The sequence below is a fragment of the Triturus cristatus genome, chromosome 12 (assembly GCF_964204655.1).
Source record: "Triturus cristatus chromosome 12, aTriCri1.1, whole genome shotgun sequence".
In the NCBI taxonomy this organism is placed as follows: domain Eukaryota; kingdom Metazoa; phylum Chordata; class Amphibia; order Caudata; family Salamandridae; genus Triturus; species Triturus cristatus.
In genome coordinates, this window is record NC_140595.1 from 760,622,141 (window position 1) to 760,766,319 (window position 144,179).

Here is a 144,179-nt window from a genome sequence, read left to right on the forward strand (position 1 = left end):
ATCCCTGGTGTCACTCAGTGGTGTGTCCATGATGTGGACACTGGGGACAGCACTCCTGTGAGGCACAAGGCCTACAGGGTGACTGACAAGGTCAGAGCATACATCAAGGAGGAGGTCTCCAAGATGTTCGCCTTAGGGGTGGTTGAGTCCTCTGGCAGTCCTTGGGCCAGCCCAGTGGTCTTGGTCCCAAAGGCTGCAGCGCCTGGTGCTTCACCAGAACTTCGGTTCTGTGTGGATTACCGAGGACTCAATTCGGTCACCAAGACTGACGCGCACCCCATCCCCAGAGCTGATGAGCTCATCGATCGGTTGGGGGCTGCCCGGTACCTTAGTACGTTTGATCTAACGTCTGGGTACTGGCAGATCGCCTTGACTGATGGGGCAAAAGAGAGGTCTGCATTCTCCACACCAGATGGGCACTACCAGTTCCGTGTGATGCCCTTTGGGATGAAGAATGCCCCTGCCACATTCCAGAGGTTGGTTAACCAGGTATTGGCCGGGCTGGAAGATTTCAGCGCCGCCTACCTGGACGATATAGCAGTGTTCAGCGCCAGCTGGGAGGAACACTTGCGCCACCTCCAGGAAGTGTTGTTGGCCCTGCGCAGAGCAGGCCTCACAATCAAGGCCAGTAAGTGCCAGATTGGGCAGGGTTCAGTGGTGTACTTGGGGCACCAAGTAGGGAGCGGCAAGGTGGCCCCCCTGCAACCCAAGATAGATACCATCCTGGCTTGGGAACCGCCCAAAACCCAGACTCAGGTGAGAGCCTTCTTGGGTCTCACGGGTTACTACAGGAGGTTTGTCAAGGGGTATGGCAACATTGTGCACCCCTTGACCTCGCTGACTTCCAGGAAGCAGCCGAGACTTGTGATCTGGACTGACGCCTGTCAGAAAGCCTTTGACACCCTGAAAACTGCAATGTGTACAGCACCGGTCCTCCAGGCACCCGACTTTTCAAAAGAATTCATTGTCCAGACGGACGCTTCAGAGCATGGTGTGGGGGCTGTTCTAGCACAGATGAATGAGGAGGGCCGAGACTTACCTGTAGCCTTCATCAGCCGGAGGTTACTTCCCAGGGAACAAAGGTGGAGTGCGATAGAGCGTGAGGCATTTGCTGTGGTCTGGGCGCTGAAGAAGCTAAGACCCTACTTGTTTGGGTCTCACTTCCGGGTTCAGACGGACCACAGGCCCCTCAGATGGTTAATGCAGATGAGGGGTGAGAACCCAAAGCTGTTGAGGTGGTCCATTTCCCTACAGGGGATGGACTTTACGGTGGAACACCGCCCTGGTACAGATCACGCCAATGCTGATGGTCTGTCCAGATTTTTCCGCCTTAGTGATGAGGACTCCCTGGGTGAAGGGTAGTTCTCCCCACATTTCAGCTGGAGGGGACACGTGTTAGACCTGGCATCATTGGCATGAGTCTCTCCTCCATTTTTTCTGTTTGCCTCCTCTGTTTACGATGTTTTTGCTGGATTATTGCTTTGGGCACTGTGCCACTGCTGATCAGTGCCACAGTGCAAGTGCTCCCTATGCTAAATTGTTACGTTGATTGGTGTTACCATGATTGGCTTGGTTGACTTACTGTTCAGACCCTAGTCTAGTGCACTGCGCGTGCCAAGGGCGTGTAAGTTAACTGCTGCTGGTGGGCTTGCAGCACTGGTTGTGCCACCCACAGAAGCAGCGTGCAAAATGTGTCTCAGGCCTGCCACCGCGGCGCCTGCGTGCAGTCCCTGACTGCCATGTCGACTTGGTAAGGAAACCTACTTACCAGTCTCTAAACCTTCCCTTTTGCCACATTTCAGACACCTCTATGGTAGGCCCTAGGGCAGGGTGCATTGTTGGTAAAAGGTAGGTCATGCCCTGATGTGTGTGGCATGACCTAATAGTGAATTACAGCCATTTTCGTTTTTCACTATTGAAGGGCTACCTGCCTCCAATAGGCCAGACTGGGCAGACTGATTATTAACTCCATTATAATCTATCTGACTCAGGGAGCATGGTAGCAAGGCGAGTTTAGTATCCCTGAACTCAGAATTTAATAACACACCCTTTAGGCTGGATGGTTTTTAAATTCTATGTTTGAAAATAGCACTTTTAGAAAGTGGCTATTTTCTTGTCCAACTATCTACCGGTCTCTGCTGGTTTGGTGTGTGTGTCAGGGGCTGGGTGGCTCCAGAGGTCTGAGTGAGTCAGTGTGGGGTGAATGGGGCGTTTACACGTAGAGTGAGGGAAGAGTAGCCTGCCCTGCCTGACACAATACTGGCCCCGCCTCCTGCTGGGCGACTGATAGCCCTGCTCCTACCAGTGACAATACTGGCTCCGCCTCCTGCTGGGCGGCTGAGGACTCTGCCCTGCCCAGTGAATAGGCCAGGTGCCTCTGCCTGGCAACACCCACAACAAACCTGAGATGGTGGGAATCGCCCTGCTTGGACAAAGGGAACAAAGGGAAAAAGGGGTATAAGAGAAGGACCCCTGAACCAAGAACTCAGATCACTTCTGACAAGGAAACCTGTACCAAGGACAAGAAGCCTGCTGATCTAAGGACTTGCCTCCCCTTTCTGCCAGAGTGCTGTTTTGCTGTGGAGGAACCTGAAAGCTGCTTCTTTATTTTTGCCAAGGAACAAGGAGAGAGGAACTTGGTGTGTACTCTCTGAACACTTGCTAGGAAATCTCCAAGGACTGGAAGAGTGCCAGTCTCCTGCTGAAGTCACAGGGCCAAAGGACTTCACCATTTGCTGAATTGCTGGAAAGTGTTGTTTCCAGTACACAAGGGAAAATCTGCAGTCTCGACGCCAGCAGCAACGCCAGTGAGCAGTGGGTATCGGCCCCGGCTCCCAGTGACCCCGTCTCGACGCCGGTATCGCCGCCAGTGAGGAGTGAGTATCGGCTCTACCTCCAAGCGACCCCGTCCCGACGCCGCTGCTGATCGCATCGACTCGACGCCTTCTCGACGCCGTGAGCGCTGCTCCGGCCCGACATCCCTCGACGCCGCTGCGGATTGACCCGACTCCGAGGCACGATCGACGCCGACCTCGACGCCGACATCTCGACGCCGTGGATCATCGTTTTCTTCGTTTCTCAAGGTACTGTACTTGTGGGGTCTGTTGCGACTCCAGGCTTGACGTAGCGCTCCTCGCGGTCGACGCCGAACCTTGGGAATCTTGTAGACTCGACGTCGTGTGACTCCTGTGGGGGTTACATTGTTGCCAAAGAACTGTGCTCAGAAGAATACTTTGCTAAAGAACTATTTGCCAAGAAGAAACCTTACTTGAACTATTATTTTTCCTTCCAAAGAGTATTTATTAAGACTGTGGTATATTTTTGTCGTTATTTGGTCTTGTGCTAAGCCTTATATAAAAATACTATTTTTATAATAACTTCTGTGTCGTGTCCATCTGTAGTGTATTCACTTTATTACTGTATGTGGTCATAAATGCTTAACACACTGCCTCTGAGATAAGCCTGTCTGCTCTGCCAAGCTACCAAGGGGGTAGCAGGGGTTATCTGAGTGTGTAATCCCCTTGCCCTGACTAGAGTTGGTTGGTCCCTATTTGTCAGAAGTGTATACCTCTGCCAACTAGAGACCGCCGGTTCTAACAACAATGATGGTCCATATGCATTCTGTAGTTCCGATGCACAAAACATTTTTAGCATTCCAGGTCATGGATTAGTTGGTGTCATATACCCTGCTAGGTGATCGCTCTGTGTGACACTATTGGTTGGAGCCCTAAAGTTCTCATGATTGTTCACCTTCTAAAGTCACAAACCAAGCATACAAAATATTGTTGAAGTGATTGTTTTTTATACTACATCATGAGATGAACATATAGGTGCCAAGATATACATGAAACAATATAACTGTGAGATGACATTATGTGAAGAAGTTGTTGATGATTGCATCCCTCCTCAATGGTGCAGCTGCAGAAGTGGAAGGTTGGCTCGGATCCATTTCTTCCTCCAGCCCATCTTCAGGATTTTGTATTTCGTCTTGGTCTTCAGGCAGCGATGTATTTGTCATTACACAAATGTTGTGTAGTATACAACAACAAATATTATCTTTCATACCAAGGATCTTGCATAAAGGAGCTTTCCACCTGTAATGTCCAGGCACTGAAACCTTGATTTGAGAACTACAAATGTTCTTTCTACTATGGCCCTTGTGTGGCCCAGTGCCACATTGTAGTCTCTCTGTGTGTTTGTCACTTTGATGGGTTTGATCAACAATGGCAATAGTGCATAGCCTTGGTCAGCTGGAGAAAAATGGAGATAAGGTACAAATGTCAATTATCATAATGTGTTAGTGGATTACACCTTTTGACCTTGTGTCCAGTGTGAAGCATTCTACATTCACCTTACACGTGGTGTGGTACAGACACATAACCTTCATATATGCCAATAACTTGCCTATTGTTTACAGCATACACATCTCTAAAATGCCATTGGCACGGTATTGTGTAAAACTCCCATATTGTCATAGTCAGGATGTATGGGTACCTTTACACAAATGTGTCACTCATCATCCTTACCATCACATGACACATGGCAATATCTGTAGGAGTTAATTTCATTTGTGCAACAATGTTGTTACATTTAAATTTCTGGATGAACAAGTTTTAATGTTTCAGGCATGGACATGAAAGCACGTGCTTTTGACTGTGACTTTTGATCTACACATGTTAGTGCAAACTGGCCATTTGTGTGACACCATACATTATTTACTATCTGTGTATGGAGGTTAAATATTAACATTGTCACAAGTATACTGCATACAGTGCAAGGCAAGACATCTTGGTGAAAGTGTTTGCCATATCTTTGACACTGTTTGTTATCCATTTATTGTTTGTTTGTGCTGGCACCTGCAGTGGTGTTTACTTACCACTGTGACAAACAAAAAGCCCTTGGAGACATTGGTATTAGTTGTGATAGGAGTTGTGTTGTGTTTATGCTATGTGATATGTACTTGCTGCACAGTCTGGTCACTTGGATGAGAGTGAGGCTGATGAAGTTTCAATTAAACCGAGACCGGGCCTAGGGCCACCCCCCTTGCCCGACTTATCCCGGATAGTGAGACTTATAGATATAGTAGGGATACCCTGATAATGCTGGATCCACTGGCCGGCAAAGCAACCTGCCCACGTTTAGCCCCTAACACAACATCCAAGGATAAGAATCCCTGCCCTAACTGCCTAGTTTGCCTGCCACATATCAACCCCCGCCCACTCGAACCATTATTTAAATCTTACCAGGCCTCAGGCAACTGGCACATCCCGCTAGACAAGACATCGTATACAGAACAAGGACATACACCTAAGGGAAAATTAAAAAGTGGGTTACTAAATGTTAGATCCCTCCCAAAACATGCCACTGAGATACAACTACTGATCGAATCCAGCAACCTGGATATTCTGTTTCTAACTGAAACATGGACGGTGGCTGGACTAGAATCAGAGCTGGGGCCGGCAGGCCCTGTAGGGTATAAGATTGTTCACAAACCTAGGACCGAGGGACGAGGGGGAGGAACGGGAATCATTTTCAGGGAAGATTTGAACATTGTAACATTGGACATTGATACGGTCTCATGTGTTGAAGTTCTTGGGATATCGATCAAGCATGATTCAGGCCATTGTCTTACTGGCCTAATCTGCTACAGGCCACCGGGGTACATTAACGCTATGCAACAGCAGGAATTGATCGCTGTCATTAACAACCTTACAATCTCCCATAGCAGACTATTGATATTGGGAGATTTTAACCTGTGGACCAACGGCCAACTAGACACGGCCCTTTACAACATCACACAATCCTGTGCCAACTTAGGACTAAAACAATGGATAACCACCCCCACACATAGGGAAGGAAATATTCTGGACCTAATCTTCGCTGCAGAAGATCTCATAACCATGGGAATAATACAACCAGTAGGATGGTCAGATCACCATCTCTTAATATTCAATATCCACACTCTGGGTAATATAGGACTGGCAAACATGCAGATCAGGACCTTCATCAGTCGTGACTGGAAGAGACTATTAAAAAGAAAAAAGGAAGAGGGGACTGACCTCTTTCAAGTGGGGACCTTGTTTAACCCAGAGAACGATATTACCACGAACTATCGCCTACTATGCGATGAGGTAACCAAGAAACTTGATCATATCGCACCGATGAAAGTAATCAGAAAAAGAGGCAACCCTTCCGCGCCCTGGTACACGGAAACACTGAAAGAGCTGAAAAACGTATGTAAAAAGGCGGAAAGGCACTGGAGGAAAAACTATATAGAGCAGGATAGACTACTTTGGAGGCAGACAATAACTCAGTACAAGAAAGAGATTACCACAGCCAAAGCAAACTATTTTGCAGATCTAATCTTAAAAAGCTCCAAGTCACGTGACATCTTTAGGATAGTAAAAGATCTGTCCCATCCTGAATGTGCTAATAGCAAAATCAAGCCCTCACAGGAACTATGTGACGGTTTGGCCTCCTTCTTTCAGGAAAATAATTGAGGGCATGAAGGATGCCCCCTCCTCAATGCAGCGTAATAGCAGCACGGAGAATGGGAAGAAGAGCGAAGGAAAAGAAGGACACCCCATGCCAAAGGCTATCTTGGATAAATTCGAGACTCCGACAGAACAAGAGTTTGCGCATACAGCCCTAAATATAACATCGGGATCCCCACTGGACCCCTACCTCACAAAATAGTAAAGGAATTTGGGGCGGAACTCTTTCCAGTACTTCGTCAGCTATGCAATCAATCCCTCGACACAGGTATCGTACCGAAAGAATGGAAATTGGCAGTTGTCACCCCCCTACTGAAAAAATCAAACTTGGACCCCAATTGCCATAAGAACTATCGACCTATATCGCTCCTGCCGTATCCAATTAAGATCATGGAACGGCTGGTCAGCAGATCTTTGTCCCTCTTCCTGGAAACTAACAACATCCTTGAAGAGGAGCAATTCGGTTTCAGACCAGCCCATGGGACGGAGTCAGCTCTGCTGATGGTCCTGGACAACCTGCGAATGAGGGCGGACAGGGGAGAATCAGCAATCTTAATTTTGCTGGACCTGTCCGCCGCATTCGATACGGTGAGTCATGACATCCTGCTGACAAGGATGAAAAGCTTTGGAGTTGAGGGAGTTGCGCTTGATTGGTTCCGCTCTTATCTGACGGACAGATGGCAGGCAGTAGCACTCCCTCCATACCAGTCTGAGTTTGCTACAGTTCCACACGGGGTCCCACAGGGGTCTGCGATCAGTCCGATCCTTTTTAATGTTTACATGCAACCCCTGATGGGCATCATCAAGGCTCACGGCATTAGCGTGATCAACTATGCGGATGACACGCAGCTGATGATTTCTCTTGATGGTGTTCATGCAGACTCACTCGAGACCTTCCACACCTGCATGCTGGAAATGGCATCCTGGCTAAATAGTAACTCACTACAGTTCAATAGTGGTAAAACCGAGATAATGCACTGCAAAGTAGGTAGAATTGCTAGAAGCCTGCCTGCTGACTTTTGGCCTCTGGAGTCAGGGGAGCTACTAACTCCAGTAAAATCAGTGCGGAACCTAGGGGTCAGCTTTAATGACAACCTGAGTCTAGAGACCAATGTCAACAAGCAGGTGAGCAGCTGCTTCGCCTTAATGCGAGGCCTTCGAAAGCTGCTGCCCCTCCTACCAGCACAGACTAGAGCCACCATAGTCAGGAGCATTATTCTCAGCCGCCTGGACTATTGTAACGCTCTGTTACTGGAATCTCCTGCTTATTTGATTTCCAGACTTCAGAGCATCCAGGCGGCAGCAGCTAAAATGGCACTTTCCCGAGGACGAAGATCCTCCACCGCTCTTGCACTGGCTGAACTACACTGGCTGCCCGTGCATCAGAGGATCCTCTTCAAATCTCTATGCACTGTCTTTAAGGCAGTGCATGGTGTGGGCCCCTTACCATTACAAAATAAATTTAAATGGTATGAACCCACTCGGACCCTTCGATCCTCCTCCACTAATCTCATCAGTATACCTAGGATCAGGAAAGCCACCCATGGTGGCAGAGCCTTTAGTATAGCGGCAGACCATCTCTGGAATAGCCTCCCTATTGCTATTAGGAAAACAGGCGAACTGATGGCATTTCGAAAAAAGGTAAAGACATGGCTATTCCCCAAAGTTTAATTACCCTAGAAACAAACTGATCACTCATCCTACTCATGATGCACATCTGTCTCAGTTATACTCTCACAGCGCCAGGATGCCCGTAGGGTTGCAGAGCGCTTTATAAATACCATAAATATAAATAAAAATATAAAATAAATATAAAGATTCAATTAAATATTATCCTGTTGTCTACATTGTGTGCTATTTTTTAAATTAGTTGTGGTATCTTAACCATCATTCTCTATCATGACTATTGCAGTACTAGTGTCTTTGATTCATTTGCATACTCATAGAAGTGTGTAATGTCATCTCTCCTCTTGCCCATGGAAACACCTTCTGGGACACAGAGTTCGGAACGGGGATGAATTGCTTTCTCATTGCCTAGTTGTAGCTGTTCAATATGAAGTGTGCTTACATGAATGTCCTGGACAATATCTGGATGTGATGGTTCCTCTTGATGTTTGGTGTTCCACTGTACATTAGTGATTGTGTAGAGGGCTGAGCTAACCTGAATGCAGGGCAAAGTGTTGGTATGTGCTTTAGTTTGACATACACAATATCCATTTTGTTCAGGCTCAACCATAATTTATCAATGAAGTATTTGCCTGACTGAGCTGACACCATTGGCACATTGTGGATGTGTTATCTTGTTGTGTAGAGCTGACAGTGTGCTGGGTAATTCATATGTCACAAACCTTGCAATGCAAGCTGAGTTACTCCTTCTTACAATATGTGATACAGGTTATAGGAAGTCATCATGGTGTATATGAGGATGATCCTATGCTTCTGTATCCTCAGTTTAAATTCTGTAGGGTGGCACCCCACTTGAACACTGTGAAATGGATTCACTACATTGGCGGTGTATGTTGAGTTTGTGGTCTTGAGATATCTTGAGTGTTGAGGGCTAACAAATTGTCCATGGAAGACAATGTTGTCTTTGCAAATTGTATGATGTCCTGTGTAGTGGGTTGCCTTACTGATTACCTATTGGTATTTAAAACGCTCAGCATTATTTATTCACATGACCAGGTAGTGGGCAATGGCCATGTCCTCCACCATAGTATCATGCTAGATGACAGTCCCTCATCCCTGAGACAGGTTTCTGTGGCCCATAATTTCTTATTGAATGTCAACATGACCAACGGCAGGGCATTGGGTAGCACAATCTATACCAGATTAAGCATGGGAGATTGTGACTGATGTGTTTAATATCCCGTTATTATGTGTCTTCTGTGTCATGACTGTCATTGTAAGGGCAAAGGAGAAACGTAACAACAGTGGCAACATTTTATTTTAGGCTATAATTACAGGGTTTAGGAACTGTGACCCACAAAACAGGAATTATGAACACTTGATGTATAAGCTTTTGTTAGTTACAAAGCCATGGCAATATCAGGACAGAATGATGAACGACTTAAAATGAGTGTGAAAGGTAAGTTAATTGAAGAAGGATAGACTTTGAGTGCACATGCAACATAGGTTATGGTTTACTAACAGGGGTGTAAGGGATGTAAAGACTCAAGTTTGGAAAATGGTTTAGGGAATACACATCTAGGTACAAATATGATTTTATGTGATTGCCAAACAAATTAGACTGAGTAAGTTGGAAAGCAGACCAATCAGGTTTAACATGGAATTGAGTGATGTGTGGAAGGGCAAGGGAATGAACGTAGGGAAAGTAAGATTGGATGAATGGAAGGGAAAAATGGTAATAAAAGAAGGTAAGAAGGGACAATGGAAGGGCTGGGGGTAGATTATCTGACAGGATAAGCCAAAGTAGAAAACAATAATAAATTGTGAAGCAGCTTAAGAAAATAAAATGGAATGTGGATAATGAGGAATGCGGAAAGCTAGATGGTGAACAGAATGTTGAGGGAATGGACCAAAGTGAGGCACGTCTTGAAAAAAGTTTATGAATCACATGGGATTGGAGGGAATTAATCAAATGTTGTTAGGACATCCATAGTTAAATTAGGTAAGTTATGCAGTAAGCAATTGTCACTGCTGAATGTGCACTTTTAGCACATTAAATGAAATGTACACCTGCAATATCCATCATTGTGAGGCATTGGACTAAGGGGAGCTAACACCACAGGGACTTGAATGGGAAGTGATGAACTTTTTGACTTTTGAAAGATATGTATTTCTATAGTGACAAAGTGGGTTGTACGTCCATTTCCAGCCTACTCCCTTGCTGAGACTAGTTACATAAATGTTGTACTTTGACTTTATAAGATTTTGTATTACAGTTGGCCCAGCGACAATATATGCACAATGCTATTTCCTCCATGTGCAATTACAAATTGTTGACCTACATGATTGAGTGGCTTGAGGTGTGTGGTGTGTTCAAGTTGTACTTACCAACACACAGTCCATTTCCATAGGTGCCATTCTAGAACTGTTGGTTGATGGCAGATTGACAGAAGATAAAAGAATCATGGAACTGCCAGGGTGCTTGGCCACAACATTCAGGAACACACCAAGATGATCAAATATTGCCTGAAAATTCATGGAGTAGGTGTGCTCCCTGTTTTTGTGGATGTGGGCAGTTTCTGCAAGATGTGCAGTCCGTTGCCCCCAACACATGCAGAAATGCAGCAATGTCATAAAAGCCTTGCCTGTTGGTGAGTTGTTCTTGCACGTTGTGGGGAAGTGGAGATATTGTGGCGTCAGGCTGATGATGGCATCCAGGACAGTGAGTAGGAACCTGGAGAAGGATGCCTGAGAGAAAGTTGAAAAGTCCCTGAGGCCAGCATGTCAGCACAGCAAGTAGCTTTGTCTCTGGAGGGGTGTTTGTGCTGTGCTGGGGTGTGGCCTGCAGCCTTGGCACAATCTGGTTGAGGAGGTGGAGAATGGAGCTCCTTTCTAGCCTGTAATGGGTTATGACCTCCTCTGGATGTGTTTAAGTGTGATCCTGTGGCGGTATATCCGCACCCTTAGGCCGCGCTGCCTCTGTGGTGGTCTTCTTGGTGCTCCGTGTTGCAGTAGCAGAAGCTCCATGGCATTGTATAGGTTGCCAAGGATGAAATGGGATTGTCTTCATGACATACAGGGGTGTTTGCGCCATTTATAAGACCAGGTAAGTATTGACGTTAAAAAACTGCCGCAAATTGGACTTAGAGGCAAGTTATTTTTGTGACATGCAAAGAAATCCTTTTAAATATCGCGTTGTGTGTTTTGCGGGTTTTTATTACGCGGGAACGTCTACCTTGCATATAATTTTTGTTAAGTCACGGTAACAAAAGTGGTGCTGTTGAAAATTCACATTTACGCTGAATACATTTCATTAACTGGAGTTAGCGGCAAATTGTAAATATGGCTATAAAAAAAGCAGCCATAGCGTCAGGTGTTAACTCCTTGTCCAGAGTGTCATGGTCAACTGTATCGAAGGCAGCTGAGAGGTCAAAGAGAAGTAGTGCAGTGGCCCCGTTCTGGCCTATGATATTTTAAAGATCATCCCAGATGGTGATGAGGGCTGTTTCTGTACCTCTTCCTGGATAGAATCCTGTTTGGCAATCAGAAAGCATAGATTTATCTTCAATGAATTGTAAATCTGTGTAAATGCTGCTTTCTATCAGGTTGCCCATGAAAAGGCCATTTGTAATAAATCTGTAGTTGTGTGGGTCATGCGCATCCAGGTTTGCTTTCTTTTATAATGGGCATGTGTATGGCTTTTTAAAGTCTTCTAGAAAGATTCTTTAAGTTAAATAATTATTGATCATTATTCAATCAATCAATCAATCAGCAAAATTTGTATAGCGCGCTACTCACCCGTAAGGGTCTCAAGGCGCTGAGGGGGGGGTCACTACTGCTCGAACAACCAGGTCTTGCGTTGTTTCCTGAAGGAGAGATGGTCCAGGGTCAGCCGTAGGTGAGTGGGGAGGGAGTTCCATGTCTTGGCTGCCAGGTAGGAGAAGGATCTTCCTCCGATGGTGGATTTCCGGATTCGTGGGACGGAGGCGAGGGCGAGGCTGGCAGATCGGAGCTGGCGGGTGGGTGTGTAGAATGTGAGGCGGCTGTTGAGGTTCTTTGGGCCCGTGTCGTAGAGAGCCTTGTGTGCGTGGGTGAGGAGTCTGAACGTGATCCTCTTGTCGACGGGGAGCCAGGGCAGGTCCTTCAGGTGGGCCGAGATGTGGCTGCGGCGAGGGATGTCCAGGATGAGTTGTGCTGAGGCGTTCTGAATGCGCTGGAGTCTCTTCCGGAGTTTGGCTGTGGCTCCAGCGTAGAGGGTGTTCCCTTAGTCCTGACGGCTAGTGACGAGGGCCTGGGTGACCGTCTTCTTGGTTTTGGTGTGGATCCACCAGAAGATCTTTCGGAGCATGCGCAGGGTGTTGAAGCAGGATGACGAGATGGCGTTCACTTGCTTGGTCATCGTGAGGGAGGAGTCCAGGATGAAGCCCAGGTTGCGTGCATGGTCCGTTGGTTTGGGGGCGGTGCCCAGGGCAGGGGGCCACCAGGAGTCATCCCAGGCGGAGGGAGATGGTCCGAGGATGAGGACTTCCGTCTTGTCTGAGTTCAGTTTCAGACGGCTTCTCTTCATCCATTCTGCGACGTCTTTCATTCCTTCCTGGAGGTTGGCTTTGGCGGTGGTGGGGTCATTGGTGAGGGAGAGGATCAGCTGGGTGTCGTCGTCATAGGAGATGATGTTGAGTTTGTGTTGGCGTGCGATGGCTGTGAGGGGGCTCATGTAGATGTTGAAGGGGGTGGGGCTGAGTGAGGATCCTTGCGGACCGCCGCAGATGACTTCGGTGGCCGTGGATGGGAACGGGGGGAGGCGGACTCTCTGGGTTCTTCCGTCGAGGAACGAGATGAACCACTCCAGTGCCGCTCCTTGGATTCCGGTGTTGCTGAGGCGCTGTATCAGGGTGCGGTGGCATATGGTATCGAAGGCTGCTGAGAGGTCCAGGAGGATGAGGGCAGCAGTTTCCCCCTTGTCGAGCAGGGACCTGATGTCGTCGGTGGCTGCAATGAGGGTGGTCTCGGTGCTGTGGTTTGCTCGGAAACCGGACTGTGAGGGGTCGAGGGATCCGTTGGTCTCGAGGAAGGCAGAGAGTTGTCTGTTGACGGTCTTCTCGATGACTTTGGCAGGAAAAGGGAGGAGTGAGATCGGGCAGAAGTTCTTGAGGTCCGTGGGGTCCGCGGTCGGTTTCTTCAGGAGGGCGCTCAGCTCGGCATGTTTCCAGCTCTCCGGGAAGGTGGCGGATGCGAAGGAGCTGTTGATGATGTCCTGGAGTTGGGGTGCGATGATGGAGTCGGCTTTGTTGAAGATGTGGTGTGGGCAGGGGTCGGTTGGGGAGCCGGAGTGGATGGTGTTCATCGTTCGAGTGGTGTCTTCGGTGCTGACCGAGGTCCAGGTGCAGAAGGGTGGTGGTGGGGAGTGCTGGTTCGGTGGTTGGGTGCGTGGTCAGTGCGCCGAAGCTGTTGTGTATGTCGGTGATCTTGCAGTGGAAGAACGCGGCGAGAGAGTCGCAGAGGTCTTGCGAGGGTGTGATGTCGTTGTTGCAGGCGCTGGGGTTGGAGAGCTCTTTAACGATGCTGAAGAGTTCCTTGCAGTTGTGGGTGTTGTTGTCCAGTCGTTCTTTGAATGCTGTCTTCTTGGTGGTGCGGATCAGCTGGTGGTGTTTGCGGGTGGCGTTCTTGAGGGCTGTCATGTGTTCTGCTGTCTGGTCGTGGCGCCAGGCTTTCTCGAGGGTGCAGCAGGTTTTCTTGGAGTTTTTGAGCTCATTGGTAAACCACGAGGCTTTCCTGCTGCCGGGTCTGCTGGGAGGATTCTTCAGTGGTGCGAGTTCGTCAACGCAGTTGGTGAGCCATTGTGTGAGGTTGCGGGCTGCTTCGTCGGGGTCCGTCGTGTTGGTGGGCGGGTTCTGGCTGAGGGTGGTGGCGAGCTGGTCGGCGGTGATCTTGCTCCAGCTTCTGTGGGGAACCTGTTGTGGGTGGTGGTGGGTCGTGGTTCTCCTGAAGTTGAAGTGGACGCAGCTGTGATCTGTCCAGTGTAGTCCGGTGGAGTGGCTGAAGGAGATGTGCTTGCTGGAGGAGAAGACGGGGTCAAGCGTGTGGCTGGCGTAGTGGGTGGGGGTGTTCACCAGTTGCTTGAGTCCGAGGTTGGTGAGGTTGTCCAGCAGGGCGGCGGTGTTGCAGTCCTTGTTGTTCTCCAGGTGTAAGTTGAGGTCTCCTAGGAGGATGTAGTCTGGGGAGGTTAGGACATGCGGACTGACGAAGTCTGCGATGGCTTCGCTGAATTGTGTACGTGGTCCCGGAGGTCTGTAGATGAGGGTGCCTCTGAGGGTGGTCTTGGGGTCGGTGTGTATCTGGAAGTGAAGGTGCTCGGCGGCGGTGAGGGTGTCGTCGGAGTTGGTCGTGATGCGGATGGTGTTCCTGTGGACGATGGCAATACCTCCTCCGGTTTGGTTGACACGGTCCCTCCGGGTGATCTTGTAGCCATCCGGGATGGCTATGGCGATGTCAGGGGCTGAGGAGGCGTTCATCCAGGTTTCTGTGAGGAAGGCGACGTCTGGTGATGTTGTGTCGAGGAGGTTCCAGAGTTTGACGGCGTGCCTGTGTATGGAGCGGGTGTTGAGCAGGATGCACTTGAGGTTGTTGTGTCTGGTGCTCGGCTTGGTGGATGCGGTGCAGGTTCGGAGGCAGGTGAATTGGCAGGCTTGGCAGGTGAAGGGTCCGTGAATGCGTTTAGGGGTGGCTCGGTAGCAGGCGGGCTTTCGGCCGGCGTTGAGTGCGTGGAGGCTGGCGGCGTCGTAAGTTCGTCGGGTGCGCTGGCATCGTTGAGGACTAGGGGCCCTGGCACTGGGCGCGGTCCAGGTTCGGATGGGCGTAGACGGGCTTGCCTTTGGCGTGCCTTCGGCGTACAATCGGCACGCCCGCTGCGCGTGAACGCTGCGCATACGCGTGGGCTCCATATGAGGCCAAGTGGGAGGGAGGAGCAGCTGGGAGGCGGGAGCGGGCGGCCAATGGGGTTACAGAAAAGAAAAGGGGGCGGGGCCGCGAGGGAGCAGCGGCAGGGAGCGGGGGGGGCACGCCAGGGGTACAATAATAACGAAGCACAAATCTACTTAACAGAAAGAAAGAATAAAATGCAGTCACGAAAATCACACAAATGAGGGCAACAGTGGGGAAAGAAAATGAGCAGCAGCGAGGGGGCACCGAGGTCAGGGACGAACCGGTGGCGCCGGGGCAGAGACGCGCCTACAGCTGGCGAGCCGTGCGGCGTGGGGGGTTTCCTGTGGACTGGTCACACTCGACTTATTTTTACTGGTGTAACAGCAGCGGTAATTAGAAGAATGCTCCTGAAGATTTGTGGTGGACAAGGGTCAGAAAGGAAGCCAACAAGCCTGCTGGCTTTGACCAGATTCATAAATTCACTTTGTGATATTTGTTTAAAGGAACGCAGAGGCTGAGTTAGCCTAATCTCAGAGGGCATTGGTTAAAATGGATTTGTGCTGGTGGTTTTTCTATGTTTAAATAGAAGTCCAACATTTCTGCTTTGGTTGTTTAATGATTTGTCCTTTTTTTAATAAAATCATGAGTCAAAAGGAATTAGTTCCTTCTGTGCACTTAGGCTTTTTTTATTTTGATATATACAGTCTCCACACCAACATCCCACAGGATGAGGCTATTCAAAGTGATTTATAACACTTGACTTAAGTCCTATATTTCATGACTGACTGTTTGCACTGAACAAAACATTTTTTGTACAAGTCTTTTTATTCAAATACTTATGGAACTGTGATGGGCATTTTATTGTGTATAATCAGTGGAATTTTTAGGTGGCCCACTTCAACGAAAAGAGGTTTATCATGAACAAATACGTGCTCTGTCAAATATTGTTGGCTGGTAGCAATATTTTGAGGATGTCCTCCTATTTTGGAGAGGTGATGACACAACATTACAACAATTTCCATGCATTGAATCAATCTTAAAAGTGATGACTTGAAGTTCAGTCTAGGATATGACAACCGGAGCATACTGGCAATTTTACCGCCCCCCCCTCCCCGGTGAGAGGGGTGCGGGGTTCAAGGGCTCAAATGTGAAGCACCGCTGCTCAAACCGGACCCCAGCTCTGCTGCTGTTGTTACTGGAGGCTGCTATTGGAGCACTGCTGCAAAACTGGCCCCAACCCTGCCAACCTGCCGGGGAAATGCCAGATTCCCGATACTGCCCGATACGGCCAGTCCGACCTTGAGCATCTCTGGCATCGCTGAAAATCAGGGCGCTCTTTATTTGACGATCATCAGCAAACCAACTGAGCAGAACACCTTACTGCTTCACAGTATCCATCATCTTCTAAACTACTGGACACTTTACTATAGGGTCCACGTTTGGAACCATGGCACCACTGAGCCAATAAAGACACTTAAGTGAAGCATAGATTAATAGGTGTTGTGGAGTAACTTACTTGAGAGGGGCTATCCTGAAAGACTGCAATATTACTCAAATCGGGATTGGTGTTCCAAAAGGAATGGTTTCTTTAAAAGAACGATATTCAAACACAAAATGGGATATGTGGCTTTGCATTTGGTTCACACAGTATATTGATGAACAAGATATTTTTTTTTAAATGCCATTTACTGACTACAAACTGGTGGAATCTGTGCCTGCGTTCAGAAACGCAAAGAATCCATAGAACCATTTGGTCATGACATTCGAAGAAATGACCAAAAGTGACCGATCGCTGAATTATGGGCCATACCCACTATCAGAGTCCCTCGGAGTCATTGTGCGTCCTGCGGTGTGTGAACAACATATTGAAAGAAAAATATTGAGTGACAGAAATATCTTTGCAGAAATATCCAGTACAAAAATACTGTGAAGGTAGAGTCCATGGGCAAGCAAATGTACACTACACGTACCCTTCCCTTGTCGATATGTTGGTCTTCGGTAATTTTGCCACAATATATGTTGTCACATAACAATAGTAGGTCATATTACCGCATGCACTACTACTAATAAATTCAAAGCACTTGAACATTGAATTTCCAAGTGGCACCTTATACGCCTCTCAGGTTGTGAGAGTAACAACTTTATATGCTGTATAAAGGCCCTATCTATATAAGCTTAACTATACACAGGAGGTCACAGGCAGACAATCCCAGCATCAGTCGTGAATATGATACACTGTTGCTAACGCACCTCCAGCTGAACATTTTTTGGGGAAATTAATCTTCTCTACAGTGAATTTTCAAGCATGGTAATGGAGACTGTTCAGGTGTTGATGTTGAAAAGAGGTGCTAATGTTTACAAACTTCTCACTTTAAAAGAAAACCCACAGATCTACAGAATCGACTGTTTTCATAAAGGATTGAACAAGTTTGTTGAAAAGATTGCATTCGATGACAGTTGTTGAGTTTTATTTTACGTATTCCCTTAATGCGCCAGTTATTTATTTATTTATTATTATTTTTAATGGGGTGCCCCATATAAAAAATATACATATATATATTCAAATTCAGCCAATAGAATAATTAATTGAAACATTTTTAAACATGATCAGTGTTAAAGGTCATACGCCACCATGGAGTGTGCACTTGAGTAATTAGCACCTACTGTCATTAGCCTTGTTCCTTAGAGATCTGGGGCAATTAGCGCACGTACTGCTCGTTTTCCCGTCGTGCCCCTGGGGCGCAGACTTCTATCATAAGACTCCGCTCACCTAACTTGGTGCATACGGCGCCCTCTTCCCCGAGAGCCCCACAGAGTGGGCTGAGCCCACACACACACTTGCGTGGGATCACCCCGTGTCCACTGACACACGCAGGAGGGAAGGGAGAGTGTCCGGGGTCTGTGCAGACACCCAGAAGGACCCTCAAAAAGGACACAGTCTCCCGGAGCAAAGAGACCCTCCGCCGAAGGAAGGGAGTGGGGGTCTTTGCAACCACCTCACGAAGGAATCCCTCTGGGTTCGAACAGACATCCGGGAAGGGCAGACACTCTCCTGGAGCAGAGAGACTCAGCAGAAGACACTGCCCTGAATTTGTGAAGTCACTCAGTCCCTGAGGACGAATGGACTTTGGCGCGACGAGTGAGCTGTGAGGTGAAGGAACAGCTCTATATTCAGTATCATATAAATGAATCCCACGCTGTCCCGGCCTATCTCCTGAGGGTCCAGTCTCGACACTCAACTGAGAGAAAGCCTGTGCCTGATGCCATTGGCTGTTTAGGGGCACGCCCACACCGTCCAGGAATCCACAGGTAAAACCAAAGGGACTGTGAGAGCCGCAGATTAAACTCCTAGCTAGCGGGATCTTTGTATAGCTCTTTCTAAGTGACGTCATGACTGGGATTTCACTGTCCTTGTTCAGTGACGGAGCCCTGAGGGCCGCCGCATGAATACATACATGTGTAGATCTAAAAATACACATTGAGATGACATGTAATATGAACACTCTGCACTTCACATTTACGTAAACAAATGTAAGAAATACTCTAGCCAGGTTGAATGGCGCCACCTCTTTCTTGACGTCTGGAGCGCTATGAAGTGGCTGTGAGGCACTACAATTGTCCCATCACAAAGGCCTAAACAAATAGAAAAGCGTATAAATAGATAACACGTTATAGTGGCACCAATATGCATCCAGAATCATGAAAAACGATGTTAAGATGACAGTTTCAGTTCTCAGCTCATGCAATCCACGCCCCATGAGCGGCAGGAGGTTAATTTGCCACACAATATAACCTTTGACTTTACGAAACGTTATTCTTTGAGTATGTTAAACATTCAATTAAAGAGACGTATCTTAAAACAAAGACAATGCATAAACGGTGGTTCCCGAGGGCTGCAAAGGTTATGGCAATGTGGCTAAGGTTCACCTAAAATCAGAGGTGATGTAAGTGCACGCAACCCACACGTGCAGAAGTGCAGCACAAAAAAACATACACGGAAGAGAGGAGCATGCCGGGTATGTGAAGCGTGAAATTCTGGATGGTAGACTCACATAAAATTAATATAAACTACAGAACATGTGCAAATCACACTTTAAAAATACGTCTATTAATTGTGATAAAATGTCCGATGCAAAATCATTTTACAGACATGGACGACGAAACAGTGCGACCCCTCAATAAAGTCATTGCACTGAAGTGCACAACATTGACCTAGTGGAAAACACTGAAACGACACACACTACAAAGAGGGCGGTGATAGCACTTCACACGATGCACAAGGATGCTAAAGCAATGATGAGAGGATGCAGGAAATTAACACCGACCGTGTGTGTGCTACGTGAACCTTCTGCGTCGGGCTTCCAGCACTTAACTTTTCACTTACACATTTATTTATTGATATTAATCTTTATTCGATCATAAAAAATAATCGTAAGAGATAGAAACATATGTTAAAAGGAGCACAATAGCGCTTATTATAAAGAACCGCAGAAAACACTAAAACCATTATTTAGGACCATGGACCATGCACATGGACGACAGAGAACAGAGGGGAAAGAGGCAATGATAGCTAGCTGACCATAATGGACAGACAGGGGAGAAAGCTGCAGCATAACAGACCATAAAGGGCAGGAGGGACAGATCAGGGGCATTACAATGGAACAGACAAGCCAGGAGGGAGGGAGTAGGGGTCTGCACATGTAAACAGAGGGCTGGGGGCAAGGGGGCAGGGCAGGAGCAGCAAGATAGCCATGGAGGTCAGGCAGGATGGGCACTAGAAGCAAGACACACCATGAAGAGCAACAGTGAGACTATGATGGCATACACACAGACCATGTAGGGAAGGTGGGAGGGGGTCAGGGGCAGCTAGCTGACCACACAGGGAAGGTGGGAGGGGCCATGGCAGCACAGAAGACCATGCATGGCAAGCGGGAGGGTTAGTGGCAGCACAATGGCTATGATGGGCAAGAAGGAGGGTGCAGGGGCATGCACAAAGGACCATGGAGGATAGAAGGGAGGGTCAGGACCTGGGCACAGACAAGAGAGTTCAGGGGAAGGGGCCTCACAACAGACCGTGCGGGGCAGTCAGGAGGAGCAGTTGTAGCACAACAGACCAGGGAGGGCAGAAGGGTGTGGCAGTAAAATCGACCATGGAGGACAGAAGGGAGGGGATAGGGGCATGGCATGTGGACAGGAAGGGTGGAGGTGGCAGGGACAGGTTATAGTCATTTGACAATGCTAGGCAGGTGGGAGGGGAATGGTAGCTCAACAGAACACTCAGAGTAGATAGGAGTGGCAGGTCCATGGAACATGGTGGGCAAAAACGATGGAGCAGGGGCATAGACAAAGACATCGGAGGGCAGGGGAACGGAGAATAGGGGCAGCAAGCTAAGCACAGAGGCTAAGCAGGAGGTTAATGATGGGACATAGAATTGGGCAATGGAGGGCAGGAGGAGTGGACTGGAACATCATGCTAAATGGAGGGCAGTGGCAGCACATCAGACCATGCATGGCAGGAGGGAGGAGGCTAGTCCATGGATTCAGACAACAGAGGCTAGGGAGGAGGTGGATGAGGCAGCAAGCTAACTGCAACTTAATCTCACTTTTATTCAGGAAGAAGAGGACGTTTGTGACTGTGACTCCGGGCTCACTTGGCAGAAACACCCCCTGACCCTCCACCCCCATCGCAAAATGTAATGCCCGTGAAATGGGTAGGTGGACGCAGTGTTATATAGAACATAGTCCTGAGAGCACGATTGAAAATGAAAACTAGATATACTATAAGGTATAAACTATGCACCAAAAAGTGTGATATAAGATGAACCGGGGCGTGAAATATAATATGCAATACATTGTGCGCAATGACAGACTCATTGGAGAGCGCGAGATAGCACAGGCACTAGCGTGTGCTATGCGATATGCGCCTTGGAGTTTAATATGCACAGGTCAGTGTTGTGGAACCTAACTAGTCTCTAAAGTTGTAATATAAAATATCTGCTGGGGAGTGTAACGTTGCATATGCACTGTGACAAAGATATGGATCCCAGATTTTAATATGTATGGCATAGCGCTGAGCGTTATAACATAGACATCGAGGGAGGCACGTTAGATGGGGCAATATAACCCGTGCGAAGGCAAGTGTGGCATGACATATTCACGGGGTGGTGTTACAGTGCCCATGGGCTAGAGAGTGTCATAGCATACGCACTAGCTGGTGGAATACAACACAGAGGTGTGTGGCAATAGGTGGGCACTGGTGGGTGCAACACAGCATTGGGCTCAGCCAGGAGCATGCTGTGACTCTCAAGTGAGGTTTGTCTCCTTTCCAGAGAGTAAAATAAAAAGTATTACACATCCGGCGGTGGATGTGTGTTTTATTAACCGTCAGGGGGGTTTCTTTCATAGTTTGGTCGAATTTTTGTCGAATCCCCTTGTGCGTGTGTATTAAATGTGCCTGTCAATAGCTACCCATGTTTGTATAAACAAACGACAAGGGTGTCTACTTGGAGAGTACCCACCGGCGGGGGCGCCGGGATTAGGCACGGTAGGGCGTCAACAAGTCAGAGCTTCACTAGCGATGTAAATACATTCCTCGTGGATTAATTGTATGCATAGTCGCCTTTTAATGAATATCACGCAAATCGTCATGGTGATAGGTACATACGGTTTGTCCAGCATGTCCTAGGTGTTTCTATAAATATATTAAAAAAAATAATAATAAAAAATAAGGGCCGGCCCCGGGGGATGGGGACCCTGGGGCCATAAGTAGCCTGAGGAGGGGGGCAACACAGCCCCCCTCCAAATGATTTTTTTTTTAAAAAGGCCATGACCCGGGGATTGGGGTCCCCGGGGCCGATTAAGGCCTTGGGAGGGCCAAATTAATTGTTTTCAACAAAAAAAATTAGGGTGCAGGCCCTGGGGGATGGGGTCCCCAGGGCCAATAAATGAGAAAAAGAAGGGGGGCCACACAGCCCTCCTTCTTAAAAAAATAAAATAAATAAAAGACCGGCATCGCGCTGGAGGCCATGCCCCCTCCTTGCAGCACTCTGAAGATGCGCCCCCTGGCCAGTTGTATGTTGGGGAATTAATTCCCCTTCAATACTGAGGTTCCCTGAGGGCCAGCTAGCCCAACAGGTATCTCCAGTATGCGCCAGAGAGCTGCGTTGCAGACAGGTGTTCTGAGGCCATGGCCCTTTTTACACCTCTATGCAACGCAGCTCTGTGGCGCTTACTGGAGGTACCAAGTGGGCTAATTTGACCCTAGGGATCCTTATGATTCAAGGGGACTTAATCTTTCAACTTAGAATGGCCACGGGGCACGTTTACACAGTGGTGAAGGGAGGGGACGGGGCCTGAGGTGATGAGTGCAAACACGCTCTGTGGCGCGTTTTAAGTTGCGGAAATAATTCCCTTTCAATCCTGAGGGACCCTGGGGGCCAACTAGCCCACCAGGTGCTTCCAGTAAGTGCCACTGCTCTGCGTTGCAGAGAGGTGGTGCAGGCCGTGCCACTTTTTACACCTCTCTGCAATGGCGCTTACTGGATGTACATAGTGGGCTATTTTGCCCCTAGGGACCCTCAGGATTAAAGGGGACTTAATCGCCCAACTTAAAAAATGGCCACAGGGCGTGTTTACAAAGTGGGGAAGGGAGGGGACGGGGCCTGAGGTGACGTGTGCAAACACGCCCTTTGGCGCGTTTTAAGTTGGGGAAATAATTCCCCTTCAATCCTGAGGGCCCCTGGGGGCTAACTAGCCCACCAGGTGCTTCCAGTAAGTGCCACTGAGTTGCGTTGCAGAGAGGTGGTCCAGGCCGTGCCACTTTTTACACCTCTCTGCAACGCAGCTCTGTGGCGCTTACTGAAGGTACCTAGTGGGCTAGTTGGACCCTGGGGACCCTCAGTGTTCCCAACTAAAAACGGCCACAGGGCGCGTTTTAAAAGGTAGTTTTAATCCCCTTCCCTATTATATACTAGGGGCTTACAGAGGAGGTCATGCTAATCACAGGGGGACTCCAACTCATACTGTTCCCTAGTGTATGTAGGTGTTTTCACTGTATTCTGAGTATCATTTAACATGGCACTGGCTCTAGGACTGGTTAGTCAGACTCAGTTACCACCAGTATCCGTCTGAAAAAGTTGAGGGTACAGGATGATTTTGCAACAAGGCTTCTTTCTGCTCTTCTGTTTGTTCTTTCTGCGCATTATCCTTCTTCCTGCACTTTTCTTCGTCTTTGAGGACTTCTGTTGCTTCTTTCTGCACTTCTTTTTTTTCTTTCTGTGCGTTTTTTCTTCTTTTTTCACATGTCCTATCTCTGTAAGCATAGTTAGAAATTAGCATTTAAAAAACCTTTGAAATTCACTGAAAAAACCATAGGTTTGAGGCACGTTATAGTTAGGAATTAGCATTTAAAAAACCTTAGAAATTCACTGAAAAAACCTTAGGTTTCAGGGGTGTTATAGTTAGCTGGACTTTTCACTCGTACAAAACTATTGAAATTCCCCTGTTATAGTTAGTTCAGCTAACTATAACTCGCGCGCCCGCAATGCACTGCTGATGACGTCACATATTACATCACTCATGACCTGGTCAGTGACATCACTCATGACATCACTCATGACATCTCAAATGACATCACTGATGACATCATCCAGTGAATGTGTGTTTTTATGAAAATTACATATGTTTTATATATGTATATCTCAAGGTCGATGGAAGAATAAGTGGGTATATAAGTGTCTAAATGGATGATTTGTTTTTGAAAAATTGATTGTATAACTGACTGATTAAGTGTATCTTAGTGAATACATGGCTTAGTGAGTAATGTTTAAATATGTAAATATCCGTATCAGTCTCTCACTTTGTGTATAAGTGGCTGCATGGGTTGGTGAATAGCTACATGAGTGTCTATATAGGTTATTAGTATGTTTTTTTGAGTATCAGTATGAGTTTCTGAGTGTCTGTATGGTTCGGTGGGGGGTATTAAGTAGTGCATAGTTGCATGAATGAGTGACTCACTATTTGTATGTGTTGACGACAGCATGTGTGCAGGACTGTATGGGTGGATGAGTGTGTGCTTGGGTGTGTTAGTGAGTGAATGACTGTCTCAATAGTGTCTTCATGAGTAACTACATATGTTTTAAACTAGTATATGTGACTATTGGTGTATATAAGTGAGTATATGTGAGAGTGATTGATTGAATGAGTTCCTGTATGAATAAGTGTGTGTTTCTATAAGTGATTGTTTAAAAGACTAAGTATGTGTAAGTTTCTGTAGAAGTAAGTGTGGTGGTGTGTGTATAACTGTATATGCAAGTAAATGGATGTTTGATTCTTTATTAGCATGAGTGACTATGTGTGTGAGTAACTCTATGGATGAGTGGTGTTGTGTAACAGGATGTATAGGTGTATGAGTACATATGATGAGTGAGTACATGTATGAGTGACTATATAGGACTGTTGGTGAATGAGTGGATGTGTATGTGGATCTTAGAATTACTGAACAGGTTGTTGTAACTGGTATTGGTATGTCCATCGTTTTGAAAATGTTAGTTTCTATATTTGAATGTGTGTATCAAAGGTTATATTGGGGAGAGGAGGTCTGCCACTCTATCACAAGGATGATGTCATCAGTGATGTCATCAGTGATGTCATCAGTGATGTCATTTGAGATGTCATCAGTGATGCCATGAGTGATGTCACTGACCATCTCATGAGTGATGTAATATGTGACGTCATCAGCAGTGCATTGCGGGTGCGCGAGTTATAGTTAGCTGAACTAACTATAACGGGGGAATTTCAATGGTTTTGTATGAGTGAAAAGTCCAGCTAACTATAACGCCCCTGAAACCTAAGGTTTTTTCAGTGAATTTATAAGGTTTTTTAAATGCTAATTCCTAACTATAACGTGCCTGAAACCTATGGTTTTTTCAGTGAATATATATATTGACACACTGAATATTGATCTCAATCATGATATATCTTTGCTGTTCATTTTTCTTTTCTATTTGTATCTAAATTCTTGGTTAATTCATTGCAGGTCTATTACCAGAGCAACACCTAAGAGTACACATTTAAAATAATGGCGGAAGAGCAGACTGCAGATGTGTGGGTCTGGTAGGAGTTGGTCACAGCACCTCCCTAGGCCACTGGGAGTATGCATCTCAGGAGCTATCTCAAGACCCTTTTCTGCCACAACACTGTTGTGTACTGGATGATACTGTGCCTTAAGTTCAGCTGTGTAGCTCAGCCTCTGGAGCCCCAGTGCCATCTTCAAAGAAACGTAGTCAAAGGCTTTTCAAGCGATGGAGATATCCTGGTCGGGGGTACGTTCGCCATCCATGATGCCAGGGAGTCCCCCACCTTCACAGAGACACCTGCAAGAATTTCATGCCAGACGTAAGAAACCTGGAATTTATCCAGAATAAGTATTGCATTCTACTTCTCATGCATAACTTAGAGGGTTTTCAAAGGTAAAGCAAGGAGATTTCCCAGAAGGCTGGTGTGGCAGGAAGGTTAGCAGGGCTGCTAGTCACATGTCAAGCTGGCTGTTTTTGTAGTTGCATTAACAAGAAGATTGTTTAAACTCTCTAAAAGACTTGCATCTTTCCTTCTCTCACTGTAGGCTTCAAAGGTGTATATGAAGTCACAGTGGTGTAACAAAACTTGAGGGCCCCCCCTGCAAAGTACATGGCGGGCCTCCCCCAGACCCAGTCAGGAGCTCCCAGCCCAGGGGCCCGCTGCCTGCCTTGCACAGTGCTGGAGGGGTCCCAGGGACCTTGGGTGCTCACCGCACCACAGGGGCTGCGGGGACTAATGTTACGCCAATGTGAAGTCATTTAAGCATACCTTGCTCAGCATGGATATCAACACACAAGGGGTAGACGAAGCACATCATACAACATATGAGGTTTTTATTAATCCGTGTATGCACCTTGCAAAAAAATGGCTTGAGAGATACTAATACGACATCATGTGCTTTTTTAGAATATTTATCTATGTATGCCATGCTTTTACTCATGTCCTATATGATACATGCTGGTTGCTGTTGATGGTCATTTTTTATCTTTTCAGTATGTATTTTAAACTGCTTTTATGACGGGTCTCCCTGCTGAATAAAGATGCTTTAATTGACTGATTGATTGATACTGACATGAGACAGGTTTGAGCAAAATATATTTTCATGAAAACAAATATTGCAATGATATCTCACAAGACTTGTTTTACACAAAGTGCGATCTTGAAAAAATTAAGGGGCCTATCAACAACAACCGGCGATAATTATCTCTAAGCGCACTTAGCGCTAGGATAATTATCGCCAGCTGGCGTGAATTTTTATCGCTGAGATAGCGTGCTATTAGCAACGCTTATCTCAATAGCGATAAAAATCCTCACGCTAACAGGCTAACGTGAGATTATCGCTGGAAACCCAGCGATAATCTCACGTTACCTTGTTGATAGGGACAGGCAAACTTAGCCATGATACCCTCCTTCCATAGGATATCATGGCTAAGTCTGAAAAATACCAGACGTAAAAAAGCAGCGTTAACCGCAGTTAGCGCTGCTTTTTTAGTCTCTAACAGGGTTAGCGACATTCTTGATAATAGGAGAAATGTCGCTTAGCGACATTTCTCCTATTATTTTACTCTGGAACGCCCCCTTTGCATCTCATTAGAGATGCAAGGGGAAGCGTAGAGTAAAAGGCTGCTAACATGCAAATTTGCATGTTAGCACCCTGTTGTTGATAGGGCGCTAGTTTTATCTCTCCTTTTTTGGCTTTTAAAGCCAAAAAAGCAGAGATAAAGCCCTTGTTGATATGCCCCCAAGTTACTGAAAATGACGTAATACAGAATTATATGAAATTTCACGAAACTTGGGTAACTTGAAATTTGGAAATGCTGCTAAGTTCGCCAATGTAATAAAACATTTGCGGAGAGCTAGCTATTAGTGGATCAACAGCAAAACCATTACTGCTACACAACCTGTCGTAAGTTCTGCCACACCCTTTCTGCTGACTTCAGAGGTACCTCTAGTAATGACCTGACGCGCTGCACCCTTTCTGCTGACTTCAGAAGGAAATTCTATGGTAGTGAAATATTATGCAGGTGTCAGCATAAGGGGGAAGCAGCAGATCAAAAACTTACTTTTGGGGACAGATGGGCTAATTATGTAATATCATCAGCATTAACAAAATGTCATTTATATATAAAACGGCCTATAGTAAAATTAGCAAAAAGTGACGTTTGGTATTTTGTATGGAAATGGGAAGTTGATAGTACTATTTACTAATTAAATATGGGTATATAATGAGAAATAATAAGTGATGGGGAAAATCTGAATATGCACTATAGATTACTGAGTGATAGCGCGCATCTCAACATGCACTAGTATTGTGTCATGGTGAAAATGGTGAACATGTGGACATGCAGCTACCTCTTCTAAGTGATGGTGCAAATCTGGCCTGACACTCAAGATTTATGAGTGTAAATCTGAAAAATATTCAAGATGAATGGATGATGGTGAAATAATAACATACTCTAATACAATACTCTGGTAAAAAACATTTAGTACACAATATTTCTGTCAGTCGATATTTTGGTCATGTTATTGCTGTACAACAACTGCCTTGAAGTTCGCAGTACAGTCAGAAACCTGCATATGTATGTGTGCATGCTTGTGTGTGGGTGGGCACTGTATGAACTGTATGCAATTTTGCATGTGTATGAATGAGTGTTATGGTGTGTGGATTAAAGCCCTGCAACAATGAGTGACCAATCTGCTAAAGATGTGGTGGAGCTTCTGTGGTTCAAGTTTACTTTGCATGGATAATATTTTGCTTATACTATGCATGGTCTATATATTCTCAAGACTAAAGAACAACTACAGAAATAGAATCCATTTCAGCTTGGTATATATATTTCTCCACACTATATGCTGCAGGCTAATGTTTGATGATTTCCAGTGGTTCCAGGCAATGTTGTTTGCCATTGAGGAAGTAAACAGGAATCCCAATCTCTTACCCAACATCACCTTGGGCTTCCGGATCCATGATTCCTGCATGGTCATACAGCGAGCCATCGAAGGGACTCTGTGGATTTTGACAGGGCAAGAGGAACCAACCCCAAACTACCAGTGTCTGAGGAATCGCCTTCCTGTAGCCATCATAGGAGATGTCACATCAACACGTTCAATTCTTATGGCACAAATATTGAGTCTCTACAGGCATCCACAGGTAAGTTAGAGATTTTTTGAACTGCATTAAAACTAAATTTGCAGCATGAAGAAGCCGTAGACTTCTCTAAAGCATGTCAGGGTATTTTATTGTACAAACCCCTTCTCATTGATAAACCTTGATGTGGCTTTGGCCCCAAACATCAGCACGGAATGGTCACTTAAGACATGTTGGATGCCAATTGCCAAGCAAGTCTCTCACATGAGTGATGTTAATGTGGCTTCCGCATTCAATTTTTTCTTACTAGCAAGCAATATTAATTCGGCACCAATCTTTGCTAAATTCATCAGTTTATGTGCACATTTCTGTGATAGCTCCATTGCAAAACAAAAGTCTTCCAAAGTCTTGCAAAACTCATCACAGGCATTATAAATGTTGTGACATTTTTTTTTTTATATAACATATTTTATTGAGATTTTCACAGTACCATTTGGGCAATAGCCCACATAATCCACTTGACAACAAAATGTTAAAGGGGAAGGTAGCATGGGCGATATCAACGGGTACATTTTGTCTACAAACAAAAAAAAACCGAACTAATAACTGCATGCAGACTACCCCACACCCCCAGCAATGGCGAGCAAAAATCAATACCCACATTAGATTAAGAAAAAGAAATGATACATCGTACATTTGGACCCACAAGCTTCTCACGAGACTGTTTCTATGGTGATTGTGAAGGAAGAGGGGGGAGATCGATGCTGCGGTATGCGGCCCACCGAGACCATATCTTTCTATGTTTTAAGGGACAGCCCCTCGCTTGGAACTCAGCCATCTCCGCACCCGTACATGTATCGAGCTCCCGTCGCCATTTTCCAATCGTTGGTGGCGAGGCACCCTTCCATAGCTGAGCCATGTCCCGTTTGGCGATCGTAAGGGCTAAAAACAGCAGATGTTGCTTGTATCGGTTCCTTCCGATGTCCTCTGTACTATGGAGTGAGAACAATCGGGGATCGTGTGGCAGGTCCCAAGACAACATCTCTCCAAGGCATGATGACACCCTGCGCCAAAAAGGCTGTAATGCTGAGCAGTTCCACACAGTGTGGCGAAACGTCCCCTCCTCCCTCTCGCATCGCAAGCCTACGGGGGATGGCACAACTCCCATCTTCCAGAGCCGGAGACAGGTGTAATACACGAGATGCACATATTTGAACTGGATGAGACGGTATCTAGAGGCCACTGCAGCGCCCCGCGGGCTAGCAATCACCTCTCACCAGTCATCATCTGTCAGGTCAGGAATATCGTCTTGCCATGCCTTCCTTGTTTTGTGTAATGTCGTGGTGAAATGTATCGTCAACGTCTGGTATATTTGTCATATTTTGTGTGCACCAAGATTGCCCATGAGGAAGCGGCCCTTGAGTGGATGGAATTCAGGCAGGTCAGCAAGATTTACAAGTGCGGGGGTCAGAGATTGCCTAAATTAAAGATATTTATAGAACTGGGTTTTGTGGAGGTGGAACTCCTCTTGCAATTGCAGGAAGTATTTAAGGACAGTGCCTCACATAATGTCACCTAGCGTGGAAATACAAATCAAATGCCATTGGCGAAATCACTTCAAAGCAGTCATTTGGCATAAGTAATTACCATGCCATGAGGGCGTTGCCTGTGTCAACCGCATGTTCCATCCCATGCATCGGACGGTGTACCGCCATAACCTGTTCGTTGTTTGACATGCGGGTGGCAAGAAATCAAGTTTCTGTGTCCTATAGGGTAGTCGAAAGAGGGGGGTCTTGTCCATGGCCGCATGCTCCACCACGTATGCCGGGTCCGCAGGTGAATCGTACCACCAATCGTTTATAATCAGGAGGTGGGCCACCACGTAAAGGGAGTAGACGTTGGCAGCTGCAATGCCCCCACAATAAGTAGATTGTGCACATGTCTGTAGCGCCACCCTGTCCACCCCACCCCCATAAGAACTTATTAAGAATGGCGTTGATTTGCGCAAACCCTGCCCGTGGGATATGATATGGGAAATTCTGTAGACAAAAAAGCATCTTAGGGAGGGAGACCATTTTGAAAATGGCCGACCAGCCATAAATCAATAGAGGGAGGGAGGACCAAATAGATGTCTCCTTGCGGAGGTTGGCAAGGAGCGGGTTAATATTACGAGCCCATGAGGTCTGCGGGCAAGGGGATACAAACACACCCAAATACTGGAAGCCCTCCGTGGCATGTTTTGGTTGAGAGGCCCACATGGTCCTGCCCTGGTGTCAACACACCAGGAATAACACAGATTTAGCAGGGTTAGTGTGGAGCCCAGTATTTTGCCAGAAGACCCGATGAATTTGCAAAATACGTGGACCCGAGATCCAGGGGTCTGTCATAAAAAGCAATACATTGTCCGCGTATAAAGCAATGCACTCTGGCTGCAACCCAGGCCAATCAAAGCCTCTGAGCACCTGGTCACTGCGGACCCATGCTGCAAGAGGCTCAACTGCAAGGGCAATGAGGAGAGGGGACAGGGGGCAGCCCTGTCGCGTGCCTCTACCAATGTGGAAGAAAGGAGAGCGGTGATTAGCAATGCAGACTGAGGCCATTGGGTCAGTATAGAGTAAGCGTATGTATGCTAAAAAGCGTGGCCCGAAATTGCACTCCCCTAGGAGTTGGAATAGGTATTCCCAGCTGAGGAAATCAAAGGCCTTGTCTATGTCGGCCAATAGTAAGGCCGGGGGGCGGCCCTAATTCGGGGCCTTGGCCAGAGCATTGTGAACGCAGCGGATGTTGTGCCTGGTGGCCCGGTGCGGCATGAAACTCGACTGGTCTAAATGGACCAGGTCCTGAATGCAGGACCGCTACCGGTCCCAAGAACTTTCCCCAGCACTTTGGATTCGAAATTAATAAGGGAAATAGGGTGATATGAGGACGGGTCTTCTGGTGGGCGGGTTTTAAAAAGAGGACTATTTCAGCTTGGTGCCTGTCTCGAGGTAGTATCTGTTGCTCTAGGGCCTCGTGAATCGTTCCAAACGGGTATGGGCCCAATATGGTAGCATGGGAACGAAGAAATTCCATAGGGAACCCCTTGGGTCCTGGGGCCTGGCCTGGGCGCATCGCATGTGACGCAGCCGACTGCTCATCGACCCTAATGGGAGTATCTAATTGATCTCGTATCTGATCAGAGAGTCGGTTGGGGGAATATCCTGCAAGAACTAAGCGATGAGGTTGCCTGAGATCAGCTCCTGTTGGGTGTACAGTATCGAGAAATGGTGAGCGAATTCCTTTACCACTGCCTTCAGAGAAGTATACAGGACACCCTCCCTACTCCTAATAGCTGGGACTGATGCCGGAGCCTGCCGAGCGTGACAGAGTCTGTGCAGCATTTTGCATAAATGTTGTGACATTTAAGTGGATATTTAAGATGCCCCCTTCACTCCGTGTCATTGCCAGCCCCAGTCCTGATTTTTTTAATCTACATATCATTGGTTGATGGTGTGTTTGTCCAATTAGAACATTAGTAGAAAAACATAGCAACAACACATGAAATGCATTAGACTAGCACACAAAAATCCAGGACTGTAAACAGCATCCCTAATGTCCTAGAGTGATTGGTCATTCTAGTGACATCACAATACTACGGCATTATGTAAGTAACATTAGTTATAAAGTTTTCAAACTGTTGGCCCACTATTGATACAATACACCTAAGGTAACGTTCACAGTCGTTATATAATACTTCTAACTAAAATGTTTTATTTCTGTGATACAGAGGTTCATCTTACTATATTTTAACCTAGGAACATGTTTCACACCTCTATATATACCAAATCAAGCAGCAAACTGCAGATATTTTGAAAGCTAATGTAGATTTCACTGACTACATCAGCATCCTGGATATTCATCAGACACTTTCTAATAAATGTAAATGCTTTACCATTCCAAGATTGGATGCTCTCCTTGTGTCCATTGCCCACAACCACAGAGTGTCCCTTGTATTCAATTCTCACGGCATCAGAACATTTCCAATTTTTACCATAAGATTGGTGGCATCCTCAGTTGCTGGCACCACAACTATGACTCTTCAGATTTAAAGTACAGAATGACTATGGGGCAAAGGATACATTGAAAGCGGTGATATGGCTAATGTTTTTGGATATTCAAATATCAATGGTGGCATGTAATCTGCAGCGGGGGTATGGTGGGCACACACACGCTCCCTTTCAAATGCACACACACCACATACTTATACCCAGCAAATACACATGAACACACTCATTCACAGCATGCACACACCCACACATACACAAACCAAACATTTATTCATACACACAAGCATGCAAACACCCAACATTAAAAAAACATACCAATAGGGCTGTGGATCTGATCTCAAGTGACAGGAGGGAAGCCTCTGTTGTTTCCTGGTGGTAGGAATATACTGCCACCTGCTCTCCCTCGCGGACCAATAAGAGGAGGACCTTCCTTACCTCGTCACAGAGTTGAATGGAGCCAGTGAGAGTTGCTCACCCCACACCACTCTGTGACAAGCTTCGCTGATAGACACTTGGCACTGGGCACCTCAGGGCTTAAAAGTCTATCATTGATGCCCCCCCTTATCATGAGTGGGAGACTCACAGATGAGTTTACCAGGCTGAGGAGCTCATGAATACTGGGCTGTGAAATCTTCAACCTGGGAAATTTCAGCTCAGACAGCCAGGTGCCTGCGCATTTAACGCATGTACAGCCATGCAGTGGGTCTGTCTGGCTGACCTTTGCTCAGTCTATTAGACACTCTTCCTGTGCCAGAACAAGGTGGGGATGTGAGCCGCCCTCTCTTAATGACGGGCCGCAGCTGCACACTACCAAGCCAAGATTTTAGTCTTGCCAATGTGTTGACAAAACTATCCAGTACTTTTGTGAGGCCCATCTGCCTCTTGCCTCAAGATCACAATATTACTGGAAATGTAAGCAAACAAATTCTAAGTTAACTGTTTTATTTCTCAAATGTATTCAATTATGTTCTTTGTCACATACAAGCACATCTATAACAACAAAGCTAAAGGTAGTTGATGCCTCTTTGAGCCTAGAAAACCTGTATAGAAAGAAAATGTAAAATAACGTTTTGATTGAGGCCGGAAACAGCTGTATTTTCTTTATAGAAAAACTTCACCTACATTTTGGCTGACAAAATTAATAGGATAAAATGCAGTGGTACACAGTGTACTAGAGTACAGAAAATATGTGAGTACTTGAACCCACCACATAAGAGGGATTAGCAGTACACTGCTGCTTTTCACACAAAGGCCATTCTTACTTTAATGCTAAGGAAAGTAACAATGATATGATATGATATAGATAGTCATTTGATGTAGTGCACAAATCCCTCCAAAAGGAGTATATCGGTGCAGCCTTGCTGACATAGGAGGAAATTCCTAAAACAAACGGGTCTTCAAACCCTTCTTGGAGGAGATAAAGTCTGAGCAGGAGTGGAGACTAAGCAAAATTTAAAGACAATCCATTTTCTGATTGAGAGCCAATGAAGCTTCGGAAGAGTAAGGGATGAGGGGGAGCGAGAAGGAAGATTGCAGAATGGTCTAGCGGTGGTGTTCCGGACCACCTCCAACATGGTCAGCAAGGTGTTGTTTACTGATGTTAGCAGAGCATTCCCATTGTCCAGGGGACTGATAATGAAAGCCTGGACAATAGTCTTCCTGCTCGGAAGCCAAGGGATGGCCTTTTTAAAGAATCTTCATAAAGGCAAAGCAGGAGCTGCAAGTGGCGTTTACTTTGCCCTTCATGGAAAGTAATCAATCAAACTACACTCCGAGAATCTTCACAGTCTTCCACGGTGAAGGGGCAGGACCACGTTCATACTGCCACCAGTTGGCCAACCAAGGCTCAGACGCTTTACCAAAGGCATTATCTCAGTCTTGTCGCTGTTCAATTGGAGATAGTTTCTAGTCATCCAAACAGCGACTTCCCTAATACAATTAGCAAATTTGCTTTTCACCTTGTCTAGAACTTAGTTGAAGGAAATAAGAAGTTAAGTGTCGTCAGCATACAACACGATTTCCACATCGCAGGGTCACATGATCCGGGCATGTGGCGACACATAGACATTAAAGAGGGTGGGGCACTCCCTTTTTCAATTACATGATAAGACGTGACTTGAAGGGGTCCAGGCAGACTTGTGTTCGATTGGTAAGAAAGTCGCAGAGACAGTGAAGGACTCTGCCATGCAGCCCAGCCTCGTTAAGCCTGTGAATTAAGATGGAATGGAAGACTGGGTCAAACGCCTCTGGCAAATCCCGCAACACCAACATAATTGGGGTACATGTGTCTAGAGAGAGCCTAATATTATCAACCCCGGCTAGCAGAGTGCTCTTTGTGCTTTGGAGCTCTCTGAAACCCGATTGTGAGCAGTTCAGGATGTGATTTTGCTTGAGAAAGGCAGTGAGTTGTTTATTGATAAATCTTTCCAGAGATTTGGCAATTAGAGTGTTAGACCTGGTACCATTGGCGTGAGTCTCCCTTCCATTTTTTTCTGATTGCCTCCTCTGTTTTTGATATGTTTTGCTGGTTTAGATGCTTTGGGCACTGTGCCACTGCTATTCAGTGCCACAGTGCAAGTGCTCCCTATGTTAAATTGATGTATTGATTAGTGACTCCATGATTGGGTTATTTGATTTACTTGTCAGACCCTAGTACAGTGCACCAGGGGTGCCCAGGGCTTGTAAATCAAATGCTGTTGGTAGGCTTGCAGCACTGATTGTGCCACCCACAGAAGCAGCTTGTAAAGTGTGTCTCAGGCCTGCCATTGCAGAGCCTATGTGCAGTCTGGTACTGCCATGCTGACTAGCCAAGTGCACCCACTTACCAGTCCCTAACCTTCCCTTTTCTTCATATCAGACACCCCTATGGTAGGCCCAAGGGCAGGGTGCATTGTAAGTATAAGGTAGGACATGCCCTGGTGTGTGTGGCATGTCCTAATAGTGAATTACAGCCATTTTCGTCTTTCACTATTGCAAGGCTACCTGTTCCCCATAGGCCAGAATGGGCAGTTTGATTATTACATCTTATAATCCTAACTGACTCAGGAAACTAGGTAGAAATTCGAGTTTAGTATGCCTGAACTCAGAATGATAAAATACATCTTTTAGTGAAGTTTGTTTTAACATTCTATGTTTGAAAATACCACTTTTAGAAAGTAGGTATTTTCTTGCTTAACTGTCCAAGCCTGCCTCTGCTAGGTTGTGTATTAGGTGTCTGGTTCTGTGAGTGACAGGGGCAGGGGGATTCCAGGGGAGAGGGTGAGTCAGCACAGGGCTGAATAGAGAGATCTGCATGTAGATGGGTGGGAGGAGCTGCACCTGAGACCTGAATAGGGCTGTGCCTTCCTTCCACAATGCTGGCTCCACCTCCTGTGGTGTGTCTGATGTCCCTGACCAACCCTGTGAAAGGAAAGAAGGAGTCTTGTCAACAAAGTGCTCCAGGACTGAGCAGAACTGGTTTGGGCTAGGCAAAGGCCTCTCTGCCTTCAGAGAACAAAGAGAAATGTAGTATGAATATGGGGACCCAGACCCCAAGACTTTAAATCACTTCTGGAACAACAAGAAAAACCTCTGCCAAGGAGAAGAACCAAAGGAAGCTGTAGGAGTTGTACTGCCCCCCTGCCAGTGTGCTGTGTTGCTGGGTTGGCCTACAGTGGTGTCTTCAGTGCCAAGGAGAGGAGAAGGAACATTTGTGTGTACTTCATCATGTTGCAGAATATTTCTCCAAGGGCTTGAACTTGTGCTTGCCTCTTGCTGAAGTCTCAGGGACAAAAGACTTCACCACCAGCTCCCCTCTGAAATTCCTTGCTGGGAATTCTATCTGCAAAATCCTGGGTGTCGCTGGGAGCTGTAAGCGTGATGTAACAAGAAGAAGTGTGTCGCTGCCGCAGCTGTAGTCATCGCATCGCCGGAGAAGCGTGCCGCGGCCGCATCTCCCAGAAGCGTGTCTTCGTCGCAGCTGTCATCTGTCACATCACCAGAGAAGTGTGTTGCCACTGTGAGGGTCACCGTCGCATCACTGGAGAAGTGTGTTGCAGGGCCTGTCACAGTTCCAAAGTGCAGAGTTGCCGCAAGGCTGCCAGGGCGTGGACGCATCGTCTTTACATCGTCGCATCAGGGGCGCCATCTTATCGCATCGTGCCAGATTGTCGCATCGCATCCAGGCACCATCTTGCCGCATCGCAACCGGGCTGCAGCACGAGAATCCACGCATCACCTCCTCTCCGGTAAGGATGAAGACTCATCCCCTACTCTGCTCAAGCATTAAGGCGCGATACATCGTCTCCCCCGAAGCAAGGAACCGACGCATCTCTAACTCTGTGAGACTTTGTTTATTTTGCGTTACGCATCCAGGTACTTTTGTGAGAACTGTGTCGCATTTACCATCTTTAAGTCAATTTTGAGAACAGTATTGTGGATTTTTGTCGTTTGTGGTCTTGTGTTAAGTCTATATAAAGAATACTTATTTTTATAAAACCTGTAGTGTTTTCACTGTATTGCTGTATGTGTTCACAAATGCTTAACACACTGCCTCTGAGATAAGCCTGTCTGCTCGTGCCAAGCTACCACGGGGGTGAGCAGGGGTTATCCAGTAGTGTAATACCCTTTTCCTGCCTTAGAAGAAAGGGTCCCTATTTGGTCAAAGGTACCTACCTCTGCCAACTAGAGACCCCCAGTTCTAAGAGAGAGGTAACAATGTGATTGGTCCATAGTTGGCGGCAACTCTTGGATTTGCTGAGCATTTCTTAAGCAACTGAGACACGAATGAGTGCATCCATTCCTTAGGCACTTTGGCTGTAGTCAGAGAGAGATTATATAAGTCTGCGACTACAGGAGCCAGACAAGTTGCTAAATTAGCTATTATTCTGGGAGGGCAAAGGTGAACCGGACTTAGCGTGGAATAGCATATCCAACACCTGAGCCTATGAGCAGTGTAAATTTGCTCAGGCTACCCATGGCCATTGGCTAGGAATGATTAAGATCGAAATTGTACTGAAGGCTATCCAAGATAACTGGTAGATTTTTGTAGATTATTTTGATTTTATCTTCAAAGAAGTTGACTAAATTGTCACAGAAATACTGGGTGGCCTCAATGGTGGAGACTCAGTCACGGGGTTTCACAAAGTCATTTAATGCTTTAAAAAGCTATTTTGTGGAATGCCCTGCATTTTCAATTGCAATTACTAGGAAATCTTTCCTAGCAGACCTGATATGATATACACCAAGCCTGGAGTGATATTCTGTTTTATCTTTAAGGGATTTAGTAGAGCACCAACTGTGTTCAAGGCATTTGCACATTCATTTCTCTTGACACAGTGCACCTGAATACCATGGGGCTGAGCTTCTAGAGGAGTCTGGGGATGATATCTTGAGGGGTGCAATATAGTCTATTGAGTTAATTAAGAAGTCCTGGTAAATAGATAGTGCTGTGTCCACATTTACAGAGGAGGGAGGTGGAGGGGGTTTGAAAACGTCTGTGAATGCAGAGAGGGTAAATGAGTTCCAGTTACGACGTGGCCTTTTTTTCTGCTTTTGTAGGTATGTTACAAGCCTTGTTACGTGAGATGGAAAAATGGATCAGATAATGGTCTTACCAGGAAATAGGCAGCAAGGAGTCACAAGCTACTTCCTCAGCATTTGTGAACATATGAGATCCAGCATATGACCAGCCCTATTTGGAAGGCCAGACCAAAGTTGTTTTAGTCCAATAGAGAGACGATAAAAGTTGGGTGACACAGGGATCATTGTAATTTTCACTGTTATAATTAAAGTCGCCCAATACTAGGAACTTTCCAGTGGCCAATGCATAAGGGGCAATGATGTCAATTAGTGCTTGTGAGAAGTCCTTCTTGGTACCAGGAGAGCGATAAAACAGTGCCCTTTTCCATACATCTCTAGGGGATAGTGAAAATTTGAAAATACATATCTCAAGCCACCCAGTACATAGTGTGTCAATGAGCTCAACCTTGAGGGAGTCGTGAAACATGATGACGATGACCCCCCCCGGCAATCTGTCCTGTCAGATCTGACCACAGAGTAGTGCTCAGTAATGGAAAGTGAGATGCAAGGGTTGGCAGAGGCACAAATCCAGGTTTTCATGAAGAAACAGATGCCGGGATTGGATGTAGGGATAAGGTCCCATACTTCTATGGCGTGCTTGGCCATAGATCGAATATTACAGTACCGACCATGTATTTTCTAGGTTTTTGGAGCAGGGAGGGGACCCGGAAGAGGTAAAATGATTGGAGTACATGCAAGGTTGGCTGAAAGGGGATGTAGTCAGAAGGGGAGTATTCTCTGGTGTTAGCAGATCAGCAGGGGCTAAACAAGAGGATCTACTGTTCCTGTGTGAAATAGGACCCTCAAGTAGAGAAACGCTTTGGTTACAGCTCAGGGGAGAATGAGAAGATTTGATCCTGGCTGTCCAAATTTGGACTAGTTCTGAGGAGACTCATTTCCTTGCCCTATTCAAAGCAGAATAGCCCCAAGATCATATGGTTTAAAGTTTAAAAAAGGAAAACGGGCGAGGGCCCTGGTGTCTGGCATCATCCCGGCATGGATGGGTGCAGACGGGCTTATTCGGGCTTGCCTTTGGCATGCCTTTGGTGCAGCGGTGGCACGGCTGCCACACATCCACGCCCTGCAGCTGCTTTTAAGTGTTTGAGTGTCAGTGAGGTAAAAAGAAGCTAGACCGCCGACCTGCCCAAAAAGGCAGTGGTCCAGGGCAAAGAAGAAGTAGGGGCAGACTCCCAGTCCAACTCTCTCCACAGCCAACAGCACAGCAGCCATGACGGACCGAAGAGCAGGAAAGTGAGCCGAGTGAAAGGAGAGAAGAAGGGAGAAAAAACACTCTGCAGCAGGTGACAGGCAAGAATATTGACCGGCAAGCACACGAGGTCAAAGCACACAAGGTCAACTCAGAGAGTAAAATGAGGAGACTAACAACTCCTTGCCCAGCAAATAGTTCCCCAACCCTAACCCCACAATAATAAACATGGCAGCTTTAAATAAAATGGTACAAGTCAAAGAAAATAAACTTCTAACAGTGCAATAATACCAATAACCTACAAGTAACAATAATAAAGCTAATTTCAGAGGGTCCATCAATGTTCACGTGATGCCACCAGATTGTTCTGTCCCCTAGCCAACCAAGCACATTGGGCCTCATTCACAAACTGTATTTTGTAGTGCATAAATTAGTTCTACATCAGTACTACTTACTTGCTACAAAATGCAGTTCACAGGCCTACTGGTGAGAATCACCACCTCACTCTTCCTATCTTTCATGTTGGAGATCCACACACATCTAAATGTACTACTTAATTGTAAATGTAGGAAGGACAGAGAGTAGCTGGAAAATAGGCAATACATGGGATGGGTGTAGGGAGTAGTAAGGAGGGGTTTAGGGAGGGCTGAGCAGCAGTTTACTGAGGGGCAAACACCCATCCACAAAAGAGTAATCACATTGTTATTCACAGACTGCATTTCTAAACTTATTACATCTAAAAAGAACCAAACATAGAAGTAGGTGTACTCCAGTTCAGACCTGGAGAAAGCCCAGCACCACACATGGCCAGCTACTGGTACTGCAACAGCCTCTTATAGAAAATAGAGCCCTATCGAAAATAATGTTAAAATGAATTACTTCTTTTGACTTTTTAAAAAGATATATGCATTCAATTAACTACTTAAAATTAAAGTTATATATAAATAAAACATATATAATATTTTACGATAAAATATTTTAATAATTTGTTTTCAATGTAACAATTAATGTATCCTACATTTTGAAAACATATTAAAATTATTAATACATAGTAAATGATCAATTTTAATGTACATTAATAATAATCCACATTTGTAAAGCGCAAACAATCACCCGTAAGGGTCTCTAGGCGCTGGGGGCCATCGGGAAGATTAAGCAAGCTATTGCCCAGAATCACATGGTGCTGGGCTGATTTGCGCGCCGGAGCCAGGGATCGAACGTGATCCCCAGATTCCGGAGTCAGTCGCCCTGGTCGCGGCGCCACACCTCTTCCGAATGAAATATTGAATTCGAAATCAGTTAATAGTGTTTGTAGTCTCAGAATTCTTTAGGATTTATGAGTGCAGAATGACTTTCCCATAGTACATCCATACTTAGAGATTTTGTTTTAATTATTTAACAGGGTTATTGAGCTCGATTTTAAGCACTGGTAAGGGGGAGGTGTCAACCATGCCATTTTCACAACTTGTCACCAGGTTTCAACCTCTACCTCCCCATATCCCACTCTGCATTTCCAAGTAATGAAGACATTGCTAACCTAAACTGTTTTTGACTTTACCATTGCTGTGCCCATTTTCTGAGTCACCACCATGGGAACGCCAAAAGCCTGCCAGACAGTAAGAAATTCTAATCTGGCGGGCGGCCTGACCACAGGTTTGGCAATGCGGGAGCGGTAAGCCGGCATGGGGCCTGCTCCAGCACCGTCAAACTCGTAATCAGTCCCAAAGTGTGACTCTATATGAGTTTCTTTTTTTTTTCCAACCATGCATGTTTCGCAGTGAATTGAAAAATAAATATTGGTTTTGATGGACAAATAGAAATGTGACACCAGTAAAATACATAGGCATTTTGTATTTTCTAAAATCATCACCTCAACATATTGAAATAAGCCAAAATTCATCAAGCATGTATCTACTGGAATAGATGTTTGATAATAGCACTTTTTTTCAATTATTTTGTAGATCAGTTATTCTGCATCAAGTCCACTCCTGAGTGACCGGAATCAATTCCCATCCTTTTTCCGAACAGTCCCCAGTGATGACTTCCAGTCTCGTGGTTTGGCTGAGTTGGTCATTTATTTTAATTGGACTTGGGTGGGCCTCGTGGCAGACGATGATGACTATGGCCAACAGGGAATAAAACTCCTTCAGGAAGAACTGGTCAAGATTGGTGCTTGTGTTGCATTTTCAAAGAATATTGTCACAAGCAGAGCAGACAAGAATGCTTTTGACATTGTCCAAATGATTAAAAACTCATCTGCAAATGCTATTGTCATCTTCTCCAATAGCGGAAATATGGTAGAGGTTATGGATGAGATGGTGAGACAGAATGTGACTGGGAAGATTTTTGTTGCCACTGAGGGGTGGTCTACATCAGCTCTACTGCTAGTGGAAAAATACTCTCAAATTCTCACTGGCACCATTGGATTTGAAATTCACAGTAGAGAGATGCCAGGGTTTGAGGAGTATCTCACCCACCTCCATCCATTGAACACTAGAGATCATATGCTTCTTCAAGAGTTCTGGGAAGACACATTTAGTTGTAAGTTTCAACAGGAAGTGGGAGAATCACTGAATGTATACAACAATCACACTGTACAGTGTACCGGTGCTGAGAAGCTAGAAAAGCAGCATGTAAACCCCAGTGGTGTCACCAGTTTTGGACTCCCCTACAAAATCTTCAATGCAGTTTCTGCCATTGCATTGGCTTTACAGGATTTGGGCTCCTGTAGCCTAACTGGTGCACCCTTTGGTCAGGGAACCTGTGTGGATATTAAGGGATTTCAGCCATGGCAGGTGAGAGCGTCCAAAGGGATTAATTGCAAAAATGCTAAATTTTAACAAAAAGTGTTTGACAAGTTGCACATTTAAGGGGAAATGCACACTTAAAGTGGCATATTAGGTGGATTAGTCCAATCATAACTCATGCTATTTTTTCACATACAATTGTAATATATTGATACTTAGTAACAGCTTTAATATTATGGAAAATAAATCAAAAATAAATTAACTATGTATACCCATGTCCACATTTTAATAGTTACCTTCATATAGAAAAGCCTTCCCCATTTTAAGTATTTACACAGGTTTTATTTAATCTTCTGAAACTTGCAGACAGTTTAGTATTAAGTAACATATTAGAGCCACAACTTTCCCCCTTCCTTACTTAAAATAAACCCCTGTGGATATTCCTCTAGATCTACTAATCTCTGCACTGTCTCATCTGAGTGGAAGATATTACATACCCAGTGCTTAGTTTGAGAATGAAAGAGTGCCGGTGCCCGAAGCTCTGCTCAGACCCTGGTGACTGGTGCAATTAAACATCGGCATGCCAAATACCTAGGCCAGTGGTCTTTAATTCACTACCAGACACTCCCAGTCCCTTTTTCTCGCCCCTGCTGGTTCCTTATTTCTGTTTGTGATGGTTTTACCTTATTTTTCTCCGTCCATTTTCAAGATCTGTATGTATTTCCCTCTCATGTACTCACTAAATACCTGTTATAAAAATATACTGGTTGGTCCCTAACATTAAGTGCCAGTGCCCCCCACCGGCAACCAGTGGGTCAAATTAAGCACTGAATATGCATCAGTGTATTCTTACTTCATTTCTTCAAAATGGTGTTGGACATTAGTGTCCCATAAAATCTCAAGCAATGGGTATATCTTAAGAATATGCAATACCATCCCTTACCCCTCACAATTTATCCAACACTATCAAACCTTCCTCTGTGGTCTGTAATACGCCGAGGTGAAGTGTCTTCTGCAGAAAATATTGTAATGCTGGTAAAAATGTCACTCTATTGGTCTTGTTCCAACACTAAACACAACTCATCTTCCTGGTCACTGTGAGACCTCGAGTTAAAATGCTTCTGAGGTGAGGATCATTGCTTATTGATTAAAGCAACTCCGTGAGCAGAGTCTATAATCCTTGCAACAGCCTTTTTTGGACTTGTAAGATGTCTTGTAGATGTGTGTGTAATTGAACTGTGCACTATCCACTGTATTGTTTAGCCTTTCCTAAATCCTTCTTTTTCATTGAGCCTGAAATCCACATAACAATGAATTCATCTTGCTTTTGGAAAGCAGGACCTCAATTATATTTTAGTGCGCCATCCCTCCTTCAAGTTCTCACATCAGACTTTTGTATCCCTAATATAGAATCTGCATTCCCTAGGGAGGGCATGAGCAAGTCAAAGAAGCATTACATCCCCAGAATGCTATATTATTCGAAACCTGAAAACGTTGGACATTTACATTGTGTGGACTTAAACCTGGTGGGGGTGGGGCAGTGGTGTGTCTTCAACATCAGTTGACACATCAAATGAAAAGCTGTTTACCTTGTCTCCTTCCTGTCTATTGTATGTGTATGATAATTCATGTCATCTTACTTTATGCCAAATAATCTTTACCACTGACTTGTTTCTTCAATTAATCAGTCAATCAATCAGCATTTGAAAAGTGCAACTCTGTTACCCCTTGGGTATCTGGGCACTGTGTCTCCATCAAAGAGCCATGTCTTGAGTCTCTTTCTGAAGTCTGCCAGCAAGGGGGTTGTGTGGAGCTGGAGGGAAGGACATTCCAGGTCATGATGGTGATATAGGAGAAGGAGCTGCCACCCCTGTGGCTATGACAGATGCAGGGGTGTCCTAGGTCGTGGAGGGCTTTGTAAGCGTAAGTGAGGAACTTGAACTGCCAACTTTTCTGGATGGGGAGCCAGTGGTGGTCTCTCAAGTGGGGGGTAATGTGGGTTCACTTGGAGGTCCAGGATGAGTCTGGTTGCAGAGTTCTATATGGTCTGGGTGGAGATACCAGTGTGGAGGGCATTGCTGTAGTCGAGGTGTCTGGTGACGAGACCCTGAGTGACGGTCTTTCTAATGTTGGTTGTGAATGCATCTGAAGACTCTGTGGAGCATGAGAAGTGTGTGGAAGCAGGAGGAGGCGACTACGTTAACTTGGCATTTCATGGTCAGTTGGCTGTCTAGGAGGATACTGCTGAGGTTGCATGTGTGGTCAGTCGGTGTGGGTGTTGGTCAGAGTTCTGCAGGCCACCAGCTGTGGTTTCATGTAGAGGTGTTCTTTCCGAAGATCAGTACTTCAGTCTTGTTGATGTTGAGTTGGAGGCAGTTGTCTCTCATCCATTTGGCTATGTTGGTCATGGCGTTGCAGAAGTTGGTTTTGGCATTGGAAGGGTCCTCAGTGAGTGAGAGGATCAGTTGAGTGTCATCTTCATGGGAGATTATGTTGAGTCTGTGGGATCTGACGATGTCTATGAAGGGGGTCTTATAGATGTTGAACAGGGTGGGGTTGAGGGATGATCCTTGTGGTACACCACATATGATGTCTTTGGGTGCAGAGATAAAGGGAGGCAGTCAGATGCTCTGTGTGCATCCTGTAATGAAGGAGGTGATCCACTTGAGAGCATCTTGCTGTATACCTATGGTGTAGAGACTGTTGATGAGGGTGTTTTGGGAGACTGTGTCGAAGGCTGCAGAGAGATTGAGGAGGATCAGGGCCACAGTTTCTCCATGATCAAGAAGTGTTCTGATGTCGTCAGTGGTGGGAATCAGCACAGTCTCAGTGCTGTGGTTGGCATGGAATCCTGATTAAGTTGCGTCCAGTAGGTAGTTTTGTTCCAAGACTTCGGTGAGCTGCTGGTTGATGTCTTGCTTGAGAATTTTGGCCAAGTAGGGGAGCAGGAAGATCGGACGATAATTTTTGAGATCTTTGGTGGTCAGCTGAGGCTTTCTTCAGGAGGGTTCTGATGTCTGCGTGTTTCCATCTGTCAAGGAAGTTTGCTGTGGAGATGGAGGTGGTGAGGATGTTGGTGAGTAGCATGTTGATTGGGTTGGTTGCATGGTTATAGAGGTGGTGGGGGCAGGGGGCAGTGGGGGACCTGGCATGGATGGAAGACATGATGGCTGAGGTGGTCAGGGTGGTGACCAGGTGGTGATGGTTTGGTTGGTGTTGACTGTTTGGTTGAGTTCATCGGGGTTGAGGGTTTGAGGATGAAAATGTTGTAGATGTTGGTGATCTTGCTGTGGCAGTAGTCTGAGAGGATGTTACAGAGTTCTTAGGAGGGGCGGATGGCGTTCTGTGTGGCTGTCAGGTTGGAGAATTCTTTGATGATTTTGAAGAGTTTCTTCGTGTGTTTGGCTGCGAAGTCAATGCGGGTGGTGATGGCTCCTTTCTTGGCTTCTTTGATGTGCCGTTCATAGTTGCTGAGCCCTGTTATGTGAGCTGCTCAGTCGACAGGTACTTGGTGGTGCACAATAATTTCTCCAGTTGATGGCAGTTGCGCTTGGTGGTCTTGAGTTCTGGTGTGTACCAGCTGGCATGTTTGGGGATCTTGTTGGATTTTGTAGGTTTTATTAGGGGCAAATCTATTGGCATGTTGATGATCCAGGTGGCAACATTCTGGGTGGCCTGGTTGAGGTCTGTTGAGGCTTTGGGTTGGGAGGTGGTGGAGGCCTATGACCAGTGAGTTTCCATGACCTTGCCCCAGCTGCGGTGAGAGGAGATCTAATGACTGGTGATGGTGTGCTGGTCATCGGTGATGGTGAAGTGTATGATGGTGTGGTCAGGCCAGGTGAGTACTGTGGAATGGCTGAATTTGATTCTGTCGCTGGAAGTGAAAATTGGGTTGAGTGTGTGTCCAGCTTTGTGCGTTGGTTTGGTGACCAGTTGGGTGAGGCCTATGTTGTGGTTCTTTAGGAGGGCAATGGAGGTGGTGTCACTGCAGTTGTCGATTTGGAAGTTGAGGTCACCTAGTAATACATAGTTGTGAAAGTCAATTGCTAGAGGGATATGAGGTTGGGGATGACGTTACAGAATGCTGCTCAGGGTCCCGGGGATCTGTAGGTGTGGGTGCCTCTTATTGTGGTTTTCGTGTCGATTTGCAGTTGGAAGTTGAGGTGTTCCATGAGAGGTGTGGGGTCATTGTTGGGGACAGTGCATATGATGGTTTCCCTAAAGATGATAAAGATGCCTCCACCTTGTTTGCTGACACGGTCTTGGTGTATCATCCTGTAGACTTCGGGGGTGGCAGTGGTGATGTCGGGGTTTGAGGAGGGATTGAGCCATGTTTCGGTAATGAAGGCAAAGTCCATGGAGAGGGTGGGGATGGAGTCCCAGATTTATGTGGCGTGTTTGCAGAGTGAGCGGGCATTGAGGAGGAAACAATGGAGCGGATGTGGGGTGTTCCTATTTTTATTAATTTTAACTGTGATTTTATCTCCTAAATAAGAATTTTAACGTTTTAACAATTGTATTGTTTTTCTGCTATACTTTTGTGGTCATAGTGCTGAATAAAGTTATTTTTGAATTGGGTATTCCGTTTCTTGTGGACTGGAGTAGTGAGGGACCTTTCATAGGTTGTGTACCAGGAGAAGTGGCAGTGTCTGCAGGAGAAGGGTCCTTTGGTGGATTGTGGGGAGGAGGAGATGCAGCTGATTCAGCGTCTGCGGTCCAGGAGTTCCTTGGCACTGTACTGTCAGGTGGTGGGAAGGCCAGGAGTCCTGCTGCTGGACATTGTCCAACCGGTGGTGCATTGGTGACTTACCCGTTGAGTACGTCCACTGCATGCTCATGCGGCAGCTTTCATTAGTGGTCCTGGTGGGTGGTCCAAGTGCATGAAGCGCAGGAACAGAGGGCAGCGCAGGGGCAGCAATCAGCACTGGGGCAGCAGGTAGCACAGGGACAGCAGACAGCACAGGGAAAGCAGACAGCACAGGGACAGGGGCAGCAGGCAGTGCAAGAGCAGCAGGCAGTACAGGGGCAGCAGGCAGCAAAGGGGCAGCGGGCAGTGTAGAGACAGGGGCAGCAGGCAGTGCTGGGGCAGCAGGCATGACAGGGACATGGGCAGCAGGCAGTGCTGGGTGACAGTCAGGGCTGGGGAAGAAGGCAGCGTAGGCGGAGGGTCAGCAGGCAGTGCAGGGACAGCTGGCAGTACAGGGGCAGCAGGCAGCATAGGGGCAAGGGCTGAAGGCAGCACATGCAGGAGGTTACAGTACCTTAAGCCACAGGAACAGGAGAAAGAGAGGTGGCCCAGCCCAGCATCCTCTGGGCTCTGACTGGTGCAGATGGACCAACCCTTGGCCCGGGCTTTGCCGAGGCTACGCCAGAGCACATCCACAATGCAATGCGGGAGCCGGAGGTGATCTTTATCCTATGCCGGGAGCTGTGAAATAGTGACTAGCAGGTGGCCCCGCCTCCAGGGCTCCAGGGAATTGCAGTCGGTCTGGCCAGGTCCGGCTGGCTGGTGTAGTTGGGTGTTGGGAGGGGTTTTGAGGCACTTGAACACTGGAGCAGGCAGGAAACAGGAGGGGAGACACCTTCTGCAATGATGGGTGGAAGGTGGCCTCTATTGATGCATGAGCCGCAGGCGATCTTTTTCCTGCACCGGGAGGCACGAAAAAGTGAACAGCAGCTGGCCCCATCTCTGGGACTGCTGGGAAGTGCAGTCTGGTCTAGTCAGGTCCAGTCGGCCAGCTTAGTTTGGTGGTGGGAGGGGGTCTTCAGGCACTCTCTATCACGGCAGCAGACAGGAAACAGGAGGGGAGACACCTCCTTCAATAAGGGCAGAAGGCAGCTTCCTTTTATTGGTTACTGGCTTATATATGTATATATTACTCTTTATTTAGCAAAAATCTAGCCTTAAGGCAGCAGAGCACTGTACATGGTCAAAGACAAGCAGTGAGAGGAGCTGTAGCTCAGTCGGGAATGGTTAATGCATTGTGATGTGGTGTTCTTCAACAGCATGGGTATTCAAATATTTCCTAAATTGGAGCGTTGTAGCTGTGGTACTGAGGGATACCAGATTGTCTTTGTAGATCTTGGGTGCATTGATGGAAAAGGTGTGCTGTGTTGATTTTTTTCATTTTTCTGCTTCTTATTCTACAGTCGTATTGTGCCCTGGCTGTATGGTCAGGGACATTTTTAGGAATGGGTAAATAGTACTCTGGCCCAGGGCCCCCAAAGTCTGGACAGTCCAGTCCCACACTGGCTATAGTTATGAAATAACCAGTATGTTTGTTTACCTTCAGTTTTTTTAGCCAACCCAGGCTCTCTAGCCAATCTGGCCCATTGCTGACAGATAGAGAGGGCTAAAGAAAATAACTATTTGATTCTGGTTTGATTCAGCAAGAGCACTAAGATTTCAAAGTGCATAAGCACAGCCGTGCTGCACAGATCTTTGCCTCTCTTTGGCATTTGCCACTTACTGTGCAATGAATATTAGAACTGTGTGGTCCTTCTGTCACTGCATTGTCCGTGAGGAGCTGTTGCTAGCCTGTGTGATCACAGTTAGCTGCTTCCTGATTCTGGATACCTGTTATTTGCAGCACAGGTAGTGAAGTAAACAAAAGCACCAATCAGCACCATTTGCTCTAATGACCCTGACACAGTAGTGCAATGTAGATTTAAGGTAGTAGGCGTGGCCGGATCACTAGTTTGCTTTTATGGAAGGTAGGCCACATGACATTGTGCAATTCATAGCACCATTATATTCTCCATCCATGATTACACCACCCACATGTACCACTGCTGGGCTGGTGCAATCACAGCCTAATACCACTTGACTCAGAGTCCCTGTTCCTGAAAGAGCAGGGGCTGGAATGCAGTAAACATAAAAAGCACACTCCATATGCACAGGACCACAAGGTTAGACACCAGTCTAGTGCACCACATGCAGCGGGCTTTTTCAAGCTGCAAATCTCTCAGAGTCCACTGGCCAGGGAGAGACTGCTTGCTCCAGGGTTTGGTCCAGTTGTATGCTGCCCAAGAAGGAGTATTGTAAGTGATCCAACCAAAACTCACCAAGAGCATGAATGAGGTAAAAATCTATAACAAATTAAGAGTTGTTCTCAGCAGAGGGCCCCAAATTACGTTTGTCCCAGAGCCCTAAAAATCCTTCCGATATCCCTGACAGTGCCGAGATCCACCAGAGATTGTGAACTTGTCTGCAAGATAAGCAGGGGTGCTGGTTAGCTTAGAAAATGATGCAGCTGGTTTCAAAGATGGTTTTGGCCGGCAACAGAGTTCCATCAAATTGGGGCTGATGTTATAGTTCTTCGGGCCCTTGCTAAGAAATGCTGCAGAATGTAGGATGTCCATAAGGTTGCCTGTGTGGTGTCTGGGAGGCCATGGATAGGACATTTCCACCATCCAAATGAAAGCGTACGAGGCCTTGAAAAGCAAGTTGATTTCTGGAAGAAATGGTTTGTCTTTCTTTAGAAGAGAGAGCTGGTAATAGGCTGTCTTTGTTTTTTGACAATGTGTTTTGTGAAGGTGAGGTAGGTTTCCCAGATTAATCCAAGTGACTTGGGATTTGGTAAAAGTTGGGGTTTGAAGTGGTCAAGGTTCATGTAATTGAGCCTAGTTTGTACTGTATCTTGTTTCTTTTTCTTGGCAAATGCCATGAATTCTGTCTTTGTTCGGCTGAGCTGCAGGTAGGTAGTGGACACACAGCCCAGGCCTAGGGAGACAGACGACCTACTAGGGGCCCTAAAGTCACTTTTCAAAAGCCTTTACATGTTGGAAAGGCCAAAATGGAAAGACTGTTGGAAAGGGACATTCTAATCCCTATGGCAATACCTCCACAGTCACCGCCTCCACTGTAGGGATTAGGCCTCTGACTGACACCTCAATGAGATCCTTGATCCCGTCAGAAGCGGTGGCTGGTCCTGCCAATGGCATCACTCCGACTGCCAGCATCATAATCTGGCAGTTGGACTGATGCCTCGGATGTTGGATGGACCGCCACCAATGGCCTGTCAGTGGCGATCCATCTGACATCCTAATTATGCCCATAATTGGCATCCCTAGCATGACATTTGAGAGACAGATACATGTAAAGAAGCAACTGCACAATGATTGCAATAGTACATGTGAGTACTTGATAGAAATGACAAGATGATATTTAGGGACCACATACATGCATGCTAAAAGGAAAAAATGCTGTTTCAGGATGTAAAATTTATTCTTTTCAGAAAATGACAAACTTTTGTTTCAAGGAATTGAATTGAGTTGATATATCTTTTTTTAAACGTAATTTTAAAGTAAAATGTGTTCATGTTCAGAAACTGAAAAGTTCGTATTTGATGCTCAGAATAATTGCTTGTCCAGAATATATATAGATCTGGTATTTGCTAACACTTCAAGACCACTTTCTGATGCTGATTATGTGTCAGAAGACACTTGCTGCTTTCGTTGCTATATTGTGATTGGTGTAGAGATGGTTCATCTTCAGTTTTGCTAAAACATGTTATGAAATTACCACTACTGCTTTGGATCTCGGCCAGGAAGATTGCTGCAAACTGTTAGCTGCTTGGAACTCTATGGTCTCTGTAACCTCAGTGGTAGCAGTGTTGTATAAGCCTATTCAATTTGCCTTGCTTTGTTGTCTATAGCTTGAGATTGTGAGATCTGTGTAACATACTTTTGTCATCGTGTCTGCTAAAAGTAGATTGCTTAACATATCCCATAAAAGGCAAGATGGAAATATGAAAAAAACTGTAGAAAAAGCTAAGATATTTCAAAAAAGAATATCTCATGTGAAACTGCAAATCTAGATAATTTTTCACTTTCTATATGACCTATATTATTTACTTATTGTTTAACTAAATACTAACTTTAACTGTCTGCTTATCCTGTGCTTGGATCCAGCTACTTAGGATTTCTGTGCATATGAGTGCCAATGTGTGCAGATGTACAAGGTGAAGGGCTTATTTACAAGCTCATTTTGCAACCGGTGCATCACTTTTTAAGGTGCTCCTGTTGTGCGGAGTGCGGATCCATATCTACGAGGCCACACAAAGCTACTTTGCATGACTTTTCATGGCTTCTTAGATATGATGTAAGGAACCGCAGTGCAAGTTGCTGCATTGCCTTACACTGCATTAGGGTGGTTTTCCATGGGCGTTGCAGAGGGTTTTCCCAAGCAACACCCATGGGTTTTGACACATTCCTAGATTTACCTTGGAAAGGGTCAAATCTGAACACCACCCCAGAGGAGGCGCAAAAATAAGAAATATCTTTATTTCTCCTAATTTTTTCCTCTTTCTATGTGCGCTGCATTTTTGCAGCACACATAGACAGAGGAAACACCTCCATGGATTTATTTTGTGTGTGAAGGTGTCACTTCCTGCACAAAAACACTCCTGCCAACAATGGAGACACACTTGCACCATGGTGTAAAGGTGCCTGCATTGGCACTGGCACCACATTTTGCACCAGTGCTGGCTGAATGGAGAGGAATGCACTGTATCTTGTAACTACTGTGCTTTCGTCCCCTTTTGAATTGGCAGAGGGCAGCGCAGCAAAAAGACTTGCAGCGCTGCCCTGCACCAATTAATTGTAATCATGGCCTTAAGTGTTGTTTCAATTCTATGTCCATAGGCAAATGTATGCATTTTGGTCTATATACATGGGTCTGTGCACTGCTTTTGCCAGATGATGGCAAGTCTGCAGTTGTTAGTGCATGTGTGTCTCTATGTTGTTTTTTTTCATGATCATTCAGTACTCATATGCAATATCTTTTGGCTTCATAAGTGCTTGGTTTAAATGTTTTTACCACTAGGTCAGCCAAAAGCAGGCATTGCAGATGGTTTTTGAGCAGGGCGGAGGACAACATACTCAAATGGGGCCCCACAGCATGAAGGCCTATTTAAACGTTTTGTAAAATGTCACACAGGGAAAGAGAAACATGGCAGATCCTGCATCTGACACCATCTAGTACATTTCACTGTGTTAGTTACCTCATGAATAACAAATAGGGCAAGCATGATTCAAAATCAATCACTAAATGTTATGGCACAAGCGTTGGGCCCTGACAAAGTGTGGGGTTTGGGGAATAATGACCCCTGTGCTCCCTAACCCTGTTCTTAGGTGCCAGATCAAAAGTAATTTGTCAGACAACAGGCCGTGAACATTACTTTGGGTCTGATTCCAGATTACTAATGTAACATCATTATGTGTAGGTTTTGCTTTTGCATGTGTAGATGTTACACATATTTGCCTTATTGGCAAAATACTCCTAGTTCCACGTCCATGATGTACTCATGCTGTAGTTGTCTGGTGCTGCTCACTAGTATTTATTGTTAGACCCATGAGCCTTAGGGCAGTTCCCCCCATACATTTTGCCTACTCACCTTATGTTGTTGAAATTAGTTGTTGTTGGCTTTAGGGCTCTGTGTACTTTACCACTACTAACCAGTGCTAAAGTGCATGTCCTCACTCCTTAAAACACCACCCTAGGTCAGACTACGGCAATGCTGATGCTGATGGTGTATCCAAGTTCTTCTGCCTTAGTGTGAGAACTCCCTGAAGATTGAGTAATTCTTACCACTTACAGCTGGAGTGGGCATATGTTAGACCATCCAGATTTAGGGTACAGATGTTAATTCAGACTTTTTAAGTCTGGTTCAAGTCAGGTTCTCGTTACCCAGTGTCTTAACTGAGGTTAAATATAGGGCCATAGGAAGGGTACAGAGTTCATAAATATGATGGAATTCTGATGCAAACCTGCATGAAGGCATTAAGTCTCTTTTTATGTCATCTCCTTCTTTGCTACGCCAATAGTAGACATAGTGTTACAAGTAGCAAACATGCACACAGAGTAGGATACAGACTACAAAATTCAAGACATTGAGAAATCACATCATGCAGGTGTCAACAATGCCATATTGCGTCCATGATTCATTCTCTTTATTTTCTTCTCTATATCAAGCATTCCTTCAATCTCTGCCTTTTACCAATACATTGTTTGTGAGATAATTGAAAAGTATGCCTTACCTGATCTTGTGTCAGCTTTGCATGTTGACCTTTGTGCCTTTAATAGCATCTACATTTCTTTTCTAACCTAGTCATGAATGTCATCATTCATCACCACATAGTTCTGAAAAGTTGGAAAGCAGGGTAAAGTCCTGGTAACATCTGTCCCTATTTGATACTTAGTCCCTTGAACTGGCCAGTAGATGGTTTGATTTGGAGGCATTACAGAATCTTGATCCTCAAAAATCCACATTGTCCAATAATTTAACTGAAAGAATTCTCCCTCTCAGTTTTACACTTGATAAGGTGCTAGAGTAAGGCTATTCCATCCAGGGGGCACCACACAGAGGCTACTCTCCCACTCTGATGATAACCTTATATTAGTGAGTGGTTTACAGCAGTTTAGCTTACCGTCATGTGTGAGAAGGCTTGATTTTTCCTCCAAACAGCCTGGAAAATTATCTTCAGACTCTTGGTTTAGGTGTCACCGGAAACCCTTGATGGGAATTTTCAACCAAAATGAATGGTTAACGCACTAAGGGGCCTATTATGGATGGGGGCCGGAAAACCACCCCGACCACCATGGGAGCGGAAAACAACCGCTTGCCGGCACCATGGAAAAACCGGCCGCCAAATTAGGATCTTCCGCTAAAAATACAGACCACGGTGGAACGGGGCCAAGAAAAAACGCCCTTAGTGGGCGGTGATTGCCAAAATCCGTTCGTAGCGGTCGGATACGCGGCGGAAAAACACCAACCCGCCGCAATCATAGTGGAGACACCACACGGGAAATTAAGATATCCCCGCTAGTCCCGCAGTATGTACCGCTGCTTCCGACCGCCGCGGTCGTACACTGGGATGAATGGGAGAGCCAGCGGAAGAGCTGCAGCACAGCCACCGCTGTGGATGGACCGCGAAAAATATGGCAGACAAATCAAAAAACCCACAATATGCCCAAAAAGGGCACACAGCAAACCAGCCATGCCCCCCAAACACACAAAACACACCCCAATGACACAACCACATGGCAAAACGAAAAATACATTTCCCAGGACAACACACACACCACACCTGAGAGCAACACCCGATTTGGACACACCCACATAGCTGAGTATAAAACCAGCTCCTTGACCACAATCCTTTGCAAAACTCCAGGCGAGAAGGGACACACACCCCAGCTCAAAGGAGAGACAAAGAACACAACATCACTAGCCACACCACACACAGCACCACCATCACTTCCACACCTGCACAACTAACCCCCTGCACATCACACACCATACACACCACAACCACACCCACCACTCATACCCCTGCACCCACAAACACTTAGCACACCACACACCATGGCAACACAGAAAATGCCCAAATTCACAGAGAGTAAGTTGACAGTCATGGTAAATGAGATGGTCAGAGTGGAACCACAACTGTTTGGTAGCCTGGTCCAACAGACACCATTAGCCACAAGGACACAAATGTGGGCAAGGATAGTCCTAAGTGTCAATGCAGTAGGGACCACCCCAAGATCCAAAAAGGAGATCATGAAACGGTGGCATGATCTGAAGAGGGTTGTCAAATAGAGGAGAAGAAAGAACCGTGAGAAGGCTCAGAGGACTGGCGGGGGCCCTCCTATTCCACCAAAACCATTCACACCATGGGAGGAGAAGGTGCTTGCCACACTACATCCAGAGAGTCTCACAGGTGTAGCCGGGGGAGTGGAGGCTGGTAAGTACAAACAAATGACTACCACCAAACTGATATGTACTGCCTTGCACAACTACAAAGCTACACCACCTAGAACAAATCCCATCCATCTGCACCACACACTCACAAAAACATGTCTCACAGATCCAACATTCACCCACTCCCATTCACCCCAAACATAGCTACCAACATTACCATGGGGGCATGTGTACAGGCAGTCAGCACTACAACGCCCACCATGCCCCCTGTCCCACAGCATCATCAAGATAGAGCCCTCCCCCCACCCCACCCAGAAGCAAGTGTCAACCATTACATCACCCTCATCAAACTTACAGGTAGGCAGCCATCTTCACAGTGAGGGCGTTTGTGGGTGGGAGGCCTGTACCACTATTCCCACCATGCACCCTGTCCCACACCTCAGCAGGATGGAGCACTCCCCCACCCAGAAGCAGTTGGAAGCCATTGCAGTACACCAAACAAACTCACAGATAGGTAGCCATCTTCACAGTGAGGCTGTTTGTGGGTGGGAGGCCTGTACCACTACTCCCACCATGCACCCTGTCCCACACCTCAGCTGGATGGAGCACTCCCCCCCAGAAGCAGTTGAAAGCCATTGCAGTACACCAAACAAACTCACAGCTAGGCAGCCATCTTCACAGTGAGGGTGTTTGTGGGTGGGAGGCCTGTACCACTACTCCCACCATACATCCTGTCCCACACCTCAGCAGGATTGATCCCTCCCCCCACCCCACCCAGAAGCAAGTGAGAGCCATTACATCACCCTCATCAAACTTACAGGTAGGCAGCCATTGTCACAATGAGGGTGTTTGTGGGTGGGAGCCCTGGACCACTACTCCCACCATGCACCCTGTCCCACACCTCAGCAGGATGGAGCAGTCCCCCACCCAGAAGTAGTTGGAAGTCATTGCAGTACACCAAACAAACTTACAGGTAGGTAGCCATCTTCCCTGGGAGGGTGTGTGGGGGTGGGAGGCCTGTACCACCACTCCCACCATACCCCGTGTCCCACACCTCAGCATGATGGAGACCTCCCCCACCCCACCCAGAAGCAGTTGGAAGCCATTGCAGTACACCAAACAAACTTACAGGTAGGTAGACATATATTATTATGTCTTGTGACCTCACTGAGCCGGATGTAAGTCTCCCCCACACACACACAGATGTGTCACATAACAAAGCCTAATGTGAGCACATGACAGGTAAGTAGCCAGTGCGTGCACAAACACATTCATCACAAAAGAAATGGTGCCATATGACAACACCAGCCCTCTCATTGCACAAATATGCACACCTACCTAATTGCCACGCACAGTGCGCACACAGGTAAGCTAAGGAAAATGTCACAGCTACCAAAATGTGACACACCAATGCACATGTAGAATAAAGTCTGGGCACAAACATGCACAGCACCTATTGACATGTGCATCACCATGGGGCAAGTGCAACAAGGACCATTTGAAACATACGAAAGCATGTGTGGTGGTACAAATAAAGATATGCAGATGACAGGATAAAGGTATGCATGAGATGACAATGGCTAGTCCATGGCCAGATGTGACGCCTGCCAGGTCAGACAAATCAACAAAGAGTCCTCAATGAAAAACATGTGCCAGTCCCTAGATGGCAAATGTCCCCGTAATCATGAATTATGCATGGGTCGCATGGTATGCCTTGATACCTTACACCATGGACAAGTAATGCATGTACCACTGCATCATGTCAGGAAGCACAGTAGTGCACATAGTAAACAATGTGATGATCAGTCAATTGTGCAGTGTACAAAAAGTGAATGACACACAGCTAACACAAAGCTTGCGGGGTGCACTACAATGACCATTTTCCCATCTGATCCACAGGTGACCAAGAACTCACTGCAGAGGACAACACCAGCAACCTGCAGAGCCAGTCTCCTCCCCGGTACATGGACTCTCGGATGTTGACTCCCAGGATTCCCTGGATGATGAGCTCAAAGACAGCCCACCTGGTGTGCCAGGGAGCAACAGGTCCCAGGACCCGATCGTCCCCCCCACCACATCTGCGGTAATAACCACTTCACTGCAGACCCCTGCTCTTGCAGCCTGTGTGGCCACCACCAACACCACCACCACCAATCCTGTCTGTAACACCCTCCCTGTCCCAGAGGATGACCATCCCACACCACCGAAGGAGGAGGGCAGGGAGAGGATGCAGGTGCCCTCAGTGGTGAGGCAACAGGTCCGTGGTAGCAGGGCAGGTGGGAGGGGCAGGGTCACCCACAGACACCAGGAGGCTGGGACCCAATCTCTGGAACACATCACCAGAGTCCTTGACGCATACGAACAGGCCCAGGGACGAACGGGCCCGTCGGACGAATTGTTGCACGAGCTCATCCTGCTGATGAGGTCCATCGACACCCGCATGGGAGAAATTGTGGACCTCTTGGGCCAGCAAGTGGCGGTACTGAGGGACAGGCCTGCACCACAACCAACACTTCCACCTCCCTGTGGTGGTCTGCAGGATGACAGTTCACCATCTTCCCCTGCGCACACAGAGATGGGTGAATCCTCAGACCCCACTAGCCCTGCAGCAGGGCCCCCCACCAAACGACGAAGGGGCCGTCCTAAGAAGACCCTGGGAGTATCTGGAGGCCAAGCACCTGCCAGACGCCAGTCACGTAGCCAGCCATAATGGCAACCCTCTTCACCACTGCATTGACATTTTGAACTGTCCTTCCCCACATTGCCTTGTGAATGGAATCTGTCTGTTGGACTGGGTCACCGCATCAATGTGGTGACTATTCGATTATCCCATTTACCATAACTGTCATCAAACTGCTCCACCACCACCTCAATGGAAATGTACACCCCCTCACAGGTCACCATTGCAAATAAAATATCGTTACACACATGTTGTTGCGTTTGCACCGTCTTTATTGCAGGATGTACAGTCTTCAACATGATCACAATGTACCAGGAGTATGGGCTGTATATGGGTAAGGAGAAGTCAAAGGCACCTAGGGAAAGATAACAGAACAACATTCACTGGTCTGGGTGTGGCATCACAGACAGCACACAACACCTACCATCAGGATAACCCAACATGCACACGTCACAATGGTCAACAAGTGTCAACATACACGTCATGTAGATTTTCCCAAATGACCTGTCCCAGAAACATTGCCAACCACTGCTGTGTCTACAACTGGCTGCTGTTACAATTCTCACATACCCCTTCACGATAACAGGAAGGTCAGCAGACAATGTGTATGTTGTACATTGTCACCCACCTTCAAGTGAAATAGCGGGTGATGAGCTGTTCACGCAGGTCAACACCTTCCTCCTGTCCACTGTCCTCATCACTGGACACGGGTTGGTTTGCAGTCTGATGCCTTGGGTCCTCACCATAATCCAGGAGCAGGGGAATCTCCGTGCTAATGGCTAGGTTGTGGAGCATGCAGCATGCCACTACAATGTGACACATGTTTCTGGGTGAGTATGCCAGTGCCCCTCCGGTCTTGTCCAGGCAGCGGAAACGTGACTTGAGCAGACCAAAAGTACGCTCCACCACACGACGTGTCTTCCCATGTGCTTCATTGAAGCGGACTTCAGCGGGGGTCCTGGGATTCTGCAGTGGGCTCAGCAACCAGGGATGGTTGGGATATGCAAAGTCACCTAGGTATGACAAACACAAATATACATCGCAATGTCGCAGAGGCAGAGGGCAGCAGGTCACACATCCAGCACGCCATACGACTAGGCATACTAACCCACAATCCATGCACGCTCGGGAAGCAGATTAGCCATCAGCTGGGGCACAATGCTGTTCCGCAGGATGTAGGAGTCATGGGCCGAGCCTGGGAATTTGGCACATACGTGGGAGAGGATCATATCTGCCAGGCACACCACTTGCACATTTATGGAGTGGTAATGTTTGCGATTTCTGAAAATGTGCTCACTTGCCTGTGGTGGCACAAGCCCGACATGGGTGCAACCAATGGCACCAACAACATTGGGGATGTGTCCAAGGGGATAGAAGTCTCCCCTCACAGCTGACAATTCAGCACTCCTGGGGAAATGGATGTATCTGTCCTTGTATATCATCATGGCGGACAGTACATCACGCAGCACCATGCTGAACATCGGTTGTGACATCCCACCCACACTGGCCACAGTCTCCTGGAACGATCCAGTGGCAAAAAAATGCAGGGCCGCCATCACCTTGTAAGTAGGGGTAAAAGCTGTTGGATATGCCCTGCGAGGCTTCAGATGGGGCTCCAACAGGTCACAAAGGGTTTTCAGGGTGGCTCTATCCAGCCGCCATTTCCGGATGATCGCAACATCCTCCATGTCCTCCAGCACCGTCAAGTGACAAATCAGATTTGGCCTCCTCCTATTTGAGATGAAAGTGGACACATGTCAATGCAATACATCATGAGATGGGCACAGCATCTCACGTTCTGGATGGCACAACAACAACAATGACTGCCATCAAAATTGAGTTACAGACCAGCTTACATGTAGGGACACCTTCAGCTACACAAAGGGCACACCTGTCAACTTGCACAAAACAAGTAGCTAAAATAGCACCTTGGTCAATGTGAATGCACATAGGGATATGGCCACATTTCACATGGATACGCCTGTGAGTATAGCATCTAGCATATGTGTAACAAATCAACCCCACTGTCTCCTTCATAGCTGCTGTACCTGTCACACCTTCATGCATCATCTCAACATGGCACACATCCACTACCCAATGACCACAGTCGGCGCAGAAATGTCAAATGTGTGCATGAGCAGACAGAAGAGGCCATGCAAAAAGGATCATCATACATTGAGCCAAGCATTGCTGTGATTGTCAATGCACCTCAACACTTTGACATGTGTACACATTGTAGAGCCCAGGACAACACTGTCCTGCCTACCCGACCATCAAATCCATAAGTGACATGTGAGGGAGTACAGACCAATCTACAAAATCACATACACAAACATGGCATGCGTAGTCACCAGTGGAGTAAATGGAACATTGGCATTGTGTGCACAATGATGTGCCATTGACCATGTGGGCACTGTGCACTGTTGATGTTTGCCAGATGGCCAATGCCATTGTACACCATCCATATCGCGGTAGCTACCGCCTGGCCTCGGCGGTGTGTCACCAGCAACCCCATTCACACAAGTGCAGTAGTGATAGGCATGGAGACATGGGGAAATGGCGGTTGGCATGCTCCGCCATACATATCGCGGTAGCTGCCGCCTGGCCCCGGTGGTGTGTCACCAGCAACCCCATTCACACAAGTGCAGTAGTGATAGGCATGGAGACATGGGGAAATGGCGGATAGCATGCTCCGCCGCCAAAATGGCGGTAGCGCACACTGGGCCCCTGTGGTGTGCACCTGCTGCTACCTCCAGGGACTGCTGCCTGAGACCCCTCAGCTGCTGCTGCCTCCAGGGACTGCTGCCATATGCCCCTCACCTGCTGCTGCCTCCAGGGACTGCTGCCTGAGACCCCTCCCCACCCAATTCTGCCGCTGTTGTCTCATGTCCACAGTGATGGCAAGGACAGAGAAGATCCGTGCCAATCCCTTCACGAGCGAGGAGCTGGAGGTCCTGGTGGACGAGGTGCTCACACATTACCCGAGACTATATGGTGCCCAAAATGTCGTGGTAAGTCCTTGACAGTGGGGGGGTAGGGCAGGGGGGGCACACATGTAGTTGGACTGATGTAGTATGTGCCTGGGAGAGTGGGGTTGTGTCATGCACTGCCTGACATGCTGTCCCCTGGGGGAAGGTGTGTGTATCCCAAGCCACAGATTTGCCTGCCTGCACATGTATGTATGAGTGACCTGTGTTGTGTTGTCAGCCATACAGTGATGCAGAAGGTTGTTCATGCAGGAGTCATGACAGTGATAGGCTGAATGGCTGTGTTTGCCCCTGTAGCCCCTGTAGTCCATCTCAGTGTGAGCCCAGCTGGCCAGCACAGTGCCCGCTCACAAAGACAAAGACAGATCACTTCACTCACAGAGTATTACATCAGTCTTTTCACATTGCACTCCAGCTATGGGCCATCTCAGCACTGTAGATTGCACATGACCGGCCCTGTGAAGAGGACTTTGGATTTGTGAGATCATGTCCCTCAATGTGATATCCATGACACAGTCATCTATTCACAGGGCAGGGACATTGAGGGCTGTGCAGTCTTGGACACAGTGAGTCTACCCCCAAACACAGGTTTGTGATGTATGTGTTGCTCAAGCCAACAATGGACTGGAGATGTGGGCAGGCTACATAGGTGTTTCAGTGCTGGCATCATGCATGTGTGTGAGATGTTCAGGGACTGTGTTCCCCCTCACACCTGCATGCTTTTACATCAGCCTTTCACATGCAGGTGTACCATGTGAGATGTACTCTAGCTTCTGATAGACATATCGCTATATATGCGATGAGTTTGTATCTTGCTGCTGTACTGATAGATGTCAGTACATGACATTGTGTCACTGATCATTTCTCCCATGCCAGCAGCTCAAGGTACACCAGCGTAAGGCTGTGTGGAGGGCCATTGCAGCGAAGGTGTGAGCTCTGGGGGTGTCTAACCGACGGCGCACCCACTGCCACAACAGATGGGACGACATCAGCCGGCTGGCAAAGAACATGCTGGAGATTACCTTGGGGCTGCTTCATCGCACTGGGCATCTGGCACGACGCAGCATGACACCACTATTGGGGCGCATCTTGGTGACACAGCCTGAGCTGGATGCACGTTTGAAGGAGCATCAGCAGCAAACCAGGGGTGAGCATTTGGGGAGTCTGACTTTGGCTGGGACTGGCTGCATGTGTACAGACCCTGTGCCAGCGCTGGCCTATGTGATGTTGGTAGTGTGATGCTGTGGCATGTAAGTGGCTGCTGGGCTTGGTGCCGGTGACATGCATTTGCCCTACCTGTACTTACAAAGGTGATTTGGATTATGTGCATTCACATTACATTCTGAGTTGAGCTCTTCAAGTTTCTTCTGCATTGGGAATACCATGGGAGGGAACGGCAGTGTGCCCAATCTGACTGTGCCTTCATCAATGCGTCTATTGCATGCACCCAGATTGGTGAGGCCTAGACATCTGACAACAATGTGCACCAGTCTTTTGTCCCCAAAGTATAACATGGTGGGTGGCATGGGCTGATGTCCATTGTGGACTGTCATGTTGTAGTCTGTGTCATCCCCTCCTGTTCCAGCCAGATCTGTCATTGGCAACAAGTAGTGTGCCCCCATCATGTCCCTAGGTGTGCTCAGAGCTAGTTGTATGTCTGGTTGAACAGAGCCACAAGCAGGGTGTTGGGCTGTGTGGTCATCACATGGCTCACTCATGCCTGAGTTTCCAGTTTCCACGCACTACTTGAATCTATATAGTGAGTTGGCACGATGTGATTGCACAGGGTGATGTGCAACATGTAGATTTGGTCATCTTTTGTTATGCATTGCTTGCATATGTTTGTTCTGTTGCTGCCACTGACCTGACCCTACATCTCTCTCTCTCATGCAGCATCTACTGTGGTCAGGGAGGGACAGGAGACGGACACCAGTGGGGTTAAAATTAGCACAACAGGTGCACAGGAGCCCAGTGACACAGAAGTCACCAGCGCCTCAGAGGGGGACAGGAGTCTGCTGGAGGAATCTGAGCCTGAGACGCAAAGCACCACATCATCTGATGCCAGCGGAATGCATTCATGTTGGAGGGCACAGAGAACGGGGAGTCTGCATCGTCTTCCACCACACAGCGGCCAGTGCCCACCCTCCCAGCCACTTCCTCTGGTGCTGCCCGTGTCCACCTCAGTAAGAGGGGAAGAGTGTCCTTCACCCCTGGCACCGCTGCCCCTGCCCCTGTCCCCCCTGCTGCAATCATGCTGAGTTTGTGGACCGTTTACGCCAGCTGTGTGTAGGCCAGACAGCTCTCCTCAATGCCTTCATTGACCACGACAAGAAATTGGCCCAGGTGGTTGCTTTCATAGAGGGCATATATTCAGACGTGGTTGGGCTGCACCGGACTGTCCAGGCTTTGTCCTCAACAGTGACATCTGCCCTTCAACAGGCACATACTCACAGTCCAGCTCCGGTCCTTTTGTCCACCTCCCTGGTAGTGGCCACGTCTGACGATAGTGACCACGGTCCACATACATCAAAGTCACAATACGGCACACAAAGCACACATCAGCAGCAAACCAAGCGGTCCCTTGCGCAGACACCATCCCTACAGAAGACTAAAAGCCACCCCAGAGTGCAGGGAGAAAAGCCCGTCAGGCAACACCAGTGGACAAAAAGCAAATCAGCAGACCTCAGTCACTCATGCCTCAGAGGCATCCCTATCTAAGGACTCTCCTGCCCCTAAAGCATCGGGCAAAGAAAACCATACAGTGTCTGTGCCCACCTAGGAAGGGCTCCAAGGCAGATTCATCCACCACCTCGACTCCCATTCCAAGCCCTGTGAACAGAGGACACTGTAGGGGTGACACCTAGTAAACAGGGGAAGGGGGCAAAGGCAAAGCCAGGCAGAGCGTTCCGCTGGGTCCAGCACATCACCAGAGGGGTGCCAGCATCTGCACCTGATGCAGCTTTGGTGGTGAGTGTGCCTGCTGTGCCCATACCACTTCCCATTGATCCAAAGTCTGCATGACTCCACCTCCACATGCCACTACACCACCTGGTCCAAGGAACCCTCCGGCTTGCCAAGCCACCAACAGTTCTACCTCAGCTGTTCCGCTCTCTCCCCGGTCAAGTGCCCCGACAGTCCCCGAGACACAGCCTGCTCCCAGTCCACCTGACAGCCAATTTGGAACATGTCATCAAAACTAAATATTGGGACTCACTATCCACCTACCATAAAGCCATTCGCATTGCCCATAAAACCTACATCACTTCACAAATCACAGCTGCAGGAAATTCTTCTAGGGTTTTATATCAAATCCTACAAACCTTTACTAAACCTGTAGCATGTGAATCTTCGGAATTAGGCTCTAAACAGCTATGTGATGAAATCTCATGTTTTTTTACGAATAAAATAGAGTTAATCTATGACAAAATAATATGTGCCAACAGAGGAATTTCCATTGATAGGGCGCTACCTGAAATGGATGATGAACCCAAGCAGGAAAAACACACATTACACTCCTTTCCACCTATTTCTTTACAAGAAACATTGTTATTTACATCACAGATTAAAAGTGGCAGTCCTGATGATAACATCCCAGCTAGGATTATACCTGTCCTGAGTGAACAGCTTTGTCCTATATTTGAAAGACTGGTGAATCTCTCACTTAGTTCGGGCACTGTTCCAAGAGATTGGAAACGAGCCCTGGTTAGACCCATTAGGAAAAACACCTCCATTCCATGGACTGATCTAACCAACCTTAGGCCTATATCCCTATTACCATTTCTAGGGAAACTGGCTGAGAAACATGTCAATCACCACCTGTCTAATTACATCGAACTTGTTGGTGCTCTGGACTATTCTCAGTCAGGGTTTAGGCCTAAACACAGTACGGAGTCCACTCTTCTGTCTGTTACAGATGATTTACAGATGTACCAGGACAGAGGCTTTTCAGTAATCTTGGTGCTTTTAGATTTTTCAGCAGCGTTTGATACCGTGTCACATGCCATTCTCATTGAACGGTTATCGAGCGCTGGCATCAAGGATAAAGCCATAGAATGGCTGAAAAGCTTTCTCTTGGATCACTCTTAGAGAATCATTATGGAATCCCACTGCTCAGCGGAGATTGAGATCTCTAAGGGGGTGCCCCAGGGCTCTTGCTTAAGCCCAACCCTCTTTAACATATATGTGGCGCCCCTGGCTAGAGTGATGCGGAGATATGGTTCCTTTTCTACTGGCATGAAAGCAGTGGCACACTGGATGTCTTCCAACTTTCTCCAGTGTAATGTCAGTAAAACGGAATTAATGTTGTTTGGTGAAGCGAAAATGCTATGGACTCCTGACTGGTGGCCACTAGATCTAGGAATAGTTCCCAAACCTAAACAGGTTGTGAACAATCTTGGGATCCGTTTGGATCAAGATCTGCTTTTCAAACAACATGTTAATTATACCTCAGGAATCTGTTTCCATACCATCAGTTTGTTACGGAAAGTTTTTCCCCTATTACCGGATTCCTTTAGTAGGACCTTGGTTCAGACCCTGGTTTTAAGTAGGATTGATTACTGTAATGGCCTGTTGCTCTCTGCCAGTGAAGCTGTATTGGCTAAGCTCTAAGTCATTCAGAACACGGCAGCTCGTCTGGTTCTTAATGTTCCCCCAAGAACTGCTTCTAAACCTCTCCTGGATCAATTACACTGGCTTTCGATCCGTCAGAGAATAAAATTCAAGATATGTTGCCTGATCCACAAATGTATAAATGGACAAGGACCTGTTTATCTTCAAAACAAATTTGTTCCTTACACTCCACTTCGATCATTGAGATCTAGCAACAATCTCCTCTTGGTGATCCCACGTGCAAAAAAAGCCAGACACGGGAACAAAGCATTATCAATTACAGGCCCCACATTGTGGAATAAACTCCCGTTATCATTGAGACAGTGTAAAGAACACCTTACATACAGGAAACTCCTAACAACTGTGCTGTTTAGGAATGAGATCTAGCTCCTCTTTCCTCTTAGTCTTGCCTTACCGGTTCCTGAAAAGCGCAGAGATACTCCATTGGAGTCGATTCTAGCGCTATACAAACCAACAAATAAATAAATAAATAAAGTCTGAATGTTAGTCACCCTCACAAACCTGTCTCTCACACACATAGGCCTGTACTGCACATTGTTACCCCCTGACTGTGTTGCTGACCATGGAAAGGTACAGTCGCACACATTCCCTGTGCAGCTTCTCATGGACCTACTCTGCACTCTGCCCTGGTCACTGGACTTGTTGTTTTGGCCTTGCCTGTGCAGCTTCTTATGGGCATACTCTGCACTCTGCCCTGGCCACTGGACCTGTTGTTTTGCCCTTACCTGTGCAGCTTCTCATGGACATACTCTGCACTCTGCCCTGGCCTTGTTGTTTTGCCCTTGCCTGTGCAGCTTCTCATGGACATACTCTGCACTCTGCCCTGGCCACTGGCCTTGAGCATTTCACCAATGGGTTGTATGTGGTGTTCTGGTGCTGTTTGTCAGTCATGGTTTCTCCTATGCAGTTCAATTGTGTGTGCTGCCCAGTCTTCTGGTCAAGTTGTTTCCACCATTATGTCCCAGACTTGTGCATCTGTTCATTGTGTGTTGGATGTATGTGTGTTGGCTGTTTTATTGCTTCACTTCCTGGGTGTGCTGTTGACTTTGTGCTGTGCTGTATGGTGTTGTGTGAGTTGCTGTTCTGTCACTGATGTCTGTGTGTGGCTGGTATGCTTGGTGTGCACACACTGCTTGTTGTGCATGCAGTGCTGTGTGTGTATGTTGCCTTGCCATTGCCTGGTGTGCATCCCCTGATGTCCTGCTGTGTTTGCTATGTGATTCTTCTGCCTGTGCATCTGTTGTTTGTTTGATGTGGCTGTGCTGTTCTGTGATGGTGCACTTCTTGTATGTGTTGTGGTGTGTTGTCTGTGCATTGTTCCTGAGTGATGAGGTTATGCACTCCTGTTGTGTCTGTGCTCCCATTGCCTTTCCACAGTTTATCTGCACAGGGCATGTCTGTTCTTGATGTGGTTCTGTGTGTGTCTCTATTGGGTTAGGTGTTTGTCGATTGTTTTTGTGCAGACATGTTTGTGGCATCCCTGTGTGTGTGTGATGTTTGTGGCTACCCCCAGGGTGGGTGATTGTTTGTGTGTTTATTGACTGGCAAGTATTGCCAGCCTTCAGTGTGTTTGGCACTGGTGTTGTGTGCTTCTGGTGTGAGGGGGTATGTGTGTAGATTCCTACAGGTGTTTGTCAGTCATGGAGTATGTCAATGGGCCCTGTGTGTGGTGTTGCTGGTGCACTCCTGTGAAGTAGTTGTATAGATGTGTGGCTGTTCACAGTTTGACTTCAGGGCCTTTCTTTCATCCTTGTGCCTACACGTGGTTTGCCATGCTGTCTCCCTGTGTTGTTGCACTGTGATGTCTGTGGTTTGACCTCACTGACTGTACCAGCCATGTGTGCTTTATGGTGTGAGGGTGTTGTTATCTGTTCCTTGTCTTGCATGTGATGTACACATGCTTGTTGTGTGTCTCCATGGCCTTCCATTTGTGTGCAGGCCACTTTGGTTTCCATATTTGTTGTACTCCATTGCTGTTGGCATGTGGGGTGTGTATGTGTGTCAGTCTGTTGTATGTATGTGCGACTATGCAGGCTGTGTATCCATTTGGATGTTAATTCCTTGTATGTGTTCATTTGGTGCTTGTCCTCATTTTTGTTTCCCTGAGTGTGGTGTTGTGTGTGTTTCCATGGCCCTGTGCTACTGTGCTGTGTGAGTTGTGTGTTCCTGTGCAGCCACTCCTGCAGTGTCTGTCTCCATGATTGTTTGTTGTGTGGTGCAGGGTGTGTATTCACCTGGCTTGTTGTTGTGCATGGGGTGCACAGGAGCGGCACATGGCATGTGCCTTCATGGGGTGTGCTAGTGTGTGGTGGGAGAGGGAGTGGCCTTGTGGTCTTTGTGCCCTGCCCATGCCTAGCACTGGCCGTGCCTTCTGCATTGTGCGTATGTATTCCCTTGTGTTCGCCGCTGCAGTGACGTGACCAGGACATTGCTGCATGGTGGCGGAAGCTGTGTGTCCAGGATGCAGAGGGGTGACTTGGTGGCAGGTGGGTGATGTGTGGGTGCCCTTGTGGGTGTGTCCCTGTCCCCACCAGGGTGTCTGATGTGGATGTGGACCCTGTGTCTGCCCGTCTGTTTTGTGTTGTGTTTGTGTTGTTGCGTACCTGCGGCCGCGTCCGCGGCGGTCCATTAGTTTCTGGTGATGTAGTAGGTACAGCACCGGAAAGACGTGTAGAGCAGGATCCATGGCGGTTGTGACCGGGTGGTGTGGACCGGAACTCTGGTTTCATGCTCCGCTGTCAAGCTTCTGCCGTCTCTGGTTGGGCGGTATCTCCGCAGCTGTGCGTCTGCTTGTTTGGGGCATTCTAATTTGTGGAGCGGGGCAGACGTCATTCCGCATGGCCGTGAGGCTCCATTGGCTCCCAACGCAGCGGTGGCAGGTCCACTTTGATGGCAGTGCGTGTCGCACCACGGCGGTCTGGAAATGGGCTATGTTTTGCCATACTAATATGGCAGACGTGAGGACCGCTACTCGCGGGCGGAAAAAAGCATTTTTCCGCATCGCCAGCACCCCATGGTGCCACCGCCCGACATCCTAATGGACCTCTAAATGTCTTAATGATTGATTCTGGTAAAGTGCCAGCTGAAACGTTATCATCCAATCTGCCTTTATGTCCAAGAGTGCTTGGCAACTATACCCGTATTTCATCTAGAATCAATTTCCTCTTGCCTTTTTCTGAATATCTATCCTGTCTTCAACTGCCTCCACATCTCTCCCAAGCAGATTGCTTTGTTTAAACAATGTGCTTTGGTCACAACGAGTGGGGAACTGACTCATGAGGGTTAAGTTGCCTGAAACAAGGATATCAGCCTGATGGATGATGCATGCAAGTGAAATTGCCTGAACCAGCAAAAAGACAGACTTTACAGGACTGGCTAAGTCCATCCCTAGCTTCAGGGCTCTGTCTCACCTCAGGGACTTCCTCTTTGTGATGCGCTGCATCGTTACTGCTGAAGTAGCCATGGCACTTTAGTTTTAAGCCCTGGGACTATCCATCAGTCCTCCTGTTGCTCCAACTAGTGTGACAAGCTAGAAAACCCTGAGGTGGAAAAGGAAGAGGCCAAAAACTGGATCCTGTACAATTCATAAGCATAGGCCCTATGACATTGGGTCCATGCTCATTTACTGCACAGTCTTCCACTTTCAGTGTCCTTCTTACGTAATTGAGACAGAGCTCCTGCCAGAAGGGAGCTATGTGCCTGCCTACAGGGTTAATGGAGCTGAAGAAAGATCCATTCAGGCAGCGGATGGGTAAGTAAGAAATTATTTCAAACACTGTGTGCATGCATGGGGATTAGATATTGTGTGTGTGTGTTTGTAAGTGAATGTGTGGGAGGGAGTGAGAGTGAATGTGTGAGTGAGTGAGCATGTGACTACCACTGAGTGAAATGATGTGTGAGTATATAAGGGAGACAGTGTGCAAATGAGACTTAGGGGCCCATTATGATCACGGGCAAATCACCACCGCCGGGTCAGCGGTGGCGATCCGCCCGCCAAATGACCCATCTTCACCGCCATCCATATCAGGATGCATGCCTTTCCATGGCCAAGAGTAATGCAGAAAATCACCACGGGGTGGGGGGGTGATTAGATGCACTGGGGGGTACCCATGGTACCCCCATCATTGTCATGCACAAGGTTTCTGGCACCGCATTGCAATGCACAACATGGGCATGAACATTGTGGCGGGTGCTGCTTACAGCACCGCCTGCTGCAATGTTAATGTCGAGGATGCACCCGCCAGTGTGACGGGCGCATCCTAATTTGCCTGGTGGGACCGCCGCTACTTCAGCAGTCGGTCCCATGCTCCGTTGCGGTGGCGGGTGGACAAAGTCCGCCCGCCATCGTAATAGGCCCCCTATTTATGTGAGTGACACAGTGAGTGAGACTGTGTGAGAATGTGAGTTGTACAGTGCATGAGTATATGAGTGACACAGTGTGGGAATATATGAGTGTGACAGTGAGGAGGATGCAAGTGAGACAGTGTGAGCATGTAAGTGAAAAGTTTCTATGAGTGAGACAGTGTGAGTGAGGCAGTTAGTGAGGCTGTATGAGACAGTGTGAGTGAGACAGTTAGTTTAACAGTGAATGAGGCAGTGTGAAGCAGTACGTGAAAGTGCCAGAGAGACACATTTCTAGCTGCAAGGCTAGTGCGCTTGACAGAGCACTGTGCACAGGCATTCTGCACCCCCTCCAGAAACTGCTGTCTGGAGCTATCGGAAGGTGCTTGCTCCTCAGGAAGCCTAAACATTGAGGTGTTTTGGAGCGGGGAGCACAGAGGAGATATGGAGGATTTTTGGTGCTGTGACAGGCCAGTTTTCTTCAGCACATGATTTTCTTCACATGCAGCTGTACTGTCTCATGCTGAGGCAGCGAACAGTGGAACAGTGGTGCATACATACACTGTGATTTGAAAGGCAATGGCCTCCATATTGAAAGTAGCAGGTGCACTCACTGTGCTTCCAAAGACATCAACCACCATATTGTAAGTAGCAGGAGCAACAGGGGCACAGTGTTTAGCAGTGTACCTGGCTGTGATCCGCTCACCTTGAGTATTCGGTGCAGAAAACACTCTGGGCCTGATTACGATTTTGGCAGTACAGCACTGGGTTCGCTCTGCCACAACAAAACTCATGGTTGGACAGCCTGCCAGCTTACAAGTGTAACTCGTGGCTGGTGGGCTTTTTTTGGATGTTCCCACTGGTCCATGCCATGCATGAACTGGTGAGCATGCACACAGGGGGGCGCAAGGTTTCTAAGCTAATCTTAATCACATTTGCTTACCTAATACACCAATCGTTTTGTGATCCCACAATTACGTATACTACAAATTCCATAGAAAACATGAATTATGTCCAAAGTTATCATAACACAAATTCCATGAGCAGTAAAAAGATATATTCTAAGCTGTCGATGCAGCGTTTCGGTGGTATATACTGGTTTACCTCACCTTCTTCAGGATTTAAGATTTTACATAGAATGCATAGATTTATCTTCGAAACAGAGGCTTTTTTATACTCCTCATTCTCTATCTGATTGTCTAATGTGATATGTAGGGGTTTTTCTTTTTTATTTCAGAAAAAATATTGTATTTCCAAGTTTTCTGTCACGTTACGTATTTTCTTGTTTATCCGCTTCTCAATTAGGACAATCCTCAATGTATCATGGCTGTAATCTGTGAATGGTGATAGACTTCTGGTGAACTTTTTGTTGATATTTTGAAGTCAATTTGTTGCCCATATTCAATCAGGATTTCAAAGTTTGATTATGCCTGGCATCTGATGACAGGCTGATTAGAACACAAGTACAAATGTTGCGCTTTCTCATTTTGCCAATGCCCCTATCTCAACGTTTTAGCTAATGACTAAAAATTATTATAATAAATGTGATAATAAAAAAAAAAGATTTATAAAAAAAAGAAACATTAAAATATTTGTCATGACTAACAAATTATTTATATATACATTACATGTAACAATTCAAATATAATCATGTTATAAATATATATCACAAAATACATATACTAAAATTAGAAAATAATATAACTTCTTTAAAAAAACAAAATAATAAGTAATTCATACACATAAAACAGCAACTCCCAAACATTGATCTTTTATTTAAATAAAATAAATATAAAAAATTCAAAAACATAAACTTTAGTTAAAAGAAATTTTCATAATCTCAAAACACTACAACATGTATTTATATTATCTTTCACATTCCTTATTTATACATGTTAAAAACAAATTATAAAATTAAAATTAAGGTGCCGATTCCGATCCTGTAAAACCCGGGTACAAATGGTCGTACGGAGCGTTTTCTCCGTACGACTCGTACCCGGGAATTCCACCGTACAAACCAGCAAGTACGATTCGTACAGAAATACCATTTCCGTACGAATCGTAAAAAACACCGTACGGCTAAAAAATACATACAATGCCGATCCTGGACAGCGCATACGCGACGTCCACACGGAGTAAGGCAGCGTTTTACGGACCAGCAAGTATGATTCGTACCTACAGCACTCCGCACGGCTATATTTTTATGGGAGCCAAAAAGTGCCGGAAAAGCTAAGTACGCTGCGATGCACGAGGAAAAGGGGGCCAGCTATTCGACGTACACGCCATCACCCACATCGTACGTGTCATCATGTACAGTGCGTACCCCAACATTGCATATGTACGGACCGTACCCCCCACCCCCGCATGTATGGCATATACTCCCCACCCACCATATGTACGGCCCGTACCCCCACCCCCCGTATGTATGGCACATACCCCCCACCCCCATATGTACGGTGCGTACCCCCCACCCGCATATGTCCGCACCGTACCCCAGGCATACCCCCACCCGTGTATGTTTGCACCGTACCCCAGGAATACCCTCCACCCGCGTATGTTCGCACCGTACCCCAGGCGTACCCCCCACCCACATATGTTCGGTCCGTACCCCAGGCATACCCCCCACCCGTGTATGTACGGTCTGTGCCCCAGGCGTACCCCCACCCGTGTATGTCTGCACCGTACCCCAGGCGTACCCCCCACCCGCGTATGTTCGGTCCATACCCCAGGCGTACCCCCCACCCATGTATATTCGCACCGTACCCCAGGTGTACCCCAATCGTCATGTATGTATGGTCCGTACATACGCGAGGATTGGGGTATGCCTGGGGTACGGTGCGGACATACGCGGGTGGGGGGTACGCGCCGTACATACGGGGGTGGGGGTACGTGCCATACATACGGGGGGTGGGGGTACGCACCATACATACAGGGGTGGGGGTACGCGCCGTACATAGGGAGGTGGGGGGTATGGTGCAGACGTACGCGGGAGGGGTGGGAGGCTGGGGGGGCCGTATGACTCGTACCCCAGGCACAAGTGTACTCGGGGTAGGGCTCGTACAAAGTTTGCTCCGTACGGAGCCTTTTCCATGCGCTCGTGTTTTCGGATGGGCGGTACGGATCGTACTTGCGCGCTCGGACTTCAGTTTTACGATTTGTATGTAAAACTGTCCGGGGACGTCTCGTAGACTTTTCCCGAGGCGATTAGTATGTATTTTTCACGTGCGAATCGTACTTCGCCGATTGTACGGGACTTGTACGATTCGTATGTAAAAAAATACGGATACGAGTCGTACGGGTAAAAAAAAAACAGGATCGGAATCGACCCCTTAATGTACTATAATTAAATTACTTCCCACCCTAATCCCCTATAAACCCACGACCCGCTACGGAATTAAATTACACAAAAATGAAATAACATAAAATTCATTACTTTAAAAATATTCAAACATACATTCCAAAATTAATACATACTTTTAACACATATACTAACACTTAAAACACTATAAAAAAATTCGATATTTTTAACAACTATATTATGACTGTCGATATTACTTACTTCTATATTATGTAAATCAATATTTCTTACCTGATTTTCGATATTCTTCACATCTATATATTGGCAATTCGATATTCTGCATATTCTATATTTAAAACACGACATTCTGTCCAGTCGATATTTTTTATTCAATATTATGACCGTCCCAGTCACTTCACCGCAGTGGTGAAGACAAGGGAATACATACACACAATGCAGAAGGCAGGGCCAGCGCCAGGCATGGACAGGTTACAAAGAGCACAGGGCCACACCTCTACCCTCCACACACTAGCCCTCCTTGAAGACACATGCCATGTGTCCCTTCTGTGTACCCCATGCACAACAACAAGCCAGGTGAATCCATACCCTGCATCACACACCAAACAACCAGGGAGACAGCCACAGCAGGAGTGGCTGCAGAGGAACACAAAGCACAGAAGCACAGGGCCAGGGCAACACAAACACCACAACAACCCCACACTCATGGCAATAAAAATGAGTACAAGCACAAAATGAACACACGCACATACAAGGAACAAACATCCTACTGGACACACAGCCTGCCAAGTCACACAGACATACCCCATACTGACACACAAACAGATACACACACCACATGCCACCAGGAATGGAGCACAACAAATAGGAAAGCCAAAGTGAGGTGCACACAAATGGAAGGCCATGGAGACAACCAACAAGCTTGTGTACATCACATGCAAGACAAGGAACATAGAACAACACTCTCAGCCCATCAAAGCACACATGGTTGGCACAGTGAGTGAAGTCAAACCACAGACAGCTCAGTGCAACAACCCAGGGAGACAGCAAGGCAACCCATGTATAGGCACAAGGATGAAGGGAAGGCCCTGAAGTCAAACTGTGAACAGCCACACATATGTATGCAACTACTTCACAGGAGTACGCCAGCAGAACAACACACAGAGTCCATTGACACATTCCATGATTGTCAAACACTAGTAGGAATTTACACACATACCCCCCTCACACCAGCAGCACAAAACACCAGTGTCAAACACACTGAAGGGTGGCAATATTTGCCAGTCAATACACAGAAAAACAATCATACACCCTGGGGGTAGCCACAAACATCATCCACACAGGGATGCCAGAACAAATGTCTGCACAAAAACAACAGACAAACACATAACCCAACAGAAACATACACAGAACCACAACAAGACCACACATGCCCTGTGCAGCTAAACTGTGGTAGCACAGACGCAACAGGAGTGCACACCATCATCAGTCAGGAACTATGCACAGACAACATACCACAACACAGACAAGAAGTGCACCATCACAGAAAATCACAGCCAAATCAAACAAAAAACGGATGCACAGGCAGGAAAATCACATAGCAAACACAGCAGGACATCAGGGGATGCACACCAGGCAATGACAAGGCAACATACACCCACAGCACTGCATGCTCATCAAGCAGTGTGTGCACACCAAACATTCCAGCCCCACACAGATATGAGTGACATAACATTAACCCACATAACACCAATCAGCACAGCACAAAGACAACATCACACCCAGGAAGTGAAGCAGTACCACAGCTAACACACATACATTCAACACAACACCAACAGATGCACAAGTCTGGGACAGAAAGGTGGAAACAACTTGAACAGAGGACTGGGCAGCACACACCGTTGAAGTGCATATGAGCAACCAGGACTGTCAAACAGCACAAGAACATCACATACAACCTATTGGGAAAATGTCCTGAGTGACACATTGCTCCTGGCAAAGAACTGCACCACAAAGCACAGTGTCACAAATGAAGTGATGGGGAGGCACACACACATGTAACCCAAGGGGATAGCTGACATCAAAGTGAAGTGCTCTGCATGTCAGTAGGGGACATGGCAGGAGTGTACCGTACACAAATAGAGGGAGTGCAGACTCACAATAGGTAGGCATCTGAAGCACAGATAGGGGATGGTATGACACCACACACAACATGCCATACTGGAGGCAAAAAGGCACCATGTGACAGAAATGCATGAGAAAACACAACCCCAATGGCAGTGTGGAGCAGCAGGTCTGCATAGTCTCCACAAACAGTATCACGAGACACATGGACGATTAACAAAACACAACACTGACTTGCCAGTCACACAATCTGCATACTCACAAGTGACAGCAACAACAAGTAGGAGTCAGCCAGAACTGCAAGTACACACCAACACACAGCACAGTGCACAACATACAACTCACACATGTGCATACAGCAACATCCACAGGGCTGAACAATCAAAACAACAGGCAACCAACTCCTGGGTGACACGTGTGTAGTTGACAATGCAGGAGCACACACACATCAACACTCCCGTCAAAGTCACCCCCTTCACACTGCACACTTCTTGACCACCCAAGAGCACACATTGAAAGTAAGCCATGGGACTAGGATGACTGGCCATCACAAGATGACCACACACATACACTACTGGGCACACATAAAGGAAGAATACACATACATGATGACCCTTGTCAGCCTGCCTGCAATCCTGTGGAAAGAATCCCTCTCTGTGCTGGCAGTGCCCCCCAAGCTGACATGTGTACAATATGGCCAACATGAACAAATTAAGAAAATGACAACTGCTTTCCATTTAAAATTGACATCATTGCCGCCACAAGTATCGGGGTCAGGAAGAACTGAAGTCCCTGTCACCCCTGTAAAAAATAGAGTAAGTGAGCCAATACATTGGCTATGTTGAAGTGGCACACAGAGTATGTGGCACAGTAAACCATATACACACAGCAAAATAACTTTATTCAGTAGGGACACTGACAAAACAGACAACAGGAGCAACTGTATTTATTCACATATTGCACAGATAGGCACCAAGAGTAGAGAAGAGCAAGGCACAACATGCAGAGTATGTCCATGAGAAGCTGCACAGGTAAGGGCAAAACAGCAAGGCCAGTGGCCAGTTCAGGGTGCAGAGTATGTCCATGTGAAGCTACACAGGCAAGGGCAAAACAGCAAGGCCAGTGGCCAGTTCAGGGTGCAGAGTATGTCCATGAGAAGCTGCACAGGCAAGGGAAAAACAGCAAGGCCAATGGCCAGTTCAGGGTGCAGAGTATGTCCATAAGAAGCTGCACAGGCAAGGGCAAAACAGCAAGGCCAGTGGCCAGTTCAGGGTGCAGAGTATGTCCATGAGAAGCTGCACAGGAAATAGTTGAACACAGCAAAGAGCAACAAGGCCAGTGGCCAAAACGAAGTGCAGAGTATGTCCATGCGAACCTGCACAGGCAACAGTTGAACACAGCAAAGAGCAACAAGGCCCGTAGCCAAAACGAAATGCAGAGTATGTCCATGAGAACCTGCACAGGCAAGGGGCACACAGCAGTGAATTAAAATGCCAGTGGGCAGGGCAAAGTGCTGAGTATGTCCATGAGAACCGGCACAGGCAAGGGGCACAAACCGCAGTGAATGACAAGGCCAGTGGGCAGGGCAAAGTGCAGAGTATGTCCATGAGAACCGGCACAGGCAAGGGGCACACAGCAGTGAATGACAAGGCCGGTGGGCAGGGCAAAGTGCAGATGATGTCCATTAGAAGCTGCACTGGCAAGGGCAAAACAGCAGGGCCAGTGGCCAGTTCAGGGTGCAGAGTATGTCCATGAGACGCTGCACAGGGAATAGTTGAACACAGCTAAGAACAACAAGGCCAGCGGCCAAAACGAAGTGTAGAGTATGTCCATGAGACGCTGCACAGGGAATAGTTGAACACAGCAAAGAACAACAAGGCCAGCGGCCAAAACGAAGTGTAGAGTATGTCCATGAGAAGCTGCACAGGGAATGTGTGTGACTGTACTTTTCCATGGTCAGCAACACAGTCAAGGGGTAACAATGTGCAATACAGGCCCATCTGTGTGAGAGACAGGTGTGTGAGGGTGACTACCACTCAGACTTGGCTGTCAGGGGGACTGGGAGCTGGCTGTTTGTCGGTGACTGTAGGAGCACTTGACCGGGGAGAGAGCAGCCCAGCTGAGGTAGAGCTATCAGTGGCTTGGCAAGCCAGAGGGCTGCTTGGACCAGGTGGTGTAGTGGCGAGGAGAGGCGGAATCATGCAGACGTGAGACACAGTGTGGCTGGGAGATTGTGGATGGGTGCCTTTCCACTTCTTGGGGATCCTAACTGGCTTCCCTGCATTGGGATCAATTAGAAGTGGTGTGGACACAACAGGCACACTCACCACCAAAACTGCATCAGGTGAAGACGCTGGCACTCCCTCTGGGGATGTGCTGGATCCAGCGGAACGCTTTGCCTGGCTTCGCCTTTGCCCCTCCATCCCCTGTTTACTAGATGTTACCCCTTTAGTGCCCTCCTTCCCCTGCTTCAGTGGGCTTGGAATGGGAGTCAAGGTGGTGGGTGAATCTGCCTTGGAGCCCTTCTTAGGTGTACACTTGGCATGCACCACCTTCTCAATGGGCACAGAAACTGTATGCTTCTCTTTGCGAGATGCTTTAGGGACATGAGAGTCCTTGGCTGGGGATGCCTCTGAGGCATGTGAGCCTGAGGCCTGCTTCTTTGCATTTTGGCCTCTGGTGTCGATCGACGGGTTTTTGTCTTTGCGCTTTGGGGTGGCTTTGGTCTTCTGTGGGGATGGTGTCTGTGCCCGGGACCGCTTGGCTGCTGTGTGCCTTGTGTACTGTATTGTGACTTTGAGGTATGTGGAGCGTGGTCACTATTGTCAGACGTGGCCAATGCCAGTGGGGTGGACAAAGGGACCAGAGCTGGACTGTGAGTATGTGCCTGTTGAAGGGCTGCCGTCACTGTGGAGGACAAAGACTGGACAGTCCGGTGCAGCCCACCCACATCTGAATGTATGCCCTCCATGAAAGCAACCACCTGTGCCAATTTTTTGTCATGGTCAATGAAGGCATTGAGAAGAGCTGTCTACCCTACTCACAGCTGGCGCAAAAGGTCCACAGACTCAGCACTGATGGCAGCAGGGGGGACAGGGGCAGCGGTGCCAGGTGTGAACAACACTCTTCCCCTCTTACTGGGGTGAACACAGGCAGCACCAGAGGAAGTGGCTGGGAGGGTGGGCACTGGCCACTGTGTGGTGGAAGATGATGCAGAGTCCCCGTTCCTTGTGCCCACCAGCATGGATGCATCCCCACTGGCATCAGATGATGTGGAACTTTGGGTCTCAGGCTGGGATTCCTCCAGCAGACTCCTGTACCCCTCTGAGGTGCTGGTGACATCTGTGTCACTGGGCTCCTGTGCAGCTGTTGTGCTTGTTTCACCTCCACTGGTGTCCGTCGCCTGTCCCTCCGTGACCACAGGAGATGCTGCATGAGAGAGAGAGATGTAGGGTCAGTTCAGTGGCAGCAACATAACAAACATATGCAAGCAAAGCATAACAAAAGATTACTAAATCTACATGTTGCATACCACCCTGTGCAATCACATTGTGCTAACTCATTATATTGACTCAAACAGTGCGTGGAAACTGGAAATTCAAGCATAAGTGAGCCATGTGAAGACCACACAGCACAACCAGACACACAAATAGATCTGAGCAGACCTAGGGCCATGATGAGGGTGCACTACTTGTTGCCACTGACAGATCTGGATGGAGCTGGAGTGAACAACACAGACACAGACTATAACATGACATTCCACAATGCCCATGAGCCCATGCCACCCACCATGTTGTACTTTAGGGCACAACGACTGGTGCACATTGGTGTCAGATGTCTAAGCCTCTCAAATCTGAGTGCAGGCAATGGATGCATTGATGAAGGCACACTCAGATCGGGCACACTGGGGATTGATGGTGACACACCGCTGGGGCCAGGCGCTAGCTAACACAAGTTGTGTGCCATACGATCACAATGGCCATCTGGAAAACATCAACATTGCACAGTGGCAACATGGTCAATGGCACATCATTGTGCACACAATGCCAATGTTCCATTTACTCCACTGGTGACTACACATGCCATGTTTGTGTATGTGATTTCGTAGATTGGCATGTACTTCGTCACATGTCACTTGTGATATTGATGGTCCTGTACACAAGACAGTGTTGTTACAGACGCTACAATGTGTACACATGTCAATGTGTTGAGGTGCAGTGACAATCACAGCAATGTTTGTCTCAATGAATGATGTTCTTTTTTGCATGTCCTCTTATGTCTGATCATGCACACAATCGTCATTTCTGCTCAAACTGTGGTCATTGTGTTGTTGATGTGTGCCAGGTTCAAATGATGCATGGAGGTGTGTCAAGTACAGCAGCTAGGTATGAGGCAGTGGGGTTGATTTGTTACACATATGCTGGATGCTATACTCCCAGGCGTGCCTATGGTAAATGTGGCCATATCCTTATGTGCATTCACATTGACCGAGGTGGTGTTTGAGGTACTTGCTTTGTGTAAGTTGAAGAGTGTGTCATTTGTGTAGCTGAAGATGTCTCTACATGTAAGCTGGTCTGTAACTCAATTTTGATGACAGTCATTGTTGACGTTGTGTCATCCAGAACATGAGATGCTGTGCCCATCTCATGATGTATTACATTGACATCTGTCCACTTTCATCTCAACTAGGAGGAGACCAAATCTGCTTCATCACTTGACAGTGCTGGAAGACATGGAGGATGAGGCAATCATCCGGAAATGCCGTCTGGATAGAGCCAGCCTAAAAACCCTTTGTGATATGTTGGAGCCCCACCTGCAGCCTCGCAGAACATATCCAACTGCTTTCGCCCCAAGGTATAAGGTGATGGTGGCCCTGCATTGTTTTGCTACTGGATCATTCCATCACACGGTGGCCAGCGCAGGTGGGATGTCACAACCGATGTTAAGCATGGTGCTGCGTGATGTACTGTCCGCCATGATGATCAACAAGGACAGATATATCCATTTCCCCAGGGGGCCTGAATTGGCAGCTGTGAGGGGAGATTTCTATCCACTCGGACACATCCCCCGTGCTGTTGGTGCCATTGATTGCATCCATGTTGGGCTTGTGCTACCACAGGCACGTGAGCACTTCTACAGGAATTGTAAACATTACCACTCCATAAATGTGCAAGTGGTGTGACTTGCAGATACAATCATCTCACACGTGTGTGCCAAATTCCGAGGCTCAGCCCATGACTCATACATCCTGCATAACAGCATTGTACCCCAGCTGATGGCTAATCTGCTTCCAGAGCGTGCATGGATTTTGGGTGAGTATGCCTAGTCATATGGCGTGCTGGGTGTGTGACCTGCTGCCCTCTGCCTCAGCGACATAGCAATGTTTATTTGTGTTTGTCACACCTAGGTGGCTCTGCACATCCCGACCGTCCCTGGTTGCTGAGCCCACTGCGGAATCCCAGGACCCCGGCTGACGTCCACAACAATGATGCCCATGGGAGGACACGTCTTGTGGTGGAGCATACTTTTGGTCTGCTGAAGTCACGTTTCCGCTGCCTGGACAAGACCGGAGGTGCACTGATGTGCTCGCCCGGTTAAGGTGTGTCAGATTGTAGTGGCATGCTGCATGCTCCATAACCTAGCCATTCGCAAGGAGATTCCCCTGATCCTGGATGATGATGAGGACCCAAGGCCCAAGCCTGCAAACCAACCCATGTCCAATGATGAGTACAGTGGAGAGGAGGAAGGTGTTGACCTGCGTCAACAGCTCATCACCCGCTACTTCACTTGAAGGTGGGTGACAATGTACAACGTACCATTGTCTGATGATGTTGCTGTTGTTGTGAAGGTGTATGTGAGATTTGTGACAGCAGCCGGTTGTAGACTCAGTGGTGGCCACCCTCCCTGCTCCTGCTCTCACTTATACATCAGCTCAGTTGTTCTCTTTTAATACGATTCAGTCCATCGCCCCCTCCCTGCTTCAGCGCACAATCGCCCTTGGCATCTCCGTCCCTTCGCCCTCCTTGTCTACATCTACGTTGCTCACTCCCTGGTTACACGTTCCTCCCCCTCCTCCCCTCTCTCCCCCCCACTACGGCCTCTGCCTACCTGCTAAACACCAGATCGGCTGGTAGGCACCAGTTCGGGCTCTTTAATTTACTGGACACCGAGGCCCCTGACTTTCTTTTTCTCACAGAAACTTGGTTCTCGGCTGATTCCCTCCCTGACCTATTGTCCACTCTCCCCGACTCTTACAATGCCCTTCGGGTGGACCGCCCTGCTGGTAAAGCCGGGGGGGGTGGCGATGATAACTCGTTCCAACTTTCAGTTCCAGCCCCTTCCCCACCCTCCCATACTTGGTGTTGATTTTTTAGTTGCCCGCTCAGTTAACCTTTTGGCCCCCCTCACAATAGTTCTTATGTACCGTCCCCCACCGAACATGCTTTCTTTTGTCCCTGCTTTACAGGAACTCTTGGCCACGCTTGTGGTCAATAACTCATCTGTGCTCCTTTTGGGAGACGTTAACTATTGGCCGGACGACCCCAGGGAAGACCAGTTCTCCAAGGACTTCTCGGCCACTCTTCAGTGCCTGAACTTCCTCCCCCACGTTCACTCCCCTACTCACGTCCATGGTCATATATTAGACTAAATATGGTCAGCTAGCTGCACTATCCTCTCCCCCACTGTCCTCCCATGCACCTGGTCCGACCTCTTTCTGATTTCTTTTTCCATTGAGCTTGAAGCTCCAGAGAAACTCCCCTTGCCCAAGAATATCTCGGCTCGCAATTGGAATCGGGTTGATCTCAACTCTCTCGGTGCTTCTCTCGCTTCCTCTCCCCCGATCTTCTTAACCTTTCCCTCGATCTTCAAGTAGGCGCCGTGAATCATTGGCTGTCCTCTTCTTGTGACCTGGTTGCCCCTCTCAGGAAAGTTAAGGCTTGTCGCCCCCATGATGCCCAAAAATGGTTTACGGATGAATTGAAAATTCTTAAACTGGACCTTAAGCGCTCTGAACGCCATTGGAGGCGCAACTACTGTCCTCTCTTGCGAGCTAAATACAACTCTCTTCTAGCTAACTATAAGAGGGCCATCCTCTCAGCTAAAACTACTAACTTCCCGGAGAAAATCACCTCATCAGCCAATAAACCCAAGGAGATTTTCTCCATAGTTCGCAACTTAGTTGCTTCTGATAGGGCCAACCCTAACCTTATCCCCTCCCAAGCTCTTTGTTTATCCCTGAATGATTTTTTTTAGAGAAGATTGCGAAGATCAAATCTAACATCCCTTCAGTACCTTTGCCACCCCCTTCCCCTGCTCTTCCCCCACCCTCTTCCTCCCTTGACCAGTTCCCCCCCATCTCTCTGGATTCCTTTCTTGAGTTACTCCAGAAAGTGAAGTCAGGCTCCCCGGCTGACTGTGTTCCAGCTCGCATTCTGAGAGAGCTCTTCACTCACTACCCTGATCCCCCCCTTTCCCTTCTTAATGCCTCTATCTCCTCTGGCCTAGTTCCGAAATCCTTCAAATCGGCCATAGTCTTCCCCATTTTAAAAAAGCCCGGCTTAGACCCCTCCCTCCCGTCCAACTTCAGACCCATTTCCCTTCTTCCATACCTTGGGAAGATCTTAGAGAGCTATATTACAACATGTCTCTCCACTTTCATTGAGGACAACCATCTCTTGGCCTCACACCAAGCGGGTTTCCGCCCGGCCCACTCTACTGAGTCAGTGGTCCTGTCTGTTCTAGACGAACTAAAGAGCAAGGCTGATTCAATTCTACCCCAAGCCTTGGTGCTCCTTGATTTGTCCGCTGCGTTTGACACGGTCGACCACTCTATCCTTCTCGACCGTGTCTGCACAGCGGGCGTTCGGGGCACTGCCCTCTCTTGGCTCGCCTCTTTTCTTAAAGAACGGACTCAGGCGGTCCATCTTTCTGGTTTCACTGCCCCCACCCGATTGGTTCCATGCGGGGTCCCCCAAGGCTCCTCTCTGTCCCCCCTTCTCTTTAATCTCTACATCTACCCCCTTATTCTTTCTCTTCTTGACATGGGGGTCTCCGTGTATAATTATGCGGACAACCTCAAGTTAATATTTAATATTTCCTCTCCTTTTGATTCCCTACCTAAATTCTACACTACCCTAGCTTTCATCTCTGAGTGGATCAACTACAACCAACTTAAACTCAATCTGGACAAGACGGAGTTGATCCTAACTGGCCCTACCACCTCCCCCTGGTCTTCCGCCTTTTGGCCCTCCACCTTTGACCCCCCGCCCACACCAGCAGCCTCTGCTAAGACCTTGGGCATTAAAGTCAGTCGGGACCTCTCCATGCATGCCCAGATTAGTTCAGTTGTCTCCTCCTGCTTCCTTTCCCTCCAGATCATTCGGAATGTGTCCCGTTTCTTTTCTTTCGATGCCCTTAAACTTTTGGCAATGATTCTTTCTCGTCTAGATTGCGGGAATAGCCTCTACGTGGGCATTCTGGCGTACGAACTACGCCGTCTCCAGGCTATCCAGAATAAGGCCGCCCGTCTTATTCTTCACCTTCCCAAGTCCCTCCACATCACTCCTGTTTTGAAATCCCTTCATTGGCTCCCCATTTGCCAGAGATCCCTTTCAAGATGGGTTGCCTGGCCTTCATTGCTCGTGCCCGTACTGCCCCGGCTTTCATTAATTCCCTCATGAGTCCCTGCACTCCCAACCGCGCCCTCCGTTCCTCCAATCAAGCCCTTCTCAATGTTCCGCGCTTTCGCAGATCCAAAACTGGAGGCACTAGTTTCTCTGTACTAGCCCCTCGCTTCTGGAACAGTCTCCCACTGTCCATTAGATCCATTCCAGTCTATCTACAATTCCGCAAGGCCCTTAAGACCTTCCTATTCTCCCAAGCGTACTCCTGCTGATTTCCTCTCGATAGAACTCCACTCATCTCAGCTTTCTACTTTAGCGCCAGGAAGCCGCTAGGTCACAGTGCGCTCTATCAAGAATTTCTAACTTCAACTTCAATGTTTCTGGGACAGTTCATTTCGGAACATCTACAGGATGTGTATGTTGACACTTGTTGCCCATTGTGATGTGTGCATGTGGGATTCTCTTGCTGTGAAGTGTTGTGTGATGTCTGTGATGATACACCCAGCCTAGTGAATGTTGTTCTGTTGTGTTTTCCTAGGTGCCTTCAACCTCTCCTTGCCTACATACACTCCAGTCTCCTGGTACATTGTAATCATGGTGAAGACTGTACATCTTGGAATAAAGACGGAGCAGGTACTACAACATGTGTGTAATGAGTTGTTTATTTGCAATGGTGACATGTGAAGGGGGTTGAACATTTACAGTGAGGTGATTAGTGCAGCAGTGAGTTGACAGTTATGGTACATGAGATAATCGAGTAGTCACCACATGGTTGTGGTGACCCAGTCCAACAGACAGATGCCATTCACAAGGCAGTATGGGGAAGGACAGTCCATAAAGTCAATGCAGTGGTGAAGAGGGTTGCCATCATGGTTGGCTCTGTGACTGGCGTTTGGCAGGTGCTTTGCCTCCTGTTACCCAGGGTTTTCTTCGGACAGCCCCTTCGTCGCTTGGTGTGGGGGCCTGCTGTAGGGTCAGTGGGGCCTGAGGACTCACCCCTCTCTGTGGCCGCAGGTCTGGATGGTGAACGGTCATCCTGCAGACCACCAGAGGGGGGTGGAGGTGCTGGTTGTGGTGCAGGCCTGTCCCTTAGTACCGCCACTTTCTGGTCCAAGTGGTCCACAATTTGTCCCATGCGGTTGTCGATGGACCTCATCAGCCGGATGAGCTTGCGGAACAGTTTGTCCGACTGGCCTGTTCGTTGTGATGTGGTCCAGGGATTGGGTCCCAGCCTCTTGTTGTCTGTGGGTGACCCTGCCCCTCCCACCTTCCCTGCTTCCACAGACCTGTTGCCTCACCACTGTATGCACCCACATCTTCTCCCTGTCCTCCTCAGTCGGTGGTGTTGGGTGGTCATCCTCTGGGACAGGGAGGGTGTTGCAGGCAGCACTGGTGGTGGTGGCGGTGGACGCACAGGCCATAACAGCAGGGGTCTGCAGTGACGTTTTTATTGCAGCAGATGTGGTGGGGGGACAATGGGGTCCTGAGACCTGTTGCACCCTGGCACACCAGATGGGCCGGCTCCGAGCTCATCGTCCAGAGAATCCTGGGAGTCAACATCCGAGAGTCCATGTACCGGGGGGACTGGCTGTGCAGGTTGCTGTTGTTGTCCTCTGCAGTGAGTTCTTGGTCACCTGTGGGTCAGATGGGAAATGGTCATTGTAGTGCACACCGAAAGCTTTGTGTTAGCTGTATGTCATTCACTGTTTGTACACCACACAGTAGACTAATCATCACATTTTGTTGTATGTGCACTACTGTACCTCCTGACATGGTGCTGTGGTACATGCATTACTTGTCCATGGTGTGAGTTGTCAATACCTACCATGCGCAACGTGCATGATTTCTGAGTACAGTGACATGTTGCCATCTAGGGACTAGTGCAGGAAAAAATATCTGTGAGGACTCTTTTTTACTCACTCTGCCCTGTCAGATATAACATCTGGCCATGAACAGGCCATTGTCATCTCCTGCATACCTTTGTCTTGTCATGTGCATTTTTGGATTCGTACCACCAACCATGATTTCTAGATTCTCATTTCGTCCTTGCTGCTCTGGCCCCATGGCACTTACACATGGAATTCAGTGCTCTGCATGATTGTGCCCAGACTTTCTCCTACATGTGCATTGGTGCACTTTGGTTGCTGTGACAATCTTGTTGGCTTAGCTGTGTGCACACTGTGAGTGGCAATAGGATCTGTGTGTATGTGTGTGCAATGAGAGGGCTGGTGTTGTCATGTGGCACCATGCTTTTTGTGGACACTGTTTGTATGCACATACTGGCTACTTACCTTTTCTGTTTTCCTATTTGGCTTTGACTTGACACATCTGTGTGTGTGTGTGGTTAAGGTTTGCACCCTGCTCAGGGGTGTGACTAGCAAGCATGATATGTCTACGTACCTGGTATTTTGTTTGTGGTGATACAATGGCGAATCTGACCGCCGCGGATGGATTTTGGCCATCTCCGCCCGCTACAGGCGTTTTTTCTTTGCCCCGGTCCGGCGTGGTCGGTGTTTTTTGGCGGTTGATCATAATTTGGCCACCGGTTTTTCCACGGTAACGGCGGGCGGTTGTTTTCAGCTTCCTTGCCGGTCGGGGTGGTTCTCCGACCGCCATCCTAATAGACCCCTAAATATCTTGAAATACTCCCCACCTATATACCTTGTAACTCAACATCTACATTTTTTTTTATTTTAAATTTAAAATATTACACAATCTCTTTACAATTGTTTAATTACTCCCCACCATTATCCCCTATAAACTCATCATCCTGCTCCTGAATTTTTTTCAAATTCAATCTAATTTTCTCATTAATGTTATCAAATTTAAATATTACACAGATTTTTACAATTTTTAAATTACTCCTCAGCCTTATCCCTTATAAACCCAAAACCCCACTCCTAAAAAATATTAATTAACACAAAAAAACATTTCTATCAATTTACTATAAATAACAACACATAGATAAAACATATTACAAACTATTTTTAACAAAAAAATCCATAATATATATAAAGACATTTTTAACATCAAAATGTTTAATATTGAGATTTCATTCAACACCAAATTTCGATATTTCTAACTTCGACATTACATTCCACACTATTTTGAGATCCAAATATTTTCTACACAATATTTCTGTCCCACTATATTTTTTTTCGATATTTTGTCTGAACACCATTTTAACCACTAATTTCTTGACATTGCTGTAAACTGATTTATCTAATTTCAAATTTGAGTAAAGAGACCAAAAACTAGGGGTGCACTGAGTCAATGCTCCCTCCAATAGCTTGTTTGTCTCTTCACCCATGTAGGGTGTAGAGAGAAAGTGTTCTCTCATTTGCTTGGGACCATGTCCCCATGCAAAAGAGGGAAATTCCCCTGGGGATTGAAGTGGTGCACACAACTGCAATTCGTATGGCACAAGAAGCTGCAGAAGCTTCTGCAGGCACTTCTGCAATAGGAAAGTGCTACAGAGGTGCAGAAAGCGGACCCACACACCAGTTGTGCCCCAGGGTTGTCAGTGTAATACAGCCCCTAAGATCTGGTACAAATGTTACTGGTCTACCATTAAGATCTAAATGGGCTTAAATATGTGTATTGTGTACAGCATACTGTAACAGACTAGTAATATTGTTTCTATTATTTATATATCAATGCATTTATCTTTTCCAGGAATGTATCATGCTTCATCAAGTTATAGCCACTCTGAATTATGGAGACACTATTACATTCAAATGATGGACACATTAAAACCGTAGATTTTAGCTGTTTATGCTGTCTTGTAAATGTTTTGTTATCTTATTGTGAGGGGCTGCAACTTTGGTAAAATATGCTGTCAAATATAAGCTAGGCTGTTAAATATTTTTTTAATGAGTTTCATCAGACCGCTTTGACAAAGCCTATGCGAATTGAAGGCAATACATGAAACCATGAGTCCCACACTAGAGTTTATCATTTCACCTTTCCCGGGCTTGGATTTAGGATTCTTGGAACCACATAGATGGTGCAACAACACAAATGTGTGAACAAGAATGGGGTGCTCAAGTTTCAAGGAACCTAATCAGTCCAGTGCACCTGGATGTGAGTGAGTGGCTTGCTCTAGTACAACCTAAGAAATGGGAATATTTCATGAATATAACCCTAAAAATGTTAATACAAATTAAACAGTAAATTTGCAATGAATGTCTCTTTTGTTCTGCCATCCTCCAGCTTCTTCGTTATATAAAAAATGTGAGTTTGAAAGAAAATGGTGGCAGAGGGGCCTTTTTTGATGAGCATGGAAACCCACCTGCACAGTATGATGTTTTAAACTGGCAACGAAGTCACAAGGGCACCCTCAGACCTGTGAAGGTGGGCGCATATGACTCAAGTGCTCCTTCCGGAGAGACCCTCAACATTAACACCAGTTCTGTCCGGTGGATTGGAGGAGATACAAAGGTAAAATTTTACACATTTTATGAAGTCGTTTAAGCTCCTGTGTTGATGCTCGCATAATAGTTGTGAGGGTTGACAGAAAATTCAGGCACATTTCATTGAGCAAAGAAAATGGCTCTTTGCTTTTGCATTTATTGACCAGTAGATTCATAGCCGCAAATCAAGCTATGAATTATCAGAGATAATTGCTTATAATTTGTCTTACATAACCCATCCCCTTTCATGTTACTTTTTCCACCACTGAGTGAGTAAGTACCGGTACTACGCTACAGAAACAATTTCAGGTGCCCCCACTGCAGCATATACTGTGTAAGGGAAACCAGGCAGATATATATATATATATATATATATATATATATATATATATATATATATATATATATACACTCTTTCGGTTCCCCATTCTCACCGGGCCATTGCAGCGCTCCTCGCGGGTGCTTGTCCCTGCGGCAGAACCACGCCACTTTAAATCCACACGTAATCCCGCCAACTGGAAGGACAAACGGGACGCACTCTCTGCAACCTTTTGCACTTTTTTAATTTTCTTAATTCCTTCATTTCACGGGATACAGGCATGAACAGATCTACGCGTTTCAGTATACCAGATACCGTGCTCACGATATAGGTGCCCGTACGGTGCGCGCACGGAGAAAAACCTGAAAAAAAAAATATTAATAAATACATAACTTAGCATTTAAAAAACCGTACAAATTCACTTAAAAAACCATAGGTTTCACACACGTTATAGTTAGGAATTAGCATTTAAAAAACCTTGCAAATTCACTTAAAAAACCATAGGTTTCACACATGTTATAGTTAGCTGGACATTTCCCTCGTAAAAAACCATTGAAATTCCCCCGTTATAGTTAGCGCAGGCAACTATAACTCACGCGACCGCAATCCTCTTCTGATGACGTCAGATATTACATCACTGATTACATATGTGTCTTTATGAAAAATAAATATTTGTAATATATGTATATAAGTATAGCTAAAGATTAATGGAAGAAGACATGGGTAAATAGGTGTCTAAATACAGTGATGTAATATCTGACGTCATCAGCAGAGGATTGCGGTCGCGTGAGTTATAGTTGCCTGCGCTAACTATAACGGGGGAATTTCAATGGTTTTTTACGAGGGAAATGTCCAGCTAACTATAACATGTGTGAAACCTATGGTTTTTTAAGTGAATTATATATACATATATATATATATATATATATATATATATAAGTGGCGCATATAGGTCCAGCATACAGGCCCCAAGAAATACAATGTAGCACCAAAGGAGTATGCAGCTCCTGTAGGGTGGGGAAAGAAGAGAAGGAGGCTAGGATGGTTAGCACCCTTACTCAGTAGTGGAGTGTGGGTGTTTCCCAGTTTGGGAAGTGGAGCCCTCACACACGCATTTGGGTGGCATGCTTCATCATAGGGCTTGCTCTTCATTGCTCAGAAGGAGGGGTAGGATCCCGGCACCTGTTTTCCAGGAAAACTCATGATGTTAACTTTTGTAATCATTGTTGCTCTGCCTAACTATTGATGAGGCGTGACTTGAACCCAAATTGGGTTGGTCCCATGATTTGTATTATTAAGGTACCTCATTGAAAGGTCACCAGAGTGATTGGTTAATTTTCCATAACCAACCACCCATGTAGATAGTGCATCAAGATAGGTCCTGAAGAATTGCAGAGTGATTTACACACATAGAGCGAGAAACATGTTGCCCATGACTACACACACATATAGACACCTCTGACCATCATAATCAGCAGTACCCCTGCTCTGGGTTTAATTGAGATGAGTGGGAGCGCAGTTTAACATTCATTTTGGAGCACCACCTGGCCTCATTTTATTTCTCCTCACATCACCTCACATCTACACCACTAGGTCCCTCACATGTACCTCACCTATACGGCTTGGGAAAAAGATCCTCGACAAAGAGCCCCTCATGGGTGCACATCAGGCATTGCAGCACCGGCCTGACGAGGAGCATGCCCTATGATGAAGCATGACACCTAAATGACTGTGTGAGAGCCCCACTTCCCAAATTGAGAGACACCCACAATAGCACCGAAGGGGTATGCAGTTCCTGTAGGGTGGGGAAAGAAGAGAAGGAGGCTAGGTTGGTCAAGACCCCTACTCAGTAGTGGAGTGTAACTAACATGTTAAAAGTGCAGAGGATTTTAAGCTTTAATGCTTGTTTCAGACAAGGCCCTGCAAGTACTTCACAATAATGGATGTTAAGTTATGAAAAATATTCAATGCTGGAAAAGCTACTCCACAAATAGAAAATTGTTGTCATGTGTATGTGCATCTAATCTCCGGCTATACCTCTTCTACTGAGGTTGGTTGCAGCTACAAAATTAACTCATTTTTCTACATTCTGTTGCAAACAATAAGGCATTTATACTCCAAAGTCATGCTCTGGACTTGGTTCTCGCTGGGATTTCCATGGTTGAACTTTGTGCCCCTCAGCTCATCTAGGCACCTCAGCATTGGCTGCAATCATGGCTTTGAGGCTCCTATACAGGACAGGACGTTCATCATAAAGATCTGCCTTTCTTTCACAATTTGTTAAGCTTATATTAAATCAGAACATTCTGTAAATGTGTTTTAAAAATCTATGCAACATATATTTGACATCATTGTGAATTGGCTGAGTTTAAGGGGGGGGATACCTGATCTAGAAATAGGGAATCTGGCCAGTATATCTAAACATAAATCTAGTGATTACAATTTATTGTCCCCAGAATTCAAAATATCCTTGCAGACCTGGGACTATCAGTTAGATTTCCACATGGCTCTGTCCATAACGGGCGTAACGGGCATCAGGCGTTTTTTCCAGATGGCTGGTTTTGCAGCAGTGGGGACTGTTGTTTTTTTACTGGGCGCCGGTTTTACAGCTGTGCTGCAATATTGTCACCCTGTACCAAAAGCAGCAGTGCCCAGTCCGGCCCTGGCACTGTCTAGTACAAGGACTTTTCATCTTCCGTTTAGCGTCTTTTCTGGGCAGGAAGTAAATAAGATCAGGGAGACAAATACACGTTACAGGGCAAGGTCAGGGTGTGCAGAGATTGACAGATTGAGAGCTTCTTTGCCTCTGCGCCCATGTCTGTAATAGGGCGTGGGAGCAAAGGCAAAGAGGTTCCCTAATTTGCATGGGGACCTCCCTCCTGCAAAGGAGGAATGCCCTTTGAATATAGCACTAAGGGTATTCCAGATCAGGCTTCACAAGCTTCTGCGGACCCTTCTGTAATACTAAAGTGCTCCTGGGGCATGCAAAGTGGGGGCACTTGTCTAATACAGCCCCAAAACGACTTGTGATTTGATGTAGCTCCCCAGGACACAACTCCTCCATCCTAGGATAAAGGCCAAAATGAATTAAATGTGTTAATATTATGATTAAAAACATGACACTGAGAGAGAGAGTATCATTGGTAATAATATAAACCTATTTCTTTGCCCAGGTACCTGTCTCTGTGTGCAGTCCTATATGTTACCCTGGATCTAGAAAAGTTGCAAAAGAGGAAGAACCTGCATGCTGCTTTCTGTGTGTTCCATGCCCTCAAGGGGCAATTTCTAACCAGACAGGTGATGTCCTCTTACAAGAGAGTTCAATTTTCTATTTATCATTACTTTCTAATTGGAATTATTAATGAAGACTGAATCTAGCTCCAAAGGGCAGTAGAGTGCTATACACAGTGAAAGCATGTGCAGAAAATAAGGGCACAGCAATACAGATGAACATTTACATTGGGACATGATGGCAATACTTTTGTAAACATTCAGAAGTGATCGAAATATAGCATTGCACTGATGTGAGGTAGAGGAGGGTAGGGATGCATTCTAAGATAGATGGCACAAATGTTGTGAGGTGATGGGCTTTATGATCTGCCCTGAGTTGTACCCAGGCAGAAGCGAGTCGATTATGCAAATGCAGGTTGTTCCAGCATCCGGAGTGATATGCAACAAACGTATCTTGGCATATGCATCCTTTGTGAGCCTCTTGAAATTCCAATTTGGCTATTGAATTTCTCCTGGCAGTGTGGGTGTCACAGGGTCAGTTCAGTTTAGAGGTGTGGCAGTTAGGTGTTTACCTGAACAACCCCAATGACAAGAACTGTAGTACTTTAAAATTTTCATTCTCAGGGTAATATAACAAAGAACTTGGCAAAGAAGCTGAAATATGAAAAGACATCTTTATTAAACTCAAATGAGTGAGACTACGTCTCCCAGAAGCTGACCTATAGCAACTGAAAGAGGCAGTCTCTAGAATGGTCTTAGCTCAGACCTTTTATACCATTTATTATGCCCTAGGCATGCAAGGGAGTTGTACCAGTCACATTCCTAAACAAATGAAAAAGCTAGAGAGGCAACAGGTGAGTAGCCTTTGGGGTTTTAGCAGGATATGGGCGAAACATTATAATTACAGGGTTTCATAAAGGTTACAGTTGACAAAGGTAAAAACCCGGACAAAACCAACATTCTTCTTTAGACAAGCTGGACAACCCAATAATAAAAATGGTCACCTCCCCATCGTAAATAGACCATAAAAGCAGGAACAGAAATAGATGAGAGGTAGGATAAGGGGTGTGTATGTGCATACCAAACTTTACAATCTCCTGTTCTTTGATCTCTATCTGACCAGCTGCCTAACAAGGAACTGGCTCAATGAGGTCAGCTTCAGGCAACAGGGTCAGTTCACTCAGGTCATTCAAAAGTCAGCTAAAGTCATCAGCCTATGTGAGGGCAACCACAAAATGGCTGCTATGCACAAAATGGAACCCATGGTTCACAACGAAATCTTCAAATACATAGTGAATCCATCGGTGTAACATGACGAAAATACTCATGCATACCGCACTCATCATTTGCGGTTCGCTGATACCAAAATCGTCATGATACGACAACCTTTATTGAACGGGTTCAGGATTCACGGAACCACAGACCCTCCTTTTGCCCTTACATAGGCAATAACCTAAATTCACGTCAATCTGAATCCAGGTCTATATTCACCAGATCATCAAGATGTTGCTGGAGCAAAATCCTAGTACTTGGTAACTCTCTCTGGACAGGTCTCCTCAAACATGAAGTAGCACAAAGGTCACATATGGCAGGACAAAATAAGGAATACCTCTATCTGTAGTAGGTGGCATAAGATCACACACCCAACAATTAGTGACGTTCACTACTAACTGGTGTTGATGCAGAAGCTGTACAAAAGAATTGCTTACGAATTCTGATCTTCTAACCTGCTCATGTTCAGGAAAAGGGTGAAAAGAGTGCAAAGAAGCAGTAGTAGGAAAAGACATAGGTTGGGAAGTGGGTGCAGAAGTCAATTGAGTAGAGAAAAACAATCCCACCCATAAATGACAACGTCATGTTTAAAAAGACACTAGAAAACACGTTATTAAGAACATATAGACAACGGGAGAAAGTAGTGACCACTATTACAAATGAAATAATAATTTTTCACAACCCTAAGCAAAAAGCAAATCCTAAAATTATCTAGTAACATTTTTAGGGCTCCTATGCATTTCAGTAATTTGGTGAAACAGTGGTGACCCTCATCAATGCTCTGAGGTGAAAAGGGGGTACTCTTCCACAGAAAATGGACTTTATTCTTCTTTTACTAAACAGAATCGTACTTTAAAACAATGCCAGCAAAACAATCAGTCTCCTAACACCTAGTCTATACAATCACACGGAGACCTCTTGTGAAACCAACTATGCCCAGAGTCCGTTCAAAAAGCCTCTCTGGCAGGCTTCTATTGTCCATCAAATCTTCTTTTGTTGTTTTCTTCCGCATGGGCCTCTTCATTCAAGCCTTTCATGATCTGTTGGAGTGCCCTCCTGGCAAACACTCATAGCTCATTCAAAAGTCTCAATGTCTCAAGGCAGTGCACCAGTATCTCTCCTTTGTGGCAGGCACTACAGGTAGTGTGCTCTCCATTGATCAAGGGCACAGGTCATCTCGTGCAGACCCGGGACCATTCTCGGGCTCCAACACTCATCATTCAGTGTCAGAGGACGCTCAGGCTGCTCTTTCATGGGCACCAGAATGTAGTGCCTTTTGTCAATCTTGGATCCACCGGTGCACTGCACTTCTATTGGAGCAAAGGAAAAGGGGGGAGTGTGTGGCCAAAAACTCAGGCCAAGGGGCTCAAGGGACTGCACACTGTCAGAGGTTAACCAGCACATGACAGGCGCTCTTTTTGCACTGAAATTCTGGTTCTGTGGCAAAAGCAGCTCCTCCTTCTTTTCTGATGTTGAACGCCTTCTGATGAAGCAAGTGCGATGCTTTAAACAGTTCATTGTATAACAAGGGGACTGCAAACAGGTGGCCTGCGATCTTCAAAGGAGTGGCCACACGCCATGGGACAATTTTGGTCTCGAATACACTGTCATTCTCAAAAACCAATACAAATATAAAGGCAGTAGGCAAAACAGTGCCTCTAGGCTTTTCAATTGGGTTTCCGTGTGAGAGCCTCCATCATCTAAGGGTAGATAACTACACGAGAATTCAATCTAAATGGATGTCTTCACATATGGTGGCACTGTCTAATGGGGCAAACACATTTATTCTCAATGATTACATATAGGTGTTTCTAAATTCCTTATCTAGAACACCTCAAAAGAAAGATCACAAGATACATTTTATCAGAGACATGAAATTAAGGCAGCAGAAAAAGGAACTAAAAACCAAATTAGAATAGGCATTGAATTTGTCATATTAAAAAAAAAAAACGGAAGGTGTCTCCTATTGAGGTGGAAAACTTATCTTACTATAATATTGAGTCAGTTAACCAGTCCGTCACTACCCTGACAGTTAGGCTGGGAAACATCAAAGTAGGCCTAAAGAAAATTCTTTAAAAAAAAAAAGTCTGATCATACAAGTGTGAACCTGAACAATACATCAACAATAATAAAAAAAACTGACTAGTGAAAGAAATATGGAAAAGAGAAATGGGACTAGGTCACAGGTAAAATCCCCAATAACTAGGCATGATGCGACATTGGTGAGGGGAGTAGTGACAAAAAAAAAATGTATAGGAAGAACAAGAAATTACTTGGGTGATAGTCAAGCATGTGACACAATACCAAGAGTGTGAGTGATACACAAAAAAATCACAATAGTTTAAAAATGTAACTCTACCGGCGGCCGCTACACCATATACGGTAACCTTAGCTAATGTTCCAGTTCCTTCTTCAGGGAAAAAAAAATGAAACCTGGTTTCCTTTATGGTACAAAGCCATATACTACTTAGGAAGCAGAACAAAACTGAGTAATATAATATAGAAATTAGGTCACCATGTACAAGAGTCACAGATCTAGAATTTTATCCTTACGTCCAATCAGGATACATAATTTTAGGGCTGCCTGTTCCTTTAAGGGAAGAGGGAGCAAGTGACACATTTTGATCCTGTATATCTCTTTTATTTTTTTTGAATACTATTTATAGCCAAATTTGACATACACTGGTGAAGTGTTGTCTGTGTCGTGTTCACAAAAATAAAAATATCATATTTGTGAAATTTAGCAAATCAACCCAACTGTAGTGTAGCGATACACATCGTCATGTATATCCCTCCACAACACAGGTAAACTTGTAATTATATCAAAAGCAGCAATATAAAACAAAAACATGCATAACGCACATGTCAAGCCATCAGATATACTTGCTGTATATCAAGCATCAAGCACACAAAAAAAAAAAAAAAAGCATAGACAAAACAATAACATATGTAAATGAGCGGTGACGCGCAATACCATGTCCCAAAACCCAATATTCGGGCCTGCTTAATTTGTCAGGTTTAAAATCCTCACCCTCCTTTTTGACAGCAGATCAACAGGTAGTGGAGATTTGGCTGTCAAATGCAACTTACTGTGTGTCACTTCTGACACACAGGACCAGCAGGAACAATTCATAAAATGATAAAATGCAAGAATATGTAAAATGCACAAACATTTATTTTCAAAAGAGAGACATTTCTCATAACCAAATAATATCAATTATAACTTTTAATCAGAAGACACAACATGATACACATTAACAAACACAGAAATAAATTTCCATTACTTAACTGTTACCATATTGTCAGTCACCTTTCAACATGAAGCCACCGTAGTTTTACCTTTCTAAAAGTAAAAATTGTTACACTGACACTCCATATTAATTTGGCACCTACAATTTCCACTGTGAAAAATAATTCTTAATTGGCAAATCGTTCTCCCTTAGGCATGTAGCCTTCAAAATTTTAGAAAAGGGCTGCATCTTATTTTTCTGTCTAAGACTTAATGCAACACTTCGTTTTCTGTCAAATAAAAGCAACTAGCAGGCATTATTATTATTTTTTTTTTTTTAGAGCGGAGACACAAATGTATCAGTTCTGCAGAGCATTTAACATGATGTTGGGAGTTTCAAAGAAACCCTTTTTTTATATTTTCCCTTTGGAATTAAGGGGCATATGTATCAACATCTCCATTTGCGATTCTCAAATAGCGATATTTTGAGAATCGCTATTTGAGAATTGCAAAACGGGATGTATTTAAAAAATTGCAAAACTTTTGCGATTTCTTAAAATTCCTTAATTGCGATTAGCAAATTGCGAAATCACAATTAAGGAATACCTTCCCATTCATTCCTATGGGCCAGGAGGCCCATAGCAATGAATGGGAAGTCCTTCTCAATTTGCGATTCGCTATTTGCTAATCGCAAATTGAGAATACTTTCAAAGGTGCAAGGGTGTCATGATGACACCCTGATGCACCCCTGAAATCAGCATCTGTGCACATATGGCGCACATACATGCCCTAAGGGCATGTATGTGCACCACATGGCACTTAGAACTATGCAAAAAAGTGCATATTTCAAAGAAATCGCAATTTACCACCAACTTGAATTTGGTGGTAATTTGCGATTTCTTAAGGAGAAATCGCACAACTTGGGTGCGTGTTACATTGCATTTAAGAAATCACAATTTGCGATTTCTTAAATGCTTAAGCAAACTTAAGAAATCGCAAATTAAGCGATTCCTTAAGATTGCGAGGCTGAAATGCCTCATACATCTCCTTTTGCGATTTTGTATTCGCAAACGCAGTTTTTTTGCGATTCGCAGCATTTGCGAATACAGAATTGGTTGATACATATGCCCCTAAGTTCTTTAATTGTATTGATGTTCTTATGGAGAAACCAGAAACCCCACCTTTAGAGGCCCGTTTAGCAAGGTCATTCTGCATTCCACAGAGACAAGGCCCTAATTTAAAAGGTCACAAATGTCAACATGACAGCCTTCTCCATTGTTTACAGGGAAACAAAAGATAGCATCTCAGCGCGGCTTGAGCCAGCCTCTGCAGCTCCCAGCTTCTGCTACTCTGAATCTGTCAAAGACAGTAGGCCTTCCTAATTCCTCCTAACCTGCAATAATTCACTCTATTTTGAAAAACAATTTCTCCTTTTTAGGCGCTAAAAATTATCTCTACTCCCAGTTTATTAAACTACATTTACTGTGAATAATTCACAAAACCTAATAACACACATACCAGTTTTTAGAATAAATGCTTGTTGCAATGGTACTCATTTCATCAACCTTAAATGGATCTCACTGGGCCATTAAAAAAACAAAAAACAAACCCCAAATGGGAACAATCCTGCAAATTTGTATTATACCTAAATGTATGCATTTACTAAAGCCTGAGACACTTTAAAAGCTACTCTGAATGAAAGAAAATGCAGTTTAAACAGTGCTTTTGCCCAAAATCGACTTTGATATTTTAGGCATTAAAAAATGAATATCCTACAATTTTCTTCCATAATATGCATTACCAGAATGTCTATTACACAACCCATGAGTCAGCCATTGAAAATATTAACTTATACTTTAGAGAAATGAGCTTGTTTGCTCCTGCGCCAAGGGAAAATTGCACATACAAATGTCATTTTAGCGGTGCAACATAACTTAAATTAAATTACAATGCTAGGAGGTCATAGTATAGGTATTAAGCTGTATAAATATTAAAAAACGATTTTTGAAAGGCACTTATTTTTTAAATAATTTTTCCATAATTAATAATTTTCTTTTTTTTAAAAAACAATTATTCTTTTTTTTGGTGATAATTCCACATATAAAAGCAAGCTGCATCCCTTGCCTATCATTTTTGGACACATTAACTCACAAGCCTAAGCGCATAAGCCTAACTTGAAACGCGTCACATTTTTGCGCCACTTTCATTTAAAAGGACGGTTAGGCAAAATTCCACCCGTGTTTAACTGGGGAAGTGCTGGCTGAATGAACATTCCTATCAAATATACTGCAGCTGAAAAGTTTGCCTGTGAACATCTAATACAATGCATCTAAGGAAAATGCTGTAAATGTATTTATTTTTGGAAAAATAGATAATTTCGTTTTTGGGGCCTTATTTATATCTATTAAATGTGTTTTCTAATTTTATCCTTTAAGCATTTAACTGCAGTTTTGTATATCTGCACAATTGCTCATTCTATAAATTAAAGAGCAACATATAGCTATTTTAGCACATCACATTGTTCATTTCTGGATTTTTTCCTAAGTTTCTACTTAATACTAATTAACCAACATTTAACTTAACAGACTGAAAACATCAAGAAGACCCACAAACACACATTGAGCTCATTTCAGACATAAACAGAAAGGGGTCAAACACTCAGGACACAAACTACAGCGCGCTTTAGCCATTTTTCATAAATAGCGCTGTCGCAATTTACTTACAGAAGTTACACAAATGGGAAAAAAAAAAAACCAAATAGACATTTAAACACACATTTTAACCCATAAGCCAACACTTAGGACAGAAACAAGGGACAGCCCACAGACTGTGCTTAAACCAAACCATTTGTTACTAGTTTTAAGTCATATTTACAAGAAAAAAAACTTTATTAAACGTGATGGGGCCCACGCCGTGTTTAGAATAGAGCTCATAAGTTGGAGTTCCAATCGGAGGTATCAGACATGAATCCTCCAATTGGGAATCCCTGTTGCAACAAAAACCAAACCAAGTACCAAATTTGCTACGATTAGGCATCTTCGCTCACTAACCGAGCTTCAAACTTGAAGGGGCTATCTTTTTCGATACACTCGCAAATGTACGAGATCCTCGGTTTTTGAAAATTGCAATCTTCAAATAAAACTAAGGACCAATACTAAGAACCAATACTAAGGACCAAAGAACCAAAAACTAAGAACCAAAGGACCAAAGAACTAAGGACTGGGAGCGACCCACTTATACTTCAACTAAAGCAGATGGAGAAAAGGTCTCTTCATTACCTGCCTACACAAATTGCAATTCGCGTATACAAACCTATACAAACCTATCAGAGCTATACCAAACAAATAGTTGTCCAAATTCTAATTGCCAAGTTCTAACTGCCAAGTTCTAAATGTCCTAACAGTCTTTTTTTTAAAATACTTACGCCAAAAAGGTTCTCAGTCAGGAGTGACATCTTTTGGAGAGTCAAAGTCAGAAAGATCAGAGATATACTGGGCTGCAGATACAAAGATCCCCCCAGAACCTCTGTGCACAGAGTACCTGCTTAGTGGATTTCTGTCCTGTTCTCCCCAGTAGTTTTCTGTCCTCTGACAAGATCACTCCTCCAGATAGCCACTTCTGATGAGGCCCCACGTGGGGCGCCATCTGTAGTACTTTAACATTTTCATTCTCAGGGTAATATAACAAAGAACTTGGCAAAGAAGCTGAAATATGAAAAGACATCTTTATTAAACTCAAATGAGTGAGACTACGTCTCCCAGAAGCTGACCTATAGCAACTGAAAGAGGCGGTCTCTAGAATGGTCTTAGCTCAGACCTTTTATACCATTTATTATGCCCTAGGCATGCAAGGGAGTTGTACCAGTCACATTCCTAAACAAATGAAAAAGCTAGAGAGGCAACAGGTGAGTAGCCTTTGGGGTTTTAGCAGGATATGGGCGAAACATTATAATTACAGGGTTTCATAAAGGTTACAGTTGACAAAGGTAAAAACCTGGACAAAACCAACATTCTTCTTTAGACAAGCTGGACAAACCCATAATAAAAATGGTCACCTCCCCATCGTAAATAGACCATAAAAACAGGAACAGAAACAGATGAGAGGTAGGATAAGGGGTGTGTATGTGCATACCAAACTTTAAAATCTCCTGTTCTTTGATCTCTATCTGACCAGCTGCCTAACAAGGAACTGGCACATCGAGGTCAGCTTCAGGCAACAGGGTCAGTTCACTCAGGTCATTCAAAAGTCAGCTAAAGTCATCAGCCTATGTGAGGGCAACCACAAAATGGCTGCTATGCACAAAATGGAACCCATGGTTCAGAACGAAATCTTCAAATACATAGTGAATCCATCGGTGTAACATGACGAAAACACTCATGCATACCGCACTCGTCATTTGCGGTTTGCTGATACCAAAATCGTCATGATACGACAACCTTTATTGAACGGGTTCAGGATTCACGGAACCACAGAACACCTTGTTCCTGCTGAAGAGCCTCACCACCGATGGAACCAAACAACTGCTCACCTCCCCAACCCACTCAGCAGGACACACGCTCAACCCCATCTTCTCCACAAGCAACAACATCAACTTCAGCTGCACATTCGAACTCCTTTGGACCAACCATAGCTGTGTCCACTTCTCCTTCACCAAACCCACCGTACACCACCATGCCCACCGCTACCCTTGCAGAAGCTGGAACAAGTTCACAGAAGAACAGGTCACCACCTCTCTCAGCAAAACTCCACCATCAACATCCACTGACACTAGCACCTCAGCACTAAGCTGGGAGGGGTTCTGCTACGCGAAGCTCCGCGAGTGGCGGAGTGTGTTAGTTAAATACTGTTCTCAATGATTTTCAGTGCCAGATGCTTGTCTGCGCTGTGCAATCATCACAAACTGCACCATGCACAGCGCAAGTGGGTGTTGCTTCCTTTTCTGCCGCTCGAGTCGATTTTTACTCGAGCGGCAGCTTTCTCAACGCGAACGGCCAGTTTCTGAACGCGAGTGGTCGCGAGCATATGCAACCACTCGCAATGAGAAATCTGACCACCCACGTTGAGAAATCTCACTGGGAGGTTCATTTTCCATGCTCGCGATCACCAACTTGATGTTGACGATTGCGAATGAGGTAAAATCTCGCTGGAAGGTGGATTTTCCTCGCTCGCGCTCGCCAACTTGAGATCGATGAAGGCGAGCGAGGAAAAAAACTCTGCTCCGCTGCGCAAAGCGTAGTTTTTCAGAACTCTGCGAGCTCAGCATAACGCGGAGTGCAGAAAACTCCACAAACTCCACGAGCGGTGCGGAAGTGCACAGACAGACCTACCCAGCACACAACCCATTGATGGATCTCCAATTCCGCTGACTCATTGGCTGCCCTCAGGAAAGCCCCAGGCAAGCGACAGTCCAAGAATGCCAGCTGGTTCTCTCCTGCCCTTCATGAGTCCAGACGCACCTGTAGACGGCCCAAGAAGAGATGGAGAAGCAGCAAGACCCCGGAAGACCACTCAGCATTCAAAACAGCTGTCACAGAACACCACCCCTTCATTAGAACGACAAAGAAACCAGCTCTACAAGAAAGGATCAACGTTGACGTACTCAATAGCAAAGAACTCTTCGTCCTGGTCAAAGAATTCACCAAAGCCAGCACAGAATCAGCAGAAATTCCACGCTCCAAAGACCTCTGCAACAACATCAGCACCTTCTTCCACTGCAAGATTAAGGACATCCACGACAGTTTCAACAGCCTTGATACCCTCCCACCCCAACCTCAACCACCTCACCCAATGACCTCAGACCCCACCAGACCCTGCACAGGTGTACTCCCCTCACTAATGAAGATCATCCATTCCGGAGCATCATCCGACCCTGTCCGCACCACATCTTCAATAGAGCGTGCAGCTCCATGTCCCCCGAACCCTGCTGCACTATCACCTGCTCCATCAACTCCGCCACCTTCCAGGAAGACTTGAAACACACAGAGATCAACCCCTTGCTGAAGAAACCCTCTGCCAACCCAACAGACCTCAGGAACTTCAGATCTATCTCTCTACATCCCTTCAAAGCCAAGGTCATCAAGAAGGCCATCAACGCCCAACTTTCCGAGTTCATCGAAGCAATCCAAATTCTGGACCTCTCCCAATCTGACTTCCAAAGCAACCACATCACCAAGACAGCCCTCCACAGATGATGTCTGCACCCTCCTCAACTGAGACAAAACTGCAGCCCTCATCCTCCTGGACCTCTCGTCCACCTTCAATACCATCTCTCACCAAACCCTATGCTCAAGTCTCCATGACACCTGCATCTGTGACCAAGCACTGGAATGGATCCGCTCCTTCCTCACCGGCTGAACACAGAGAGTCAGACTACCAACGTTCTGCTCTAAACCAATGAGGATCAGCTGCAGAGTGCCTCAGGGCTCCTCCCTGAGCCCCATCTCTTCAACATCTACATGGCCCCACCCACAATCATCATCTGGAACCACGGACACAAGCCGATGACACCCAAATGATTCTCTCCCTCACCAACGAATCCACAGTTGCCAAGAACAACTTCCATAACCTGATGAAGGCTGTCATCACCTGAATGAAGGATAGCTGCCTCAAGCTCAACTAAGAGAAGTCTGAAGTCCTTATCCTTATCCTGGGCTCCACCCCCTCTGCCTGGGAAAACTCCTGGTTACCCACATGACTTGGAACCACCCACAGACCATGCGTGAAACCGCTACATCATCCTGGACTCCTGGCTCACTATGAAATACCAGATCAATACTGTCTTATCACCCTGCTCTGAAAGATCTTCAAGAGGATACTCACTGAGTCCAGAAAGATGCTCACCCACGCACTCATCAACAGCAGCCTCGACTAAGGCAACACACTCTACACCAGTATCACTCAGAAACTTCTCAAGAAACTGCAGAACATTCAGAACGTCTCCTCCAGACTCATCCTCAACATCTCCTGCTTCAGTCACATCACCTAACACCTGAGAGACCTCCACTGGCTACAGTCAACAAAAGCATCACCTTCATGTTCCTCACACACACCTACAAAGCCCTACAGAAAGCAGGACCTGTGTATCTTAACCATAGCCTTGCATTCCACGCTCCCACCAGAGATCTCTGCTCTGTCCAGCTGGCCCTGGCCGCCATCTCACATATCTGCAAGACCACAGCTGGAGGAAGATCCTTCTCCAACCTCACAGAAAAGACCTGTAACACCCTGCCTCTCCACCTCAAACAATCACCATCACAGCCTCAGTTCAGTAAGGACCTCAAGACCTGGCTCTTTGACTGAACCACACTGCCTTTGACAGATCAGCAGTCCCCCTGCAGTACCTTGAGACCCATACTGGTGAGTAGCTGTGCTCTACAAGACACTTGATTGGTTTGATTGATAGATGTACACTGATTTAGACTTCATTTGAGGTCACATCATTGATTATGAATTGTATTCTGGTACTGCATGGGTGGCAATGATTTAAAGTATGAAATAGATACTTAAACTTCATTTGTTTGGTGATTATTTGAGATACCGCAAGGATCAACAATGAAGTCTTTGGGAGACCAGTGAGCAAAGCATCTCTTCTGTGATACGGCTGGGGCGTGAACCATGCAATGGAAGACTACAGAAGAGAGGAAGGGTCTGCTTGTCCAACATATTGTAGGCTGCAATCATGCTGTTTGTGCATTTGTATTGTAACGGAAACATCAAGGTACAGATATGTTACATATGTATTTTGTTTTGCTATTTCAGATTCCATTGATTGCTTCAAGTGCTCCTGGGATCAGTGGCCAAATCAACAACAAGATAGCTGCATTCTCAAGATAATAGAATTTCTGCACTATGAGGAGCCTCTAGGAATGATGCTGACAGCAACCACCATTCTGTCTTCCATTCTACCTGTCACTATCCTGGGACTCTTTGTTTATTACAGAAGCACCCCAATTGTCAGAGCAAATAACCGTGAACTAAGCTTCATTTTGCTCTTGTGTCTCACACTTAGCTTTCTCTGCTCATTAGCTTTCATTGGCTACCCCTCACAAGAGAAATGCCTACTGCGCCAAGTGGCCTTTGGCACCATCTTTGCTCTTTGTGTCTCTTGCATCTTGGCTAAAACCATCATGGTGGTCATCGCCTTCAATGCCACCAAACCAAACAGCAATTTAAAGAAGTGGATTGGGCCCCAATTATCATACATAGTAATCAATGTCTGTACTCTCATTCAAGTACTTTTCTGTGTCTTTTGGCTCGTTCTTGCTCCACCTTTTACTGAACGTAATATTAGTTCTAAGCCAGGAATTATAGTTATTGAGTGTAATGAAGGGTCATCTATTGCTTTCTGGGGCATGTTGGGATACCTTGGACTTCTAGCCACAATCAGTTTCATAGTGGCCTTCCTAGCTAGGAAACTGCCTGCCAGCTTTAATGAGGCTAAGTTCATAACCTTCAGCATGCTCGCCTTTCTCTCAGTCTGGCTCTCATTCATTCCAGCCTATCTCAGCACACAGGGTAAATATATGGTGGCCATGGAGATTTTTGCCATCTTATCATCTAGTTCTTCCTTGGTTTTCTGTATATTCTTCCCCAAATGCTACATCATTTTGTTCAGATCTGAGATTAACACAAAGGAATATTTGATGGGAAGAGAGACTGCCAAAGTACAAAGTTGAAAGGAATTAAAGATACATTTTCTTTGCATCAATAGCTTCATGATTTCTCATAAATTACTCTAATTCAAATCTTCTTGGATCTAAGATGAGCGAACAGTAACAATTAGCTTTTTTATGATTTGAAATACTTGGAAGTTAATGGCATGAGTAAATGATGGAGGGGGTGATATTTCTCTGTAAGTTTTCTCATCCCTCCTAATCTTCCGACTCCTCTTTTTACCTGTGCCTCAGAGTTTGATTGCTTTGTCATCCCTGCATTTATCGCTTCATTTTAGATGTAGTGTGCTAGACCTGGCATCCTGGGTGTGGTTTTCCCCTAGCCTTTTGCCTTCAGGACACCTGTTTTTGCTGACTTTAATTTTGCTGGCTTTCGGACTCTGCACACTTTGCCACTGGTAACCTGTGCTAGAGTGCTTCTGCTCCTTCAAGTAAACTTGTATCGTGGTTGCACCACTCCAAATAGATATAGTAAGATAATCCACATTGAATCCGTCAAATAATTAAATGTCCTTCTTTATTGTTCATTTGTGATCTTCTTTCTTTTAAACAAAGCATAGCGAACGCGTTTCGTTCTCACAAGAGAACTTCTTCAGGGCTGCAAAGTTTAAACATATATAAAAATGTGTATAAAATATATATAAAAACCCCTATGTATAAAAATATGTAAACACAAACATAAACATATAAAAATAACATACCACATTTAAATGAAACAGACATGACATAACATAATAACGCATCATCATATGTGGTGTATCATAGTAAATATGTTGGAATACATAACAATACAGTCATAACCATATGATTTTGACTCCAAAGAGATAAACCTATGTGTGACCATTTTACAAAAATCAAATACCAAAAACAGTAAATCATAATTCATAAAAGAAAATCAAAATACGAGCCTCATTTGACCATTCACATACAAAGCCAAAGAGAGTAAAAAAAGAGAAAGAGAAGGAGAAGGGGAGGGAACGATATAAGATAAATTAAACATACCATATATGATAACCACGAAATAGTAGATGTAAATTTCTGTGACTGTGTAGTCCTGGTCCAATACGACCTTCGGACTCTGCACACTTTGCCACTGCTAACTTGTGCTAGAGTGCTTTTGCTCCTTCCCTAAAACATTCCAACATTGGCTTATACACAATTGGCTATTTACTTGTAAGTCCCTGGTAAAGTGGCACTACCGGTGCCCAGGGCTTGTAAATTAAATTATACCAGTGGGCCTGCAGCACTGATTGCATCACCTATATAAATAGCACTCTAACATGTCTCAGACCTGCCATTTCAGAGCCTGAATGTACAGTTTTAAACTGCCATTTCCCCCTTGCAAAGTAAATCCTTGCCATACTTAAACCTTCCTTTTTAATGCATTTAAGTCACTTCTATCGTAGGCCCTGAACCGCCCAGAGGGCAGGGTGCAATGTTTTTAAACACAAGGACATGTACTTTTAAGATTTACATATTCAGGTAGGTAACAACTTTTAAATTCTTTTTCCACTACTGCAAGGCCTACCGCTCCCCTATGATAAAAGTGGAATTGCCATATTACATTTTTTGTAATTTCCAAATAGGAGCAGGTAACTCTTGCATGTTTGGTGTCTCTGGAATCAAAATTTAAATTCCTAACTCGTGGTGAAGTTGGATATTAAATTGCAATTCTGAAAATGCCACTTTTAGAAGGTTGCCATTTTCGTTCCATAGCCATTTGGTGCCTGCAGCCTGCCTCTGGGTCACCTGACAGGGTGTGGGTGACAGTGCGCTTTGTGCATTTCTCCTAAACAGCCACACACAATGGCTAACTCAGATGTGAACTGGTTGGGCCATTAACTGGCAGGATGGAGGGAGGAGCGGGGCCCAGCCCCATTTACAAATAAATAGGATGTGACCTGTCTCCACATGAAGTACTGGGTATTTTAGACCCAGCGGTGCAGGGGCACACACCCTATGACTTCTGGGTTCACCCTGTTCCAGACCTACAGAAACACAGAGTCTTCTGGGTGAAGTCAAAGATTCATTTATTGGCTGCAGACCAATTACAGGTATCCTAGAAGTACAACAGCGTGTATGTTCTCAGGAGACTGCTGAAAATCATAGGAACGGGCTTCTCCTTAAATACAAAATATCATGCTTCAGGCACACATTCCCTGGTTTACGATATGGCCATTACAAGTATACATTACAAACGAAAAAGCAGAGTCATGATGACCATCCCACATTCCAGTTCGGCCAGCCCACAATGATTTACACAGTAATGTTCAGATCCCACATCGGATGTCAATAGACCCCCTAATAAACACGAGCATCTCCTGTTTTGGGAAACAAGTCATAAAGCAGGAACAAGCAGGTGTGAAAGAGATTAGCCGGAGGCTTGTGTAGAATGAAAGGGTTTTATGACGGGTCAAGCCCTGATGCTAATCACAGGTGGACGGAGGAAGGGGAGCTCGTGAGACCGGTTTGACCTGGGGCAGCAGAGCCAGCTGCCCAGGTCACAGAAAAGTCAGAGGAGAAGCCCATGTACTGTGAGGCCCGTATTTACTCCATTATAGCCTATGTGAGGGCAATGACAAGATGGCCACTGCTTCCAAAATGGAACCCGCGTAGTTGAAGCAGAATAACGTGTACACAGTGCATTCATAGCTAGAACGATATATAAAGCACTCGTACATGCCGCATTTACCATTTGCGGTTTGCTAATACCAAGATAGACAGGGGTAGGGCCCTGTTCCCTACGCGGTCCCAGAGATTAAAGTACGACAGACCCTCCTTTTGCCCTTACATAGGCAATCACTATACTCATCTTAATCCGAGTCTAGGTCAATGTTCACAAAGTCATGGAGATGTTGCTGTAGCATCATCCTATTACTTAGCTCGTCCCTCGATACAGGTTTCCTTACACATAAGGTAGCACAGAGGCCACATATCGCAGGAGCACACTGTATGCACAGACTGAACAGGAAAAGAATGGCTAATATCATTCCAATGACCATCAGAACTTTCCAACCCCAGGCAGATATCAATTCCCAGAACCACCCCATCAGTGACCAGTCTCCCTTATCCACGTGTATGGATTCAGATATTTTATGGAGTTTGGAGATGGCTTGATACACTGTTGGAGCATTATCTGGTATGAAAATGCAGCAACTGGATTGGATGACCTTGCATACCCCACCGCGGTCTGCAAGAATAACGTCTAGAACCATGCGGTTCTGCAAAGTCATAAGGCGATCCGCTTGGAGCTCAGCCGTCAGATTACCAAGGGCACCAGCCGTTACATTTATAGTGGATTCAACCACACGTGTCAGCTGTCTCAGGTTCCTACTATTGACCATAGGTCCCCAAAACGGCAAGAAACCCAAGAAGAAGTCTCCCGCTTCCTGACCGGCAGTTTCCTCTTTACTAATCACACCTCTCACAACTCTGGTCTTGTGATAGTCAGAGACAGCAGTAAATGTCGGCGGTAGCAAGTTCGCAATATAACATGTGCCCGAGAAATCAGGGGGCAGCCATGTATATGCTCGGTCATTACAGATGAAATATGTGCCCTTGGCAGCCAAAAACGCAGGGGAAAACTGTGACGGGAAGGTGTACGTTTCAGTACAGTCACTTCTTCCCAGTTGAGCTCTAGGATTCTGACCATTACCCTGTAAGCAGAACCGACCCATGTGGGGTACGACCCAGATCGGAGATGAGATTTTTCGCTGTCTTTCACCCAGACTAATACTATACCCCGTCGCGTTCCATCCTACATAAGGTCTCAACTCTTCTTTGGGAATGGATGAGTATGCATCGATATCCCTACTCATATCGGCAACTCCTTTTATCAAAGCCTTATTATTGGTGATAGGTCTGATGGAACGCGGTTGGCGAGGGGAGTATGTATCTAGAGCATAGAGAAACATGGTTTGGAATGCCCATGACGATCCATTGTAACTATACGGCAGCACCAGGTAGGGAATACCCTTGTTAATGGTATGTGGCTTTAACCCACACACCCAGCAATTGGTCGTATTCATTACTAGTTGGTGCTGGTGCAAGAGCTGGATAAACGAGTTATTTACAAACTCTGATCGTCTGGTCTGTTCGTGCTCAGGCAAAGGGTGAAAAGAGTGAGAGGAGGCAGTAGAAAGAGGTATAGGCTGTTCAGTGGGTTCAATGGGCTTTTGAGCGGAGAAGAACACAAACCCTACAATAAACATCATTATGCTACACAGTGTAAAAAGGCACAAAAATACAAAACATTTACTTTTTACAATTCTACACATCCTTGCGTTAAAGTTCATTTCCTCAATCGGTCTCTCCATCTTAAAAAACTCCATCCTCTACTCGGGCCGCTCGCGGTGGATGAGTGTCTTCTGCTAAGGGGCACGCCTGTCAGTCCAGGGAAACGCCCTAGACCAACCAGAACCGTTGACCTAACGTCTTCGGCCTGTACCCCAAAGTCTTGGCACCGCGACCCTGCGGCAGAACCCGGATGGTGGTTCGAAAAACAAAAATCAAGAAAGTCCTTCAGATGGGAGAGCAAAAATGTTAAAAAGGAAATAGTGAGAAAATCTTTATTTGTCCATGGGCCTTGGTCTCAAACTATAGCGGAGACGGCCAGGTGCTGTTTGGTCTTGAAACAAAAGTTCAGGCTCAGTGGTGTCCAGTCGATTTGATGGTGGCACAGCTTCCTGCAGAATATTGTCACTCTCTTGGTCTGAAACTGTGCCTCTTAGGCGTGCATCACTGAATGGTACAAAACGAGGTACAGTGTCTGTCTCAGAGTCGGCGATACCCTCCTTGACCCACTGGTCATATGGCAGAGGCAAGGGGACTACTTTGCAGTGGGTACCATGGATCCAGTGTTTCTTCCCTTTTACTCGCACCGCTGACCTTGTCGACAGGAATACAAGGTGAGGGCCGATCCAGCGAGGCTCGTCGTTGCTCTTACGCTGGAAATTTCGGATCAGGACCCACGAGCCAGGGTTGATAGGGTGTCCAGGAGGTTCAGAAGCTTGGGGAAGAGTATCATGTACCTGTTGGTGCAAAACACGCAGTTTAACAGTCAAATCATACAGGTAATCGAGTAGTACTGGATGTTCAATCTCACTAAACTTCGTAGGCCTCGGTACACCCCATACGTTGGCCGGGCGGCCAAAAACAACCTCGTAAGGGCTAAGTCCCACTCGTGAGTGTATGGTCATTCTGGTGGACAGGAGTGCTAAAGGCAGAGCGTCAGGCCATTTAAGACCGGTGCTCGCCTGAATTTTGGCCAGCTTGAGCTTTAAGGCTCCATTGTAGCGTTCTACTAATCCAGCTGATTGGGGGTGATTTGCAGCGTGGAACTTCTGCTTTATCCCTAGCCCTTCACATACATTCTTCATCACTTTACCCACAAACTCACTTCCATTATCACACCACACCATTCTTGGCATCCCAAACCTAGGGAAAAATTCCTTCACAAGGGCTTTGGCTGTGGATAGGGCAGTGTTATCTTTCAGAGGATAAGCCTCTATCCATTTTGAGAAAGCACAAACAACCACCAGTACATATTTCAGGTTGTTGCATCTTTCCATGTGAATAAAGTCCAGCTGCAAAACTTCAAATGGACATGATGGGGGTGCAAAGTGACCAGCTGGAGTTGTGGTTCCCCTACCAGGGTTGTACTTCAAGCATACTATGCAATTCTTGACCACATTCTCTGCACACTTGGGAATCCCAGCATTCTGCCATACTGGAGCCAACAACTTGCATATACCTTTCGTACTGATATGTGCCATTCCATGTGCCATAGTAACCACTGGAAGCACATATGCATCAGGCAACAACCATCGCCTATGTTCTGTCAGATCAATCCAACAACCATTCTCATCCAACTTACCCATACTTTCTCTCCACTTGCTTAACTCTTCCTCTGTGGCTTCAGCTTGAAGCGACTTCACACTCTCTATTGTGTTCTCACACATTCCCACATCATTAACCCATCTTGCGGGGCCTGCAACATACATTCTAGTCTTCACATTCTGTACTGTTTCTTTCGCGGTCTCATCAGCAAACGCATTCCCACGTCCAACATCATCTGTGACTTTCCTGTGCGCACTGCATTTCATGATCGCAACTTGCAACGGTAGGGTCAGTGACTCAAGGAGATCATTCACCAACTTGCCATTCTGAATTTTAGCTCCATGCGACGTCAGGAACCCACGCTCCTTCCACAAACGCCCAAAATTATGAGCCACGCCAAAGGCGTACTGGCTATCTGTGTATATATTCACTCTCATTCCTTCAGACAACACACATGCTCTCGTGAGGGCGATTAATTCCGCTGCTTGGGCCGAATTATGTGGCACTCGTGCAGTTTCCACGACCGTGTGTAAAGTCGTGATAGCATATGCAGCAGTCGTGTCACCATTAGGGAGTTTGAAACATGAACCATCCACCCATAAAGTGCTATCACACTCAGTCAGGGGAGTATCTTTTAGATTTACTCTCCCTTTCGTCTCTTCTTCTGTTCTGAACAGACAGTCATGTTGCTCAATCTCGTCTGAGTCTGCTGGAATTGGTAACAATGTAGCTGGATTCAGTGTATTGCATCTCTTTATGTGTATGTGATTTTCTAACAGTGTGAGCTCATAACCTGATAATCGCGCACTAGTCAAGTGTTGTGTCTTGGTTCTATTTAATAATGTGTCTACAGCATGTGGAACCATAACAATCAATGTATTGTCCATTACCAAACCAGCAGATTGTCGGATAGACATTGCTGCAGCAGCTGTCGCTCTCAGACAGCTTGGCAATGCCCTCGCTACAGGGTCCAAGGTTGATGAAAAATATGCGCATGGGCGCGGTCTGTCGCCAAAAGGCTGTGTTAACACTGACAACGCACAACCATCTTTCTCGTGAACATACAATGTAAAAGGTTTGCTGTAGTCAGGAGTGCCCAACACAGGTGCTGAACATAATGCATTACGCAATTCCACAAAACTTTTCTGGCACTCTTCAGACCATGGGATAGGATTCAGTGTGTCTTTGCATGTTAAGGCTACTAAAGGTTTTGCCAACAAAGAAAAACTAGGGATCCAATGCCTACAGTATGAAGTGATGCCCAAGAAAGCACGTACTCTCTCTGTGTTCTTGGCACACTCAACTGTACAATGGCTTGAATTCTTTCTGGGGTCAGTTTCCTTCCCTCCTTCGATAAGAGATGACCTAAGTAGGTCACTTCTTGTCGACAATATTGCAGCTTAGAGAGAGACACTTTGTGATGGAAAGCAGATAAATGGCGCAACAATGACAATGTGGCTTCTTTACAGACGTTTTCAGTATCCGCGGCGATTAGTAAATCGTCCACGTATTGAATCAGGATAGCGCCACTAGGTAAAACAAGTGCATCAAGCTGCGCTTTCAAAGCTTGACTGTATATGGATGGACTCTCACAGTAGCCCTGGGGAGCGCGTTTGAAGCGGAAGCTTCGGCCTCCCAGACTAAAACCAAAAATGTCTCTGCTCTCTTCTGCAATTGGGATACTGAAGAAGGCATTCTTTAAATCAATCACTGAAAACCATGCAGCAGAGGCTGGAATCATCGTTAACAAGGCAGTTATATCAGGGACAACCGGAAACTGTGGCACAACAATCTTATTAACCTCTCTGAGATCAATCACAAATCTGTAAACAGGTGGCTGTGAAGGATCCGTTCGTTTTAAGACAGGTAAAATCGGACTGTTGCAAACGTTGCCTCTTGTCTCTTCAATCACACCCTTGTTAATCAAGTCGCTGACAATGTCTAACAATGCTTTCTGGCCTTCATTAGAGATCTTGTACTGGGGAATACGTGGCAGTCTGACATTAGCCTTTAAGGTCACCACATATGGCGGTATCTCCAAGAGGCCCACATCATTGGGACCAGTAGCCCAAAGGGCATCCGGAAGGGATGACAATTCAGGCGGCATTGTGTTTTTAGACAAGTACATTGGGGAAATCACTTTCTTGCCTAATGTAAGTTGTACTCCTGAAGGAGACCAATACAGTGTAGCGTGCAATCTTTTCAACAAATCTAATCCTAGCAAATTCTCACCACAACCTGTTGTTAGGATCAGGGGTGCTTTCAGCTCGCAAGGTCCAACAGAAAGTGACATGGGACTAGAAATCGGGTTCCTAACTGGGGCGCCAGAAAAACCTACTGAAACATTTATATCGCCAGACAAAGGTGCGCCAGGGAGTTTTGAATGCATGATTGAACTCTTTGCAGCACCAGTGTCTAGCAGAAAAGGTTCCGTTGCATTTGCTGTAGTTACCTCAACATACGGTCCGCTCTGATCCACTGGCACTGAAACAACTCCCTCTCTCTGTCTATGGCTGTCCTAGTAATCATTATTTTCTGCATCACCGTCCTCTGCATAATAATCATTATTATAATACTGAGCCGTATTACTAGTCGCGTTAGCTTGCTGATCAAAGCTATTGATGGTATTTTGAGGCGGCAGAGGACGCGCGTTCTGGGGAGCATTTCCACGCCCTCGGCCTCTAGGAGCTTGCTGACCACCCCTACCTCTTGCGCCATACGCATTACCGTTCCGCTGCATTAATTTAGGACAACTATATTTATAATGACCTTCCTCTTTGCAGCATGAACATTGGTTGGGACCTACAGGGACACGTGGTTGATAATACCCGTTCATTTGCTGGTTGTTCTGAAACTGTTGGGGTTGGTGATAGACACCTTGGGATTGCCTATAATTATTCTGACCTCCACGTGGCGGATAGGCCTGCTGTAAAAGGACCTTTGTCTTTAGTTCCTTCGTTTTCTTTTCTGTTCTATCTTTCTCGTCTTTATCTCTATTTTCATAATACTGTGCAGTAGCCAGTATTTGCGCTGAAGAAGAAACAGCCCAAGAACTTTCTGAATCTTTTAACTTTTTACACAGGTCAGGAAGTAAATTCTGCACAAACTTATCCACAAATAACCGTTGGCCACCCTCAGTACTCATATCCTGCCCACTGTGGTCAATAAATGTTTCTTCAAACCTAGTAAAGAAGTCTGACACTGTCTCATCTTTCTTCTGCTTGCATGCAGATAACTTGTCCCAATTTACGCGCATCGCAGGCATTATTGTCTTCATATACGTGATGATTCTACCAGGCAGTTCAGCTACTAAAGGTTCTGGTTTCGCGCCACCAGTTTGTCTAGCATCAGCAGCAACGATGTTAGCCCATGTATCCCCTAGTTCTGCATCGTGATCTGCATTACGAATTGATCCCCATAGAGGCTGTGGAACAACATTGCCAAACAACATGTCTATGTCGGCCAGATTCATAACGCATGACCCTGCCGTCTGTGACAACTCTTTATAATAACCTGCTGGGTTTTTACGGGGATCAGGTAAGGACTGCTTAAGTGCTAACACCTCTGAGCGCTTCCATGGAACATGCACCCAAACACGCTGGAAATGCGCTGGCACAGCGGGATTACCGGCACCAGCTGCAACTGCTTCCTTCCATACCGGGGGAACTTCTCTCATGGGGTATTGTCGCGCTTTTACCTTTTTCCCCACAAGGACATCTTGTTCAAACAATGACTGTTGACAATCATCATTCCTGAAGGACAATACAACCGCAACTGCTTTATCTACTTCGCGGTCCACAATTATACCAGTTCCAAAATCAAACCTCACTCTACACAATTCCTGCGGGCTCGGATTTTTACCACTATCTTCCAATTCTTCACAGAGAATTTCGCACATTTTCTCGAACACATATCTCTGTTTTGGGGCATCCCACTGATGGAAAACGTTGACAACTGATTCCACATCATACAGTGAAGGGAAAACAATCCATCTACGCGCCATGTTATCTATTACCTTTTTCTCGTCAGGGTTAGGCAATTGACTGCGCAATTGCTTACGCTGTAAACCAGGAGTCGCACCAGACGAGTCAAAGAGAGGCGACATTAATGTAGTAACCACATTAGCTAAGCGCTGTCGCGCTGAAGGAGAAGCTGAGGCGAAAACAGGGGGATAAACAGAGGGGAGAAAAGAGGATGTAGAAACAGGTACTGGAGTGGTGCAAGGAAGAGTGTCAGAAGAGGCAGCTGCTATATTAGGCAAAGTCGCAGGAAGTGCGGGGGCAGTTGGAAGCACAACTGGCGGTCCTTGAGAGGGCTGCGCTACATGGATAAGAGCCGGCTGCAAAGCAACTGGCGGTAGCGGCAAGGCTTGCAGTATATTGACTGGAGGTGGCATATTCACAAGCTGGGGAGGTGCCGTGGCATTTTGAGCATACGGGGGTGGCGAACTCAACAAATGTGACATCAGGGGATCTTTCTCCTTTTCTTCTAACTCATTCTGCTTAGAATGTGGTAAAGCTGGGTAACATTTGTCAATCCCTAACTTGCGCTGCCTGTGCAATTGCTCACTCATCTGCTCCTCCTCATTGTCTTTAAATTGTACAGCTGCTTGCATTACTGTCATACCTTTCTCTCTCTTATTCTTTTTCGCTAACTTAATTTCCTTTTGTTTGGCTTCCTTTCGCCATAAGCGGAAAGAGTCAAACATCGCCGGCCGGGCTTTCTTCTTAAACAATTTAATTTCCAGATTATCTAAAATATCGGTATCAAAACTACCATTTTGGGGCCATTTTAAAACACAGTCTTTCCTGGTGTAGTGGATCCATACTTCGTTATATGCAATGGGGCCTACGCCATGTTTTACATAGAGCTCATAAGTTGGAGTTCCAACCGGAGGAACCGGACATGATTCCTCTAGCTGGAAATCTTTTCCACAACCCAAACAGAATAATCTACCAAATAGTCCAGAACCAGGCATCTTTGCTCACTAGTCTAGATCCAAACGTCAAAGGATTATCGATTACGATAGTCTCGTGAATACACGAGTCCTCTGGCTTTGGCGTTTGCAAACTCCAAATTACTAATTCAAATGATCCCGAAGGATACCAAAACAAATGGGAGACGCTCCACTTATACTTAACTGAATATTGCTGATCGATGGCGTCACCAGAAGACTCTCTCGATTGTTTCGCTCTCTCAGATTCGTCAAGGGTCCAAAACAGGTCGATTAATCAGGGCAGCAGTCCTTCGTAGCCGTCGGGACGCGGAGAACCTCGCAGAAAAGACTTTCGGACCACGTCGACATGCAGGGGTCGATGAAGTGGCGGCCTTCCTCCGGAATTTCCACACGAAGCTCCTCACGAACCTCTGGCTTGGACTGGTACCGCTGAAATCGCCCCACATTGGGCGCCAAACTGAAGTACTGGGTATTTTAGACCCAGCGGTGCAGGGGCACACACCCTATGACTTCTGGGTTCACCCTGTTCCAGACCTACAGAAACACAGAGTCTTCTGGGTGAAGTCAAAGATTCATTTATTGGCTGCAGACCAATTACAGGTATCCTAGAAGTACAACAGCGTGTATGTTCTCAGGAGACTGCTGAAAATCATAGGAACGGGCTTCTCCTTAAATACAAAATATCATGCTTCAGGCACGCATTCCCTGGTTTACGATATGGCCATTACAAGTATACATTACAAACGAAAAAGCAGAGTCATGATGACCATCCCACATTCCAGTTCGGCCAGCCCACAATGATTTACACAGTAATGTTCAGATCCCACATCGGATGTCAATAGACCCCCCAATAAACACGAGCATCTCCTGTTTTGGGAAACAAGTCATAAAGCAGGAACAAGCAGGTGTGAAAGAGATTAGCCGGAGGCTTGTGTAGAATGAAAGGGTTTTATGACGGGTCAAGCCCTGATGCTAATCACAGGTGGACGGAGGAAGGGGAGCTCGTGAGACCGGTTTGACCTGGGGCAGCAGAGCCAGCTGCCCAGGTCACAGAAAAGTCAGAGGAGAAGCCCATGTACTGTGAGGCCCGTATTTACTCCATTATAGCCTATGTGAGGGCAATGACAAGATGGCCACTGCTTCCAAAATGGAACCCGCGTAGTTGAAGCAGAATAACGTGTACACAGTGCATTCATAGCTAGAACGATATATAAAGCACTCGTACATGCCGCATTTACCATTTGCGGTTTGCTAATACCAAGATAGAAAGGGGTAGGGCCCTGTTCCCTACGCGGTCCCAGAGATTAAAGTACGACACACACAAAGGTCTGCATACCCTCTGTAGATAGTTTGGAGCCAGGGCCAGGAAGGCAGGGCACCTGTGCACTTTAAAGGCAAGCCTCTGGAAGCTTCTCCCCTCTTCAAAGGCACAACTGTGTAGAAATACTGGACCTCAGACGCCACTACTTCCGTACACTTCTGGATCTGTGGATACTTTGCCAGGAAAAAGGACTGCTGTGCTGCTACAAGGACTGCTACTCTGCTAGACTACTGATCTGAAGGACCTGCTGCTTACTTTACTGACCTGTTGCATGCTGACACTTGCCTGGGTGGGAAGGACTGGACGTTCATCTCTTGAACTCAGAACCCATAGTGACTCCAATGGCTAGTTAACTGGCCTCCTGATCCGAAGCTTCAGGGACATAGCAGGCTTCAAACAACGTGGCATCTGCACCTGGACCCTGTCATCTGTTAGTCTACCATGCCAAGTGGTGCCACCCCAGTCCTGGACCCCTGAAAGTTGGATTAAGGTGCTCTGTTAGCCTCTGTGGATCCAGAAGAACTGCTGCATCTTCTCTGCAGCGCGGTGCACACCTAAGCAGGATAAGCGCTTCTCTGCAGCTGCATGGATTGAACCAGTTGCAAAGACCTGCATTGCATCACAGCCCCTCTGAGCTGCTCATCATCCCTACTGTGTGACACATCCTCTGAAGAGGCCCTCTCATCTCTCCCCGATGGCAGCCTTGGCGATGACGACAGACACCACCACACTGCAGCCTTGCAGATTTTTGGAACTGATGCATTGCCCTGAGTGTGAGCTGAATCCTTGACACTGGACTTCTCATCAAAAGCTCCATCAACGGGATCCTTAATGGTAATGCAGGCCCTCACAGTCTCTCTGCATTTAGGAACTGGCTCATTGTTTTAACTGTGCAATGCATCTTCCATGCTGATCATCGCAAAGCTCTGAAAACCAGGAATTAAGGTAATCTGTACAGAGGGCCAAATTTGGTCCCTATCACTGGTCAGCATTCCATCGTGATTGACATGTTACATTGTCCCAGTCCAGCACAACCAGATATTGACAGTTGCGCTTTATGCTTTTTGCCGCACTTTTTCTGCACATATTGAACATTAACTATTGTCAATTCTACTATTTGTATTTTTGTTGTTTTGTTTTTTCTTTATAAAGAAAAGTATTATTTTTCTAACTTGGTGTGGGATCCCTATTTTGCGGTATTTTCACTGTATTACTGTTTAAAGTGTTTCACAAATACTGCAACCATTGCCTCTAAGTTGAGCCTGACTGCTCTGTCCCAAGATACCAGAGGGTTGAGCACACTTTAATTTAGGGTTGGATTGTGCCTCACTCTGGCAAGAATTGTGGTTGCTGCTTGACCAGGGCTCAGACCCCAGCCAACCAACAACCCAATTTCTCTCTTAGTGATATTGAGTTCTGGCTTCAAAATGTCATGCCTTCCTAACTGAAGACACCATTTCCTTCCATGTTTAACAGATTACACATTCCATTTATTTTTTGGGACATTGCCATCAAAACATGAGATAGGACACTGAACTGAAAAAAGTAGAGCTTAGAAAAATTCAGCATCTCTGGTTAATAAAAGCAGTCATTTCTTACTGAGTGTGTGCCATGGTGGTTATTATAACATGCTGAATGTAAATTGGCTTCCAAACCCCTGCTCTTCTGCACTGAACATATATTTTGCAGGCATGAAACTTCAATGGGCATGCTGTGTAGCCTGGCTTTCCTGTCATTCCCCTTTACATGCTGCCTGTTGTAGTCAGTTTGCTTCAGAAACTTGAAACCCCGTTATTTAAAACATCCCTGCATGTAGCAGACAACAAAATCCTGCTGGTGATAAATTATGCTAATTAGTCTTGCTCCTACAGAGAAGGTGGGAAAAAATATCGAAGTACTGAGTCAATGTTAATTCCTTGTCAGAAGGGGCCAGTGCAGTGTTCCTTACAAATACCTCCATGTCCCCTTACCTGATGGCAGAAGGCGGCATCTGTGATACCCCTCAACAATGGTAAGGCTTCGAGACACCAACAGTCTCCCTTCACATGTATACCTCACATTGAGACAGGGCATTGGAAGGCTATGGGCTATTTTGCTTGGGAACAACACGCAAACCTGATTCCACTTCTTCAATTATCTGATGGCAGTATTACATTGGAGATCGTTGTAATGGTATTCACCAAGGGGAGTTCCCGTCTCTTACCAGTGGGCCTTCTCAAATGGTTGAAAGCTCCTGCCCTATGGTAAACCCCGTACCAATGTGTAGTACATTCTGGAGTGAAGCTTGCAACCTTCATCAAAACGTTTCTTACCAGATTTTGAAATCACTTATAGAAAAATAAACTCCCATTACACAATTCATTCTTAGCTCTCTTGCTGTGTGGGGATGTTCCAGTAGCTCCTTCCTCACTCAGCACATCAGATCTATCAGCATACATCCATTAACTTGATGGTTACTTGTGTAATCTCAAGGGACCAATTCAGAGTTTCATACTGACTCTGCTGTGAATACCAAGATATGGAGCAAACTGTGATGATCTTGAGGAAAGGGACCATCAATATAATATAAAATTGCTTACGCTCCTGTAGCATGGGAACCATCATAAAGTACTGGGTGGTTTCCAAGAATTATTTACATTTAAATTTTAACAGAAATTAGGCGTGAGTTGTACATTTGACACAGTGTACACCTACACTATATGAATAAAGAACTAGCAGGTGATCCTCAACAAATTTGGAGGTACTTACTTCTTTGATTTCCAAGATCATCAGGTCAGAGTTTTTTACTTCCTTTCAACTCTCAGTGATTTCCATCTAGCTGGATTATAAAAACACGATCTGCAACATGTGGAATTTCCTTTGTCTTTAAATGTTATTCATGTAGCAATTGGAGGTGTCACTAGAAATATTTTCAGACCATGGGCTGGCTCATAGATGGACTGTGCTGCTGGTCAGAATGGTTTATAACACAGTCCAATGTTAGACCTGATAACCTAGGTGTGGTCTTCCCTCAGACATTTTGCTTTCAGCCCCCCTGTTTTTTTTTATTTAGTTTTTGTTGGGGGTGGGACTATGTACATATTACCACTGATAGCCAGTTGTAAAGTGCTTTGTGCTCTCTCCTTCAAACATGGCAAAATTGTCCTACACTTAATTGGTACACTTAATGTACTTGTTCATCCTTAGCAAATGGTACTACATGTGTACAGGGCCTGTGAATCAAATTATACTAGTGGGGTTGCGGCACTCACTGTGCCGCCCACAAAAGTAGTTTTTTTTTAACATGTCTGAGGTCTGCCACTGCAGCTTGTGATGCAGTTTTAAAACTGTTATTTCGGTCTGGCAACATAAACCATTTCCCCTTCCTAAACCTTCCTTTTTATTTCATATAACACACCCTTAAGGGTGGCCCTAAAGGCCCTTAGGACATGGTGCATTGCTTTTTAAAAGTAGTACATGTGCTTTTAAGTTTTAAATGTCCTGATAGTGAAAAACTCCTAAATTTGTTTTATACTATTGTAAGGCCTATCTCTCTGGTGGGATAACTGTAGGTCAACTTATTACATAAGAGCTAATTTTTCATTTGGAGAAGGTCATGATGTCATGTTTAGACTCAAATGAATTGTAATTTGAAATACCCTTTATTTTAAAGCCTGATTTTAAGTCACAATTCTGAAAAAGTCAATTTTAGAAAGTTAGTATTTTCTAGTCCTAGCCATTTGGTGCCTGCTGCTAGTGCCCTATGACTGTGAATAGATCTGCTGTTGGGGTTTGTGTATCCCTGCCAGACAGTGAGACAAAGGTGACTGGATGTAGGCAGGATGGGCAATCCAGCCTGGATGGATGGGGCCAGAGTTGTTCCGTGCCCCACTTACATTTTAAAGGGTTTGCCTCAAGCATACTCAAAGGGACCTGACACTAGTCTTACATAACCCCATACTTCCTGAATCCTTGGCGGGGGGGGGATAACTTTCCAGAACCAGATGTTGGGGTAGCCCAGGATGTCCTCCCACTTCAAAGGCTTGCACCAGGTATATATATATCGGACCCTCAGAGCAACTCTTCAGTACACATTTGGACCTGTGAAAATTCAGAAGGAATGCCTTGTATCCTAGAGGACTGCCATGCTGATTGAGGTATGCCTTGCTCCTCAATGGATTGCCTTACTGCTTGAGGCCTGCATTGCTGCTTGAAAAAAATCTAGACCATCTCCTTGACACCAGGATAACCAAAAGTGACTCCAAGAGCTAGTTTGCTGGTCTCCTGTTTGAGCTACAGGGATATAACAAGCTCCAAACACCTTGGACCTTGCACCTGGCCTTTTCTGGAGTGAGTTCTAACCCCCCTAAGTGGTTCTCCCCAGGTCCTGGACCCTTGGAAATGGTATTTGAGGTATTTTGTCTGCCTAACTGTAACATTTGGGACTGAGAAGCAATTTCTCCAAAACATGCCAGGAGCACCAACAGAAGACCAAGACCTACCTGCCAGCCGATCTGCCCAAGGTGCATCGCTGGTCAGCCTGACTTTATGGTAGCTCCCGCTATGTTCTTCTGCAGCAGCAAATCCTGTTCAGTGGGACCTCTTAGTGACAGTATCTGGTCTCATGGAGCCTTCTTTGGCTACGACTTTCTACTGAATTCCACTTTCTCTTGGACATTTTGTCTGAAAAGTGTCTAAGTCCAAAGGTAAGATGAGACTGGGCCCAATCCACCCTTGTATCCAACCCACACTCCATCTTTGTCTGCCTTAGCTTTTGACTTTGCCCCGTTCTAGTGTAACCAGAAACACGCAATTGGTTCTTTGATCTTTTAGGTGCTAGATTTCACAAAAAATATTAAAAAATCATAACTCCGGTTGTACTGATTGGATTTAATTTGTTTTAGTATCATTTTATGGATTTAAATTTTCTCTATTTTACTAACGTGGTTTGGGTTTTTCTTGTGCTGTGCTTTCACTTTATTACTGTTTATGTGCGACATAAATAATTTAAAATTAAGCTGAACTGCTTTTGTGTCAATCTACCAGAGGCTTAAGCATAATTTATTTTAATGACTTTTGTGGATCTCAGTGTTAAGGATTGTGATTGTTTCTTGAGTAGGGTTTTCACACCCCTCATTCAATAACCCAATTTCTTACAACCAAGGACTGTGGTATTTTAGTGAGGCAGAGGCACAGGCCTTATTTCAGTAGACAGACATTCTGAAAATAGAACACTGCCTCCCCCAGATCTAATATAAAACATAATCCTATTACATTTGTGTGCCATAACATACCATGGACCTTTCTGTTTGTTGTTGCACCATAGATTCAACATATCAGTTATCATGAGCTTCTAAATTCTATCTATTTACTACTACCTCAACTAAATTCGCTTTTTCAACTCCATTACCTCATTTGCATTTTGATTGTGCACTGTTGCTTTGTCAAAGGATAACATTTTTAAAACAATTACATATACAGTGCCAATTGATTTTAGTTTAACTGTGTGTAGTGGAATTAAATATAAATATAAGTTAATAAAATATCATGAATATTAATAAAATAAAATACAGTTTTATGGTAAGCATTAGATTTAGCAACAGTACTATGGTCGGGGTAGCAGTGTTTATTCCAACATTATCAGAAGTGCTGAGAATTACCCTAACAAAATTTGCTTGATAAAGCTCTTCAAGAGGCAAAGCAAAGAATGCATACAAGTGCATTTTTATATTTATAGGTTTTATATAGCACTGGCTAGACCCGAAGGTATCAGAGCTCTTTACATAATTGTGAACAAGACAATAATCAAGTCGCTGAGCATATGATGCGAGACATATTATTACACACAAAATATATACAAGGAAAATAGTTAGGCAATGAGGGTGGTAACCATATGCGGTCAATTAGCACAGTATGAGTTAATGGAGAAAAAAACATCATAGACAGTAGAAGCAAACAAACAACGTACTGTCATAGAGGGTCTATTCTTAGAAAGAGAGAATATTTTAACAGAGTTCCGTTTGCTCATGTGTTCAAGTATTTGTTGAGAAGATGGAGTTTCAGGTCTCTTTTGAAGCAAGAGAAGGAGGTGTTGCATTGTAGATCTCTAGGGAGAGAATTCTATATGCTGGGTGCATTTCCAGAAAGAGAGCTGGGTTGATTTCCTTTTTAGTTTGGGAGCAACGAGAAGAAGTGTGTTGGAGCTTCTCAGAGTTCCAGTTCTTCCTGCTTTTGTGCGTTTGTTGTCTAAATAGACTGGGGTATGTGAGTTAAGGGCTTTTTAGGTGATTCAGGCAGTCTTGTAAGTACATCTTCCTTCGATGGGAAGCCAGTTGAGGATCTTGAGGGGAGGTGTGATGTGTTCAAACCATTTAATACCTGTTGTGTACCAGGCTGCCATGTTTAGAACTGATCTAAGGTGGGGCGAGGTGAGTTTTCGGTGTCCCTGTGAGGATGGCATTCCCATAGTCAAGTTTGGAGAGGACCAGAGATTGTACTACCATCTTGAAATCATCAGAAGTAATAAATGGTTTGATTTTTATGAGGTGTTTTAGTGTGTAAAGTGCTCCTTTGGCAGAATTTCTGATATGATCCTTCATTGATATGTTTTTGTCCAGAGTGAAGCTTAAAAATTTCAACAAGTTGGAGAGAGTGAGAAAATAATTCAGTGCCTTTTGGTCGTTGAGCCAGGCTTGGATTGGTAGGTGTTTACTTTTGGGGGAGAACAGTATTACTTCTGTTTTGTTGGGGTTACATTTTAGGTAGTTGGAGCTAAACCAAGATTGTATCTTGCCCAGCGTGGCGCTGAGATGTAGGATGTCACTGGGTGATTTGATTTTGTAATAGAGTTGAGTGTCGTTGGCATATAGGTGATATTTGATCCCTGCTAGCTTCAAGATGGTTGGGGTGACATGAAGAGATTGAAAAGGGAAAGGGAGAGAATTGAGCCCTGGGGGAGATCAAGTGTAACAGGTGTGGGTTTTGTGAGGCAAGAGTTGATGTTGATTTGTTGTGATCGGTGTTGCAGGTAAGATGTGAACCATTTTGAAACTGTACCATTGATACCAGAGCAGATCTTCATTGACTCCAGTAAGGCTGGGTGATTTACAGTATCAAAAGCCGCTGATAAATCAAGTAGGATAAGTAGGCAATGGTCTCCTTTGTCTAAGGATCAATGGATGTCATCTGATATGTATTGAGCAAGGCAGTTTCTGTGCCACAGCCTTTCCTGAACCCTGATTGGAAGGTGTCATGGAGGTTGAATTCCCCTATATGAAGGTTAAGTTATTGTAAGACACATTTTTCCATAGTTTTGGCGAGGAACAGGAGGTTGGGGATAGGTCTAAGGTTGTTGAGATCATTTGGGTCTACCCTAGAATTTTAGAGTATGGGGGTGATTTATCTTATTTGGAGGGAGTCCGGTACACATCCCGAGGTGAGAGATGTATTGATGATTTTTGTCCAAAACGGGGCAATGATGTTGTTGAGATTATGTACTATTGTTGTTGGTAGGGAATCCTTAGTGTGTGAGGTGGGCTTTAATTTCGCAATTATATTGAAGACTTCAATTTCTGTCATTGGTTTGAAGTCCAACCATTGCCATTGTTTTTCAATTGGGTGTAAAAATGGTTACCGTCAGTTCCTTTAGGGGCCAATTGATCATTGAAAGGTTCAGGTCGTGGTACTACTGTGGAGGGGGGTGAGTCAGTGAGGACAGTTAGGAGGGAAGGTAGGGTTGTGACTTGAAAGAAAGATTGCTCAATTTTTGTGATTTTGTCAGTGAAGAAGCACATCGTTCATTAGTGGCGATTATTTTGTGTGGGAATCAAGAAGTGGTTTGTTGTTTAACAATGTTAAAGAGCTCCCTGGGCCTATTCTTTGCACGGTCAAGTTGGTTGCGTAAGAAAGAGGCTTTTTCTCTAAAGATGTGCTTCTTATATGACAGCCTTCCAGCTCTAAGTAGAACTAGGTGGATTGTCAAGGGGTTTTGTCTCCATGTCCTTTCTGCTTGTCTGAGTTGTCTTCTTTCGTTTTTAAAATCAGAGTTAAACCAAGATTTTGATTGGATTGATTTCAGTTGTTTTAATTTGAGAGGTGCCACTTGGTAGAGAACCTCCGTTATCACCGTGTTGTAGTGGGCAGTGAGACTATTACTGTGGTGAGTGGGAGGGTGACGCTATATTTGTTTACAAATTTTGGATTCCAGTTCCATAACTGGGACTCGTTTGAGGTTTCTATTCCACTGTTTAGGTTTTTTTTAAGTCTGTGTGTGGTCTGACGGTATTATCGATATTAAACAGTATGAGATTGTGATCTGACCAGTCAATGGGTAAGATGGAACTTAGAATTTTTTGTGATAATCACATCTAGAGTAGAGCCTTTGATGTGTGTTGGTTCATTACATAGTTGTTTTAGGTTTTTTATTCCGAGAAGATTCGTGAGGAGCTGGACTGTGGTGTCTTCTGAGCTGTTCCAGTGAATGTTGAAGTCGCTCAAGAACACGTACTTCGTTTCAGTTAAGTAGAGCTGAGTTAGTAGGTCAGATAACTCCTCTGTGAAGACGGCGCGATCACCAGGAGGGTGGTAGATGGTGTGAAGTTTGATAGGAGGCGAGCCTTTGCCTTTAAGTTTAACCATGTGGTTTAAGCTGGTCAAGTATGGTGGTAAAGTGGTCATTGAGCCAGTTTCATTACTGAATATGGTATCTCCGACATCCGCAATATCTGTAGCGTGTTGCGCTGATTTTGAAGTAATGTTCATGTTTTGCCGCCACATGTTTTTAAACACTTTAGAGCTCTATTGACTTCCACAGTAAACATGCTCTTTTTATTAAGGGGTAGCAGTGTAAAAGCAGAATGTTCTAGCATTAAAGCTATGCTTGAATACATTAGCAGATTCTGACATAGGTGGAGCCGATCAGTGGCTGTGTTGGGATTAAACCACACTTTTGATTTAAAATCTTCCTTATACATTCTAAGTGCCTTCATTACTGTCTAAGTAGAAATATGACTAAAGCACATCCTGATTCCAAGTATGCCCCTCCACAGCAGTGCCAACTCCACAGTCTTCATTCCTCAAAGCACTATAATAGAAAAGAATTTAAGGTCAGATGTATGAGACACTGGTTGCAAACTGTGACCAATATTTGTGTGACCAGTGTGGAATTTTGCTAACTGAGCTATATATTATTACATTGGTTCTCAACGTTGCAACTTGTAGTGGGTCACAATCTGAACTACCTCATCATAGTCATGAGGAAGGTTACAAATCAGTATTTTGGTGTGGACAGGCTCACTTGCTCTTTTACCCTACTTTGAGGATTCCTTCGTTTTTTGGCTATTCCTCTATCTCCCCTCTTTTCCTCCCTCTAAACCTTTCTTTCTCTAGATCCTCTTTCTCTTCTCTCTAGCCCTCATCTCACCACTTGATTGACCAATATCCTATTGCTTTCAATGTTTATTTTTCTTTGAGTCGGTGCTTAGTCACTTTATTTCTTCATCTTGAGATCTCTTATTGCTGCGTCAATATGTGCAACATCATAATTTTTTGCTCCATTTGTCTGTTTCTCCTTGCCTCTGTCTCTCTTTTTTGTGTTTCTCCATCGCTATGTCTTTTTATCATCCATGCTGATGCTCGGCAATTGTCTGTGCTTCTCTTTGGTAGTATCTGTATCTCAATCTAATGCATGATCCTTGCACCATGTCTCTCTCTCTCTTTTCTCTCTCTCATTCCCTGTCTCTCTTTCACTTTCCCTCTAATTTCTCAACCTCTCCTCTCCCTCTCTCTCTTCCGTCTCCTCTTGCTTCCTCAAAGTTTCTTTGTATTTGCTTACAAAAACATAATTATGGAGCTGTACTGCAATTTACGGAACTCCTGCATCTCCATATAAGTTACAGAGGCTGATGTTTGAGATTGCACACCTGGGCCAGAGATGGTCCTCTCTTTCTAGAGCTTGAATGTTAAATAAACAGGATGTGAAGGCTCACAACGTTGAAGCAGTTCTACTACAGACAGAGCAGAACCAACTGGCTCTGAAGCAAAGAAGAGGACTTTGGGTATTATTTCACCTTTTCACCGCCTAAAAGCACGTGTGCAATATGCACTAATTGTGATACGTCCCAAATAAGACAAAAACACAGTCTTCAGTTTTAAGCAGTGAACTAGTTAGTACAGTGGGTTGTGCACCATGCTCCAAGAGTTATGTGTACACTGACAGATTCACATCCTGAGCAAATTGACTCTGATGTTCACCCACTAGGAGTTGATAACCTGAACACCATTTGAGTGGGGTTATACTATAGTCATATTGCCTACTGCCTTGTGCCATACCAGTTGTTAAAGGTCCTGAACCTAAATTATAATGAGTGAGGGGACATTTAACAGTTGTATAGCCCTAGGCAGAAGATCTATAAGGTTTTTAGAACATTCCACACACTGAGGGTGGAATGTCCCACATTGAAAAGGGAGAAACAGAAAGATAGACATGTTGAATCAGAAGGTTTCTACTAGCCACAAATACAACAATGTACTATTGACCATTTGTAATTATTAGCCCTGAGTTTATTTATTGTCTTCAATGGAGTTCTCTAAGTTGCAATATTCAAATAACCCTTATTTAATCATTGAATATACAAGATGATTATACATTATATATACTTACAAGTAAAGGATCCTGACTGTACATTGATCTGGAATCTTCTTTTTGACTATGTATATACCACACAGTTTGAAGATTTTAAGCAGAAGCTTTCCCATTCAGCCAAACAAAGACATTCTAATTTCACATACCCATACTAAAATTAGTACTTTCTTATAATTCTAAGGTCAAAGTGAAGTGATCAGAAAAGAGGCAGAAAATGAGCAGAGAACAAGCAGAAGACAGTAAAATCTCACCGAGAGGTTTATTTTCCATGTCATTTTGCTTGCTCGCGGTCGCCAACTTGACGTTGAGGACCGCGAGCAAGCAAAAAATGACCGCAGCACTACGCAACACTACGCTACGCGTGTTCGCACTGAGCTACGTGCAGTTCGCGTAGTACGGAGTAGCGCAAACTTCGCAAACTACGCGAGCGTAGCGTAGTGCTTTGCCCAGGCTTAGTAATGAACCTGTGCTACTCTTTGTTATGTGTGTTGTCTGTCTTCCCACATCTGACTGACATCTGCTTACCTCACCTGTGGACTTGTTACCACTGACTGGGATTGGTGTTGTGTCTGTGCATGCCAATGTGTTTCAGGTCAACATCATTGTATGGGATGAGTAACATGGCCATGGTGAGTATGTGTTGTGGTGCCATAGTGGTGTGTCTCCCTCACATGTGTCACATCACCATGACTTACCTTACGTTGGTCACATTGTTGCAGTATTTGGCATGCACTGTGTTGTGTAGCAGATCGACATCTCCCTGAACATGACAAGTTGGAATCACAACAGAGGCAAGTATGGTGTACTGGTGAGTTTATTTTCAAACATGTGTGAGGGAAGTGCACCGATTGGTGGGTGCTGTCCATTGGTTTTGGAATCCAAAGTTCACATTAGAGTTGGAAGTGCCGGTAGATGAAATGTCCAGAGTAAAGTCCACAGTCATCTGCTACATTGGCCCAACATGAACCCTCCATGTCATGTGGGCGAGTTGTGTGCGATTGGACAAGGTGAACTAGTTGCGCACAAAGAACATTGTCCAGAACAGGTTTAGAGGCCCTGGGGGATGTACTGGGACATCTGCTTCTCACATGTCCTTCTTCAGACGACCCCTCTTCTTCCGGGGGGGGGGGATCCTCAGGTGCAGCCCTCTGCAGTGCAGGGGACTCTCCGCCAGAGCCCTCCCCCCTCACTGTGGCGCTGGCAGATGGTGTTGTGATAGATGTTGTGGCCACACAGGGAGTTGTGAACAGATTTGTATTGATCTGACAGAGGCATTGGAGTATGTCCTGATGCACCGCAGTAAGGGTATCCCACTTGGCCTCCATGCGGGCATGGTGGGCGACCTGCTCCTGTTGCATGTCCTTGAGGATGCCCACTACCTGGCCAAATCCTCCGGTGCTATCCTGGTACCCATCTATGATGCGTGCCAGGTGGGGATCATCATGCAGTCCAGACCCCTCTGCAAGGCACGCCCTCTGCCTCCCACCCCTCCCAGCACCCCTATCCACACGGGCAGGACCAGCAGCGGGACGTACAGGTGACACTGGGACCCCTTGGGTGGTGTTGCTGGTGGTGTTTGCTGTAGCTTCCAGGGGGTCCTGTGTCCAGTGCTGTAGGTGTTCATTGGCCTTGGTCTGTACGTGTTGGCAGGGGTGCCCTGTCGGTGTCCAGATGCTGGAGGCGTGGGTACAGGGGGTGCAGATGTTGATGCTGCTGGTGCTGCATGATGGCTCACACCGGAGGGGCCAGGTTGGTCGTCGTCATCCGAAGAGGACAGAGACAGAGTCAGACCAGAGAGCTCAGTGTCCGCCAGAGTCTGGGACTGGGAATCCTCATCATTTGGTGCTGGGTGCCCAGCACCACCTGTGTTTGGAAGAGACACACGATGTGAGTTATGTTTCTACATGCATCGATGGTTCACAAACATGACATTTTCTACTTTTCAAACAGATGCCTGCCTGTACACTGCTTTTTCCCAGCTTGTCACGGACAGAGTTTGATATTGTTTTTGCCCATTTCCCAGCTTGGCCTTGTGCTCCCCACAACAGAGCCCAGTGTCAGACATCTTGTCAGTCCCTTCCCACTCCCTGTGGGGCGAGTATGGTTCAGTTAGAACTAGCTTGCCCATGCGGGTGGGTGCAGATTGTCTGTGACTGCAACTCCCATCATACTCTTGGCTACACCCCCCTTCCCAGCATGCACATACTTCCTTCCTCTTGACGCTGCTTCCATGTGAGGGAGTGTGACAGCAATGGCAAGATGGCTGACTGTGAAGTCCTGGTGTTTGTTGTTGCCCATTTCCCAGCATGGCCTTGTGCTCCCCACTACAGAACCCAGTGTCAGACGTCTTGCCAGTCCCTTCCCACTCCCTGTGAGGCGAGCATGGTTCAGTGTCTGCTTTCTGGGCCATGTGGGTGGGTGTAGATTGTCTGTGACTGCAACTCCCATAATACTCTTGGCTACACCCCCCTTCCCAGCATGCACATACTTTATTCCTCTTGACTCTGCTTCCCTGTGGGAGAGTGTGACAGCAATGGCAAGATGGCTGACTGTGAAATCCTGGTGTTTGTTTGGCTACAAGTCCAAAGAGAGCCCCTGTGCTTCACACAGCAGCACCCAGTACGGGGTATCTTTTGCTGATATTTCAATGAGGTGTGTGTCAATGCATTCTACCCAGTGAGCTGTGTGGAGTTTGTCTTGAGGGGGGGTGTCTCCACATGCTGGTAAGTATGGTCAGGGCTGTCAGTCCTCCTTCCCATCATGAAACGTGCTTCCATTGTAGGGCGTGCAAGTTGTCTTTCAGGATGTCAGTCAGTGGTGTCCTGCTTCTGATTTGCACACAACCCAGAGCAGGGCCTTGTGCTCCCCACAGCAGGACCCAGTGTCAGCCATCTTGTCAGTCATTTTCCACTCCCTGTGATGTGGGCATGTTTCAGAGAGGTCTTGATGGGCCAATGAGGATGGGGAGCATTATCTGTGACTACAGGCCCCATCATGCTTTTGGATACACTCACTTCACCTGCATCCCCACTATTCCTTCCTGTCAGTCAGCTGCACTGTGAGGTAGTGTGTTTGTGGTGGCAAACTGTCTGGCAGTGTCTATTTAGCTTTGTGCTACTGGCTTGCTCTATTTGTTTGTAGGTTGGTGCATGTCATGACACAGTTCCAAGTCACTATGAGATGGCAGGTATTGTGTTTGTCTGACTGGCATACACATCTTAGTATGATTATCTATTGGTTACTGTAGCTTTGCTTGCCGTGCATGGTTTCACTGTCCCCTTGCCACAAAATCTTGGGTATGTTTTTTGTGTACTCACCATGCTCTGGTATGTCTGTTAGGCCATGGACGCTCTCTGGAGGTAGGATGTCCCTCACCTTCTCCTCCCAGGTCCTGAAGTAGAGTGGTTTGGCAGTAGGGCCACCGCCGGTGCACTGACTCAGGGCGTGATCTTTTTCGATGAGTTTTTTGACCCTCCTGCGTACGTCATACCACCTGTTCTGGATATCATCCTTTGTGCGCCTTGCTGGTGCTTGAGCGTTCACCTTGTCCACAATCCTTGCCCACATCTTGGATTTCTGTGACATGGGGGTCCTTTGGACCAATGTACCAAACAAATGTGGCTCTACTCTGATGATCTCATCTACCAACACTTCTAACTCACTATCTGTGAACTTTGGATTCTTCTTTGGGGGCATGGTGATAGGTGGTGGTGGTGAGGGATGTGTGTGTGAGGTTGCAAGTGAGGGTGGGTTGGTGTTGGTTTTGCTGGCTGTATGTGTGTGTGCTTTTTGGTGAGGTGCTGATGGTGTGTGGGTTGTGTGATGTGTGAGTTGTGAGTGTGTCTGTGGTTGCTGTGTAATGGTGTTTGCTGCTGGCTGTGTCTCCTGTTTGCAAGGGATGATGGTAGTGATTGTAGTCCTTTATATAGTTGGAGTTGTGAGTGTGTCTTTGTCCCATTTTTTTTTATTTGATATTTATTGGCTTTGTTATTGCTTGTTTGGTCCTTTTTTTGTCTTTTTTCCTTGGGTTTTGTAGGCATGACGGAGACGTTCATCTGACGGATACGGACGCTGCTGTTGTCTAGTGCGGGCTTCTCCGCCTCGTTCACGCTGCCTATCTTCTGTGTTACATACGCGTCGGTCGCAAAGGTCTCTATTGCTTGTGGGCCCGGTTGTCTGTGCGTGTTGGTCGTGCGGCTTGGTCTCCGTGCGAGTCGGTCTGGTTTTACACGCATTGCATCGTACTGCGCGAATCGGACATCGCGGGTACGGGTCGGTCGGGTCATTCCAGGTTCGTGTCGTCAGTGAAAATCGCGTTGGTTTCGAAGCCGGATCACTATTTTCCCTACGGTTCGGTCGTACGGCTTGTATTCCGCACATGTCGGTTGTAATTCACTTGCGTTGCATCGTACTGCTCGGGTCGTACGGCGCTGGTCCATGTCGGTCGGTATTCGGTCCGGGTCTGTGTCAGTTGGTTCGTTTTGCGGCCGGAATCAGAATCGGCCCCATAGTTGTTAAACGTATTGTCTTATAATTATTCTAATGTGTTTTAATTCCTATATTAATTGTATGTGTTATTATTGCTTGTATAATTGTTAAGAACATTTCTAAATGTGGTTTGTAATTTTAAGTGTTTATCATTTTTAATGTAATTGCTAATAGTAATGTACAGTCTTAGTGGGTTGCTTGGTTTGATGGAGGAGGATATCAAGTAATAATGTCATTAATTCATAATTAATGACCCATTGATTTTGTATTTATTGTTAATTATGTACATTTTGTAATACCTCCTTATATTAGTTATATTTTACGTGTGGGCTATTGGCTTTTTTAGGGATATATATATTCAAAGGTTTATCCAGAAAGACAAAGCCTGCACTCTTACCTAGATCGCAGGGCTGTGACTAAACTGAAGCTCTGAAACTACTGGAACCAGCATTTTGCTTTACTCATTTCAGATGCAATCCATCCTTGATCACAGTTTGCCATTTGATAGTGTGCAAGATTCAACTCCAAAACCACCATTTGATTAGAAAAATGCTTGTATTGGCCTCATGTGAGCTTGTTATCGTAAAGCATTATGGAACATGTGGTTTTAGAGAAACATTTTAACACTTGTGGGTGTCACACCATCAAATTAGTTATACAATTCCATTGCTCTCTGCGGGCTGCAGTATTTGTCTTGTAGAACTTATCAAAGCCTTTTTGGTGTTCCGTCCTCAGTCTTTCAAAATACAAGGACGCAAGGACCTACTTTCCTTTTCAGTAGCGGTACTGGCTTCACGATCAGGACCACCGTTTTTAAATCAATTAAAAAGTTTATCATTATTAGATTACATTATTATAATTAAATGGTGGTTTCGGAGCTGAATGTTGCACTCCATCAAATAGCAGCCTGTGATTAAGGATGGGTTGCATATTAAATGCGTAACGCAAAATGCGAGTTCCAAAAAGTATTGATATATAGATTTGTCATTTTACATCTCAGCATGGACAGCGCAGTGCTAGTCCTATGCTTAAAGACTTTGTTGTAGAAATGGCAAAAGACTTTGTCCCTTTCTATCTCAGCATGGATTGCACTGTGCTAACTCTATGCTTAAAGACTTTGATAGAAAAGCAGACATTTGAGGTGAGCAGATCTAGAGTGTCGCTGGTGTTGAGGGTGCTCTCTACAGGAGATGCTTCCCACCTAAACTTGAGAACTACCCAGCGTTCTCCCCAAGTCTTGCTTGGTTTCCAGCTTTATCCACAGGCTACACTGGCTTCACTTCAAGGTCCTATGTATCAGATACCTAGATTGGGTGTGGGAATGGATAGAGGAGCATGTCCAACTGACATCTGGAGTGGCCCAAAACAGCTTGTGGTTGAGAAGAAAGAATTAGAGATGTAAGAACTGAAAGACAAAAAGAACCAACACCACCATAGATCAAAACATAAACTAATGGCACAAATGGCTGACCCAAACTCTGAACACAGCAATGAAGTACCAAATGCTGAAGCTACAGTCACAGAAGCTGGCCTTGGAACAGCTGACAACTGGCTACGGTGCTAAATTCCTGCGAGAGGCTGAGTGCAACTGAAGAATACATGACTTCACACACACAACTAACTGGTGCTCTACTGTCAATGCAAGAATAAGCTCGCTGCTGCTGACATCGCCCTTGGAGTTTGTTCTTGCCCCCGTTGCTGCTCACTTACCGAGGGGTGGGCTGTGCTGCCTGAGGAGGGGCCGCTGTGACGTTTGAGAGGCCGGGACTGCGAGGACCAGGGTGCTGCCTGCCTGACTGCCTAACTTCGCACAACTGGAGACTCTTCCCGGCCCCACCCCCACTGCCTACATTACTCCTCGCGGCCCCCGCTTCGCGGGTGCCGCTCGCTGCTGCTGACATCGCCCTTGGAGTTTGTTCTTGCCCCCGTTGCTGCTCACTTACCGAGGGGTGGGCTGTGCTGCCTGAGGAGGGGCCGCTGTGACGTTTGAGAGGCCGGGACTGCGAGGACCAGGGTGCTGCCTGACTGCCTAACTTCGCACACCTGGAGACTCTTCCCGGCCCCGCCCCCACTGCCTACATTACTCCTCGCGGCCCCCGCTTCGCGGGAGCCGCTCGCTGCTGCTGACATCGCCCTTGGAGTTTGTTCTTGCCCCCGTTGCTGCTCACTTACCGAGGGGTGGGCTGTGCTGCCTGAGGAGGGGCCGCTGTGACGTTTGAGAGGCCGGGACTGCGAGGACCAGGGTGCTGCCTGACTGCCTAACTTCGCACACCTGGAGACTCTTCCCGGCTCCGCCCCCCTCTCCGTTCCCTCCACTGATATATCCATTCCATCTTACCGCGCCAGCGGTCCACGCCCGGGGCGAAGAGCGGGCCGTTTGAGGCCGTTCGAGGACGGTGGAGGCCGGGACCGGGCCACCCCCCCTTTATCTGTCCTGTCTCGCCGGACCTCCCTGGGGTTCGTACACCTGCCCCTTAATATATTCATCGGCAAGCCATTTATCCCACTGATACAATGGTGCTAACAAGAGGCAGGAAAAAAAAGGCCGCGGGAGGGGTGGGTAACCTCCTAGGACCAATGGACGACTTTATCATTAAGGCAAACTCTTTTATTGATCAGAGTATCAGCCTTATGGAGGGTAGGGTGTCCTTAGACCTTGCACGCGCCAAGAGATCTTCCCTGGGTACTCTAGCGAGTGTAAGATCCCCTGAGCTAGTTACTGCTCCTGAATCTAGGTCACTGAATGAAGGTAGGCGTAGCTTACCAAGCATGGTGGATTTATCTGCATCTCCGCTATCAGACCTACAGACCAGCACAGATCTGGAAAAATCCCCCGACCTCCTCCCGCAATCCCCACAGCTATCCTCGCAAGTTACACCAGACAAAACAAGAAGAGATAGAGGGAGGAGGGAGGGTGCTGTGAGGAAAAGGAAGATAGACATAAACCAGCCTTCCCTAGTTCCCAATACACCAGTTTTTAATAAATCAGTTTCTAGGCCTAGTTCAACTGAGAACTTACACTCGAGAAAGGTACAAGTAGTTCACTCTGCGATACTACATCGCTCAGCACACGATAGTTCCGACCCCATCTTTGTGGCCTTATTGACTGATGTCCCTAGTGGTGGAGACCCACTCCGGTCTGATAACTTACAGATGTCATTAAACAGTATAGCAGATCTATTGAAATCACTACTTACCCCAATAGAACTTAGGTTAACGAAAATAGAAAATAAATTGACCAATCTTTTAAATCTGCATAAGACTAAGCAGGTATTAGGGACACAAATTCCACGAGCAAAAAACCAGATTCAGAATCCAGCCAAATCAGCACCCCCACAAAATCGTATTTCTACTCCTACTGCCCCATTACAAAAAATAATTCCATCTACTAACTCAAAAATTAATAGACCAGTAAAACCCGCCCCTAAAAACACCGCCACCTCAACAGTGGCAAGTACCTTGCCCCAAAAAACAATGGTACAAAATGCTCAAGCCTCAACAAATTCGGCCTGGCCGTTGATAGCTTCAAAATCGGCACCCTCAGTTTCTGACACAGGTGGTATGAGGGTAGATCAACTGCCCAGACTTCCTGTTGACTTACCCCCGGAAGCCTACCCCCTTGTGGCAGTAATGACAGGTGTCCCTGAACTCTTGGATTATAATTCAGAACCCACATGGTCCCTAAAGAATAAAGTGCAATTCTGGCTCAACACTAATTGCCCTGTCCCACCGACAAGGTCCTACAGGATCCTTATGGTACGTAGAACCACCTGGGTGGGCCAAGGCCGGAAATCACTGCCAGGCGACTGCATCGTGGTAACCTTTGATGATCCTAGAGCAGTCGACCATATCTGTGCATGGGAAAAATCATGTGAAAGTGGAGGAATAAGCATCAAACGGCTTTCCTTCTTTTACCCACCAAGGTTGTCAAACATCCAAGAGCCATCTTGGCAACCGAAGGGTCCCCGCTATTTCGACCATGATAGCCACAGGCAGACAATGGGTCCCTGCCATCCCCAATATGACAATTCTTGGAAAACGGTGGGGCATCGACACCTGGGTAGAGACTGGGACAACTGGGGTGGGACACATACGTTGAGGGAGGTAAACCATGAGCGCACTCGCTGGGTTCCTTGGTCCGGTATTCCTACACATAATCGATTCAGCGGTCTAGAAATGGTCGATTGACCACTAACATCGATTGACCCCATTAACCCAAAGTCTATTATGGACAATGACAACACACCGGATTTAAACCCATTTATATTTGGCGAAACAGAGGGCATTGGGGTAATAAGGACACAGGCGCCTGATGGTGCTAGCACAACCAATAGGGAATGTAGGCTTCCTTCCTCTATTGTGACTCCTCAGCTATTAACGACACAACATTTACCCAGCGATATTAGCCTTAGTATAAGCTCCAGTGTAGCAACCACGGAAGTTAGGCCGAGTTTTTCATCTTACAGCCTGATTACGTGGAATGTGGCAGGTTTGAGTAAAAAGGTCCACCAGCAAGCATGGCTGGATGTTATTAATAAACATACCATAGCCTGTTTACAGGAAACCTGGACGACCGAGGAAATCCATATTATAGGATTCCAAACCTTTCATTCGCCCGCACTTATTAGTAAGCAGGGCAGGAATAAAGGAGGCCTTTGTACTTATGTGGCTACAACTGTGGAACTAAGGGTCAACAAGTGTCTTAACGCGGAGTTTTATCAGGTCCTGATCTTTAAAGGGCCCCGCTCTGTCAATGTAATTTTAATAAATTTTTATAATAACGTACCATCTATCCATACAGAGCATGTTCTTCACAACCTTTTAAATAGCATAATATCTTTAATAGACAATCTTGTAGGTGAGAAGGTGTTAATCTGGGTAGGTGACTTTAATTGCACTGTCTGCCCCCTTTCTGGAACTGGTTTGTGCGGCCTAGCAGATTACGGGGAAGACTGCCCTACCCATTTCACCCACTCAAAATTAGGTAACTCCTTAAATAACATGATGTTCTATTTCAATTTATCCTTTGTTAACGAACTGTGCAGCCCGATCGTCCCGTTTGAACCAACTTTCAATGGGCGAGGGTGTAACTCCACCATAGATTTTACCTTAATGTCCCCGGCCCATGTTGGCTGCATAACCCTCTGGGAGACTGGAAAGGCTCTCTTCGGAGATCATTACCCCATATCATTCTCTGTAAAAACAATGGGAGAATGTAGTCAACCCAAGAAGAACCCTAATTATGCACCCAAGGTCAATCTCGGTGCTGTAAATGGGTATGTTGTCAAATGGGATAAAGTTGAGCCAGCTGGCTTCTTAAAGAGCCTGGTTTCGACGTCTCTTGAGGATATTCATGTATGTTTAACAGCTGACATGGAGCCTGATAAAGTCGTGGCTGCCTTTTCTAATATCCAACGGACAGTAAAAGATCTTTTATTTAGAGAACATAGGCAAACAGCTAAGCGCCCACAGGGTTGGTTTGATAATAAATGCACCAAAGCTTTGACTTCTCTTAAAAAGGCCCTACAGACTAAACCAAAAAACCAAGACCTAATCCGTCAAGCTAGAGGAGCTTACAAATTGACCCTTAAAACGAGAAAAGCCACCCTTAAGCGGGAGGCGTGGGCGGCCTTACGTGAGGCCTCGCTACAACGCGATAGTACATTATTTTGGAAAGTGGTAAATGCCCCTTACCTGCAAAGCAGAGCGGAAGATATCTTAGACGTGGCTATCCCAGGGGATACCTGGGTGAACCATTTTAAGCAGTTATATAATAGTTCGACTGTAGGGCACTGTCCTCCTTCGCTAACTCTCAGTTTGACGGACCCCGGCGGGCCAGGCGAGCGAAATGCTTTTCCGTTGAATATTACTTTCAGCCTCCAAGAGGTCATTAAAGCTATTAAGGACAGTCCACTCGGTAAGGCTCCGGGTCCCGACGGTGTCCCAATCGACGTCTATAAGGCAGAGATGGATTTATGGGCACCCTTACTCACCAATGTTTTAAACAAGTCTAACCAACAGGGATTTGTGGCATCTTGGCCTGACGCTACTGTCGTGCCAATATTCAAGAAGGGTGATAGAAATGACCCAAATTGTTATAGGCCAATCTCTCTTCTGGATGCACTGATGAAGGTGGCCGGTAGGATTATCCTAAACCGGATTCAGAGCTGGGAGACTGAAAATCAGGCCATCTCTAACCTACAATATGGTTTTAGGACGGGCAAGGGCACGGTTGAGCAGTGCTTGAACCTGGACTTAATTATTGCAAAGTACACTCAAGCGAAGAGCGAAAAGTTATATATTTCCTTCATTGACCTAAGCTCAGCGTTCGATTGTGTGAATCATGAATTCCTCTGGAACACACTCTCTTCTTTGGGCCTTGACGCCCAAATCATCACGTCTATTCGTGAACTTTACAGGGACGCAGGGGCAAGGGTCAGATTCGGACGTCTGGGGGAATGCTCAGATAAATTCCCTATCTCGCGGGGGGTCAGACAGGGGTGCATATTGGCTCCTCTGTTGTTTACCATTTACATTAACTCTATTGGAGAACACTTAAGTAACTTTCAATATGACTACCCCGCCATAAAGGGTACCTCAGTGCCCCTATTACTCTATGCTGACGACGCGGCAATTATGTCGCGTACTAGGATAGGTCTACAGCGGGCGGTGGTTCAATTTACCTCCTTTATGAGGGATAGGGATTTAAAGGTGAACACTTCTAAATCTTACAACATGGTCTGTGGCAGGGGCCTTAGAAGTGCACCTTGTTCTATTTATCTGGATGCCCAAAAAATTGAAACCACTGAGAAATTCTGTTATTTAGGTGTGACTTTTGACAGGAGGGGGAGCTGGAAGCCGGCAATAGCAACAAGGAAATTAGCCTTTTTACGTTCTGCGGGAGCCCTGAACAATTTTTCTGCAAAAATTGGGGGGAAGCCCGCCATGGAACTAATACAAATCTATAAGGCCAAAGTTGTCTCCTCAGCCACCTATGGGGCAGGGCTCTGGGGGATAGAAAATGTGCAGACGCTACAAAGCTGTGAGAATCAGTTTATCTGCCACTTACTAGGAGTCTCTAAATTTTCATCAACTTACATGACCCATATAGAAGTAGGCCTTCCCTATATTAGTGACATTGTTAACATCTCCCCTCTTTTACTGTGGCATAAGGTCTGGGTGACAGAGGAGACATCCTTAAATAGGGAAGTAATTACCGACTGTCTCACAATGAACGGAATGGCCAATATTAGGTGGCTCTCCTACGTGAAAAATCTTTGTGTAAAGATAGGACACCCAGAATTCTTTGATAACCCGCCCAGTTTGGATGGACTATCGAGAGCCGCCTTGAAAAAGTTGGCTCTTGACCACCGGGTAATGGAAAGATGGGACAAGGAGAAAATGAAACCTACTGTACTCCGGTTTCAGGAAATTACTCAGTGCGAGGGTCTCCAATATTATCTTAGCTCAGAATTAAGCCCATATGCACGTACACTGCTGACTCGCCTCAGATTAGGCATGTTTTTTCACTTAGTTACTTTTCCCCTTTGTAATGACTGGTCCACTGAAATTCCCTTGTGCCCATGTGATGATATCTCTAGACAATCGGACATACATTGTGTCTTTTTTTGTGTATTTTACAAAGTCCCGCGTAGAGCTCTTCTGTTACCCGTTCTGAGGGCATGGGGGATTCGAACCTGTAAACTAGCATATATGAAATTACTGCTATTAGAAGATGATTCCCTTATCCATGCAGTTTCAAGTTTCTTAAAATTAGTAATTAAATTCAGAAAATCTATGCAATCCTCATGTTCTTAATCTGTTCCCGAATCATTATGATCTGAATCTCTTTTTAATGATATTTTATCTTGAATGTATGATCGAATAAGCTTAGGTTGTTGACCCTGTTTTATCTTAAAAAATGTTTGTATTATGTGCTTTTATGATTTTACCCTAAATCGAATAAAGCTTGTTTTGATTTGATTTGATTTGAGAGAGAATTAAGGGTTTGGAGAAGAGGGTACTGCCCTCTCCATCAAACTGAAGGTCTTCTCCCCTGATTTCAATCCGGGTGGATCTTAAGTATCTAAGCGACAGAGAGTAAGGCTATCGGAGGTTTGGTTATTCGACTTCCCACCAGCTTCAGAGTGGGTCCTCAAATGAACAATTTTCTCCGCCCCTTACGGTCCTGTAAAACCTGGCAGGGGCAGAAAAAACTTCAGAATAACACCTACACGATGTGAGACAGCTCCCATAGTGTGGTGGTCATTAGTTTTTGTATTAAGGGGAAATACAAAAATGTTAAGGGGCTTATTTACAAGGAGCTTACGCTGCCAATGTGTCAACATTTTTGACACATTGGCGGTGCTGTCAGTACTCCATATTTACAAGCTGATGTATCTTGGAGGATGCGTCACTTTTTGGAGCTCTGCGCAGTGCCGGCTTGAGTCACGCAGAGGGTTAATAGCGACAAAATTCATGTGCCTGTGAAACCCACACATAGGAAATGCTGCATTGACAATGGAATATAAAGAAAAGCCAGACAGAACAGTGTTGCGAGCACAACTACACCATGGAGGTGCTCGTTTTGCAGCTGGGAGCCGCAAACGAGACAACCACCACCACCCCCAATTACCCACCCAACCCCCCCACACCGCCACAAAGGTAGCTCAGGATAAGGAAGTTCATCTATTGCCTTTGGAGTACCCTAATGTTTCTCAGGGAGGATGAGGTCAAGAGGGAGTCCATTGTCCAACTGCTACACCAGATAGCTCCAAAGCTCCAGGCACCAACTCTAAGGGCCACCAAAACTCCCCCACAGGTCAAGCTCTTGGCTGTCCTACACATGTTGGCATCTGGCTTGTTCCAGATCACAGCAGCCAGAGTGGCAGGAATCTCCCAGCCATAATTCTCAGCCTTTGTACCCTCGTCTTAGATGCCTTCATCTGCCTTACACCACAGTGCCTCCTCTTCCCCAACTCACAACAACTGTAGCTGGAGATCAATCAAGGATTCTATGCCATTGCCGTTTCCCACATGTGTTGGGTTCTATGGACTGCACACATTTTCAACTGATTCCCCCTTCAGCAACATCCGATCTTTACTGGATCTGGAAGATCACATACCCCATCAATGCTCAGGCCATTGTCTACTATTGGGGGCTGTTAACCAATGTGCTGGCCAAATAACCAAGCAATGTGCATGACGCATACATCTTCAGGCACTCCATCATCAACTAACGCTTCCAGAATGGCCAATATGCGAATAGCCTACTAGTAGGTAAGCAAATCTCAAGTACCTAACAGACCAACTAACAATCATAAATTGATTACAAAATACCCATCTCTGTGTCTGTCGGAGCAGATCCACCCATACGTATGAGGGCTGTGCCCCATACATGCATCATGCAACATGTGGCAAGAATACACACAGCTCACACATGTCAACACACCAAAAGTCATCAACATAGAATAATATCCAACCTGGAGAAGGCATAACAGTGTACTAAGGACACCAATCTCAACACAGATCTCCCACTGCAATGTATTGTGGCTATTCAGGAAGTACACAGCTCCTCAAGGCAATATCAGTCTGTCCCATATGAGCATGGCCCAATAAAATAGTGGAAGTCAGATAATAAATAGTGTAACAATCTATGTGACATGTTTAACCCCCCCAGCACCTTGAGACCTTCACGGAAGAGTAGCGCTCTTTAAACCCCCTGATTGATTGATGTGACTGCAGCACATGTATAACCCAATATTACATGGGCAAGCAAGCATACCATTAAAGACCTGTGTCAATGTCATGTAGGTCACCATCAACATCTGTTCTTTACCATGGACATATGCCTCTGTCAGTGTCAACAATGTTAGTCATATCACACACCACCTTGGAAGGACCAACTAGCCAATTATCAGATGTCCAATCTGCCACGGCACACATGTAACGGGTGGCAAGGACCATCTCCAAGAACCCTTAACAGAAAGATATAGGATCGACATGTAAGTCAGGATGCAGAAGTGTACAACGTCTCAGCCCATGCTCACCATTTGTCTTTACACAGAGTAATGGAGTAGACATGTACACCTTTGAACAACTCCATGAGTAACACATATTGTGAAAAAAATGTAGAAATGTGTATGACCATTTACCTGCACTTTACACACATGGACCAAAATGTACATGTAACAGTGACCCAAAGCATTGACATTTGTCCTATCTTTTCTGATTTCAGCTGACTGAGGATTTGACCTCCAGCCATGGCTCATGACCCCATATGCACCCACCCATACCCAGCAGGAGAGGATCTACAACCAGGCACTCTGCAAGGCCAGCAATATTGTCGAGCAAACCTTTGGTCTGCTCAAGGCCAGGTTCCTATGTCTTGTAATTTCACGTGGTAGATTGCTATACTCGCTCCCAATGGTGTGCAAGATAATACTTGTCTGTTCCATCCTACACAATATATGTGTGTGGACAAATGCCGTCTTGGATGGGGACCAGCAACATTAGGACCCAATAGAGGAGGAGGAAGAGGATGTAGGAGACATCTACACACCCACATCTAGTCAACTAGAAGTAGGCCTCAAATTTTCACACTCATGTTATCAGACCTGTTGACCAGCATGGGCCCATGCTGCACATCGATGAATTGCAAATTTTAAGAAATGCTACATGAAACTGTGAACCTCATCATGAATGCAAGGAGTCACACATATGCACACTGTTAATATACACATGTGACAAATCACAAGTCTTCAAGGATGCCTGCCACAAAATGTTGAGCTGGAAAAGTGATCCCTGGCAGTATTACCTGCAGTGCAACAATCTATACACTGTCCCACACACAAAGAGCTAGTTCTGTCAATTAAAACAAACACATTGCCCATTTCACTAGCAAGGTCAACAAGCATTTGCAATGCAATAGGTCTCGCATTTATAAGAGTTTGAGCTATTGGCATTGTAAAATTAAAATGCCTTTTATTTATGTTTTGTTTTTTGCACAAAAAAAGCCATTGTCATTTACAATGTCAGTAGCATAAACTCGCATAAAAGCAGTGTGTGGAGTGCAGCAGTGTGCGAGCAGTGTGTGGTGTGCAGCAGTGTGAGGCGTGCAGCAGTGTGAGGCGTGCAGCAGTGTGCGGCGTGCAGCAGTGTGCAGCGTGCAGCAGTGTGCGGCATGCAGCAGTGTGTGGCGTGCAGCAGTGTGCGGCGTGCAGCAGTGTGTGGCATGCAGCCGTGTTTCGTGTAGCAGTGTGAGGCATGCAGCACTGTGTGGCGTGCAGCGGCATGCAGCAGTGTGCAGCGTGCAGCAGTGTGCAGCGTGCAGCAGTGTGTGGCGTGCAGCAGTGTCGTGCAGCATGCAGCAGTGTGTGGCGTGCAGCAGTGTCGTGCAGCATGCAGCAGTGTGTAATGCAGCAGTGTGCAGCAGTGTGTGGCATGCAGCAGTGTGCGGCGTGCAGCAGTGTGTGGCGTGCAGCAGTGTGTGGCGTGCAGCAGTGTTTCGTGTAGCATTGTGCGGCGTGCAGCAGTGTGTGGCGTGCAGCAGTGTGTGGCGTGCAGCAGTGTGGCGTGCAGCAGTGTTTCGTGTAGCAGTGTGCGGCGTGCAGCAGTGTGCGGCGTGCAGCAGTGTGCGGAGTGCAGCAGTGTGTGGCGTGCAGCAGTGTGTGGCGTGCAGCAGTGTGTGGCGTGCAGCAGTGTGGGGCGTGCAGCAGTGTGTGGCGTGCAGCAGTGTGTGGCGTGCAGCAGTGTTTCGTGTAGCAGTGTGAGGCATGCAGCACTGTGTGGCGTGCAGCGGCGTGCAGCAGTGTGCGGCATGCAGCAGTGTGCTGCGTGCAGCAGTGTGCTGTGTGCAGCAGTGTCGTGCAGCATGCAGCAGTGAGTAATGCAGCAGTGTGCAGCAGTGTGTGGCATGCAGCAGTGTGCGGCGTGCAGCAGTGTGTGCCGTACAGCAGTGTGTGGCATGCAGCAGTGTTTCGTGTAGCATTGTGCGGCGTGCAGCAGTGTGCGGCGTGCAGCAGTGTGTGGCGTGCAGCAGTGTGTGGCGTGCAGCAGTGTGCGGCGTGCAGCAGTGTGCTGCGTGCAGCAGTGTGTGGCGTGCAGCAGTGTGTGGCATGCAGCAGTGTGTGGCGTGCAGCAGTGTGCAGCGTGCAGCAGTGTGCAGCGTGCAGCAGCATGCGGCGTGCAGCAGTGTGCGGCGTGCAGCAGTGTGTGGTGTGCAGCAGTGTGAGGCGTGCAGCAGTGTGCAGCGTGCAGCAGCGTGCGGCGTGCAGCAGTGTGCAGCGTGCAGCAGTGTGAGGCATGCAGCAGTGTGCAGCGTGCAGCAGTGTGAGGCGTGCAGATTGGACTGAAAGGTGTAGAAATAAAATCAACTGAAGGCACCTGAATCACCTTTATTCCAAGGTTGCCTTTGTTAAAGATTAAAAAGCGTGTGCACGCGTGGGGTAATAATGGTCCTGGAGTTCTACAAATGGTTAAGTGCTAAACCCTTGTGCTTGTTACCCATTTAGTTTTATTTCGTAACATTTTTTGAGCTTAAAATAAAAAACACAGGATGTTAAAATGCCTACACTGCATAGCGAGAGTGGAGTGTCTGACAAGTGTGGTAAATCGATAACTATGCAGGCAGTGACTCATTGTCTATGTGGCC

At 46.0% G+C, this 144,179-nt stretch overlaps 1 protein-coding gene across 1 annotated transcript; it reads left to right on the forward strand.

The window, feature by feature from the left end:
• Positions 1 to 25,314: 25,314 nt before the first annotated feature.
• On the forward strand, positions 25,315 to 104,305 carry LOC146782740 (extracellular calcium-sensing receptor-like). The gene is made up of 6 exons (XM_085638578.1): positions 25,315 to 25,436; positions 27,978 to 28,269; positions 40,980 to 41,813; positions 87,380 to 87,607; positions 91,072 to 91,195; positions 103,389 to 104,305. The coding sequence occupies exons 2-6, from the start codon at positions 27,982 to 27,984 to the stop codon at positions 104,303 to 104,305; spliced, it is 2,391 nt and encodes a 796-aa protein (XP_085494704.1). The 5' UTR covers positions 25,315 to 25,436; positions 27,978 to 27,981.
• Positions 104,306 to 144,179: the final 39,874 nt, after the last annotated feature.

Coding starts and splice junctions, on each gene's coding strand:
- LOC146782740 (XM_085638578.1), top strand. CDS start 27,982: ATGTTTGATGATTTCCAGTGGTTCCAGGCAATGTTGTTTGCCATTGAG. Junction 41,814..87,379: donor AGGGATTTCAGCCATGGCAG/GTGAGAGCGTCC, acceptor GCCATCCTCCAG/CTTCTTCGTTATATAAAAAA. Junction 91,196..103,388: donor GGCAATTTCTAACCAGACAG/GTGATGTCCTCT, acceptor TTGCTATTTCAG/ATTCCATTGATTGCTTCAAG.